This window comes from Pinus tabuliformis, chromosome J, assembly GCF_031772625.1.
Source record: "Pinus tabuliformis cultivar Carrire ecotype Pingquan chromosome J, CPIR1, whole genome shotgun sequence".
NCBI classification, from domain to species: Eukaryota; Viridiplantae; Streptophyta; class Pinopsida; order Pinales; family Pinaceae; genus Pinus; species Pinus tabuliformis.
Window position 1 is genome coordinate 221035952 of NC_142295.1, and position 144179 is coordinate 221180130.

General features: G+C 37.1%; 2 protein-coding genes, 1 long non-coding RNA gene and 3 pseudogenes across 3 annotated transcripts; 3 read left to right on the plus strand and 3 right to left on the minus strand.

Annotated features, from left to right (window-relative positions):
• Positions 1–34179: 34179 nt before the first annotated feature.
• On the minus strand, positions 34180–58318 carry LOC149226493 (serpin-ZXA pseudogene; annotated as a pseudogene).
• Positions 58319–61470: 3152 nt separating this feature from the next.
• On the plus strand, positions 61471–62763 carry LOC149226494 (nematode resistance protein-like HSPRO2 pseudogene; annotated as a pseudogene).
• A 16402-nt stretch (positions 62764–79165) lies between these two features.
• On the minus strand, positions 79166–81178 carry LOC149226495 (uncharacterized). The gene is made up of 6 exons (XM_089380212.1): positions 80855–81178; positions 80460–80693; positions 80263–80349; positions 79949–80065; positions 79723–79848; positions 79166–79479 (listed from the first exon to the last, which is right to left on the minus strand). The coding sequence occupies exons 1-6, from the start codon at positions 81176–81178 to the stop codon at positions 79294–79296; spliced, it is 1074 nt and encodes a 357-aa protein (XP_089236338.1). The 3' UTR covers positions 79166–79293.
• A 758-nt stretch (positions 81179–81936) lies between these two features.
• On the plus strand, positions 81937–82396 carry LOC149226496 (uncharacterized). Its single transcript, XR_016247050.1, has 3 exons — positions 81937–81995; positions 82105–82239; positions 82333–82396. It is a non-coding gene; the product is annotated as an uncharacterized LOC149226496 (long non-coding RNA).
• Positions 82397–89261: 6865 nt separating this feature from the next.
• LOC149226497 (serpin-ZXA-like) lies at positions 89262–105885 on the minus strand (annotated as a pseudogene).
• A 6460-nt stretch (positions 105886–112345) lies between these two features.
• On the plus strand, positions 112346–134190 carry LOC149226498 (triacylglycerol lipase SDP1-like). The gene is made up of 4 exons (XM_089377512.1): positions 112346–113037; positions 127039–127917; positions 132122–132265; positions 132395–134190. Exons 1-4 carry the CDS (start codon positions 112357–112359, stop codon positions 133619–133621), a joined length of 2931 nt encoding a protein of 976 aa, XP_089233638.1. The 5' UTR covers positions 112346–112356; the 3' UTR covers positions 133622–134190.
• The last annotated feature ends 9989 nt before the right edge of the window (positions 134191–144179 follow it).

The window sequence follows — 144179 nt, forward strand, 5'->3', positions numbered from 1 at the left end:
ACTTATATTTGCATCAAGTGCATGAGGTGTATCTACAATTAAGGTAGATGTATTACTTCTATAACATTAATAATATAAATTAAAAAAAATGAAGTTTGGAAAAATAAAAAATTAATTAATTATAAAATAATAATTGATTATTTTAATAAAACACTAAAAAAAGACCATGACAATTATAAGTTCCATATTAATCTCATATTCTTTACTCATCCAAAGAATTGGGTTATTATTTCCTTTGATCCCTCTTTGTGCATATTACATCTCGGATTAAGGTGGATAGGCACAAAACAATTTCGTTCACCAGATGTGACTGTTACCAGTGCTAATCATCCACACATAAATAATATGAGAGTGAGAATTGATAGATGGGAACATATTGTTTGATGTGAATATGAGTTTCTATCTATGATCAACACAATAAAGACTTTAAAAAAGGTTTACTTTAAGACGGTAAAAGCATTAAAAATTAATATAGAATTAAAGTTAACCATACAATATGCATTTTTAGCCAATGTGAAATGCTTAGTTCTCATTATGTTAGAAGTCCTAGAGTGAGCATATTTAGAACCCATTTATTAGGTTGATGGACTCTCTGAAGGGTTGGATCATTTTAGGTATACGTGATTGTAATGTATCTAAGGCGATGTCAGGTAAGTTTTTACTAGTTGATGCATATTTAAATTCAAAGTGGTTGATTAATATTTGATGTTTGAATTTATTTATTTTTTTAATTATTATTGTAAAATTAAATTAGTGTTACATATAACCAAGTATTAAGTAGAGTTTGTGGTGTATTTATAAATATAATTTGCACTTTATCAAAGTGAGTTGTCTTCATTTGGGTTAAAAGTTTTTCTCAAATCGATTGTTTCTTTTGAATAAAGTATATGGAATTTCTATTATCTATAATATTATTAAAATACATTAAGAAACTTAAATTTAATATATCAACTATTATTTGCTTGATTATTGAAACCAAAGTCTAATTTTTTTAATTGAACAATGTTATTGGTATTTCTTTGCACTTTTTGGGCAATGGCTAGTTATTAATTATATGAGGGCACAAAAATATAAAATACGTTGGGCATATGAAACATATCAGGGCTTACAAAGCACGCTGAGCATTTTGAGACATCGTGGACTTATAAGTCAATTTCAACCAGGGTTGGAATTTCAAAATAGAGCCACCCATCAAATTTGACAGTTTTCACACCTCCCCGACCCGTTTTAACATTTTCGAAAAAGGATCTTGATGGTTTTTTAATTTTTTAAACTGTATTTGACCGGAAAATCACCTTGTGATGGGCAATCTACCCGTCAAATTCCATCCCTGCTTTCAACAAATGGGCATGTGTAGTCATATGAGGCACGTTCACCACATGATATTTATGGGAGCATATAAGGTTGGGCGCATGAGATACACAGGGTATGTGTGAAATTTACAACATATTTTAAATATATATTATATATTTAAAGATTAAGAAATATTTTTTTTAGTTCAAAGGAATTTATATACGATATCAATTAAATTACTGTAGAGAGGGTTTAAACCATTTTCAAAATAAATTATTATTATTATAAAAACTTAAAACTTTTTATATTTAATATCATTGGTACATTAAATTATTATTATTATAAAAACATAAAAATCTTTTATATTTAAGATCATTGATATATTAATACAATTTATATGTATGGAAGTTATGTGTTCATTAGTTATTATCCCTACCGTTGGCAAGATATTACACATTTGATATGCATTGACCCATATATTAATCATGCGTTGATTAAAAATGAAAGAAATAACATGTAGAGTCTACATTAAGAAACACAAATAATTTATTTTATTTTTTTAATTCTATTTATTAACGCTATGATTGGTGCAGAGGGCATGAGCCTTATTTTGTAATGATTATTTGTGTCGTCAGATGGTGTTGGGGGCACTACTATCATAACATGTATAGTGTACAACCTATGCAGGTTTAATGACTGATTGACAAGTGATATGACTCCTCCCTTATGGAATAATTTCGTTCTCGTCCTTACCGAACTAAAATAAGCCTCCTTCCTCACTCATTTTAATTTAAGATCCATACCATGGGTCCACATCTTGTCATGTGACCAAAGAGCAGAAAACACATACCTAAGGACCCACTCTAAGTCGGGAGTTAGGAGTCCTCACTACGCCTCCACTATGACTTTGCTTTAATGGCCCTACTATGTCGAATAGGGTCGGGTTCGACCCAACAATGGTCGGGTCATTTTTTTTTAAATCTCCATGCCCTTTTCTCTTCGCACCTCTGACTGTCGACTAGTGGTTGGGTCATACAACATGAGGTCGAGAGGTCAGCCTCTATTCCTCCATCATAACTTCCGATGCACCTCCGACTGGTTCAACACCGACTACATGCTAAGGTGAGGATTCCGATCCTGTTTGAGGTTGCCTTCTCCGCAAGAATTCTTTCCACTTCAATTCCCTTTGAATTCCACTTTCCACGAGACTTAAACTCGAATTATTTGTTGTAGCACAAAATTTGTTTGCATGTCCCAGTAAATCAAACAGGGGCACACTCGCTTGTCTTATACAAGTATACAAATACTTACGCCCATTCTTAACTGTATTTCCCATGAATTCCAAAGGTCTCTGTGTTTCTATTTGACTTCCACTTCACTTATATACTAGCTACAACACCATGCCCAAGTGACTCGAGCTTCTCACGCTCAATGGGAATTCAATATTTTAATTTTGTCTCTCGCTCAAGACTAGCAATCTCGTGGAGTATCTCCAACAAGGAATATGAGGTCATGGATTAAATGAACAGTGGATGAATTAACTGATCACACACATTCTCAGCTCGTGATGCAAAGTATTGGAGAACAATCTTCTCTCCTCTCGACCTTCATAATCGTTCCTAGCACTAGCTTAACTCCCTTAAGTGTAGTAGGCATTTACTATTAACTATTGTCAATGAACAATTTACTTTGCACACATATATTTCCCATATCTCTTTTCGGAGGCTAGAGTATGGATCTGCTCATAATTATAACAACCATTTTGCGTGCAATTTCTTTGGTTGTTCTATTGAGGCAGGGTCAGGCGTGGGTTTATTTAGAGGCCCTAGGGAGAGAGTTGAGCTAGATATTGAAGAAGCTAATTTGAAATGCGCAGATTCACTATCGTTTCTTGTTCACATAATCCCCATTAATATCCTTTCGACTAGCGTCAAGATCACCAATAGAGGCATTGGGACTTCACCGGATTTGATCCTTGGAAAAAGTAAGGAGCCACCGAGTTTTCTTCACCATTAAACTCCCCTAGTCAAGGGAGCGAATTCAAGGTGCCAGAGGCCATATTTTGGGCTCTCCGGCCCGATTTGGCAGAGCAATGGTGTGGCTCCTCTATGCAAACATGCCTTATTCACATCAATTCTCCCCACACTACCCCGTAAATTTTAACACGATGATTCGAACTTATGAAGGAACACAACAGAATACAAAAATAAAAATAAACACAGAGATGCAGTAGAAATAAATATTCATTTCATTAATATCAAAGAATTGAAAGATGCTTACGTACAGAATGGGCATAAACTAGCTCGGGCGATGGTAACTTATCTCTCAGAAGAGATGTGGCGGCTACATGCCTCGGGACTATGCTACAATGAGGCTCAAGGGAATTTTTATTATTGAATAACAAGGGGAAACCCTAAACAACCAAAACCCTAACCCTAGGAAATGGAACACCAAGAGTTTGTGGGCCCCATTGGGGTTAGTTGGATAGCCAAATTCCTCGGGTCGTAACTTGGTCATATGATCTCCTTTTGGTGCATACAATACCTTGTTAGAAATATCTATCTGAGTACTACAACATTTGTGGCAGGTCGTTGCCTACGGAAATGGGCCTACTACATACCTAAAAGAAAACGTAGTTTAGGGGGTCAAAACAACTCCTAAAGCTCAGGACCCGAAAACAACTAAAAATAGTAAATTGTGTTATAATCAAGGAAACTGATGAAACCAATTGGAGGTCCATGTGGAATAGGCAGGTGGCCACCAATATGCACCTGGATCACTCATCCCCCCTTAGGAATAAATGGTCCCCATTGCGTGCAGAGCCTCCATGAGGTGAGGAAATTTCTATTGAACCTGGTTCTTAGTGAGCCACTTGACTTGGTGAAGGAGTTGGCCTACTTTGACAACTTGATATAGCTGGATATTCTATTGGAGAGTGTTATTGATTTTTGTATCCATGATCCTATAAGTCGTTTCATGTTTGATATAGCTTGGGTTGAGCTATATTGGTGTCAGCTGCTCAACAATGTTTGATGTGTCTAGCAATGGGAGAAAGTATGGCCGCAATCAGTCCACATTGAATACTGGGTGCAGGCCGAGGAACGAAGGAATGTTGAGCTCAAAATCATATTCTCATACAACCTTAGTGATGGTGTAAGGCCCATATCGGAGCGGGCGAAGCTTGCGGTGGGCCCCAACGAGGCGCTCCTTCTGCAAATGTAACCAAACTTTGTCGCCCACCTGGAACTTGTGTGGCACTTGATACTAATCATGAGACTATTTGTACTTGGCATTTGCTTTGTCCAATATTTCATGGACCTGTTTGCGGATGTGATGAATGCATTCAATGATGTTGGTAGCTCTGTCACCTTCGAACTGGACATGAGCCAGATTTGTTTGAGTAGTTGCAAGTAGTATGACAACATTAATGGGACATAGTGGTTGGAATCCCAACCCACCTGAAAGAGGCTGTGGCCATTTAAGAATTGGAGAGCTCTGTTGTAGCTATGTTGGACATATGGGAGGATTTCATCCCATGTGCATTGATTCTTTGAGTTGTACATGCACAGAATGTGCATGATCATCTTGTTGACGACCTCTATTTGGCCATCACTTTCGGGGTGGAAGGTTGTGGGCTTAGTTAGCTTGGTATCCAACAACGACCAGAGGCTTGACTAGAATGTACTTAGAAACTTGTTGTCCCAATCTAAGATAATGGAATGTGGGATCCCAAAGTATACCCACACTCATTCAAAGAAAATTTTGGCAGTGGCTTCTGCTGTGATACTCTTCTTGCAGGCCGTTAGAATGGCCATCTTAGATAATATGTCGACGACCACAAAAACACAGTCATTGCCATGCTTTTTAGAAGGAAGGCCCAACATGTAATCCATAGATATCGATTCCCAGGGCTAGCCAAGAGTAGGAAGAGGAGTATACATGCCTTGCTTCTTGATTCTAGGTTTGGAAATGGCACAGGTAGTGTAGGATCTTATGTACTTCCCAACATCCTGTCGAAGGTTCAACCGATAAAAATACTTCTACAACATTGCCACTATTTTCTCTACCCCAAAATGTCCAGCAACCCGACTATAGTGTGCCTCCAAAATCATAAAATTTTTCCCTTTAGGTGAAATTCTGGAACTTGCTTTCCTTCCAGGAGCATCTGGTATGTGGTGTCGAATTGTTGATCACTCTTATAAAGATGTGGCCATCCCAAAGTCTCATTTCCACAAGAGTCGAGCATAGTGGTCAACGCCATAATCGTTGGTCAGCTGAGTCAGTCCGCAACATTATTGGTGATGCCCTTTCTTGTACTTGATTTTCAAATGGATTGTTGTAAATATGTGGACCATTTCTGATGGCGATCGTTCTACAACTTTCCTTTTCTCTGTATGGATTGCAGGGGATGGTTGTCTATGTGGATGACCGTTTCCTTCCCCATAATGTAATGCTTCCATTATCGGCATGCTTGCATAATGGAATACATCTCTTTGTCATAAGTGAGATAAGTTTAGACTGTATCTGAAAGTTTCTCCCGGTGATATGCCACCGGATGCCCCTGCTGGGTAAGAATTGCACCAATAGCATAGTCAGAGGCGTCTGTCTCAATTTCAAATGGTTGTTGCAGGTCTAGTAATGCAAGCACTAGTGCAAAGAAGAGGTGATGCTTCAACTCGACAAACACCTTTTGTTGGGATTCATACCAAAAGAAATTTGCCTTCGCTCCACCCTTGGTGACTTCACTCAAAGGCCAAGTGATATGAGAGAATCCCAACATGGACCTGCGATAGAAATTGGCAAGACCCAGAAAGATGTAGAGCTCTATTATAGTAGTTGGGGTTAGGAAATTATGAATAACTTGTATCTTGGTAGGGTCCACATGTAGACCCTGCTCATCAATAATGTATCCTAGACATTGAAACTGGGTCATACCAAAAGTGCATTTGTCCAAATTGGCACACAATTTATGTTGTTGCGGGGTTCGGATGACATGTCGAATATGGTTTAGGTGCTCTTGCCAACTTTGACTGAAGATCAGGATGTCTTCTAAATACACTACCACGAATTAGTTGGTGAAGGGCCGAAGATATCATCCATAAACCTCATGAAAGTTGTGTGGGCATTCGTCAACCCGAAAGGCATGACCAACCGTTCGAAAAGGCCCTCCTTGGATTTGAAGGCAGTCTTCCAGACATCAAAGGGTTCGATTGGTACTTGGTGATAACAAGACTTCAAGTCAATCTTGCTAAAATATTTGGCCACCTTGAGTTGGTCCATAGGGTCATCAATCCACGGGATTGGGTACCTATTATGGACAATGATTTTATTCAGCACCCGATAGTCAATACAGAGCCTCTAGGTTTCATCCTTCTTCTGTACCAACACGATCGGGCTCCAACAGGGTGATGAACTTAACCTGATGTTCCGTTTCTACAAAAACTCTAGAATTTCCCTCTTGATTTCATTGTTCTCTAGAATAGAACATCGGTTGATTGGGCCATTAGGTAGCAGCACGCTCGGGGTCAGATCGATGGAGTGTTTGACCTGACAGTGTAGGGGTACCCCTGTGGGTGAAGTGAAGATGTCCCTGTACTCCTCCACAACCTTGTCCATCTACTACTGCCGTGTGAAGGAGCTGTGTCTGGAGGCTACGGATGTGGCCACAATATTCCTCTTGCTCTGAGGGCGAATCATAAGGAAGACAAATTTCCCAGCCTAGAAAATGATCTTACTACATTGTTTAGCAAAGATCAAAGAAAAAGTGGTAGGTGGTGCTACCTCTGGTATCCTATACAATTTCTGACCCAAAGTAATAGTAATAGAATGAGTTCTAGACTCATATACAACATGACACTTCCATAGGTACGACTAACATAACAAAACATCACAAACTTCCAAAGGGGCAACATCACACAATACCTCATCTACAAAGGGCTTAATGCTATAAGGCAGGCGACACTGTTGGCTGACACGGAGATAACGTCGTTGGTGGAGCCACCCGATTGTGTACGATTGTGGGTGCAGCATTGTTGGCAACTTCAATCTCTTAACCACCTCGACTGAGATCAGTTTCTTCTGGCTTTCACTGTCAATAATGAACTGCACCGGTGAACCCTTTACCCACATCTGTGGAAGAGGCGCTCCCCCTTCTATGGATCCTCGAGTTCCACCATTTAGAGATTGGTGGTGGCTACCGTCATAGTGGGTTTTGCGTCAAAGATATGTTTTCCCTTATCAGGTTCCAGCTCAGAATCATAGCATGCATCTATCTCTCAGTATTTTAGCTCGGCCACCAACACCTATTTTGTGTGACATCTGTTCATGTTGTGAGTGGGAGTTTTATGGAACTCACACCACTTGCTAGTGTCCTTCTTCGCCTTCCCATTTCTCTTGGCTTGCAACTTCGAGGAGTTGTCCTGTGGGGTCGCAGCCTGGATTTTCCCTTTGCTATGTGTCTTGGGGGGCGCCTTTGCACTCCTTTGGGTTTGAAAATCCAAATTCTCACTTCTTCTACTGGAACTTTTGCTCAATATTGGCAACATATCGATATGCTGCACCAAGCGAGGAGATGTTCAGGAACTCCATTTCCTCCTGAACTTGTTTGTGCCAACAATAGTGGTACTTGAGCACTAGATGTTTCTCAAAAAATTCGATATCCAAATTAGTGCACAAGGTGTGGAAAAAATTCGTCAGCTCATGCACATCTTAGTCCCTTTGCTGCCACAATGTAGTGTATTGTATTTACTTGTCTTCATAGCTCCCGACAGGGTAATATTGTTCCTTGATGGCTTCTTGGAAAGAATTCCAAGTGGGTGCAGCTAAAACAAGTGAGGGTTCCCTCTCGTTCCTATGTTCACAGTAGGTTTCCCACTAGTCCTTGACGTGGGGGGCAGATTTGAGGAGTGCAAAAGTAATATTTTACCTATTGGAAAAATCATGAACCAAAAAATATCCTTCCAACAGATTTAACCATTTATCTACGACATCTACATCTATCTAAACTTCAAATATGGTGATGTCAAATCTGACTTGTACCTTAAAGGGAGTGACGCCTCTAGAGTGGCTATCAGATGAAGATGTGTCACCTATGGTCATCTGCTGAAGGATCTGGGCAAAGTTGTCCATCATCGCATTCCTTTGTCATTCGAGGGCTTCTTCGAGCAATATTTTTAAAGGATCTCTTACTCCCTTGTCTTTATTTTCTTCCACCATGGGAGATCATTAGGTTCGATGAGGTTCGTCTTGCAAAGGTTCAATCAGTTCGAGCCCTAATTCCTTATACCCCGACCTCGCTGGGGACATGCACAAAAAGACAAAGAGAGAGCAGACCACTATGATACCACTGATCCAGAATTATGTAGGAACACAACAGAATACAAAAAGAAACATAAATACAAAGATGCAACAAAAATAAATCTTCATTTCATTAATATCAAAGAACTGAAAGATGCTTACATATAGAATGGAAATAAACTAGCTCGGGCAATGGTAGCTTATCTTTGAGAAGATATGTGGTGGCTACATGCCTCAAAAATGTGCTACAATGAGGCTCAAGGGCCTTTTTTTATTGTTGAACAACTAGGGGAAACCCTAAACAACCAAAACCACAACCCTAGGAGATGGAATGCCAAGAGTTGTGGGCCTCATTGAGGTTAATTGGACAACCAACTTCCTGGGGTTGTAACTTGGTCATATGATATCCATTTGGCACGTACTGTACCTTGTTAAAAATATCCCTTTGAGTACTACAACATTTGCAGAAAACCCCTGGCTATAGCAATGAGCCTACTGCGGATCTAAAAAAAATGTCATGTAGGGGGTCAAAGCAACTTCAGAAGTTCAAGACCCGAAAAATTACTAAAAATAGTAAATTGTGTTATAATAAAGGAAATTGATGAAACCAACTAGAGGTTCTGGTGGAATAGGAGGGTGGCCACCAATATCCACCTAGATCATTCCTCCCCCCTTAGGGAGCAAGGATCCCCATTGCATGCAGAGCCTCCATGTGGTGAGGAAATTTCTATTGAACCTGGTCATTGGTGAGCCACTTTCCTTGGTGAAGGAGTTGGCCTTCTTTGAAAACTCAATATAGTTGGATCTTCTGTTGGTGAGTGTTCTTGATCTGTGTATCCATGATCCTATCAGTTTTGGCATATTCGATTCAACTTGGGTTGAGCTTTGTTGGTATCATCTGCTCAACAATGTCTTATGTATTTACCAATGGGGGGAAGTATGGCCACAGTCGGTCCACATTGAATATTGGGTGCATGCTAAGGAATGATGGAATTTTGAGCTCGAAAGCATTGTCTTCTATAATGTTAGTGATGGTTTGAGGCCCATATCAGAGCGAGCGAAGCTTGTGGTGGGCCCCAAAAAGGCTCTCCTTTTGCAATTGTAACCAAACTTTGTCGCCCACCTAGAACTTGTGTGGCACCCGATGTTTATCATGACGTTGTTTGTACTTGGAATTTTCTCTATCTAATATGTCATGGACTTGTTGGAGGATGTGATGAATGCATTCAATAAAGCTGATAGATCTGCCATATTCGAACTGGGCATGAGTCAAATCTGTCTAAGTAGCTGCAAGTGGTATGACAACATCAATGGGACATATTGGCTAGAATCCCAACCCCACCTGAAAGAGGATATGGTCAGTTGAGTTATGGAGAGCTCTATTGTAGCTGTGTTGGACATAGGGGAGGATTTCATCCCATGTGCGTGGATGCTTCAAGTTGTACATGTGCAGAATGTGCACAATCATCCTGTTGACGACCTCTATTTGACCATCAGTTTGTGGGTGGAAGGCCATGGATTTAGTGAGATTGGTATCCAAAAAAAACCAGAGGATTAACTATAATGTACTTAGGAACCTGCTGGCTTGATTTGAGATAATGGAATGTGGGATCTCAAAGTGTAGCTACACTAGTTCAAAGAAGAGTTTGGCAGTGGCTTATGCTATGATACTCTTCTTGCAGGACACCATAATGGCCATCTTAGAGAATCTGTCGATGACCATGAAAACACAGTCGTTGTCATGCTAGGTAGAAGGAAGGCTTGACATGTAATCCATGGAGATGGATTCCCAGGGCCGCTAGGAGTAGGAATAATATACAAGCCTTTCTTTCTTTATTGTAGGTTTGGAAATGGCGCAGGTAGTGTAGGATCTGATGTACTGCAAAAAATCTTGTCGAAGGTCCCACCAATAAAAATACTTCTGTAACACTGCCATTGTTTTCTTTACCCCAAAATGTCCAACAACCCGACTGTAGTGTGCCTCCCAAATCATCTTGGCACGATCGCTTGAAGGAACACAAAGGTGTCCTGGTGTCATAACAATGCGCCCTGGAGGTGAAATTCTGGAACTTGCTGGCCTTCCAAGAGCATCTGGTATGCAATATGGAATTCTAGATCGCTCTTGTAAAGATGCAACCATCTCGAAGTCTCATGTACAAAAGAGTCGAGCACAATGGTTAACACCATAACCAGTGGTTGGCTGAGGCAGTCTGCAACATTATTGGTGTTTCCCTTCTTATACTTGATGTTCAAATGGAATTGTTGCATATATGTGGGTTTTCTCTAATGGCGATTGTTCTGCAACTTTCCTTGTGTTTGTATGAACTGTAGGGGTCGGTGGTCTGTGTGGATGAACGTTTCCTTCCCCATAATGTAATGCTTCCATTTCCGGTAAGCCTACATAATGGAATACATCTCTTTGTCATAAGTGGGATACTTTCAGACTATATCTAAAAGTGTCTCACTATGATATGCCATTGAATCCCCCTGCTTGGTAAGAACTGCACCAATAACATAGTTGGAGGCATCTGTCTTAATTTAAAATGGTTGTTGCAGGTCCGGTAATGCAAGCATTGTTGCAGAGCAGAGGCGATGCTTTAACTCGGAAAACACCTTTAGTTGAGATTCAGACCAAAATAACTTTTCCTTCGCTCAACCCTTGGTGACTTGACTCAAAGGAAAAGTGACATGAGATAATCCCAACATGAACTTGCGATAGAAATTGCAAAGACCCAAAAATATGTGGAGCTTTTTTAGAGTGGTTGGGGCTGGTCAATCTTGAATAACTTGTATCTTGGTTGGGTCCACATGCACACCCCGCTCATCAATAATGTACACCAAATATTGAACTTGGGTCATACCAAAAGTGCATTTGTCCAAATTGGCACACAATTTGTGTTGTCATAGGGTTTGGAGGACCTGTTGAATATGGTGTAGGTTTTCTTCCCAACTATGGCTGAAGATTAGGATGTCGTCTAAATACACTACCACGAATGAGTTGGCGAAGGGTAGAAAGATATCATCCATCAACCTCATGAAGGTTGCAGGGGCATTTGTCAACCCAAAAGGCTTGAGAAACCATTCAAAAAGGCCATCCTTGGATTTGAAGGAAGTCTTCCACACATCGGAGGGTTAGATTGGTACCTGGTGATAACCAAACTTCAAGTCAATCTTGCTGAAATATTTGGCCCCATTGAGCCAATCCAGAAGGTAACAAATATTTTGGATTCGATACCTATTCCATATAGTGATCTCATTCAGTGCCCGATAGTCAATAAAAAGCCTCCAAGTTCTGTCTTTCTTATGTACCAACATGATTGAGCTCGGACATAGTGACGAACCGGGCTTGATGTGCCCTCTCTGCAAAAGCTCCTAAATCTACCTCTTGCTTTCATCGTTATATAGAATAGAGCATCGGTAGATCGATACATTAGGTAGCAGCATGCCCGAGGTCAGATCGATGGAGTGCTTGACCTTATAGTGTAGGGATACCCCTGTGGGTGAAGTGAAGATGTCCCTGTACTCCTCCATGACCTTGTCCATCTAATGTTGCCGTGCGAAGGAGCTCTATCTGGAGGGCCACAATCTTCCTCTTGCTCTGAGGGTGAATCGTAAAGAAGAAAATTTTCCCAGTCTGGGAAATGATCTTACTCCATTGTTTAGAAAATATCAAAGAAAAAGTGGTAGGCGACGCTACCTCTGGTATCTTATAAAATTTATGACCCAAAGTAATAAAAACATAATGAGGTCTAGACTCATATACAACATGATGCTTCCATAGGTATGGCTGACCTAACAAAACATCACAAACTTCCAGAGGGGAAACATCTCACAAAACCTCATCTGCAAAGGGCTCGATGCTATAAGGCATGTCACACTGCTGGCTAACAGAAATATCTCGCCCTTGGTGGTTTTATCACTCAGGTTGTTCCCAAAAGTTGTAAGAAAGGGAATACGGCCGAGGTAACCACAGACCAATCTTTTAGATACAGATTCTAGCCAATCTGCATCCAGAGAGGGCTCTCTCTTTATGATTTAGCTTTGTTTTGAAGGGTATTAGGCTAGTTATGAAGTTCAAGGGTTTTGTTTTGAGTTTGGGTGGTGAGATTCAATAGAACAGAGATGTAAAACTGAAGAGTTCAGTCCATTGGGCATGATGGAGTCAAAAGAAACAGGTTTCCTAGATTCGGTTTCTAACAGAGGATGGCATCACAGAGCAAGGTAGTCAAACATGGAACAATTTAAAGGCTGGAATCAGATGGAATGGACTCAAATGGATGAAGGGCAGTTAAGAATCCTTCAGCATATTGAAAGAGGGAAAATGGATGATTACTGATAAGGAGCAGTTAAGAATTCTTTATCAAATAAACAACATGAAAGAACCAGCAAGCAGGAGCAATTAAGAATTCACTGCTTATACTAATTCTGAAGAAAACATAGAGAATAATAAAGACTGAAAACATAGTGCAATTAAGCAAATTCTGAATTAATCTTTTGCTTTACCATTCAGATTTTATGAAACACAGATGATATAACAGACAAGAAACTGTAAAACACAAGGTAGAAAGTACTCATTGATTCATGGGTTGATTCAAGAATTCTGTGACAAATCCTCTGCATCAATTCCTCTTCCAGTAAACCAGACAACAATTTGATCCCAACAGCTTTTTATTCCAAAGTTCAGAGTTACAGCAAAGTCTAAGAAATCTACACATACCCAACCCCCTCAAAACTCTGATGAAGAAGGTATTTACACAACAAAATATGTACAACAGGTATCTCATAAAAGCTCCGAGATAATCTCTAAGTTTAACCTAAAGTAATTTACAAGCAAAGTATAAACAGCTAACTTATGTTGTGCTGGAGGCTGGCTCTTTAGGGTTCAGCTTGCAGGTGTCCTTTGTAGCTCTGTGCCGACTGTTTGTATTAACTGCTCTTTAAACTTCTGATGTGCTTCTCTTAGTCGGCTCTGATATGCTTTAATTCTGATCTGATATGCTTTTAATTCTGCCCTAATACACTTTAATGCTCCTCTGATACTCTTTGACTTTAATTTGATATTCTTCAATTCTGATTTGATTTCTCCCCACCGCTGTCTGCTAAGGTGTCTTATCACCACTTTTCTCTGGTAAATCATGTTTCTGCAAGTTTCTGTTGGCTGAGGTAGCAAAACATCCTGTAAATCTCTAATTTTGTCTTCTGCGGGCTTGGAAGTCCCTGTGTTTGCTGGTTCAACTGTGTTACTGCAAAATGGCGGGTTGAATGGTAGTGCTCATTGATGGAGCCTTTGTGGTCTGCAGGCGGTCGAAACATTGGAATTGAGCCGGTCGATTTCAAGCCTGAAGCGCCGCTTGCAGAAAAAATACAACAAAAATGACTTTTTCCCCTTTAATTGACAAAAATAATTTTTGGCGGGAAAATTTGTTTCAAAGGACGGATGACGTCAGCATGACGTCAACAGGGGTACGGTAAGGATGACGTGGTAGGTGATATGGCAGTACGGATGGTGACATGGGGGGTGATGTCAGTGAGGGGTGATGTGGTAGGATGACGTCAGCGAAGGGTCAGTGGGAGGGCGGTTTATGGTTTTGCCCGCACCGCTTTTGGGCTTGGGCGGTTTCGGGCAGAGGGGCAGCGAACAAGCTGAGCGATTGACGCGTGGCAAAGGTACGGGACAAAAACCGTCAATCCCCCGGGCAGTAAAGTATGGCTGCAAGAGGGCTAGCGAAATGAATATCGACCGTCCGATGCGGGGCCGTTGATCTGACGGTTGGCGCTTTGCGGAGACGGCAAATGGTTAACGTGCGAGGGATGCATGTAATTAACATTTTTTAATGGTGTCGGGGGTTGGTTTATAATTAACCCGGGTGGTTAATTATCCCAAAGATTCCGCGGGGAGGGCTCTTAATGGGTTTCGGATAAACCATTAATTCCCAATTTGTACAGTGCTATGGTTTATAATAAAACCAGGGCGGGATATTTAACATTTGGGGATTATATTATAAATACATAAAACGGGAAGGGGTTTATTTACAAGGGATTTAATATAATAAATGTTTAACAGTTAATATGAAAAAATGCAAATGAACATGCGGTAAGTCATAAAGTTTAAAAACTTAGGCTTAAGGGGTAAAAAAGAGTTTATACAAAAATATGGCTAACCCTAAGTAAAACAGATTCTTACTTAGGCAAACGCTATGGAATGAGATGGGTGACAGTGATATTTAAGCAGATCTCAATATCATTGGGGGAAATTAGTAAGTGATTGGGGAAACAGTATGAAGGGAGTTAGTCATGCCTCGCTTGAGCTGCTCCAAAAAATATCTGCCATGGCACTTGTGATAGAGGTAAAATTAACATTTTGAGAGACAAAATTTATCACAAGTCTCATTCTGCAACATCAAAACTGCCTACCCTGCCTATTTTGCCTAACATTTTTTCTTCTTTACACTTGGGTGCACTTAGACTGGCAAACCCTTATCAACTTTTCTTTTCTTTTCATTGTAAGCCTACCTAAGTCTGTATTTATTTCTTCCAAGGGCTCAGATTAAACAATTGAGCTCCTTTGCTTCTCTACCTATCTACTTATTTGCCAAGATTAAATAGTTTGGACAGATTTTTATTCTCTATCTCTAAAATATGAAATTCAAACATGAACTAGCCAAGATTAGGCTATTTGGCCATTCATCAATTGTGGTAAAAAGTTCAACAAGTTGTACATGATGCTTTATTTACAGAAAATGAAATAGTAGTGGCATTTGGACTTGCACACTTTCCTGGTCTTTTTATTTGGGGTTCATTTCTTTTCATTTTTTCTTTTGACCATTTATTTTTTCACCCTTTGATTTTTCTTTTAGGGTATACCCTCTTTACATTTTTTAATTTTTAGATTTTTTGATAATATGGAAACCTTTACAGCAAGGAAAGGATGAACATATTACAGAGCTCAACTAGTCAATCATGAAATATGACACCTATTACTATAGGAGTATAACAGGTAGAGCCACCCGATGGTGTATGACTATGGGTGGAAAGTTGTTGGCAACTTCAATCTCTTAACAACCTCGGATGAGATCAAGTTCTTATGGCTTCCACTGTCAACAATGAACTGCACCATCGAACCTTTACCCACATCTGCGAGTGGAAGAGGCGCTCCCCCTCCTCTGGATCCTCGAGTTCCACCCTCTGGAGCTTGGTGGTGGCTATCATCACAGTGGGTTTTGCATCAATTATTTGATTTCCCTGATCGGTTCCCTTGTCCGTTTCCGTCTCAGAATCAAAGCATGCATTCGTCTTTGAATCTTTTAGCTTGGAAACTGTTGAGTCCTGATTTTGTCCATTTTTTATAATGTTCTAAGGCCTTGCTCCCCCCTATTTTGAACTCTTTTTGACCCTTCATGACTCTCTTTTTTCCATATCCTATGTGTTTTGACCAAAAGGGTGTTGTGGGCTTTAAGGTATGCAAATTAGTCTAAAAAGTATCATTTCACTTTATTCTTGAGTATTTCTGAAGTTAAATGATACCTAATCGAATTATCTACAACTTCAAGAGTGTTGACCGAATCTTATGTAGATCAACTATCTTCCGAAGCAGTTCCGTGATTTCTTGCAGAGTCGTCGATTTCCTGTAGATACACTGATTTCCTGCAACAATCGCGATGGTTGAGTATGTTCCGGTCAGCCTTGAAGAGAACGAAAACATGGGTTTTGTCAAGAAATCATCCACATGGATGTTGTCCTATTGGCTACCTGAAAACTACCACCGAAACCACCCAAATCTTCAGACATCTCATGGATGGCCGTAGTGGGAAACAACCTCAACAACCCAACGAGATTAGTTTCATCCATGTTTTCAGTCACGGATCAAACTCAACATGCTTATTATTATTGTCTTTCAAGTTATTATTAGCAAAAAGTTGTAGTATTTCAGTTTTCCTAATTCGGGCAAGTTTATGCCTCTGTATTTGTATAAATACTTTTATGTTTCATTTGTAAAGGAAAGGTTGAGATACCAGACTTTGATACTACTGTAATACTTGTTCATATTAATACAAAGTTCATGTTCTGCTGATCTTGTTGTGTAAACTCCTTTAGCAGTTGAAGGAGTTGTGAGTAAGGGAGGGTCCCCATTACTCACAACTACCATAGTTGCAGATTGTGTTCTTTTAATTATTTTCATGAGTTGATAGAGTTATTACATAGCTTTTGTAGCAACACATGTGTCATGACTAAATGGTGAAACTTATGTGATGAATATGTTTGGAGTATTTGAGTAGGATTTCATCTTAAATTGCAAATTGTTGAATTGATTCAATTGTTGTTTGATTGATCTATTATCTTTTTCTGATCAACATCAACAATTTTTAGAGCTTTAGAGGGATGATTAAATCCACTCCATAGCCTTTGTTGCTAAGTGTTGATGGAAAAAGGGATATTGAAGTTGTGTGTGTATGTGATTTCATTTAGGAAAACACTTAAAGTATTAGGTTGCATATATTTTGCGTAGCATCTCACAAGGTTACCTACCCTTGGTTGATAATTTATGTCTGTCAAATTACAAGTCTATAATTTTCCCAAACATCCACCCGTGCCTGCTTTGCACGACATTCATTCTTGTTGTGAGTGGGAGTTTTATGGAACTCACACCACCTTCCAGTGTCCTTCTTCGCCTTCCTGTTACTCTTGGCTTACAACTTCGAGGAGTTGTCCTAGGGGGTCACAACCTGGATTTGCCTTTGCTCTATGGCTTAGGGGCGCCTTTGCTCTTTCTTTAGGTTTGCAGATCCAAAATCTCGCTTCTTTTGCTTGAACTTCTGCTCAATCTTGGCAACATATCGTTATGTTGCACCAAGCGATGATATGTATAGGAACTCCATTTACTCCTAAATGTATTTGTGAAAACAAGCGAAGTACTTGAGAACCAGATATTTCTCGAAATACTTAATACCCAACTTTGTGCGCAGGGTATGGAAAAGATTCATCAGCTCATGCACATATTGGTCCCTTTGCTGATACAAAGTAGTCCATTGTATGTACTTGCCTTCTTAGCTCCCGACAGGGTAATATTATTCCTTGATGTCATCTCAAAAAGAATTTCAAGTGGGTGCGAATGAAAACAGTGAGGGTTCCCTCTAGTCCCTTTGCTCACAATAGGTTTCCAACAAGTCCTTGACATGGGGGGATGATTTAAGGAATGAAAAAGTAATATTTTCCCTATTGGGAAAATCATGAACCGAAAAATATCCTTCCAACATATTTAACCATTTATCTACCACATCTACATCTATCTGGCCTTCAAATATGGGGATGTCAAAGTTGACTTGTACTTTAAAAGGAGTGGCGCCTCCAGAGTGGTTGTCGGATTAAGATGTGTCATCTGTCGGCATTCGCCGAAGGATCTAAGAAACATTTTCCATCAGCGTGTTCCTTTGTTGCTTGAGGGCTTCTTCTAGAAATATTTTGAAAGGATCCCCTGCTCCCTCGTCTTTCTTTTCGTCTACTATGGGAGGTCGTCTGGTTTGGTGAGGCCGGTCTTGAAAAGGTTCAACTAGTTCGATCCCTAACTGCCTATGCCCCGACCTTGTTGGGGATATACATATAAAGATAAAGAAAGAGAAAACTGCTCTAATACCACTGATCCAAACTTATGCAGGAACGCAAAAGAATACATAAATAAGCATAAGCAGAGATATGCAATAGAAATAAATCTTCATTTCATTAATATCAATGAACTGAAAGATGCTTACATGTATAATAGAAATAAACTAGCTTTGGCAATGGTAACTTATCTCTGAGAAGAGATGTGGCAACTACATGCCTCAGAATTGTGCTACAATGAGGCTCAAGGGCCTTTTTATTATTGGACAACAAGGGGAAACCCTAAACAACCAAAATCCTAACCCTAGGAGATGGATTGCTAAGAGTTTGTGGGCCTTGTTGTGGTTAGTTGGAAAACCAAATTCTCGGGGTCGTAACTTGGTCATATTATCTTTGTTTGGCGCATACGATACCTTAGTAGAAATATCTCTCTGAGTACTACAAACTTTGTGGCAAGCCCCTACTTACAACAATGGGCCTGCTGCAGACCTAAAAAAATGATGTTTAAGCGGTTAAAACAACTCCGGAAGTTCAAGACTCGAAAAAATCCTAAAAATAGTAAAGTGTGCTATAATCAATAAACTAATGAAACCAACTGGAGGTCTTGGTGGAATAGGCGGGTGGTCACTAATATCCACCTAGATCAGTCCTACCCCATGAGGAAGAAATGGTGTTGATTGTGTGCAGAACCTCCATGAGGTGAGGAAATTTCTGTTGAACCTGGTCCTTAGTGAGCCACTTGCCTTAGTGAAGGAGTTGGATTGCTTTGACAACTCGATATAACTAGATCTTCTGATGGAGATTGTTCTTTATCTATTTATCCATGATCCTATCAGTCGTGGCATGTTTGATACAACTTGGGTTGAGCTCTATTGGTGTCAGTTGCTCAACAATGTCTGATGTGTCCAGCAATGGGGGAAAGTATGGTCGTAGTCGGTCCACATTAAATACTGGGTGTAGGCCAAGGAACAGTGGAATGCTAAGCTTGAAAGCATTATTTCCTATAGCCTTAGTGATGGTGTAAGGCCCATATCGAAGCGATAAAAGCTTGTGGTGGGCCCCAATGAGGCACTCATTCTGCAAATGTAACCAAACTTGGTCACCCACCTGGAACTTATGCGGCATCGGATGTTGATCATGACTCTATTTGTACTTGGCTTTTTCTCTATACAATATGTCTTAAACCTATTGGCAGATTTGCTAAATGTGTTCAATGAAGCTGGTAGCTCTGTCAACTTCGGACTGGACATGAGCCAAATCTGTCTGCGTAGAAGTTGTATGGCAACATCAATGGGACATATTGGTTGGAATCCCAACCCCACCTGATAGGGGTTATGGCCAGTTGAGCTATGGAGAACTTTGTTGTAGTAGTGTTGGACATAGGGGAGGTTTTCATCCCATGCGCATGGATGCTTCGAGTTGTACATGAACCGAATGTGCACGATCATCCTGTTGATGACCTCTGTTTGGCCATTAGTTTTGGGTTTGGAAGGTCGTGAACTTAGTGGGCTTGGTATCCAACAACAACCAGAGGCTAGACTAGAATGTACTTAGGAACCTGTTGTGCCGATATGAAATAATGGAATCTGGGATCCCAAAGTCTACGCACACTCGTTCAAAGAAGAGTTTTGTAATGGCTTGTATTGTGATACTCTTCTTGTAGGTCGCCCAAATGGTCATCTTAGAGAATTTGTCGACGACCACGAAAATGTAGTCATTTCCATGCTTCATAGGAGGAAGGCTCGACATGTAATTAATGGATATGGATTCCCACAACTAAATTTGAGTAGGAAAAGGAGTATATAGAACTTGCTTCTTGATTGTAGGTTTGGCAATGGCGTAGGCAGTGCAATATTTGATGTAATTCCCAACATCTTATCGAATGTTCAGCCAATAAAAATACTTTGCAACACTGCCACTGTTTTCTCTACCCCAAAATGTCCAACGACCCGATTGTAGTGTGCCTCCCAAATCATCTTCGCACACTCACTTGAAGGAACACAAAGGTGTCCCATGTGGCATAACAATGTGCCCTGGAGGTGAAAGTCTGGAACTTGCTTGCCTTCCAGGAGCATCTGGGATGTGGTGCCAAATTCTAGATCACTCTTGTAAAGATGCAACCATCCCTAAGTCTCGTGTCCACAAGGGTCGAGCACAGAGGTCAACGCCATAACCGATGGTTAACTAAGGCATTCTGCAACATTATTGGTGATGCCCTTCTTGTACTTGATGTTTAAATGGAATTGTTGCAAATATGTGGACTATTCATAATGGAAATCAATCTACAACTTTCCTTGTGTCTATATGAACTGCAAGGGTCGATGGTTTGTGTGGATGACCGTTTCCTTCCCAAAAATGTAATGCTTCCATTGTCAGCAAGCCTACACAATGGAATACATGTCTTTATCATAGGTGAGATACCTTTGGACTGTATCTGAAAGTGTCTCACTGTGATATTCCACCAGATGCCCTTGCTGGGTAAGAACTACAACAATAGCATAGTTAGAGGCGTCTGTCTTAATTTCAAATGGTTGTTGCAGGTCTAGTAATGAAAGCACTAGTGCAGAGTAGAGGCGATGCTTCAACTCCGTAAACACCTTCTGTTGGGATTCAAACCAAAAGAACTTTGCATTAGCTCCACCCTTGGTGACTTTACTCATAGGCTAAGTGATATGAGAGAATCCCAACACGAACCTACGATAGAAATTGGCAAGGCCAAGAAAGCTACGAAGCTCTGTTAGAGTGATTAGGGTTGGCTAATCATAAATAACTTGTATCTTGGTTGGGTCCACATACACGCCCCGCTCATCAATAATGTACCCCATATATTGAACCTTGGTCATACTAAAAGTGTATTTGTCCAAATTGGCACACAATTTGTGTTGTTGTAGGGTTTGGAGGACTTGTTAAATATGGTGTAGATGCTCTTCCTAAATCTGGTTGAAGATTAGGATGTCGGCTAAATACACTACTATGAAAAATTTGGTGCAGGGTTGTAAGATATCATCCATCAACCTCATGAATATTTGCAAGGGAAATCATCAACCTGAAAGGCATGACCAACCATTCAAAAATGCCCTTCTTGGATTGGAAGGCAGTCTTCCACACATCGAAGGGTTCAATTGGTACCTTGTGTTAACTGAACTTTAAGTCAATCTTGCTCAAATATTTGTCTCCCTTGAGATAGTTCGTAAGGTCACCAATCCACATGATTGGATACCTATTTTGGACAGTGATCTTTTTTAGCTCCCGATAGTCAATACGGATAACCCAGGTTCTGTCCTTCTTCTGTATCAACACGATCAAGCTCTCACACGGTTGATGAACTTGGCTTGTTGTGATCTTTTTGAAATAGCTCTTGAATCTACCTCTTGATTTCATCGTTCTCCAGAATAAAGTGTCAGTCAATCGGTCCATTAGGTAGCGACGTGCCCTGGGTCAGATCAATAAAGTGCTTGACCTGAGTGTGTAGGGGTGCCCCTATGGGTGAAGTGAAGATGACCCTATACTCCTCCATGACCTTGTCCATCTACTACTATTGTGTAGAGGAGCTCTGTCTAGAGGTTGTGGATGTGGCCACAATATTCCTCTTGCTTTGAGGGCGGATCATAATGAAGACAAATTTACTGGTCTAGGAAATGATCTTATTGCATTTTTTTATAGAGACCAAAGAAAAAGTGGTAGGCGACACTACCTTTGGTATCCTATATAATTTCTGACCTAAAGTAATAATAACATAACAAAGTCTGGACTCATACAACATGAAGCTTCCATAGGTATGGCCGACCTAACAAAACATCACAAACTTCCAGAGGGGCAACATCGCACAATACCTCATCTTCAAAGGGATTGATGCTATAAGGCAGGCGACATTATTAGTTGACACAGAGAACTTGCCCTTGGTGGAGCCACCCGATGATGTACAAATGTGGGTGCGACATTGTTGGCAACTTCAATCTCTTAATGACCTCAACTGAGATTAGGTTATTATAGCTTCCACTATCAACAATGAACTACATCGACGAACCCTTTACCCACATCTGCGAGTAAGAGAGGCACTCCCCCTCCTCTGGATCCTTGAGTTCCTCCCTTTGGATATTGGTGGTGGCTACCATCAAAGTCGATTCTTCATCAATGATCTGCTTTCCCTTGTCAGTTTCCTTGTCATGTTTCGTCTCAAAATCAGAGCATGCATCCATCTCTGAGTCTTTTAGCTCTACCACCAGTGCCTGCTTTGCCTGACATCCGTTCCTGTTGCGAGTGGGAGTTTTATGGAACTCAGACCACTTTCTAGTGTCCTTCTTCACCTTCTAATTACTCTTGGCTTGCGACCTGAGGAGTTGTCCTCAGGGGTCGCAACCTGGATTTTCCCTTTGCTCTGTGGCTTGGGGGCGCCTTTGCTCTGCTTTGGGTTCATAGATCCAAAGTCTCTCTTCTTCTTCTTGAACTTTTTCTCAATCTTGGTAGCATATTGGTATGCTGCACCAAGCGAGGAGATGTCCAAGAACTTCATTTCCTCCTAAATGTATTTGTGCAAGCAATCACGATACTTGAGCACCAGATGTTTCTCGAAATATTTGATACCCAACTTTGTGCGCAGGGTATGGAAAATATTCGTCAACTCATGCACATGTTGGTCCCTTTGCTGCCACAACTTAGTCCATTATATGTACTTGTCTTCATAACTCCCGAGAGGGTAATACTATTCCTTGATGGTGTCTCAGAAATAATTCCAAGTGGGTGCAGCTGAAAACAATAAGCATTCCCTCTCGTCCCTCTACTCACAGTAGGTTTCCCACCAGTCCTTGACATGGGGGGTGGCTTTGAGGAGTGAAAAAGTAATCTTTTCCCTATTGGAAAAAGCATGAACCAAAAAATATCCTTCCAGCATATTTAACCATTTATCTACGACATCTGCATCTATCTGACCTTCAAATATGGGGATGTCAAAGTTGATTTGTACCTTAAAGGGAGTGGCGTCTCTAGAGGAGCTGTCGAATGAAGATGCATTACCTATGAGCATCCACCGCAGGATCTGGGAAAAATTGTCCATCATCGCGTTCCTTTGTTACTCGAGGGCTTCTTCGAGCAGTATTTTGGAAGGATCTCCTACTCCCTTGTATTTCTTTTCTTCCACCATGGGAGGCCGTCAGGTTTAGCGAGGTCGTTCTTGCAAAGGTTCAACCAGTTTGACCCTAACTCATTATACCCTGACCTCGTTGGGGACATGCACATAAAGAAAAATAAAGAGAAGACCGCTCTGATACCACTGATCCGAACTTATGCAGGAACGTAAGAAAATACGAAAAAAAACATAAATACATATATGCAATAGAAATAAATCTTCATTTCAAAGAATTAAAAGATGCTTACATATAGAATGGAAATAAACTGGCTTGGGCAACGGTAACTTATCTCTGAGAAGAGATGTGGTGGATACATGCCTCAGAACTATTCTACAATGTGGCTCAAAGGACATTTTATTATTGAACAATAAGGGGAAACCCTAAACGACTAGAGCCCTAACCCTAGGATGGAACACCAAGGGTTTGTGGGCGTTGTTGGGGTTAGATGGACAAATAACTTCCGAGGTTCGTAACTTGGTCATATGATCTCCATTTGGCATGTACGATACCTTGTTATAAATATCTCTCTAAGTACTACAAAATTTGAGGTAGGCCCTTGCCTAAGGTTATGGGTCTGTTGTAGACCTCAAAAAAACTTCGTTTCGGGGGTCAAAAAATCTCCAAAATTGCAGGACCCAAAAAACTGCTAAAATAGTAAATTGTACTATAATTAAGGAAACATATGAAACCAACTGATCCAGGGGAATATTGGTGGCCACCCACCTATTCCACCTAGACCCCCCAGTCAGTTTCATGTGTTTCCTTAATTGTAGCACAATTTACTATTTTTGGCAGTTTTTTGGGTCTTGAAGTTCCAGAGTTGTTTTGAGGCCCTAAACGACGTTTTTTTTGGCAAAATAGCTTCAACGATTACAAATGCAAACACGTCAATAGTTGTAGTCCTTGGAGAGATATTTCCAACGAGGTATCATACGCGTCAAACAGAGATAATATGACCAATTTACGACCCTGGGAAGTTGGCTGCCTAACTAACTCCTATAGGGCCCATAAACTCTTGGTGTTACATCTCTTCGAGTTAATTTTTTGGTTGTTTAGGGTTTTCTCTTATTGTTCAATAATAAAAATTCCCTTGAGCCTCATTGTAACTTAGTTCAAAGGCATGTAGCCACCACATCTCTTCTCAGAGATAAGCTATCATCGCCTTAGCTAGTCTTCTTTCCATTCTGTTTGTAAGCACACTTCAGTATTTGATATTAATGAAATGAAGTGTTCTTTCTACTGCATCTCTGTATTTATGGTTATATCTGTAATTTGTTGTGTTCATGTTTAAATCTGGATCAGTGGTATCATAGCGGTCTGCTCTTTCTCTATTTTTTTTGCATGTCCCCAACGAGGTCAGGGTATAAGGAGTTAGGGCTCGATCTGGTTGAACCATTGCATGATCAACCTCACAAAACCTAACGACCTCCCATGGCGGATGAAAAGGAAGGCGGGGGGGTTGTAGGAGATCCTATCAAAGTCTTGCTCGAAGAAGCCCTTAAGTGAGAAACGAATGCGGTGATGGACAACTTTGCCCAGATCCTTCAACAACTCCCTAGGGGTGACACATCTACTTCCAGCAGCTACTCTGGAAGCACCACACCCTTTAAGGTACAAGTTAACTTTGACATTCCCATATTTGAGGGTCAAATAGATGCAGATGTCATAAATAAATGGTTAAATCTACTAGAAGAATATTTTTTTATTCATGATTTTTCCATCCAGGAAAAGATCACTTTTGCACTTCTCAAAGCCTCCCCCGACATCAAGGACTGGTGGGAAACCTACTGTGAGGATAAGGACGAGAAGGAACCCTCATTGTTTTCGACTGCACCCACTTGGAATTCGTTCTGAGACACCATCAATGAGAAGTACTACCCTGTCAGAAGCTACGAGGATAAATACATAAGACAGGGAAGGGACCAAGACGTGCTAGAGTTTACCAATATTTTTCATACCCTTCGCACAAAGTTGGGTATCAAGGATTCTGAGTGGCATTTGGTACTCAAATACTGCGACTACCTACACAAGTACATTCAGGACGAGATGGAGTTCCTAGACATCTCCTCACTCAGCATGGCGTACTAATACATTGTCAAGATCAAGCAGAAGTTTAAACAAAAGAAGTGAGACTTTGGTTCCGCGAATATGAAGCAATGGAAAGATGCCCCCAAACCACAAAACAAAGGAGCAAGCCAAGACGAGGTGCCCCAATACAACCCGTCAAAGCCATAAGAAAAGAACACCACCACGAAGTCAAAGAAGGACACGGGAAAGTGGTGTGCATTCCATAAGATTCCCACTCACAACACAAGTGAGAGTCGGGCCAAGCAATCTCTAGTGGCCGAGTTGAAGGCTTCAGAATTAGATGCATGTTCTGACCCTGAGTCAGAACCCGATAAGATGAATAACGAAGGGAAGCAAATTATTGATGCGGAGCCCAATGCTGTTGTTTCTACTACCAAGATCTAGAAAAACGAGCCCGAAGATCCAGAGGAGGGGGAGCACCTTTTCCACTCACAAATGTGGGGAAGGGCTCACTGATGCAATTCGTTGTTGACAGTGGCATCCAAAAGAACCTCATTCCAGTAGAGGTCGTGAAGCAGATGGGCCTATTGACCATACCACACCCGCAACCGTACAACATCAGGTGGCCTCACTAAGGACGAGATCTCCGAGTAGTGTCGCCTTCCCTACAACATCAAGCCCTTCACATATGAGGTATTGTGTGATGTTTCTCCTCTCGATGTCTGTGATGTATTATTAGGACAACCATACTTGTGGAAGCGACATGCTGTATATGAGTCTAGATCTTGCTCTGTGATTATTTTTTTGGGTAATATGTTATATAGGATTCCAGAGGTAACCCCACCTACCTCCATCTCTTTGATCTCTGCTAAGAAATGCAACAATATCATCTCCCAGACTAGGACATTTATTTTCTTTCTGGTTCACTCTCAAAGTAAAGGGAAGATTGTAACCACATCCATGGCCCCTGGGAAGGGTTCCTCCATGCAGCAGAAGCAAGTGGATATGGTCATGAAAGAATACATGGACATCTTCTCCTCACTCACAGGGGTACCGTTGCACTGTCAGGTCAAGCATTCATTTGATCTGACTCCTTGAGCACCTTTACCCAACAGGCCAATATATCGCCACTCCATTGTGGAAAATGCCAAGTACAATAAGCGACATGATCAACATCGGGTGCCACACAAGTTTCAAGTGGGCGACAAAGTCTGGTTGCATTTGCAGAAAGAACACCTTACAAGAGCTCATCGGAAGCTCATACCACTCCGATATGGTCCTTACACCATTACCATGGTTGTAGGAAACAATGCTTTGAAGCACAACATTCCCCCATTCCTTGGCTTGCACTGAGTGTTCAAAGTGGACCGCCCTTAACCATGCTTCCCACCATTACTGGACACATCATAGATTGCAGAACATCTCACTAGGGACCAAGTTCAACAAAAATTTCCTCACCTCAGGGAGGCTCTACACGCAATGGGTACCATTGCTTCCTAAGGGGGGAGGAATGATCTAGGTGGATATTGGTGCCCACTTGCCTATTCCACCTAGACCCCCCTGTCATTTCATATGTTTCCTTAATTATAGCACAATTTAGTACTTTTGACAATTTTTTGGGTTCTGAACTTCCGGAACCGTTTTGAGGCCGTAAACGACGTTTTTTTGGCAAAATAACAATTAGTGATTGCTATGACCATTTGGCAACCATGTCATTGGCTATAGTCCTCGGAGAGATCTTTCCAACGAGGTATCATATGCGTCAAACGAAGATAATATGACCAAGTTACGACCCCAGCAAGTTGACTGCCCAACTAACCCGAATGGGGCCCATAAACTCTTGGTGCTACATCTCATCACCCGAGCTAGTCTTTTTGCCATTCTGTTTGTAAACATACTTCAATATTTGATATTAATGAAATAAAGTGTTATTTCTGCTGCATCTCTATATTTATAGTTATATCTGTAATTTGTTGTGTTTTTGTTTAAATCTAAATCACCCAACATAAATAAAAACTTCAAAACCATGTTTCCAAAAAAAACTTAAATATTAGAAAATAAATTATTTATATATATTTTAAATCCCAAGACTCTTCTCCCCCTCACAATGCAACGACAAGTATTTACTAATTTTCTTTTTTCGCAAATCCTTCGGGCTTCTTCAATTGGCCTTTATGAAAACTCAAGGTTCATATTCAACAACCCCTATCTTGTGTAGTGTAATTTTCATTTTTAATTAAAATACCTTCGTTCTTACCTCCACGTGTCAACCCTATCTCTATCCATCTTTTATTAAGGTCAAAACTCTGGTTCCTCCTTTTCCAGGTGGGGATTGCACTGTCTTGCAATAAATTGAAAGCCACTCGCTTTATTCAAGCGTTGTGACCAGTTAGCTCAGTCTTCCTCGCTGGTTTACTTTTTCTTTCAAATAAAATAAACCTCCTCAAGCCCGAACATGATTATTGACACGTGAGGCTATTTGTAATCAACTATTTCATCGAGTCCAACTCATAAATCAATATAAACGTGTGTGGGCGGCTCCTCCTTGAAAGTCAGAGGTCAGACTAGAACATACCACCAACCAACAACAAATACAGCGACGACCAGCTAATCTTTGAAGCCAACTTCGTGGGTCCGACTTTGAGGTTGGAATCAAATTTTGGAGTCATTTATCTAGTGGATGAATGGTGCGGATGATCAAAAGTGGTTGGAATCTGGATAAAAAAGTTTCAAAATTTTTTGTAGAATCAGTGTTTGAATCGTGTTTTTGATGGTGGAAATGGATTTAGCACCATCAAAAACGTCAAAAACACCTAAAATTTTAAAATTTAACAACTATAACTTAAATTTACAAAAATCCTTACTAGATATTCTCTAAACATAACTAAAATTTCCATAATTTTTTAAAAAATTCCTCCGACGACTTAATTTTTTTCCTTCCTTCCATGAACCCTTATTCTAAAACCCTGACTGTTATTGCACCCGACCACCCGACAGTCTCATATTAAATTATATTCATTGTATTATATAATTAATATAAATTCAAAAAAATAAAAGATATTACTAATTTTGTAACGGTGTTAGTAAGATTTTACGACACACACTTAATTTAATTGTTAAATAATACATCTATATTATCATGAAATGTGTCATTCTTTGTTAATTAATATAATAATGGATGCAATATGTATCATCAAAGTTTTTCATTATCATGTATTATAGGTTGATTGTCACGTATGGAAAGTTATATATATATATATTAAAGGATTTTAGTTACTTACCGACTCTCCTGAAGTTCTTGTATTAATTTAATGTATGTGTTTATAGCTTAGGGTGGGTACCTTTCATGGTTCACCATTATTGGTTTTTTTTTTTACCAATATCATTGAATTTATTTAATTATATTTTTGTCGATCTTGTCTGCACTTAAATATTACAGGGTAAGTTAATTTTGTTTAAGGATAATAAGTTATTATTAATATAATTTAATATTATTAATTATTTATTTTAAATGTTTTTTCGTTCATAATGAGTTTAATATATTACATGATAGATTTTTTTGGGTAAAATGCTTCAATTTTTTACACAATAACCAATTGCTTTGTCCCATTATGTCTTTATTGTTTTTTACTTTAATTTAGCTATATTTAAACTATTACACTATGTCTTTTGGAAGATAATGCATTGGCACACTTGTAAACAATTATATTGATGTCATGTAGATTTACTTGTAAGCAATCATATGAATGTCACACTCAGAGTATTGAGCAACATTATTCATCCTTAAGGAATCCATTATTCAAGGAATGTACACATTATTTTAAACCATAATATTCATTTTCATTAAAGGTTGACAAATTTAATAAAAAAAATTGAATTATAAACTTAATAAAAATTGAATTATGAACAATTCCTCATTTAGATTTCAAGTTAACATTATGATATGTCATAGAAACCAAAGAAATTTTCAAAGTATATTTTTGAATTTTTAAATTGATACATTAATAATTTTAATAAAAAAAGTAAATTTTAAATAAATAAATATAAATTTTTGCTTGTTATCATTTTTTTCAATGGTCAATTATATATATAGGCATAGTCCAACTTATAGATGAAATGACCTTTTTCATGACATTTTTTTCTGGTTAATTTTATATAAAATTCGACATTTTTTTTTTAAAAACTTGAGTTTAAATTGTACGGGTTTTTTAGGGTGTTGAATCCATTTATGCATTCAAAAATGTATTTTAAACAACAAAAAATATGAAATTGTATTTCCAGATTTTAGTGAATTTCGGTGAAAAAGGTTATTTCGTCTATAAGTTAGACTATATATATAACAAGCTTAGATCCATCTTAAGTATGGATCTTTATATGAACAAAATATTAATATATTGATAATATTGCTTGGTGAATAATTTGTTTCCCCTTGTTGCTTGGTGAAACAAATTATTCACCAAGTAATGTTATCAATAGATTTATAATTTTTTCATATAATATCTATAGTTAAGATCGATCTAGGTTGGTTATATATGTGTGTGTATGCTTCCTTGAGTTCAAATTGAATATATATTTTAAAATTTCATAACAATGCAACTTATTTTAATTCATACTCATAAATTCAAGATATAAAATGTAAATTGAGAATATAAAAAACCACTAAATTCATTAGTTTAAAGCATTATATATATATATATATATATATATATATATCCAATTTCTAAATTTCAAAAGGAAATTGCTTTCAAAATAAACTTTAAAAAAATAATTTATTCTCAATAAAAAAAAAATTATTGGAAAAAATATTCAATTAATATGTTAAAGATGTATAGATAAATTTATGCTAGTTATTTTATGTTTTTGAATTCATGAATTTAAAACATGTACATGTACTTGTAATTTTTTTTTTTCTCGTTAAAACTAATCTATTATTTACAGTAGCAAGAAAAACAGGTACATTTACAATATCATTTTACCAGAGGCCACTTGTGGCACTTTGGAATAGGAGTGACCAAAAAGAACCGCCCTCGCAGGGGCACCACAGCTGAGAGAAACAACCCTCGCAGGGGCGCCATACCAAAAAAGAACAGCCCTCGCAGGGGCGCCAAACCAAAACTAAACAGCCCTCGCAGGGGCGCCGGACCAAAACAATTCATCCCTCGCAGGGGCACCAGCAGAATTTCAGCATTATCCCTCTCGGGTGGAATAGACATAACATGAGCAAATTCTGAGCCAACATAACATAAACAGAAAAACCAAAACAAGACCTGAGCAGCGATGGAGGTCATGATTCCGAACAGATGGGCGACTATTCGTCCGACTCCTCCTCGACCACCCTACACCATCCATACTTCTCAATTTCCTCTGCAGTGGGAAAGGAGTCCATGTTGACATTGTCCCCTTTGCTAGTCGATACCTCCTGAGCCTGGGGAAGATTAGATGCGTTCTCTGGAGCGTCCGCTGGCTTCTCCATGACGTCCTCTGAGCTGCCACCAGGTTGCTTCCCCTTACTGAATTGAACATCGCCACCATCCGGAGAGTCTTCGAGGAAGAGAACCGATACATGGGCACTGATTCGGGGTTTATTCAGAGAGCTGCTAAAGTTGAAAATGGCAGAACCGAAGGCAGGCGTGGGAGCCGGGTCAGAATCAGGGGCGCTTGAGTCCAGAAATTGGCTAGTTTGAAGGGGGTTGGCCTCAGAGATTCGATGACAATGGCAATGGCAGCAGTGGGGTTGGGATGCTTCAACTGGAGGACGCGAAGACCCACCCCGGGCAGAACCTCGACGGCTGAGCAATCGCTATCGAGGCCTTACCATGTTTGCAGAAACACCAGGGGTATGGAGCAACGGGAAATAGAGAAACCGTTTGGCCTTAAGACTGCCCCCAACAGTCGGGGAAACGGCTTTGACAGCAAGAGCAATTGCTTGAAGAGACAAAAACTAGGCAAGAGCCTGAACACCGAGAACCATGAACTGAGCGTGAACCAGCGCATGGAGAGCCGACCCACCACCTCTTTTAACCTCCCCATCGCCACCTCGAATCCCGTCCACCATTACTGCTTGCTCCATTCGAACCAGTGAGCCGGACAGAGCATTGAATTGCTTCTGCAGAACTCTCATTCTTTTATTCCTTGGCGGCCATCGATATATCAGCCCGCATGCCTGATCCTTGAGGCAGCACATGGCCTGCATGTGTCCCTCCTTAAACACTCATCCCATCCGTCTTGTCACCCGCATCCGGGGATGTACTTGTAAAATTAAGAATGATATAAAATTCAAAATAAGAAAATGGAGCTAATATAGATTTTTGGAGCTTATTTTTTTTTAAATTTCATTTTATTTTAAATAATTTGACCAACTCAACATAACACGACAGTACATTAAATTCACTAATTCTCAATATAAAAATTATTGAGAAAAAGTATTCAATTAATATGTTAAAGATGGGTAGATGGATCTATGCTAGTTATTTTCTGATTTTTAAATTCATGAATTTAAAACATGTACATGTACCATGTACCTGTAAAATTAAGAGTGATATACAATTCAAATAAGAAATTGGAGCTAATATAAATTTCGCTCAAATGGAGCTAATTATTATCTTTTAATTTTAATTTTATTTTAAATAAATTGACCGACTCAACATAACATAACAATACATTAATTTTTTCATATATATCCTAAAACTCCTATAATGAAAAATGGAAATATCAACCAATCCAGACTCAACGTAACATAACATTACATTAATTTTTTCATATATATCCTAAAACCCCTATAATGAAAAATGGAAATATAAACCAATCCACATATAAGATTAAAATTACTTTTCCCTTTGCAGGTGGAGCAGTGGTTTATGGGTGCCTTTCTACAGATTTCTAGATGTGGTGGTTTTCATCGAAGTTGTTTACGAGTGCTCTCTGTTTCGAGGTCTACTTCCAAGGGTGTTTCCGCCAATTCGTCGCCATTTTATTGGTCCCATGTTGCATATGCATTTGCCAGCTTAGGGGCCGTCATTTGGTTTTCCTGCTGGGCTTCATTGCCTATTTCCTACCACTAGGGGTTCCTGCCATCGCCTTAGGGTTTTGGCGTCTCAACCATTTTTTTTTTGTGCCTCGTGGTTTGTTACATGTTGCCTGTTATGGGCTTGTCTTTATGGCTTTTCCGTTTTATGGTGGGACTTCAAAGCTCTCGGGGTTTTCTCACAGATCCACCTAGTTACATTATGGTTCTATTAGTTGGCCTTGTGCCATTTTAGTTTCCATGCTCATTTATTGGGGACCCTTGACCCATGTTATAAAATGAGTGGTTAACCATTGATTTCCCATAGACTAGACATGGTTGATCTCAAGTTTGTAACATAAAGCCCTCTACTACCCCTTAAAGCTTTAGAGAATAGAAATCCATAAGGAAAGCTAAAGAGGTTAAATTCAAAAAAGCCAAAAGATCATGCAATGTTGTGCATGACATGCATTCCTTTATTCTATCCACAATAATTTTGGATATGGTGGGTGTCTTCCAATGCCATTAGCTCTATAAGAGTTAGTTCTTTCATGTCAGGCTTTAAGAGTCTGATTGAGCCCTTATAGTCCATACCTTTGGTGCTATAGTTGATTTCTAGAGCTAGTCTTAGTGACTAATGCTTATTGTTTTGTTGGTTTAATTATAAATCTATGGAGACAACCTTTTTTAACATCTTTTTCTACCTAAAGACTCGATGTTGGTAGCCAAGTTTTGCCTAGTGCTTTTTCTAGGGTTTCTTTGATGGGTTAGTTTGCCTTTTTTTAAATGATACTCCTTTAGGATTTTTTTATTTTTTAGCATGTCAGAGCATTTCCAGGTTTTTCTTGTCGGTCAGAGTACCTTACATCATTGTTTCCTTGCCAGTTAGAGTATCTTCTGATGTGTTTTCTTGTTGGTCAAAATATCTTTTAGTAATTCCATAATGATAAGTGATTGCCCATTATTAAGCTATATTTAATGCTTCCTACAAGGTTTCTTTAACGAGTTTGTGTGCCCTCTTTCTTGATATCATTCATATATAATACGAGGATTATATTAAGACATGCTATATGCATATTATATATAAACATCTTTTTATTTTTATAAAAAGCCGTTGGTTTTTCTTTTCTGAAAAATATATATATATAAAAGATGAAAATTACTTTAGACCTTTATGCAATAGAGCTTTAAAAAAAATACACGAAAATATGCTGGCCAAACTTTTACAATCTAAGTGATTGCACATTTATATGCATGCACCTGTGCGTAGACAAAGAGAGTGGAAATCTTAATTTCATTGGAACCGTTTAGATATCGTGTACGAAAAACAAAAGAGATCTTGTACAACAATTGCTATATATGATGACTTGTGTACTTGAAAAATTAAGATAAATAAATTTCTAAGGTTACTCAAAGCCATAACATGTAACTAAAGAAATACAAGTTCTTGGATGCTTGTGAAAATCATATTCAAACTATCAAGCGACCTTTATTAATGTTCTTTACAAACCACTGGAATAACTATTTGGTTCATACATCTTGAGTGGGTCTAATGGTTAAGAGCATGTGTTTCCACGTAAGAGGTCACAGGTTCAAAACTAGAGGGAGATAGAGTATGTATGCCTTTGTAGATTTAGCAGTCAAACCACCTGTGCGAAGGTGGGTCCCTTGTCCCACAAATAAGGGGGTCTTATACACCAATTTGGTGTGCTTGGCAGTGACCTTAAAATTGGATAATAATATTAATAATACATCAGTTTTAGTTTAGTTATTAAGATTCAATATATGTCCAACAAACATAATCTTAAAAATGGATAATAATAATAATAATATCATTTAGTTATTAGGATTCAATATATGTCCAACAAACATAATCTCTCCATTTCTCTTCCTTGATCACAAACATGTAAGTATGGTCAGCTATAAAGTCGACAACAAAATTGTAACAACAAAATTCAAAAGAGGTTATGGTAATTGCTGCACTTCAGTGCCCTTTTCATTAATCTCCACAAAGGAATTGTGAAAAACTTTGCAATGGAAACAAATGAATCCCCCATTTCTTTGAAGTCCGCCCCAATAGAAAAAGGCAACACCCAATACAATTTTTTCATAAATTCTCATGCCTCAAGAGCAAAGGAAATCTTGAAGCGAGGTAGCTGAAAAGACCCTACCTCCACTTCATGTCCTTGGGATAGATGATTCTCAAAAAAATTAAGATCGATAGTTTTCTCAAGATCAGGAAGGCCATTTTTTTTATGAGGCGAGGAAATACATGGAAAATGACCGCTTGTCTTGTCCTTGCACATAGGGAAGACATAGAACTTAGCAGTCACCAACTCTCTTAATAAATTGTTTAGTTGTTTTAGTCATCATTAAGGTTTGCTGATATGAATACTCTGGTTGTCTAGGGTTCCTCCTTGCCCATCAAAGAAAGGGGTTCTCCTAAAGGAAAAGAAAGAAAGGTTCCTTTGTTAGACAAAATGAAAATTTGTAGTTGATTGTAATGTTGGGGTTTGATGTGGCCATACATCAAGCTGGATAATTTAGTAGCAAATATTTGATTGGTAAGGTTCGTGGGAGGAAATTTGGTTTACCTTTACTTCAAGAGTGGGTTGAAGCGTTTATCTCTTCCCTGGTCAAGAACCTTGTTATAGTTAGGGTTTTAGTGAAGGGGTGGATTCATTTATTTTTCAAGATTGTGGAAGATGAAAATCTAATTGAGGGTTTGGTTTAGAAAATTATTTCGGCATCATGGTGGCCTGCAAGAATAGTATCCCAGCAGAGGCCACTGTTAAGCTCTTCTTTGAGCGAGTATGGGTACACTTTGGGATCCCACAGACCATTGTCTCAAATCGGGACATCAGATTCCTGAGTGCATTTTGGTCAAGTCTCTGGTCGATGCTGGATACAAAACTTACTAAGTCCATGGTTTTCCATCCCCAAACTGATGGAAAAATAGAGGTTGTCAATAGGGTGACCGTACAAATTTTGTGCATGTACAAATCAAAGTATCCACGCACGTGGGTGAAAGTCTCCCCTACGTCCAACACAGCTACAACAGAGCTCTCCACATCTCAACAGGTCATAACCCTTTCAGGTAGGGCTGAGATTTAAACCATTATACCCCATTGATGTGGCCATACAATTTGCAACCACTCAGATAGATTCGGCTCACGTTCAGTCCCAAGCTGAAAGGGCTAACAACTTCATTGAGCGAATTCAACACATCGAGTGCCGCACAAATTTTAGGTGGGCGACAAAGTTTGGCTACATTTGCAGAAGGAGCACCTTGTTGGACCCCACCACAAGCTTTTCCTACTCCAATATGACGCATACACCATCACCAAGGCTGTTGGTGACAATGCCTTTGAGCTCATAATCCCACCATTTCTTGGTCTGCACCTAGTGTTCAATGTAGATCACCTTCGACCATACTTTTCACCATTGTTAGACACATCTAATATTATAGAACAACTCACACCAACAGAGCTCAACCCGGACTGCATGGAACATGCCACAACTGATCAGATCATGGACACACAAATCAAGAATACTCACCAACAGAGGATACAACTATATCAAGTTGTCAAAGCATGCCAACTCCTTCACTAGGGCAAGTGGTTCACCAGGGACCAAGTTCAATAGAAATTTCCTCACCTCATAGAGGCTCTGCACGCAATGGGGACCATTGCTTCCTAAGGGGGGAGGAATGATCTAGGTGGATATTGGTGGCCACCTGCCTATTCCACCTAGACCCCCTAGTCAGTTTCATCTGTTTCCTTGTTCATTTCAACATTTACTATTTTTAGCAGTTTTTCGGGTCCTGAACTTCCGGAGCAGTTTTGACTCCCTAAACGACATTTTTTTGGGGTCGTGATAGGCACGAGTCTTAGGTGAAACTTGTAGTAATCAGAGAGACGTTTCCAACAATGTATTGTACGTGACAAACATAGATAATATGACCAAGTTACGACCCCAAGAATTTGGCTACCCAACTAACCCTAATGGGGCCCAAAAACTCGTGGTGTTACATCTCCTCAAGTTAGGGTTTTGGTTGTTTATGGGTTTCACATGTTTTCCAATAATAAATAGGCCCTTGAGCCTCATTGTAACACAGTTCAGAGGCATGTAGCCGCCACATCTCTTCTCAGAGATAAGCTACCATCGCCCGAGCTATCTTATTTCCATTATGTTTGTAAGCATAGTTCAATATTTTTTTATTAATGAAATGAAGTGTTTATCTGCTACATATTTGTGTTTATGATTATATCTATAAGTTGTTGTGTTCCTGTTTAAGTTCGGATCACTTCAACTTGTCCCCAGTTCACTACCCGCAGTGCGGGCGCATGGCCTGCACGCCTGTGCACGGCTTGCGACCCATGTCTTCTCCTTCGCCCGAGTTCCCCAAGTTCACTTCGCCGATTTCAGACTTCGCTTATGTCTCTTCTTCGGCCTTCACCCTTTTATCTGTGATGCCTTCCAAGCTTGTTGCTTAATTGTGTCCTCCACAATGCATCCATCTCACATTTATATGTGTCGTAAGGTGTATCTCCACCAAGGGTCGCGACTCTTCAACACCATGGGTCAACCCATTCTCTCCACCACATGTCGGCTTGTCTACCTATTTAACATGTCGACCCCCTCATCGCATAACTCAAGTCGGCATCATATAAGTTCGACCTACCCATCGCACAATTTCGGCTAACGCTGAAACTCTTGTTGCACCTCCGTCGTGGGCTGCTCGAGTCGCCTGGGTCGTCCGCTTGTTCACCTGACTCGCCCATTGCACGTCGCACGACTCTCCAACTTGTTTGACGCCTGCCCATGTAGCCCACCTGCTATGGGAGCGTGCCCACTCGATGTGCTCCTCATTGCATATCGACTCGAGTTGGTTAGTACGGGCACCCATTGCACATGGGCACACCCGACTCAACTCGATCGCCTTTAACCTAATGTCACCTCATGTCGTCGCACATAACCAAGTTGGTCAATAAGGGTGCCCGTCGCACATGGGCGTGCCGACTCAACTCGTGGGTCTGGAAATATTGATGCCACACTCACAATAGGGAATGAGTATTGAGAAACATTATTCATCCTTAAGGAATCCATTATTCAAGGAATGTACACATTCTTTGAAATCATAATATTCATTTTCATTAAAAGTTGACAAATTTAATAGTAAAAAAATTGAATTATAAACTTAATAAAAATTGAATTATGGACAATTCCTCATTTAGATTTCAATTTAACATTATGATATGACATAGAAACCAAAGAAATTTTCAAAGTATATTTTTGAATTTTTAAATTAATACATTAATAAGATTAATAAGAATTTTAAATTTTAAATAAATAAATATAAAAAATTTGCTTGTTACATTCTCTTTAATGGTCAATTAATTATATATATATATATATATATATATATATATATATATATATATATATATATATATATATATGCTAACTTATAGACGAAATGACCTTTTTTCACGACATTTTTTTTCTTGTAAATTTTATTCAAAATCCGACAAAGATTTTAAAAAACTTGAGTTTAAATTGTTTAATCTGCATAATTCGAGTGCCCTAGGTTTTTTAGGGTGTTGAATCCATTTATGCATTCAAATATGTATTTTAAACGACCAAAAATCTTGAAATTGTATTGCCAAATTTGAGTGAATTTATGTGAAAAAACTATTTCATCTATAAGTTAGGCTACCACACCCACACACATACACACACCATAAAATGCTTGATTACATTAAAAAAAATCAATAAAAAAGGGTTGAACAAATATTCATATAATACATTTTACAATTTTATTATCGTAGGGAACACTTCTTACAACACATCATGACATCAAAATATGTTATTTAAGCTAAGCAACAGAGAACACTTGCTGTGTAGCCTTGTTATAATACGTCATAATAACATTGTATTTAATTTACATAGAATATTGATGCCTCATTGAAAAATCACTATATTTAAGAGTAAATAAATTATGTGTACGATTATTTATCCTCACTTATTCATAGATATCATTTAATTATGGATATTATTATTTTTTAATATGTTATTTTTTCCTATATTATATTAAATAAAATATTGAAATATTATAATATATAAAATTTTAGAGAATTGGTAACTTCAATTGGATTTGCTATTCATAAATGAGTCATTTACAATATGTCTTTGGAGATTTGAACCTATGGAAAATGGGGAAACAAATTATTCACCAAGCAACATTATCAATATATATATATATATATATATATATAATAAAAAAATATTGAATTTAAAACATTGAATTTTAACTTGGAAAATAGTAATTTATACATACCCAATATGTCACCACAGATTTGAACCCATGTAACAGGGGAAAAAAATTATTCACCAAGTAATGTTATCAATAGATTTATAATTTTTTCATATAAGATCTGTAGTTAAGATGAATCTAGATTGGTTATATATAGGTGTGTGAATGCTTCCTCAAGTTCAAATTGAATATAAATTTTAAAATTTCATAACAATGCAACTTATTTTAATTCATGCTCGTGAATTCAAGGTATAAAATGTAAATTGAGAATATAAAAAAACAATAAATTCATTAATTTAAAACTATATATATATCCAATTTCTAAATTTTATAATTAAATTTCAAAAGGAAATTGCTTTTAAAATAAACCTTAAAAAATTCAAAAAAATTATTGGGAAAAAGTATTCAATTAATATGTTAAAGATGCATAGATGAATCTATGCTAGTTATTTCATGATTTTTTAATTCATGAATTTAAAACATGCACATGTTCTTGTAAAATTAAGAGTGATATAAAATTCAAAATAAGAAAATGGAGCTAATATAAATTTCACAAAAATGGATTATTATTTTTTAGTTTTCATTTTATTTTAAATAATTTGAGTGACTCAACATAACACAACATTACATTAAATTCATTAATTCTCAATATAAATATTATTGAGAAAAAGTATTCAATTAATATGTTAAAGATGGATAGATGGATCTACACTAGTTATTTTTTGATTTTTGAATTCATGAATTTAAAGCATGCACATGTACCATGTACTTGTAAAATTAAGAGAGATAAAATTCAAAATAAGAAAATGAAGCTAATATAAATTTCACTGAAATGGAACTAATTATTATCTTTTAATTTTAATTTAATTTTAAATAAATTGATCGACTCAACATAACATTACATTAATTTTTTCATATATATCCTAAAATCCCTATAATGAAAAATGAAAATATCAACCAATCCATATATAAGATTAAAGTTACTTTTCCTTTTGCAGGTGGAGCAACGGTTTGTGGGTCTCTTTCTACAGATTTCTAGGTGTGGTGGTTTTCATCAGAGCTGTTTGCGGGTGCTCTCTGTTTTGTGGTCTACTTCCAAGGGTGTTGCCACCAATTCGTCATCATTTTATTGGTCCCATGTTGCATACGCATTTGCTAGCTTAAGGGTCGGCATTTGGTTTTCCTGTTGGGCTTCATTGCCTATTTCCTACTGATGGGGGTTCTTGCCATTGCCTTAGGGTTTTGCCGTCTCAACCAATTTTTTTGTGTGCCTCGTGGTTTGTTACATGTTGCCCGTTATGGGCTTGTCTTTGTGGCTATGTCGTTTTATGGTGGGACTTCGGAGCCATCAGGGTTTTCTCACAGATCCACCCAGTTACATTAAGGTTCTATTGGTTGGCCTTGTGCCATTCTAGTTGCCATGCTCATTTGTTGGGTTCCCTTGACCCATTTTATAAAATGAGTGGTTAACCATCGATTTCCCATATACTAGACATGGTTGATCTCAAGTTTGTAACATAAAACCCTCTACTACCCCTTAAAGCTTTATAAAATAGAAATCCACAAGGAAAGCTAAAGAGGTATGAATTCAAAAAAGCCAAAAGATCATGCAATGTTGTGCATGACATGCATTCCTTTATTCTCTCCACAATAATTTTGGATATGGTGGGTGTCTTCAAATGCCATTGGCTCTATAAGGGTTAGTTCTTTCATGTGAAGCTTTAAGAGTTTGATTGAGCCCTTATAGTTCATACCTTTGGTGTTATAGTTGATTTCTAGAGCTAGTCTTAGTGACTAATGTTTATTATCTTGTTGGTTTAATTATAAATATATGGAGACCACCTTTTTTAACACCTTTTTCTATCTAAAGACTAGATGTCAGTAGCCAATTTTGCCTAATGCTTTTTCTAGGGTTTTCTTATTGGCCTGCATGCCTTTTTTTAAATGATGCTCCTTTAGGGTTTTTTTATTTTTAGCATGTCAGAGCATTTCCAGGTTTTTCTTGTAAGTCAGAATACCTTACGACATTGTTTTCTTGTCGATTAGAGTATCTTCCGACATGTATTTTTGTTGATCAAAGTATCTTCTGGTGATGCCATAATGATGAGTGGTTGCCTATTGTTGGGTTATATCTAGTGCTCCCTACAAAGTTTCTTTGACGGGCTTGTGTACCCTCTTTCTTGACATCATTCATATGTAATAAAGGGATTATATTAACACATATGCTATATTAAGCAAAGTCTTTCGGTAGAAATCACATAAGAGAAATTTTTGGCCGACGCGTTTTGAACCAACAAGTGTGGTTCATCATCAAGACCAGATGAAGAGGCAGATAATGGCGCAGGCTTAAAAATTTCGTTGGTTGAGGAGGAACCACACTTGTTGGTTCAAAACGCATCGGCCAAAATTTTTTCTTATATAATTTCTACCAAAAAACTTTGCTTAATTCATTATGGATCACAAAAACTTGAATACAAAAACATATGCTATATTTCATATTATATACAAACATCTTTTTATTTTATAAAAAAAATCATTAATTTTTCTTTTCTCAACAAAAATATATATATATATATATATAAATTACTTTATCTAAAAAACATACACGAAAATATCCTAGCCAAACTTTTACAATCCAAGTGATTGCACATTTATATGCATGCACCTGTGGTTAAACAAAGAAAGTGGAAATCTTAATTTCACTGGAACCGTTCAGATATCGTGTACGAAAAACAAAAGAGATCTTGTACAACAATGGCCATATATGATGACTTGTGTACTTGAAAAACTAAGATAAAGAAATTTCTAACGTTACTCAAAGCCATAACATGTAACTGAAGAAATAAAAGTTCTCGGCTGCTTGTGAAAATCATATTCAAACTATCAAGCGACCTTTATTAATGCTCTCTACAAACCACTGGAATAACTGTTGGGTTTGTATTCAGAGTCTGCTTCCAAAACTTTCGGTTTTCGGAAACACTTTTTTAGTTTAGTTATCCAAAGGATTCAATATATGTCCAACAAACATAATCGCTCCACTTTTCTCTTAATTGATCACAAACATGTAAGTATGGTCAGCTATAAAGTTGACAACAAAATCTAAAATTCAAAAGAGGTTATCGTATAGGTTTTTTTATTAATTTTCATGAAAGAAATAAAAGAAATCGAAAAAAAATAAAATCACTTAAAGATAGTTTATGGGACATATTGCCATTTTATCTGTTTGATGTATTTTTTGGGAAGCCTTACAATAAATGTTCTCATCTTCTAGACAAACCTCTAGCTAAATAGATTATCTTAAGAGCTAGTTGCCAGCATATCTTCATAGCTTTCCTTGTTGTCTTTGAAGGCCGCACATTCTAAAATGAAATGCTTTTGTGTTTCCACTTTTATGGAAGAACAAAAAACGCATACTCTTTCCTCCCATGCTTTTTTTGGTCTTTTCCACCGCCCTGTTTGACAACGGAGTTGATGAGAGTTAGACCTTAAACTAAGACAACGGAGTTGATGAGAGTTAAACCTTAACTAAGACAACGGAGTTGATGAGAATTAAGTTTTAACTAAACAATAAGAATTTTGGCTTTCCAAGAGATATTGGCCTCTCCCCATTTCTTTAAAATCTATCCCAATAAAGAAAACAACGCTGAACAGATTTTTTTCATAATTATCCTGCCTCCACCTCATCTCCTTGGGATAGATGATTCTTAAAAAAATAAATTAATATCGATATTTTTCTAAAGATCAGGAAGGCCATTTTTTTTTACGAGGCGAGGAAATACATGGAAAATGAGCGATTGTCTAGAGAAGACATGGCACTTAGCAGTCACCAACTCTCTAAATAAATTGTTTATTTGTTTTAGTCATCATTAGGGTTTGCCGATAAAGATACTCTGGTTGTCCAGGGTTCCTCCTTGCCCATCAGAGAAAGGGGTTCTCCTTAAATGAAAAGAAAGAGAAAGGGGTTCTCCTTAAATGAAAAGAAAGAAAGGTTCCATTGTTAGACAAAATGAAAATTTGTAGTTGGTTGTGGCCATACATCAAGCTGGAGAATTTAGTAGCAAATCTTTGGTTGGTAAGGTTTGTGGGAGGAAATTTGGTTTACCTTTACTTCAAGAGTGGGTTGAAGCGTTTCTCTTCCCTGGTCAAGAACCCTGTTACAGTTAGGGTTTTAGCGAAGGGGTGGATTCATTTATTTTTTTAGATTGTGGAAGATGCAAATCTGATTGAGGGTTCAGTTTAGAAGATTATTTCTTCCCTGGTTATTTTTAAGAAGTGGATTCCTCTTTTTGATGCGAGGAGGGAGAAGTCTAATTCAGGATTGGTATGGGTTTGCATTCCAGGCCTTCTGGCACATATGTGGTACGAAAAGTTCTTTCGTTATGTTGGTGACAAGATTGGAACATATATTTAGTATGATTCTTCCTATAATTCTTCGGGTGATATGCCTATGGCATATATCCTTATTAGTGTCGATGTGCATGGATCTGCCAGGTGCTATGGATTTGGGTCCAGATTTTGAACCCATTATCCTGGATTATGATAACTTTCCTTTTTGATGTCGACATGGTCATCGGTAGTGTTTTTTGTGCATTCTCGAGTTAGAAATAATGGAGAAATGGTTATGTGGTTGTAACGCATCTTCTTAGTTTAGGAGTTGTTCCTAGAATTTAGGAGGTTGTTTACAACTACCTATTTTTCAGTGATGTATTTAATATGTAATATTCATTCATGTAAGGGAGAGTGAATGTGAGCGAGAGTCTCCTCCTTGTTTTGTTGAGTGCAGTCTCCAGGTGGTGTTCTCACCTGTGAGCTGCAACTCCTTCTGATTAATTCAAAGTTTAATTATTTTTATCTTGGTATCAGAGCTTAGGGTAGAGGTAGCCTTAAATTTTTTTTTCCTGGGATGTATTATTAGTTACACATATGTAGTGGTAGGAGTACATGTAAAGATAGCTGTGTGATCAGGTGGAGCTACAGTAACACCTGAAGCGAGAAGGCATCAGATGACTGATCATCACTGAGCCGAAGGAAGGGTTGGAGCGAAAATTCGGAGCGGATTTTTTTTTTTTTACAGAAGGTGCAGTGATTGGCGCGGTTTTTTCAAGAACAGTCGCACAAATTAGCGCGGATTTGGGGCTGTAAAACGCGCCAGAGAAAAGAAAGACCATTTTGGCGGGGATCCATGGTCGATAAGCGCGCCAAAAGTCCTGCACATCGCGAATTGTCATTTTCCGGAATTGGCGCGGGTTCTGCGCTGTTTTGAGCGCCATCCCTTTCTTTCTATAAATCTGCAATCTTTGTTGCAGATCGGAGTTGCCCGGTGGAGGCACGTGAAGGTTTCTGCTCGGTGGTAGCAGATTTGATTTGCCCGTTGGTGGCGAATTGAGGATCCTTGATCAGCTCGGAGGTAGCAGATCGGATCTGCCCGGTGGTGGCGAAGTGAGGTTCCGTGATCCGCTCGGTGGTAGCAGATCGGACCTGCCCGGTGGTGGCGAATCAGAGCTCTGTGATCTGTTCAGTGGTGACAGATCGGTTTTGCCCGGTGGTGGCACAGAGAAGTTCTTGATCTGTTCGGTGGTAGCAGATCGGACTTGCCCGGTGGTGGCACAGAGAAGTTCCTGATCTGTTCGGTGGTAGCAGATCGGACTTGCCCGGTGGTGGCCGATTCGAGTGTTCAGTAGTGCGAAAATGAACAACAGTCTGGAATCATACCTCCACGAGTCTGGCAAGCTCGATGGAACGAATTTTTCCAACTGGAAGTTCAAAATGCAAACCTTGCTGGAGAGTGCGAACGCATGGGCGATCGTCTTGGGAAATGAACAGAGATCCGGAAATACAACCCAAGAACAGGATTGGGATAAAAGAGAAACGAAGGCAAAAGTCATACTGAAGATGTCTGTCAAAGACAACATTATCCCTCATATTCGAGATTGCAAGTCGGCCGCAGATATTTGGAGCACGATCAAGGGTCTGTATGAGACACAGAACACAAATCGTGTTCTCGCACTCAAAGGAAAATTGTATGCACTAAAGATGAATGAGAATGAATCTGTTGATGGATTCACAGCCAGAATCAAGGATCTGAAAGACAAATTGGGATCCATTGGAGAAAAGGTATCAGACTCAGATCTGGTTACCCTCACACTGAACAGGATGACCGATGAATATCAAACATTCATCTCAGGGTTGTCAGCGAGGGAGAAAGCCCCATCCTTTGATGAGCTGACAACGATTCTGCTCCAGGAGGAGGAGCGAAGACAAAATCTGAAGACCCAGAGCAATGACCTTGCTCTGATGGCAAAGAGAAGACAGCACAGAGGAAAGCAGCGCCAGTACCAACACCAGCAACAGCAACCGCAGCAGCAGCAGCAGCAGAAAGGGGCCAACTCCTTTCAAAGGAGACCATCTAGAGGTATGAATGATAACTATGCTAAGAGATGCTTTTACTGTGGAAAGCCTGGTCACCAGATCAGAGAGTGTTATAAGAGGCAAACAGATGAAAGGAGAGGTAAACAGCAGAAGCATCAAGGCTATTTTGCTGAAGAGGAGGAAGACCACAGCTATGATCTTCGGCTATTTACAGTCGACTGTGCACTTTCAGCATCAAGAGGAGATGAGGACAATACATGGTATGTCGATTCAGGCGCATCCTCGCACATGACTGGTAAGAAAGAATATTTTGAGTTTCTTGAAGAATCTGCATGTGGATCCAAAATTTATTTGGGTGATGACAGTGGGTATGAGATCAAAGGATGTGGAGATATTCCTGTGAAACTACCAAGTGGCGATATCAAACATCTCAAAAATGTTTTATATGTTCCAGGAATTAAAAAGAATTTGATCTCTGTCTCTATGATAACAGACCAGGACATGCAGGTACAATTCTTCAAGAATGGATGTGTCATTCAGGATAGCAAATTGGAGACAGTTGCAACAGGAGTACGCGTGGGGAATTTGTATAAACTGGATGCAAGGAGCATGCCACGACAGGCGATGGTTGCAGCAACATCAACAGCTGAGAATCTCTGGCACCAGAGATTTGGACATATCAATCTACAAGATCTCATCTTGCTTAAAAATAAAGGTATGGTCGATGGACTTCCTGCTTTACATAATATCAAACTGGAATGTGATGGATGTGCATTAGGGAAGATGCATAGAGATGAATTCCCTGTGCATGACAACAGAAAACAAAGAGACATCCTAGAACTAGTGCATACAGATATCTGTGGACCTATGCAGACTAGGTCTTTAGGAGGTGCATACTACTTTCTACTGTTTATAGATGATTGCACTAGGTTCTCTTGGGTGTATTTTTTAAGCAAAAAGAGTCAAGCTTTCCAATATTTTAAAGAATTCAAATCTATGATAGAGAACCAAACAGGAAAGAAGATAAAGATTCTCCGCTCGGATCAAGGGGGGGAATACAGGTTAAATGAGTTCATGAACTTCTGCAAGCAGCATGGGATTATACAGCAATTTACAGTGCCACACACTCCACAACAGAATGGAGTAGCAGAACGCAAGAACAGGACCCTTGTGGAGTGCGCGAGAAGTATGCTTCAAGGTAAGGGCATTTCTAATGGTCTTTGGGTAGAAGCCATTAATACTGCTGTTTATTTAAAGAATAGGAGTCCCACCAAATGTCAAGGCTTCAAAACCCCCTTTGAAGCATTGTTTGGACTCAAACCAGCAGTTGGTCATCTAAAAATATTTGGATCTAAAGCTTTTGCTCATGTACCGAAAGCAGATAGGAAAAAGCTAGATCCCAAAGCCTTGAAATGCATATTTGTAGGATATGGCACAGAATATAAAGCATACAAATTATATAATCCTGTGACTCATAAAGTGTTTGCAAGCAGAGATGTCATTTTTCATGAATAGATAGGAGATGGAAAGGAAGACTCTAACAGTGACAGCCACATTCCATTTCTGATAGAACTGAACAGTGATGAAGAAGAAGAAGAAATGGAGCAGGAGCAGAAACAGGAAGAAGTAGTAGCAGATAGCTCAATAAGTGAGGATGCAGGCCCAGACAGTGCTGAAACAGGAAGAGTTGAGGTAAGTACTTTACCGAGAAGATCAGGTAGAAAGACTAGACTACCTGCAAAATTCAGAGACTATGCTTTAATGTCCAAAATTTTAAATATTGTAGAACCCTCAAATTATGAAGAAGCAAGTAGATCAAATGAATGGAGGGCTGCAATGCATGAAGAAATGGAATCCATATATAGAAACCATACTTGGGACTTAGTTGAGTTGCCAGAAGGAAGAACCCCTATAGGTTGTAAGTGGCTGTATAAACCTAAGATAAATGCAGAGGGTACTGTAGAAAAATTCAAAGCAAGACTGGTAGCAAAGGGTTATTCACAACAGGAAGGAATTGATTTTGATGACACCTTTGCCCCCGTAGCTAAACTTAATACAATTAGAATGCTAATCTGTTTAGCAACAAAACATAAATGGAAGCTACACCAGTTAGATGTTAAATCTGCATTTCTGAATGGAGAATTAAAAGAAGAAATATATTTAGTACAGCCTCCTGGTTTTGTGAAAAAGGGGAAGGAACATTTAGTGTGTAAACTCCATAAGGCACTCTATGGATTGAAACAAGCACCCAGGTCATGGTATGATAAAATTGATTCATTTTTTGTTCAGCATAGTTTCCATAGGAGCCTCAACGATCCAAATCTGTACACCAAGATAAATAAACAGAGGCAAATAATTTTGATTTCTTTGTATGTGGATGACATGATAATAACAGGGAATGCAAATAGTTTAATCAAAGAAATCAAGCAGCAAATGTCACAGGAATTTGAAATGAAAGACCTTGGTGATCTTCATTATTGCCTAGGATTGGAAGTGTGGAAAGATTCTGGTCAAACTTTTCTAACTCAAGGAAAGTATGCCAGAACCCTGTTGGAAAGATTCAGAATGGAACAGTGCAAAACAGCAGCAACACCATTGCAGCAGAACCTCAAGTTAAGCAGTGACGATGGTACAAAACAGGTGGATGCCACTTTGTATAGACAGCTAGTGGGAAGCCTGGTATATCTTACGACAACTAGGCCTGATTTGGCATACTCTGTTAGTGTGCTGAGCCAGTTTATGTCCAGACCACTCGACAGTCACTGGAATGCAGCAAAATGTGTGTTGAGGTACCTTAGTGGTACTTGCAATTATGGTATTTTATACACTGACATTTCTGATGTTACTTTAGCAGGTTACTCAAATTCTGATTGGGCAGGCAACCTGGATGATCGTAGATCTATCACAGGTTATGCATTTAGTATTGGATCCGGGGTTATTTCGTGGAGCAGTAAAAAGCAAAGCACTGTAGCATTATCTTCGTGTGAAGCAGAGTACCAGGCGTTGTGTGCAGCCACATGTGAAGCCATTTGGTTGAGGAGATTGCTTACTGATGCAGGCGAAGGACAAAAAGCAGCAACCAGCATCAAAACTGACAATCAAAGCACAATAAAGCTTGCATACGATCCAGTTTTCCATAAGAATACTAAACACATTGATACTCAGTTTCACTTTGTACGAGAAAAGATACAGTCTAAGGAAATTTGTGTGGATTATTGTAATACTTGTGATAATTTAGCTGACATTTTTACTAAGCCTCTAGGGCGAGTAAAGTTTGAGTTATTTAGAGGGATGTTAGGTGTGCAAAATAACCCTTTTCTCCATTAAGGGGGGAGTTAGAAATAATGGAGAAATGGTTATGTGGTTGTAACGCATCTTCTTAGTTTAGGAGTTGTTCCTAGAATTCAGGAGGTTGTTTACAACTACCTATTTTTTAGTGATGTATTTAATATGTAATATTCATTCATGTAAGGGAGAGGGAATGTGAGCGAGAGTCTCCTCCTTGTTTTGTTGAGTGCAGTCTCCAGGTGGTGTTCTCACCTGTGAGCTGCAACTCCTTCTGATTAATTCAAAGTTTAATTATATTTATCTTCTCGTTGATATCAGAACAAATATCTACTAGTTCGAGCCTCTTGGATGCTACTATCTTGAGTGTTACAACCGCCATTGTGTCTGAGGGTTCGGGATCTGACATTCCTTCTATTGTTCAATCGAAACTTGTTAAATCGAAACTTGCTAATGAAGGAAAGGAACCAGGATGCAGAAAACTTGTAAAAGGATGGATTTCACCTGGAAAAAGCAGGAAAGCAGGATCATTGGGTTATTGAAGAACATGATCATGATTTTTATGAGGAGTCTCATCTTTTTGTTTCTGCTGCTTGATATTTTATATTGCAGATGTCTGGTATGGCAAGAGTTTTCGTGTATATTGTTATTATATTCAGTTTTTCTGATGTATATCCTTGGTGTTGTAAGATTGTTGTTTATATGTAAGATCGATGTATATCTTTGGTGCTGTAAGATTGTTGTTTATATGGATATTTCGGCTACTGTATACATATTTTTTGAGGTCTAATGAATTGTGTTTCTTTTTTTGAGTCTCTGAGCTGTAGTTAGTATTTTGCACACTTTTTCTCAAGCTTATGGAGATGCTGGCAGATAATAGTTTGTTTGTTTGTTTTTTTTAATTTTTTTTGGTCCTTATGTAATTTGTTATTATTGATGGTAGAGATTACGTTTGGAATATGTAATTTGTTATTATTGAGGGTAGAGAACCGAGATCATGTTTGGAATATGTAAGAACTTTTTTGGTCTCTATGTAATTTGTTATTATTGAAATTAGAGATCATGTTTGGAATATGTAATCTCATTATTTTATGAATACAATAACGTTATTTTTCTATGTAATTTGTTATTATTAAAAGTAGAAATCATGTTTGGAATATGTAATCTCATCATTTTATGAATAAAATTACATTATTTTTTTAAGAAAAGATCATGAGAACCTGCATTGTTTCACCATTAAGCAAATTAAAAATACCTTCCTATGTTGTTGAGGAATCAAAAATTTTCAGCCATGTACCCTTGAAGTACTACTTCAAAGCATTTACCAAAACCAACCTAGTATTTTCGTCAACAGAATTAGCTAGAAGCAGTCCCTGTATTTTCCCCTTGGTTTCATGTGCAACCCAACTATTCACCTCCACTCTAACTTCATTTGACTGATTACTTTTTGTTAAAAGAATGACAACATACATCAGAATAACTTTTGTTGTTGTTTTAAAAGGAAAATTCTTATCAATAGGGACAAAGTTTTCCTACAACAGGGTTTACAACTTTATTAAGAGGCCCTCGTCCTCGACTTTGAGATCTCTTCGCCGCAAACTGCATGCCCTCTATAATTTGAAAAGATATTTGAAGTTTTCGATAGCAAAATCAAATTGAATATAAAAAAATATGAAATAAAAGAAAACTTACAGGCATATCTCACTTTTTTACGTGCATGAGCTAACTTTTCTCCCCATCAAAATAATAAAAGAAATTATAATTTTTTAGTCGCCTTATTTCTTTACATGTTTGTGCTAATTTTTCTCAACAATAGGAAAAATTCTTATAAGTTTTCTAATCTTTTAATTTTAAAATTTATGAAAAAAATGGTAGTCACCTCACTTCTTTACATGTTTGTGCTAATTTTTTTCAACAATAGGAAAAATTCTTATAAGTTTTAATTTTTTAATTTTAGTTGAGCTATGCCTTTGTGCAATCTTACACTACAACCTTGAGCAATCTTTCACATCTCTTCATTACTAGACTATAGAAGTTAATTTGGATATCATATTTATGATTGTATATGATAAACCTTGAACACTAAATAATTTATTGCAAATTTAAGTCTTACCAAGGTTTCGCTTGCATTTATGATGAAACTCTCTTATTTAACATTTAACATAATTTAAAGGTGTAGTCTAATTTATAGATGAAATAGCCTTTTTTACCGGAATCCGACAATATCATTTCAAGCAAAAATGTGATATTTCGTTGTTTATAATATATTTTTGAATGCATAAATAGATTCAACACCCTAAAAAAAAGGCACTCGAATTTTACAAATTAAACAACTTAAACTCAAACTTTTAAAAATCTCACCTGAATTTTAGTTAAAATTAATCATATGAAAAGGCCATTTCATCTATAGATATCACTACTCCTAATTTAAATATTTAAATTTAAAAAACCTTAAAATTAATCATACTTGAAATATTTAATTTAAAAAATATTAAGTTAATCATGTGCCACATTCCACAACAAGTCAAAAATCTTATATGGGGAAGGTAAGCAAGAGGATATTGCATATATTTCAAACCTATTTGGGGTGAGGGCTATTCCGATTGGTGATGGTTTGAAGTATCTGAGATACAAAATCAAGCTCAATAATTATCGTAACCAAGAGTGGCTATGGATCGTGGATAGATTCCACAAGAAGATATCAGGATGGGCACATAGGTGTCTTACACTTGGAGGCAGAGTCATACTTGTACAATCGGTACTACAACAACTAGCCGTACATTGGGAAAACCTATATTGCATACTTGCATCCATCATTAAATCGATTAGCTGTGCTATTGCTAGATACATTTGGGTTGGATCTGAAACAAAGCATACATATCATCTAGTTAAATTAGACAACTAGACCCAAGGCTATGGAGGGTTGGGGCATACTGAACATAAATCTTTTTGGATGGGCACTCCTCACAAAATCTCTATGGCAGGGACTACTTGGCACAAGTATTTCGAGTGAGATCATCAAGACAAAATATCTTAAGGAGATTAAGATTTGTCAGTGGTTGAGAGAGGCACTAGTTGGCAAGGCTTACGGATCTGTTATATGGAATAGCCTCAACAGAGTTCGACACTAGCTCATAGAAAGGATCTGCTGGAACATGGGATTCGGGAAGGACATCATCATTGGGAGGGACAAGATCCTTGGGGCTGAATTGCACAAACTTTACACAACGGAACTCATCCACTATCTATACACAAGGGGTATTATATTTTTTTATAAGGCCATACGAACTTGGTCAGGCAACAGGCCAATTTGGAAAGAGGCGGAAGAACTGGGTTTGTGAGGGGACTTGGTCGACACCTGGAGGAACATTGTCGCTGAGATCCTGAATGCTGGGATATACAAATTTGATATGAGAGACTAGATTGGGTGGGATGGTATCATTAAAAAGGGTTCCATCTCTATTATGGATACTTACAATTACATCTGCTGCAACACACATGAATACCATGACCACTGTTGGTTCACTAAGTTCTGGAATGTACAAATCCCACACAAGATTATTTTGTACACCTAGCTAGTTTGGCAGAACAAGACACTCACTTGGGAGAACTTGAAGAAGAGGGGCATACTGGGACCTGGTATTTGTGTATTTAGCTGGCAGGAGGAGGAGGACAATGTCCACATTCTCTCAAGATGTCCTATTGCAGTTCAAATTTGGCACGGTTTGTTTGTCATTCTCTCCTTTGCATACACTGACAACTGTTCCATTGATACACGCTGACATTGGTGGAGTACCCAGAGTAGGCATCGGTGTGCCATCCCGATGCTCACTTCTGGGAGATCTGGAGAGCTAGAAACAACATTATATTTGATCACAAATATCTCAATGTTGACATGATCATAGATAACATACACACTGCGATGGATCCATTACAACTACCATTGCCTCATCCAACTATGGGGTCTCACGACACTGATGATCCATTTATTACATATCCTATTGGTTTCTTTGACGGTGCATAACAAGGAGGCAAATGCGGTTGCGAGATCTGGATCTGCATGGACAAAAACACACAATATAGAATCCATTGTGGGCGGAGGGGGGGACTAACATTAAGGCAGAGGCTATGGCGCTTTGGGGGCTGCTCTGGTTTGCAAAGTTTCTAGACATCCACAACATCAACATATTTGGATACTCCCAAGCCATCATCAATCATATCTTGGGATCCTCACAATTTCACATCCGCACCTTCAGGGTTGGCTGAGGCACATCAAGAACCTGCAGGACACACTACTGGGCGTCTCTATTCAACACTTACATAGAGAACACAACACTGTTGCATATTCTTTATCTAAGCAAGGTGTCCTCAACTCACTGGAGGGGTTCATTCACTCTGGAGGTTGATGGATGCTCGAAAGATGCAGGTTTTGCGACATTTCCCTGACCTTTGTCTCCACTGTTTTTGTTTCTTGCGCCATGTCCACTACAGGCTGCACAATACACATATTTTCCTCATATATTTGGATTATATCTTGGAAGATTTTGATATATGTACTGCCTTCTTTTATGTTTTGGCTATGACTTTTATTATGGAGACATGGTATGTATTGTCGCTTGACAACAACTATTTTGGCATTTCTCTTGGGCTACTGATATATTGGGAGACAATATACAATTCATATGACACATCTAAATGGAGCTCAATGTACTGATTTTACTATCTATATATTAAAATCAACGCTTTTTCTTATTTGAAAAAAAGATTGTGTCTCCACGTTTGTTTTTAATTAACAAAAAGAATTTGAAGTACTGTCTCAATCTTGAATCATAAACGATAGGTGTAAAACGTGGGAAACAATAACCATCATAAACATGAGCCATTGTTGTATATTTTTTTATATTTTATATTTAAAAAAAATAGAGACATCATTGTTGTATAGTTTTTATATTATATTATTTTGTATATATAAAATTGATTATTTTGGCATCATGTCATTATAAGTGGGTCAACTTTCACAAATAGCACATTATTGTAGGTTTGGTTCATGAAAAGGTAGTTCTAACTAAGAATGTGGTCATGAGAGGTTGTGAAATGACTTCTGGGTGATTTAGTGCTCTAAAGGGGTATCAATAAGTTTTCGGATTGTAGACCAAAATTTTACTACTATATAGACTCTGCGAAATCAACGACAAAGTAGAATACATTTACAAGGGACTAATGTAACTTTAGCAAGAGGGTTCATAGACATTTTGTACCTATGCTTCGATTGTCTTTACGAATTCGACGGGCTTGATGGTCTTCCTGCTGTTTGCGAAGAATCTCCACCTCTTCTGCCAACATATTAATGTTTTTTGTTGCCTTTGGATTTCAGCGTGCAGGTTTAGTGGCGATGGAGGCAGTCCACCTCCTCCTCTAGCATGGCAGTACTGCTCTGTTGACTTTGGAGTCAGCTCAAAGATTCTGTTTGTTATGTAAGTGATGTGCTGGCAGAGCTCGTTGATATACCCTGGTTGGTTCACTAGAGGATGAGGACAAAATTCGCAGTGGAAGGGGCCAACATGACCCATTCTACGGCTAACGCGAATGCTGCATTGGAGACAATTAACTCGAGTCGAAGAGTGCAACTGAGTAATGTGAAATCAGTTCTGAAGGACGAAGTTGCTGATGAAAAGCCTCTGTGAAATCAATTCTGAAGGACGAAGTTGCTGATGAAAAGCCTCTTGAGAGTTTCTATTGCTTCATTATAGTTTGATGTGCGCCCACGGCTGATAGAAAGCTATATTGGGTCGAATTAACTGTCGTAAAGGAGACAATTAACTCGAGTCAAAGAGTGCAACTGAGAGATAGAGACAGATGGAGCTACACTGGAGTGTTCCCATGTGAATTGGCTTCGCAGATTATTGGAAATGGGAGGAGGATAAGGAATTTAATAGGCCAAGAGATGCCCTGCTTGTCTCTGAGGAGAGAGGGATAGATAGGTGATTTCAAACAGAGCTTAGCCCCATCCTCCTTCCCATTGTGCTGGTTTACCTGTTTGCCTGAGATATGATTTATGTTGCAAGTCTCCTTGTCCTGCATCATGGGGCCGAGCTCAGCCTCCATGAATGCAGGATCAAAAGCCATATGCTCCCACGCATCATGAGAGATCCGTATTACTTGCCGTAGGAATAACTTGCCCATCTTTTTTTTTTAATCACATGGTGAATGCGTAACTGTTTGGACTAATTTAAGGGAGACCGAGGATCAACCCTCATTGCTGCCACTATAACACCAAGAGTATATCCAACAACTTGCAAACCAGATATACCAAATTATTATAATTTAGCAAGAGCCGAGACTAGACAGATAAGGAGAACCAGATATACCAAATTCTTATGATTTAGCAAGATGCCCAGACTCACACTGACAAGGGGATTCTAGCCATATATACCAAATTCTTATGATTTAGCAAGAGGCCTAGACTCAGACGGACAAGGGGAGTCTACTCCTTGAGCAGACAAAGGAAGTCTAGCAAAATATACCAAATTCTTGAGTCGAGATTCAAACGAATAAGGGGAGCCTTGAGCTAGAGACTACTCCTTGAGCCAAGATTATAACAAGACACTATACTCAATAAAATTTGAACTGCAATCTCGTAAACTTCACCTAGTAAAACTGACGGTTAAACCACATATTCCCTCTTATTTGGGACATAGGGGTCCTTTGCCAAACCTAACGCATGTTGGACATAAATATCATGAGAGAAGGCATACATGAAGTCTGCCACACTTTGCGAGTTGTCAAACCAAGCGCTCCTCTTGTGCGTCCTTAGAGTGCACTCAAAATGTTATAGATTCATACTCGTGTTGAGGGAGGCCACCACTCGAAGAAGCCCTTGAGTGAGAAAGTAATGTGGTGATGGACAACTTTGCCCAGATCCTTCAGCGACTACCTAGGGGCGAGACATCTACTTCCAACAGCTACTCTGGAAGCGCCACACTCTTTAAGGTACAAGTTAACTTTGACATTCCCATATTTGAGGGTCAAATAGATGCAGATGTCGTAGATAAATGGTTAAATATGCTAGAAGTATATTTTTCTGTTCATGATTTTTCCAGCCAGGAAAAGATCACTTTTGCACTTCTCAAAGCCTCCCCCCACGTCAAGGACTAGTGGGAAACCTATTGTGAGAATAAGGACGAGAGGGAACCCTCACTATTTTCGACTGCAACCACTTGGAATTCGTTCCGAGACGCCATCAATGAGCAGTACTACTCTGTCGGAAGCTATGAGGATAAATACATAAAGTGGACCATGCTGCGACAGGGAAGGGACCAAGACATGCCAGCATTTACCAATATTTTTCATACCCTTCGCACAAAGTTGGGTATCAAGGATTCTGAGCGGCATTTGGTACTCAAATACTGTGGCTGCCTACATAGGTACATCGAGACGAGATGGAGTTTCTGGACATCTCCTCACTCAGCATGACGTACCGATACATTGTCAAGATCAAGCAGAAGTTTAAACAAAAGAAGTGATACTTTGGTTCCGCGAATCTGAAGTAATGGAAAGATGCCCCCAAACCACAAAACAAGGGAGCAAGCCAAGACGGGGTGCCCGAATACAACCCGTCAAAGCCACAAGAAAAGAACACCACTACGAAGTCAAAGAAGGACACGGGAAAGTGGTGTGCATTCCATAAGATTCCCACTCACAACACAAGTGAGCATCGGGCCAAGCAATCTCTGGTGGCCGAGTTGAAGGCTTCAGAGTTAGATGCATGTTCCGACCCTGAGTCAGAACCCGACAAGAGGAATGACAAAGGGAAGCAGATTATTGATGCGGAGCCCAACGCTGTTGTTTCCACTACCAAGATCTAGAAAAATGAGCCCGAAGACCCATAGGAGGGGGAGTGTCTTTTCCACTCACAAATGTGGGTGAAGGGTTTGCTAATGCAATTCATTGTTGACAGTGGCATCCAAAAAAACCTCATTCCAGTAGAGGTCGTGAAGCAGACGGGCCTATTGACCATACCACACTCGTAGCCGTACAACATTGGGTGGCCTCACTAAGGATGAGATCTCCAAGTCAGCCAGTAGTGCCGCCTTCCCTACAACATCAAGCCCTTCACATATGAGGTATTGTGTGATGTTACTCCTCTCGATGTCTGTGATGTATTATTAGGACAACCATACTTATGGAAGCGACATGTTGTATATGAGTCTAGACCTTGCTATGTGATTATGTCTTTGGGTAATATGTTATATAGGATTCCGGAGGTAACCCCACCTACCTCCACCTCTTTGATCTCTGCTAAAAAATGCAACAATATCATCTCCCAGACTAGGAAATTTATTTTCTTTTTGGTTCGCTCTCAAAGTAAGGGGAAGATTGCAACCACATCCGTGGCCCCCGGGAAGGGTTCCTCCATGCAACAGAAGCAAGTGGATATGGTCATGAAAGAATACATGGACATCTTCTCTTCACCCATAGGGGTACCGCTGCACTGTTAGGTCAAGCATTCGTTCAATCTGACTCCTGGAGCACCTCTACCCAATGGGCCGATATATCGCCACTCCATTGTAGAAAATGCCAAGTACAAGAAGCGACATGATCAACATCGAGTGCCACACAAGTTTCAAGTGGGCGACAAAGTCTGGTTGCATTTGCAGAAAGAACACCTTACAAGAGCCCATCGGAAGCTCAGACCACTCCAATATGGTCCTTACACCATTACCAAGGTTGTGGGAAACAATGCTTTGAAGCACAACATTCCCCCATTCCTTGGCTTGCACTGAGTGTTCAATGTGGACCGCCCTCGACCATGCTTCCCACCATTACTGGACACATCAGAGATTGTAGAACATCTCACCAGGGACCAGGTTCAACAAAAATTTCCTCACCTCATGGAGGCTCTACACGCAATGGGGACCATTGCTTCCCAAGGGGGAGGAATGATCTAGGTGGATAGTGGTGTCCACTCGCATATTCCACCTAGACCCCCCAGTCATTTCATATGTTTCCTTAATTGTAGCACAATTTAGTACTTTTGACAATTTTTTGGGTCCTGAACTTCCAGAACCGTTTTGAGGTTGTAAACGACGTTTTTTTGGCAAAATAACGATTAGTGATTGCTATGACAATTTGGCAATCATGTCGTTGACTATAGTCCTCGGAGAGATCTTTCCAACAAGGTATCATACGCATCAAACGAATTTAATATGACCAAGTTACGACCCCAGGAAGTTGATTGCCCAACTAACCCCAATGGAGCCCATAAACTCTTGGTGTTACATCTCATCGGGTAAGGGTTTTGGTTGTTTAGGGTTTTATCTTATTGTTCAATAATAAAAATGTCCTTGAGTCTCATTGTAACTTAGTTTAAAGGCATGTAGCCGCCACATCTCTTCTTAGAGATAAGTTATCATCACCCGAGCTAGTCTTTTTGCCATTCTGTTTGTAAGCATATTTCAATATTTGATATTAATGAAATAAAGTGTTATTTCTGCTACATCTCTATATTTATAGTTATATCTGTAATTTGTTGTGTTTATGTTTAAATCTGAATCACCCCACATAAATAAAAACTTCAAAACCATGTTTCCAAAAAACTTAAAAAACTTAAATATTAGAAAATAATTTATTTATATATATTTTAAATACCAAGACTCTTCTCTCCCTCACAATGCAACTACAAGTATTTACTAATTTCCGTTTTTCGCAAAGCCTTCGGGCTTCTTCAATTGGCCTTTATGAAAACTCAAGGTTCATATTCAACAACCCCTATCTTGTGGGCAATTCCTATTTCCACCCCCATAGCAAAGTTAATGCTATGGAGGGTACCTCTGTCAGAGCCCGGCGACAGCATCGACGGCATCGACCATACCTTTCCGGCTGCCCAGCAAAAAGCCCTCTCCGACCTGCCCGCCGCCAACCTTGCAGTTCATTCATGGCATTGTATTGATGAAGTAAATCTGCCGAAGTATGGATCCGCCGCCAACCTTGCAGTTCCCAGGACATCCCTCACATCGTATTGATGGCATCAGGATTAATGCCGGAGGGGAGAGCTCACCAACCTCCTCCGGCCTTCAAAGTCCCGGCGGATTATCTGCAGTTCAATTCGGCAATTCGGAACAGAGCAGACCTGGAGCACCTGGCCACTAGTTATCGAGAGCAGCGGTCTGCAAGGTTAGTGCTGCTACATCTTCAGTAAATGGTGGATGCACTAGTTCTAGTTTTTAGCAAACGGAAGTTAAATTGTGTTCCAAAATATATACTGTAATGGAATTTATACTGTAAAACATATATTTTTGACTGCTTATTAAGTTAATCCGCCCTGTAAATCCTCTCTTGTATGTGATTTGTACGTAAGATCGGATTTCGTTTTCATTGTTATTGGAGATAATTTGATTTCATCGCCGATTTTTGTGGACACATTTTATTGCTATTTATTTGTTGAATTCAGTTATAGTTAAGTAAGTGTGAAAGTTCAGGTTGTTTCTTTTAGGGCGGGGAGGGGGCTTGGGTTTTCTCAGACGGCCGCAGGGGTGAGGCGGTTTGAAGTTCGTCGGCTTAAACCCTCTGCCTCCGTGCTACGGCCTTTTAGGCGTGCTGCATTTTTATCTTTTTCGATCGTGCAATATGCGGCGTTTAGCTGAAGCGGCCTTTTATTTTCTTGGATCTTTTAAGTTGCTTTGTTACCTTCTCCTGTTCAAGCTTTGTTTGCGCATTTGAACGATAGTTTGTTTGGCGTATCGGCTTAAAATAGCCGATTCTGTTATTGGAAAACTTGATCAGGCCTTTTGATTCTTCACGAGAAAAACTGCCCGGTCCAGAATGGTAGATTCTTGCGTCGATGCACTGATCTAGCTTTATTCTCACGTTTTGCCTGTCTTTGAATAAATTATTTTCATGTTTCTCGCCGTTTTGCTTTGTTGATTTGTTCCTCCAATTGAAAGAATACCTGGGTGATATTCATCATCATGCAAATTTGTTATGAAAAATAAATACAAGATGCTTCCAACAGTCTCTAACTCAGTTTCGAATTCCCGCAAACTTTGTCGATGGTGTGTGTATATATAGTCTTTTAATAGCAATTGTCTTACAATTCTTGAGAATACATTTATAAACTTTGCTCAGTTGAGAAAACCTACTAATAAAATTTTTCAGTCGTAAAAACAATTCGAAAGAGTTTAATATAGAAATATTCCACGTCATATTCTCACAAGCATCCTTACCTGGAACTCAATACGGAGAAATTGAAAGCTTAAATACCTAATTACCAAAGAAAAAGTGAACGCTTAAGCACCTCTTCTTTAAAAAAAAAAAACTGTTTTCATTAAAAAGAATTCATAGTTGTAATAACAACTCCAAATCCAAAGTACTTTACTATAAAAAAATATCCCGGTCCTTATTCATAAACGCATTACACGTTCAGTTGAAATCCAATAGCGAGAACTTGAAGGGTTAGATACCTAATCAGTAGGGAAAGGTTTCGAGGTTTGAATACCTCAGCGGGGCTCTCATTGTAGAGAAAGGCCATGAGATGGTCAGAAACTAACGAAGCAGATGTTAGGCATCTCTGAATCTGCATTATGTCATCATACATGAGAAGGGCCATGTCCATGTGCAATATTACTAACCTTGGAGAACTTGGTCAGGACATCAAAGCATTTTTTAAACAAAGGACACATATTGATGTTGATATAATTCTTAAATCCATGATATGATCCAGAGAAATAATACCTTGACCCATTTTGTTCGCATCCCCTTTAGTAAATGGCTTAGGCTGATTTGAACGGTAGAGAGCTATAATGATCATACATACTAATAAAACTGAACCCAACGAGATGCAAACAATAGCTGGTGTTGAGACGGAAGCTGTCCATTTTCAAAATCAACTCAATACTCTTAAAAATATAATTTCACAGGAAATTTAATCACAAAACAGAACTAATCCATGGAATCTAAAATTTATTTCTGTTTTCACCTTTCGATTGTCTGGAGTATATCCCACAAAGTGATCCAATCCAATTGCCACAAAGATCTAAACATGTTATTATTATAGTGAATTTTGGATTTGGGTAAAAATCTCAAAAATTTTATTTTTGTAAATACAGTGTTTGAATACTTGCTCGTCAACTCTCAACTAGTTTTCTTGGAAAAGCCATTGAAGGAATTTGGCATACCGGTGTGGTAGTTTATGGGAAGGTGTATTACTTTGGGGGTGGTATTCAACACAGCCCTACAGGGCAAACTCCTTATGGAAAACCGTGGAAAGTGGTTGAGTTGGGTGTCACTCACGTCCCGATGGAAATGTTTGAAGAATTCCTGGAAGAAATAAGCCCTCGCTATACAGCTGAAACATATAGTTTGTTGCACCATAACTGTAACAACTTCAGCAATGAGGTTGCACAGTTTTTGGTTGGCTGCAACACCCCAGATTTCATCCTTAGGCTCCCACAAGAAGTGATGAACAGCTCCATGGAATCTAAAATTTATTTCTGTTTTCACCTTTCGATTGTCTGGAGTATATCCCACAAAGTGATCCAATCCAATTGCCACAAAGATCTAAACATGTTATTATTATAGTGAATTTTGGATTTGGGTAAAAATCTCAAAAATTTTATTTTTGTAAATACAGTGTTTGTAAATACAGTGTTTGAATACTTGCTCGTCAACTCTCAACTAGTTTTCTTGGAAAAGCCATTGAAGGAATTTGGCATACCGGTGTGGTAGAGTGATCCAATCCAATTGCCACAAAGATCTAAACATGTTATTATTAAGGAATTTACTATTATAATTATTAATTTATAATTTTATATTTATTTATTTATTTAATAAATTAACAAATATATTTTTATTATTGATATATTTATTTAAAAATTAAATAATTTACTATTTTATTTATATATCTATATATTTAGTTATCTCCACCTAATATAACTAAACTTATATGTTTATATATGATTTTATATTTATTTACCTCACTAATAATACCATTTATATAAATTAAGTAAATAATTTACCTTTGTATGATGTAATCCAGTTTTCAAAATTTTAGTGTTTATTCTATTATTATGTTGTTCTTTTTAGATTATGGTATATGGAGAGCATTAGTGTCTTTACTCTCCTCGTTATGTTTGCAGGGAAAAAATATGTCCTGTAAAAAAATGGCATCCTATTTTGCCTTTGTTGAAGAATCCATAGAGCCCTCCCCCATGGAGTGTGCGGGTTACGAGCAGTATGTGCATCTCCCCGAGCTCAGTGCCATGTGGAAATTCAAGGAATGGCCTGGTTGGTCTAGAGAGGGGTTGGTAAAGGTTGCCTTACAGTCATTGGAGATTACTTTTCAGTTTGTTTCGTCTGTCCTCTGTGACACAAGGACTTACATTGACAAAGAGGAATGGAAGAGAAGGCTTGAATCCTTAATTAGTTCCGAGATTGAGTTGATTTCAATGATTTGTGAAAATGACAAGCAGGTTCCCACTCTTCAGTTGTCAGTAAGTAGTGGTGTTCTCTCATGGAAAGTTTTCCATGAGGTATGGCAGAGACCTGGTGCTTTACCTGTGGTTAGCAGAACAAGTGAAGAGAGCTTACTTCCTCGTTTGGGTACATGGAAAAGCGCTGAAGCTATGGTTTCTAGAATATGGCTTGCCATTGAAGGCCATATGCAGAGGACTCCCTTCACTTTAGGTCTGGGGGAACCAAATATGTCAGGTAAGCCTCTTCTTGAATATGATAGAATCTGCAAGCCAAGATATTTGCACTCTTTAAAACAACATAAACAGTGCCATAATCTAGAAGATGCCAAACTTTGCAATGTCCTCCAGATCTTTGAGGCGTGGGTATTTGTAGGCCAAGAATTGTTGCAGAGAGTATATGAAAGAATAGACTCTGGGGATTTCGTAGGAGCATCCACAGACTGTTGGATGGTTGAAAGGATGTGGAACATGCTCACAGAAATTGTGCATTTGCTTCTAGTGATGGACCCAGATGATTTCCTTTGCCTTAAACACCAGTTGGCAATTAGCAGCACTAGTACGCTTGCAGGTGCATATTGCCTTCGGTCTGCCCCCCTTAGAGACCTTACAAATGCATGCAAGGAACTAAGGCATCTGGTGCCCAAAGTCATCGGTGTTGAGGCTGATCCAAAGGGTGGACCAAGGCTCCAGGAGGCACTTATGCATTTGTTTCATTCACATGGACTGCGCTCACATAACACTTCAGGTGCTTACAATGTTGCAACAATACATGTTCTGTTGGCCTTCCAGGCAATAGAAGCCGCGGTGAAAAGGTTTTTCTTCTCGTATCAGCAGCTGGTAGTAACAACCATGGGTAGCACTGAAATGAAGGGTCCATCATATCTAGGTGCTTGTGATGCCCTACGTCATATATATTTTGAACCACCTTATTTCCCCAGTGTGGATGGTGCAAAGACATTTTTGGGTTACTATTGGCACTAAAAGTTACAACTATGGTGGATGGTACACTGGAAGATCTACAGACAAATCAAGTGAAATGTACAAGAGAAAGAATAGTGCCTTCAGTTTTTCAATGTATTACCCCAAATACATACATACACTTTTTACATTGACAGTTTTGAGTACTATACATAGAATTATATTGGATATAGGATTAGACTCATTTTTGTTCATCCCCATCAGTAGGACCAATCAATAGAACAGTGGTAGAAATTTGGGATATTTTTTTTTTCCCTCTCCAACGTGGATAGGATACTAAGGATTCATAGTGTGCAATTCCTCCTTCGTTAAATAGTGTAAAAGATTGTCCAAAATTAAAAAGGTAATTATTATCCGTATTAAATTTTACGAGTTGTTCCTTTTTTTAATTTTTTAATTCTTTACCTAAATTTTATGATGAGTTTAATGATATTTATATAATTCATTATAAATTTAAACATGAAATGTAGTTTAATGCTGTTATTTTTATACATTTTTTTAAGATTTTTTTATTCAGTGTGTGAAACTGAGATAATTATAATTATAATTTGTTAAGTTTATTTAATGGAATGCATCATAATTTTTTTGATGCAATATTTTTTTTTTTTTTTTTTATCAGTTTTTTTGTTTTTTAAGATTTTTTAATTCACTGTGTGAAATTGAGATAATTATAATTTTAGATTATTGAATTTATTTAATGGAATGTATCATAAAAAATTTAATGTATTAAATCTATATCATATTCAAACTACATTCCTACCATAAATATCCACTCATTTCCAAAGTTTTGAGAAAAAATATTAGATAATGCAGTTCAGATTGACTAATAACATATAATTAGTATAGTTTTTTATCTCTACACTTATTTTACAAAGTACTCTGATACTTCTTCATACTCTACTTTAATTTTCTTGCACATGGCCTTGTGTTATTGCTTAAGATGTCATTTAATTTAACTGAATTTATGGTAAAGGTATAAATTTTGCCTTTAGTTTTAATTTTGAGTGATTTTGATTTGATTGTCTTAGATTTGTTAAATTTGATTTTTGATAAATAGTTTTACATGCTTGATTAATATAGGAAAAATACAAAAACTCTTTTGGAAACAAAGTTTGCTTTGGTAGCATTTGTAGTCTTTTGAAGAAAAAGGAAATTTCGTGAATAATTAGTGGTCATGAGTTGCATGTTTTGAAAAGATAAAGAAAATTGTTTCTTTGATTGTCTTTGTTAAGAAAGTTGTTTTCTATAAAATTTGCATTCTTCCAACTCTCTTAGCTAGGAGATTCATTGAAAAAGAAAAGTAGTGTAAATCATCTTAGGTGCATATTTGTAGTGGTTGAGAGTCGAGTCTACACACCACCAGTTTCATCTCCACTACCTTTTGTCTTAAGAAAGCCATAAAATTAACGCTTAAAGTAAAATCAACTTAGTAACTTTTTATTTACTAGGGCTCTGAAACACCAATATAGATCAGGCTAGTGTCTTGGAGTAGGAGAGTAATAAACTCTCCAAGACAACAAAACCAAACAAGTAGCTTATCTTGTGATAGATTAAATCCAGCTGTTTCATTTATACTCTGGGAAAGCTCCTCTTAAAGGAGAAGCACGAGCTCGTGTCCGAACCAGTGAGGGGATCAATCCTCCCTCGTTGGGAACGACGCCAGACACGCACGTATTACAAACGGTAAACCTCGGATTAACCATTGTCGAGGAGCCAGGGGTCACTTGTCGGTAAACCTTGGATTATTGTCAAGGAGCTGGCAAGGGGATTGAGCTTGATACTCTGCCCTTGCGTGCTGTCGGAGTGTAGACTGTTCCCCCAGGTATACTTGTTGCTGTTGGTAACCTTAGTGACCATAATCTTTAGGATTCTACCGAGGTGACGGTGGAGGGAAGATCCCACTGTACCTGGAGCAGACGTCGGCTAGACTCACTTGGATTTTCCGGGGGGTTCACTTCACTTGAGACGGTTAAAGTGGAGGAACTTGTGCCGGTCTATTCATTAAGCAGGTTGCCGGGGTAACTGTTCCACCCGCCACTTCTGTACTGAATCCGGCGATGTTGGGTTTCATCTCCAACTAGCGCTTTCGGTCCGGAAGGCTACTGTTTGTGCTTGGTTTGATGCCCTAGATTCTTTAGGCGTGTGCTTCAAATTTGTTTGGTTCTTTAGAGACTTTAGGCAGTTTGCTTTGAGATTTTACTTTGTTTGCGTGTGCAGTAGTTAAAAGTCTTTAACTGTGGCGGAATTACCGAGACAGTCCCGTAGACTTCGGGGCCAGTCTCCTGAGATTGTTTCCGTGGCCGAATTGTTGAGGACATCCCGTAGAATTCGGGGTGAGGACACAAATTGCGTCTGGGGGGCAACCTCAAGGACAGTATATACCTGTGGTACAATACATTCCTCAAGGTCAACCCCAGCCTCAATATGTACCCCAAGGTCAACCCCAGTATCAGAGCCTTGTTTTGTTCATTTGTTATTAACCTTGGAATTCCCTAGCATTGGTAATCTTCAAGCTTATTACTCTTGATATTGGGGGTTTGTTGGGGACAGGTTTTATGTCTCTCCCTTTCATCCCTATTTGAAGGGACCCATTAACGCACCATCTTATGTGTCAATGTTAGGCAGTTCCCTTTGACCAATTCCAGCGCAGCGACTCATCACAAGTCGCCCCTCGACAATAACATGGTGGCCCCACCTCCAGAAAGAATTCATATGTCATGCATGGGTTAGTCTAAATTTGTCAGAGATATTTAAGCTTATTAATGACCCAATTTCTTATGATCTTAGTTATCGTACAATGTCATCTAAGATCCCCTGAATATTACTTAATCCCAAAGTGGTTTACGTGAAAAGTATAAAATATTTACTAAAAAATGAGACTTCCATGCTTAGTACGCTATGCATTGATCAAGACCATATTATTTACTCAAGCTAAATTATTTTCAATGCAATTTGTATAGGTATTTTAAGAATGAATAAGTGGGGGAGGATTAACGAGTTGGAAGTTGAAGACCCGGAAGATATGATACAATTTTCAGCAGAAGACTTAACATGGACAGAGATTGAGGGGGACCAAGTTGCAGTTATTCCATATTGTCGACTTGATGATTTCATAAGTGGAGAGGAATCAAATGAAAGTGCACCCACCCAATTTCTTCTTAAGAAGCACCGAAGTAAAAAAATAGAGGATATCAAAGTCACCAATTACTCAACATTCTTGGAGTACAGTGTGTGAGTCTCTATATGCTTTTTCAAGATATGTGTAATTTTTTCAATATGCATAAATATTATATCTAATTTGCAGTAATTTTTTTACGTACAGTTATTGGTGTTCATATGGTCCACAGTCGACAAGGAGAATTAGGAGTGCATCATCAGATCCAAAGACAACCCGCAATCGACATGAAAGTATTAAAGTTGGTTGCCAATGTCACTTCTTTGTGCGACGACTTGTGATGAGACCAGATGATGCTGTAATAATATATACTGCATGTAGACATATTGATGAATCCAATGTTATTTGTCATGGGACAGATGCAATCGGAAGGTCCATGAGATTCAATTATGCACCACATTTAAGTTGGCATATGCGATCTACAGTCCAACATTTCGTTAAAAGAGGTTTTAATGCTACAATGATATGGGACAAGTTCATCTCTGATGTGAAGGATGGATCCGGTGAGTTATACACAGGGATACCTCGAGATACCTACATGACAAAAAAAGATATAAGTAACATTTACAATGATATCATAAGGCTAGAGTATGTTAAAGATCAAAGTGATCCAAAGAGTGTGGAGTGCTGGTACAAGGAAAACCCAGAGAGTTTTTTCTTCTACCAAAAACAAGATCTTGTTGAAAATATCCCTTTTATCATAGGCATACAAACAAAGTGGATGTGTTCAATGATGCTGAAATACTCTCACAATAATATTATCTCAATGGATTCAACCTTTAGTACAAATAAGTACGGGGTGAGTACATATTTATCCTAAATCCGATTCATTTATTTAACCTCATATTAATGCATGTATCTTATATAAATGTAATTATGCATATTTTTTGTAATGCAGTATCAACTTTACACCTTAATGGTTTTCGACGAACATCACAATGGGGTTCCAATAGCTTGGGTGATATCATCACGCAACACTATAGCTGATCTTTCTAAATGGATGTCGGCCTTACTTGCAATTGGATACAAAGAGCGACCAGATTGGCATGTTCTTGCCTTCATCACGGATGATGCTACTGCTGAAATTGAAGCATTGAGGTGATGTGTTTATTATTTTTACAAGAGGCATAAAAAATATTGTTAATGTATAATCTCACTAAAAATTATGTTATTGCAGGTCTACGATCAAGTGCAAAGTATTATTATGTGTGTGGCATGTTCGTCGTGCATGGTTGAAAAATGTTGGAAACAAGGTCAAAGGGAGGGAAAACCAAATACGCATTTTTCGTGGATTAGGTGAAATCATGCACATGTGTAAAGATGATGAATCTGTGCGAAAGAAAGTTGAAAGCTTATTTGAAGAATTCAGTGAACAAATTTTTTTTTTGGAATATTTTAGAAATACTTGGCTGTCCAACGACAAAATATGTAAGCTTCTTATTGGTGGTTATAATGACTCTATTTTTCATGTCATATGTATACTTATTAATATATAACTAATAAATTTCTTTCTACAGATATGTGGGCAAAAGCATACAGAAATTTTCCACATTCAAATCAAGATACGAACAACGCCATTGAATCTTACCATCGATATATCAAGGAAAGGTACCTATGTGAGAAGAACAATGCATGCCACAGAAGGGTTGATTGGTTAATCTATGTTTTGTTGACAAAGGTTGTATTATTTTACAATCATATGCACCGTTTAAAAGAAGCTGGTTTTGTACGACCCAGAAAAATACAGGAACAACTGAATTCATCCAAGTGTAGAGCTAAGAAAATCCCAAATGAAGATTGTGTGCCTGATGAAAAGAGTAATGACTACTGGGTTCGTAGCCAAAATAAGGATACTCGTGACATTTGGTACAATGTCATATATAAGGGTTCTAATCTACACTTCTGCAATTGCAATTGGGCCCTAAATGGAAATATCTGTAAACATGTATTGAAAGTTGAGATGTTAGTGAGTAACACTATTTTGGGTGAAAATGTAGCACCTGGTGTCACTGATCCCACGACAGAAAGGCCTAGAATTTTATTTGATTTGAATGAAACACCTATATTGGTCCCAGAAATCCAAACAGAGCTTTTTCCATGCTTTGATTCTCCTCCCAATCTGAATTATCATAATGAAACAAGCATTGATAATTTAGAGAATTTCTCATACAATGTTGAATCGACCAATGTACGACAAGATAGTGCATTCTCTGAACATGATGAGATGGAACGTGTTAACTCATCAACTCTTGAGAAATTGAGATCCATAATACCTACAAATTTGGAACAGGCATATGCATTGAACAACTTGGTAGACAAAGCATGTCAAGAATACAACAAAATGTTTTTCAATACTATAACTCCATCCAAGATCACTACCAAGAGAAAACATAGTTTCTTGAGTCCAGTAAATAAAAAGAGGCGATGTGGTCGCAAGTCAAAGTCAGGGACAGATATACTACAATTTGAAAGGGTTGGACGAGTTCATGCAAGGAAAAAAAGAATGGATGAACAATTGGAGTCATCTTCTCAAAAACAAGGAAATATGGACCACGCGCCTGAGATAATTCAAGATTCTATTATACCCAATATTGGTATGGAAATGTCATGCTATGCATTGTTTTACGTTAAATGCGATATATTATCATGTTCAACACATTTGCATGACTATACGAACTATTTTTATTGTTACAGCTGAGGGACCCACATCTCACGCCATTCCAAGTTGTCGAATTCGTTTATTCGATGAACATGCTACCGAAAAAAGATCTAGCATTGGGGACACTGCTTCAGCGATTAACACCCCAATATCCTCCCCAAGGGTGCCCCCCCCTATTGTTGAACCAATTAAGATGTATCATCGCCCACACCCACCACCTCTTTCCTCCACAAATTCTTCCATGCCTATAACCACCTCTGTAATACCTTCCCAATGCTCACCCCTACCCTTCAATCATCCACCATTCTCATTTTTTCAATCGTCCACCCTTAACATTCCAATTCCCCCCCCTAGGTCAATCCCCCGGCCTACAGTGCTTCCCAGTATTGTACAACCGGTGGGGGTGTATCGTCGCCCGCACCCACTACCTTTTCCATATTTCACATCCACCATGCCTTTATCCAGCGCCCCTGAACCATGCCTATATCTGTCACCAAGTGCTCCGCCATCTACCCAGGAAGGGTTGTCTTCTCCATTGCCTCAAATCCTCACGGTGAGAATGAGTATTTGATCAAAATATCATCATGAATTAATGAAATTGATTATATGCCTTTCAATTTTTACAACTAATTGATTATTGTAATTTTTTGCAGAGACATCAATTTGGAAATCCACCTGGGAGTGCCTCATGGGACGAGGGTGACTTATAGACCCATACGGTAGATCGATCATGATGTTGTTTTTCCATTATGTCATTGCTGGGCATGAGATTCCATTATTTATGTTGGAAATGAAGTTCTATTTTGTAAAAAAGAAACATGTATAGTTGGACCTATTTTGAATAAAAAATACATAAATTTATATTTGTGTTTATGACAACATCTCCATTGAATTTTAAATCCTTATGTGGATGCGATGTTATATTCTATCAATGTTACATTACTTTTTGATGAATAGTTGTAACGGATTTTGTTTTTATTAGTTACAAATTATCAAGTTTATAAGTTAAGTGCTTCAACTAACCTTGTAATATCAATTAAACCATCCTTCAAAATAATTATTTGAGCTTTTCAATGGTTGGAAAATATGTATTATAGACTTCCCCATTATTCCAAATGAATCTCTCTTTTGATTTTCTAACTAATGTTTAATTAGATAACGTTTTAGAATTAAAATAATAAAGTATTATAGTGAATTACAAATGTATTGAAATCAAATATCAATTAAACCAACCATTAAACAATTGAAAACAATTAATTAAACCAACCATTGAAAACAATACAATTAATAAAACAAATACAATAGTTTGATCTTTTGAAATAAAATAAGATTTGTTTTTTTCTTTATATATAACATTATAAGTTAAAATGAGAAATCTAAAACATTTCTCATTCAAATACTAACAAAAAAAAAACGAATATTTGACTTTAACAGTAAAGACATATTTGACTTTAAGAGTAAAGAGATTAAAATACCCATTTGACTTTAACAGTAAAGACATATTTGACTTTAAGAGTAAAGAGATTAAAATACCCGGTTCCCGGAGCTAAATATGATCATAACTATAATGTATCTAGAAAAGTTTTATAATTCCATTTATAAAAATATAATTGAATAATAAGTATCACTTAGTATTTCATTCATCTTTTTGGAATTACTAAAAAGCTTTTTAATAATAAGTATTATTATTAATATTACATAAGTCTTTTTTGGTCCTGAAGATGATGGGAGGTAAAGAGAACTATTTAATATTAATAATGAATCTTATTAATAAAAAGTTTTAAAAATTTCGGAAAATATTAATGAAATGTTGAATGACATGTAATTATTTCATTTCACTGTATCATAGTTATATCATATTTATTTAAAAAAAATGTAACTTCTAATGTATTTATTGCTTAAATTAAATATTCATTTTTATGATTATTTCAATAATTTTTAGAAATAAAATTTAAAAACTTTTTCTCAATATATTAAAATTATATCATATTTATTTAATGAAAAATGCAATTTCTAATGTCTTCATTGCTTGAGTCAAATATTCAATTTTGACTTTATTACAAGTAGAGGGGCACATTGAACTACAGAATATTTGGTTTAGATATCCATCTCGAAAACAAATTGTCTTTCAATATTTTTACCTTTCTATTCATGCTGGCAAGACAATAACACCTGTTGGTCATAACGGATTTGGAAAGAGCACAATTTATAGATTCATGGAGACAAGATTGATGAATTGATTCAAACAATTCATACATATGGATAGATCCTTAGATAAGACCTCAATCTAAATGAGACCACCTATCCATCTACAAATAATGGGTAACATGTCTTTTCATTATTGATTTGTTAACAAACCCTGGATACCATGTATAATGTGTCATTTCATTATTGATTTGCTAACAAACCCATGCTTTGTTTGCCTATTTCAACTTCAAGGCCCAAACTGTGACAGTATGAGATAAGGAAATCATCTCGTCCTAGGATGGGGAAAATGGGGACAAATCTAGACAGTGTAATTGTACACCATCTTGAAATGCTTACAAAAAAAATGTGTATAACATGTAAATTCAACATTACAATCCTATAGTTTGCTATTTAATTTTAATTAAAAGGAAAAAATGAAAAAACGTATTGCATTTTGTGTGATGTGATTACACTTGCACTTAGTTAATCACAACTGCATATAGCATTCTAATCATGATAGAACAAAATCAAGATATAAATCACAATCTTCCTGAAAGCGAGACTTTATTACAAGTAGAGGGGCACATTGAACTACAGAATATTTGGTTTAGATATCCATCTCGAAAACAAATTGTCTTTCAATATTTTTACCTTTCTATTCATGCTGGCAAGACAATAACACCTGTTGGTCATAACGGATTTGGAAAAAGCACAATTATTTCCATATTTAAACGCTTCTATGATCCCTATGCAGGTCATTTTCAACCCTCTCCTATCAATGAAAACATCTCTCAATAGCCACTCTCTTTTCCAAAATAGACAAATACTAGACATCATTCAACAGATAGAAGTGAAATATGAGAAAAATTCCAGTAGTTGATACTTCCATACCTTGGAAAGAAAATACAACATGCTTAAATTTGATACTTCCGTATTTGCCCAGTTTCCGTATATGCCTACATCTTCCGTATATGCCCAGTTTCCGTATATTCCCACATCTTCCGTATATGCCCAGTTTCCGTATATGCCCACATCTTCCGTATATGCGCACATCTTCCGTATATGCCCAGTTTCCGTATATGCCTACATCTTCCGTATATGCCCAGTTTCCGTATATGCCCACATCTTCCGTATATGCCCACATCTTCCGTATATGCGCACATCTTCCGTATATGCCCAGTTTGGGCATATGCGCACATCTTCCGTATATGCCCAGTTTCCGTATATGCCCACATCTTCCGTATATGCCCAGTTTCCGTATATGCACACATCTTCCGTATATGCCCAGTTTCCGTATATGCCCACATCTTCCGTATATGCCCAGTTTCCGTATATGCCCACATTTTCCGTATATGCGCACATCTTCCGTATATGCCCAGTTTCCGTATATGCCTACATCTTCCGTATATGCGCACATCTTCCCTATATGCCCAGTTTCCGTATATGCACACATCTTCCGTATATGCCCAGTTTCCGTATATGCCTACATCTTCCGTATATGCCCAGTTTCCGTATATGCCCACATCTTCCGTATATGCCCACATCTTCCGTATATGCCCAGTTTGGGCATATGCGCACATCTTCCGTATATGCCCAGTTTCCGTATATGCACACATCTTCCGTATATGCCCACATCTTCCGTATATGCCCAGTTTCCGTATATGCCCACATCTTCCGTATATGCGCACATCTTCCGTATATGCCCAGTTTCCGTATATGCCTACATCTTCCGTATATGCGCACATCTTCCCTATATGCACACATCTTCCGTATATGCCCAGTTTCCGTATATGCCTACATCTTCCGTATATGCCCAGTTTCTGTATATGCCCACATCTTCCGTATATGCCCACATCTTCCGTATATGCGCACATCTTCTGTATATGCCCAGTTTCCGTATATGCCTACATCTTCCGTATATGCGCACATCTTCCGTATATGCCCAGTTTCCGTATATGCCCACATCTTCCGTATATGCCCAGTTTCCGTATATGCCTACATCTTCCGTATATGCCCAGTTTCCGTATATGCCCACATCTTCCGTATATGCCCAGTTTCCGTATATGCCCACATCTTCCGTATATGCGCACATCTTCCGTATATGCCCAGTTTCCGTATATGCCTACATCTTCCGTATATGCCCAGTTTCCGTATATGCCCACATCTTCCGTATATGCCCACATCTTCCGTATATGCGCACATCTTCCGTATATGCCCAGTTTCCGTATATGCCTACATCTTCCGTATATGCGCACATCTTCCCTATATGCCCAGTTTCCGTATATGCACACATCTTCCGTATATGCCCAGTTTCCGTATATGCCTACATCTTCCGTATATGCCCAGTTTCCGTATATGCCCACATCTTCCGTATATGCCCAGTTTGGGCATATGCGCACATCTTCCGTATATGCCCACATCTTCCGTATATGCCCAGTTTCCGTATATGCCCACATCTTCCGTATATGCGCACATCTTCCGTATATGCCCAGTTTCCGTATATGCCTACATCTTCCGTATATGCGCACATCTTCCCTATATGCCCAGTTTCCGTATATGCACACATCTTCCGTATATGCCCAGTTTCGGTATATGCCTACATCTTCTGTATATGCCCAGTTTCCGTATATGCCCACATCTTCCGTATATGCCCACATCTTCCGTATATGCGCACATCTTCTGTATATGCCCAGTTTCCGTATATGCCTACATCTTCCGTATATGCGCACATCTTCCGTATATGCCCAGTTTCCGTATATGCCCACATCTTCCGTATATGCCCACATCTTCCGTATATGCCCAGTTTCCGTATATGCCTACATCTTCCGTATATGCCCAGTTTCCGTATATGCCCACATCTTCCGTATATGCCCAGTTTCCGTATATGCCCACATCTTCCGTATATGCGCACATCTTCCGTATATGCGCACATCTTCCGTATATGCCCAGTTTCCGTATATGCCTACATCTTCCGTATATGCCCAGTTTCCGTATATGCCCACATCTTCCGTATATGCCCACATCTTCCGTATATGCGCACATCTTCCGTATATGCCCAGTTTGGGCATATGCGCACATCTTCCGTATATGCCCAGTTTCCGTATATGCCCACATCTTCCGTATATGCCCAGTTTCCGTATATGCCCACATCTTCCGTATATGCGCACATCTTCCGTATATGCCCAGTTTCCGTATATGCCTACATCTTCCGTATATGCGCACATCTTCCCTATATGCCCAGTTTCCGTATATGCACACATCTTCCGTATATGCCCAGTTTCCGTATATGCCTACATGTTCCGTATATGCCCAGTTTCCGTATATGCCCACATCTTCCGTATATGCGCACATCTTCCGTATATGCCCAGTTTGGGCATATGCGCACATCTTCCGTATATGCCCAGTTTCCGTATATGCACACATCTTCCGTATATGCCCAGTTTCCGTATATGCGCACATCTTCCGTATATGCCCAGTTTCCGTATATGCCTACATCTTCCGTATATGCGCACATCTTCCGTACATGCCCAGTTTCCGTATATGCCCACATCTTCCGTATATGCGCACATCTTCCGTATATGCCCAGTTTGGGCATATGCGCACATCTTCCGTATATGCCCACATCTTCCGTATATGCGCACATCTTCCGTATATGCCCAGTTTCCGTATATGCCTACATCTTCCGTATATGCGCACATCTTCTGTATATGCCCAGTTTCCGTATATGCGCACATCTTCCGTATATGCGCACATCTTCTGTACATGCCCAGTTTCCGTATATGCCCACATCTTCAAAGGGGGTTGCAATCCATTCTCGATGCTAAAGGTCTAGCTTTTGAAACCATGGTTACGACCTACACTAAGATTTCCAAATATCAACTAAACATATTTGTGAAGAGAATTGAGAAAATTCTAGAAGCCATGCTATATCCTACCATGTGAAGATACAAAATCTTGGCCCTTGTTGATCATAGACTTATTGGGCAACTCACTAGGATTTGGCTCTTTCACAAAATTATGAAAACTTGTTTGAAGAATACCTATAAGCCTCATATCAAAAGACACAATGTTGTTGATCTCGTTTCCCGTCAACGATAAAAGTCAACATCCTAGGGACTTTTATATATTCTATGGTGTTTTTATAGAGGTGATACTCCTCTTTCACACACTCACATTTTCTGATTAACTCAAAAATGTGGAATTAAACATTCAACATATTCACCTTTGAGTGGACCATGTGATTTTAAAGAAAATAAATAAAAACAAAAAGAAGTAAATACTATCTAATTAAGTCATTCCATGGCACATATCCATTCACATATCATGAGGGAGACACATTTGAAACAAATACATAGACAAAAAATAAAGAAATGGTCCAAATATTTTAAAGAGCTCTAAAATGATTTCATTCAATATCATAAACAATCATAGGAGAACATTCATGAGATTTCAATGCTTAATTAAAAGTATACGAAACCACAAATTCCATGCGCTCTTGGAAATAGCTCTCTATAAGAGTCAAAAAGATATTACAAACTTTAAGTTCAAATAGAGCAAGTGTGTAAAGTACTCTACAAAATTCCTAATACTTAAATGTAAATTGAATGCATTCATCCTTAAGGGACTAGAATGGAACTCGAATGGGACTCTTGAGGAACAATAAATGGTATATATTAAGCTAGAAGAAAGCAAAAGGAATGCAGACAGAATTACAAATGTATAACAAACTTTACAAAGTTGGATGATTTAAGACTAGGGAGAAATAAATGGGAATTGCTTCAAATAAAATATAGAACACTCACAAAATTGCAGAAGGATGACCGACTTAATGAATTATCTATCCCTTAGAGCATCAAATGTTGGAGTATACATTAGTCTTTGCATATTTGTTAATCTAACCAATGGGGAAGTTATTCAGGATTAACAATTTCATTTAAATATTTTCTAAGCCATTCTTTAATATAATCCATAGGAAGGACGATTATGTCGTGTCTTACATCTAATGCAAAAGTATGCTCATATGTTTCTTTTGTATTTGAACATAATTGATTGATGACTGATAGTTGGTCTTCATTCTCATTATTATATGTAACTAACCATTTTTTTATTTCTTCCTTCAAAGAATTTGTTAAGTTGTCGAACTCATTACCCCATAATGTCTTAATAACTTCCAATTCTTGTAGCACATCTTTTGGAACTAACATGGAGTCTGTAATCATTCTTGACCCTTGAATATCTTCAACAACTTTAATACATTTAAAGAAACTATTGCTTCGTTAGTCATTAATCTTTGTACACTCAAAAATAGCATCATTTAACATTTTGATTCTAGCATATAATCTTGCCTTTATCTATTTTATTTGCTCCCCATTTGAAATCCCTTGTTGGGTTTTTTATGCCTACTCAATATGAAGATGCACTAGGGACTAAAACTAATTGAACCAAAGTATGATTTCTTATTAACAAAAAATTAATGCTATGAAAATTACCTACATGTTTTTTTTAGGCATTAAGGTTCAAAAATTGATTTAATGGAGGTATGATTCTTTATTATCAAAAATACAACCTTACACAAGTGTTACACGGAAGCATAGTCCTTGCCATTGAAAATAGGGATTATGTTGCTAGAAAATTTGCACATAGAAGGTGATAACATGATACATATAAAGTATACTATGAGATATTTAAACTAATATTAATATAATATGGAGAATATTAATATATATCTTTCATATTTGTAAGATAACAGAAAATGATTATTCTATGAAATTGTTTTACAAAGCACATTTGTATTCATACTTATACATGACAAAGTTTAGTAATTTATATTTTCCAGAAAAAAAAATCTTGTAATTCTATTACAAAGTAGTAACTTTGGTAGGACTCGTTCAAATCACATTTACATTATGTGCATATACAACTAAATGGATGCCACATTTCTATAGATCTAAATTACAAATTGTGTAGTACAATGCATAATTACATAGTGTTGGTCAATTTGGCATGGCGCTTAACATGATGCTAGAGTTTGTCGAGACTAATAATGTGAAAATTGTGAGAGATTTTTCTTGGGTTTATTTTGGCATAAGCATTCAACCATTGACCATTGAAAATTGTAAGGGATATTTATTGGGTTTCCTTAGCCTTAGCATTCAACCATTGACCATCTCATAACTTCGTTTATGTTTTGAAAAAGATATGAAGAAACAATACTTAATAATGTTTCTTTGGTTTTTCTAAAAATGATCATACTATCTTTAATAACTTTGAAAAATAATGGAGAAAATAGGAATTCAAGTAGAGTGGAGAAGGACTAATTTCTAATTATATGAAAATTTCAGTGTAAAATTGAGGATTTAAATAAATGATAACATTACAAGAACTAGTCAAAATCAAGGGTAAAATAGAAATGAAATAAAAATGTATCCTCTATTTGACTTATATATAAATTAGTTAGAAAATTGGATCATAAAAAATAAAGGAAGTATACATATAAGAAGTCATACTTTGCTATTATTAATTTAAATAGATGATGTTGTGTTATTAACAAATCGTAAAGATACTTGTGATAACAATATAATCATTTCATATAATAGTGACATTTTTTCTTAGTAACAACAACAATTTTATATAGTTGTTCTTTGATCTATAGAGTTAGTGAAAGAATCATGAAAGGACATTATCTATTCTATAAATAGTAAATGAAAAAAATAGTAATAACAACGATTTTATATAGTTGTTGTATGGGTTATAAAATTAGTTGAAGAATCATAGAAAAATGTTGAAAAGATTGAGAAAATGTGATTAGTAAAACAATTATGTATTAAAATACAAATTGGTTAGAGAAACATTAATGTATTACATATAATATCAAATTTAATCATAAAAATATAAATAAATAAAAATAAAAATAATTTACCCAAATAAAAGTTAAACAAAGGTTAGGTGTCTCAAATAGAATGCTAAGAAATCTATAAATAAATCTCGACTAATAATACATCTAAAGGAAAATTTATATACATAAAAATATATATTTTACAAAAATGAAATAAAATTGAGAACTGAGTACATGTAACGAAACATGATATTATTCATGAAAAAATAAATGAAAATACTTCATGCAAACATAAGCATTTTTTGTTCTCAATCCCACATAAATTTATTCTATATATTGATATTATTCATGAAAAAATAAAATGAAAATACTTCATGCAAACATAAGCATTTTTTGTTCTCAATCCCACATAAATTTATTCTATATATGTGTGATCTATCCATATAGCATATAATTTTTGTTTCACTCCAAAATCTTATTTGTGAATATAGACTGATTGGATATTGATAATGCATTTTGCATGTAAAGTAAAGATGGATTAAAATGTCTATGAACCATTGTAAAGTAATCTGAGTTAAAGGCTCTTCTTCATCCTTATGCTTCTTGCACTCCTTTTTACAGATCATTGCACTTCTTTGTCATTCTCTAACTTCAATGTTTAAAAACAAAGTTAAGGCAAGGCAAGTGAAACAAGAAAAGAGAATCGAAAAGAACCAAATAAATATTTATTACTATAAAATGTTCATATTAAAAAATAGGTATACATTTCTTTTAGTAAAAACTTTCCAAAAACTAAAATTGTTAATTCATTTCTAAAAATTCTATTTTTTTAATTTTATTTTAAAAATAAAATTAAACAAAATCATATATTATTTCATATAAAAAATAAATTAATATATAGTAATCAAGAAAATTCTCTATTTTGTATATAAAATAGTAAGACATTTTTAAATACCCAAATGATATATATATACTATAATTTTATAATTTTAAAAAATTAAATATTAAAACATGTAATCTTTTAGTATTTTTGAGTATTCAATTATTTATCAAAACTAACCCATTTATATATTATTTCATATATTATTCCAGATAAAAAAGATAATCATTAGGGAATTAAAAAACATGTGAATGTATAAGTTTTTTCTCCATGCAAGTTTGATTGAAAAAATAATATCGTTTCTAGTAAGCATAAAATGTAATGAAAAATAAAAACTAAAGTTAACTCTGTTTAAATTGAAGCTGTATAAAATATAAAACAAGACACGGTGTTGATGCAGGCAAGAACGAAAGTTTAGACGTTTAAAATTTTGGAACTTAACTAATATTGTTTGTTTTTCATATCCACTAGCGACTTCTAACGTAGTTAAAAGAATTTTGGTGGCAAAAATGTATATATCCTTTTTGAATCCAGGACTTGCCATTTTCAAGCACAACGTCACCAAAAATAATTTAATTTAAAAAAAAAATTATTTGGAATTGGATTTATTTACAAAATTACAAAATATCTTAGATGTTGGCATTTTAAAGACATACTTAGCATGTGGAAACAATTTTTGGAAAAAAAAATGATGTATTAAAAAGTCTAAAAAAAACAGAGATTACATATATTGAAACTGTCCTTGTAGCCCCTTTATAGATAAAACAATGGCTAAAGTTATATTATTGTAGCCTAAGTCATTTAAACTTGCTGGAATCTTTAGCCTTCAAAGTAGCAAACCTAGTGGGTTTAGTGAGAGCAATGCTAGTTGAACATATATGCTCTATGTATTGTTTGCGTGACTTGAACCCACGAGCTTTCAAGTCCTTTGGCGTGATTTTGGTCCTTTTAACCATAGCATCAACATTTATCTTTTTTGTTTTCTGTGGAAATTAAAACATTATCAATAAATATCAAAATCCACATAGATATAATGAAAATATGCTGACCATGTAACGAATATGAAAATACATTTCATTGACTAGCTATCAATAAATATCAAAATCTATATAGATATAATGAGAATATGGTGAACATCTAAGGAATATGAAAAGAAATTACATTAACTAGTCATAAAAAAATACGTCAATGTTATTATGAGCTAAGATATGTAGTATATAACTTACCTCTCCTAATTTATCTTGAAGTCTAGGTGAATGCCGCAATGGTTGAGGAGAATGTGATTTTTGCTGAGTATCATGTCCACCATCATACATGTGCAAAGGTGTTTTAGGAGATGTATATTCATTACTCTGAACATTAGATTATACATAGATATAAGTATGTGAATCAAAAAGAATTAAATGTAAAAATATGATAAAATTATAAGAGTATAAATAAATATAGTCTTACCTTGCATTGTGACATTGGACATGAAGATGGTTGTAGCATTTGAACCATTTCATTTCCATTCTTCTTAAGGCTTCTACAAGGGGTTTTCATTGATTGTGATGGTTCCAAAGGGAACACCTGCACCATAAATAAGAAATAACACACACGCACATAATAAAAAAAAATCAAAGATAAGGATATATAATACAGGACATCCATTTCTCATCCCATCATTATGGTAAAACATAACAATTTAATCCCATCATTATGGTAAAACATAACAATTTATATATTAATATTTTCGCTGGAATAGGTTATATGGATTAAAAACTTACTGGCCCAGTAACCCCTTGAAAACCTTGAAATCTAGGTGAGCGTCGCAATGGTTGGTGGCTTGAATTTGGGGAATTTTGTTGATTAGGCTATGCATATCAATAACAATGAGAAATTAGTATACAATTATAATAAATATAAATATTATTTAATGTTAAAATGTCTAAAAAATTAATATCTGCAAAAAAATGGACTCAACTGTGTTGTCATTGTCCTGATTGGTTTCATCAAAGTTTAATATATGGCTGTGCCCATCTGATCCTTCTTCCCCCACATCATCGGGAACCTCAGTGCTTGCTTTCTCTTTTATAGCAATATCTATGCGCTTCATTGTCTGCATGCGTCTACGAGGTAGACTCTGATCCCAACGTTGAATTTTTTCACAAATCCTTTGCTTCGAAGTGTCATTAAGCTGATCAAATGTAGCAACTGACTGTGAAAACAAGTTTCAATGAATTTAGTCCACAACAATAAATTAATATTAATAGAAAACATATACAGATAAATACTAATAAATACTTACAGCTGAATGAATTTCTTCATTGACAATATTAATAAAAAATCATATACAAATAAATACTAATAAATACTTACAGCTGAAAGAATTTCTTCATTGACAAATCTTTTATATGCTTGTTGTCGTGCACGACATAGCCTTGCATCTAAGTCATATTGTATTTTGGCATTTTGCCTTTTAACTGCACTTGTTGATTTGACCGCCCATGTAGCATTTGCATCTCTTGCTCGACCTCTTTGACGTGGAGGAATTGGTGGGAGATTGTGGGTGGTAGCGCGATGATGATTAAGGCCAGATAGCTTAGATCGACTGAAATTCCCCGCACAGCCACCAACAAGACAAGTGAACACTTGCTTGGTGCCTTTGATAGTTACCTCCCATTCATGTCTAATTTCCTCCATTTTCTTACTTCCTTATAAATGAATATGTAAACAACAATGTTGTTAAAAACATCATAAAAACAGATTAAAATAAAAATCAATATTCATATCTATTTTTTTGTGGTCACTGTTGCACATCCGGCAAGGACAAAGTCTGTAAGTGCTTTCATCCACTGATTTTAGTCTGATTTTAGTTTAACGATTATGTTTTTTTCTTTGGAATTTCTTGAAAGAAAAAAATTGCAGAGATTTTAGTAAATGTAAATAAAAATTATGTGTTTTTGACGGTGTTAAATTTATTTCTTAGAGTAGCTTCAAACTGCATTATCATTGGCATTATTAAAGGGCCCATTGGGCTGTTCATCACTTCTTGTGGGAGCCTAAGGATGAAATCTGGGGTGTTGCAGCCAACCAAAAACTGTGCAACCTCATTGCTGAAGTTGTTACAGTTATGGTGCAACAAACTATATGTTTCAGCTGTATAGCGAGGGCTTATTTCTTCCAGGAATTCTTCAAACATTTCCATCGGGACGTGAGTGACACCCAACTCAACCACTTTCCACGGTTTTCCATAAGGAGTTTGCCCTGTAGGGCTGTGTTGAATACCACCCCCAAAGTAATACACCTTCCCATAAACTAGTATGCCAAATTCCTTCAATGGCTTTTCCAAGAAAACTAGTTGAGAGTTGACGAGCAAGTATTCAAACACTGTATTTACAAAAATAAAATTTTTGAGATTTTTACCCAAATCCAAAATTCACTATAATAATAACATGTTTAGATCTTTGTGGCAATTGGATTGGATCACTTTGTGGGATATACTCCAGACAATCGAAAGGTGAAAACAGAAATAAATTTTAGATTCCATGGATTAGTTCTGTTTTGTGATTAAATTTCCTGTGAAATTATATTTTTAAGAGTATTGAGTTGATTTTGAAAATGGACAGCTTCCGTCTCAACACCAGCTATTGTTTGCATCTCGTTGGGTTCAGTTTTATTAGTATGTATGATCATTATAGCTCTCTACCGTTCAAATCAGCCTAAGCCATTTACTAAAGGGGATGCGAACAAAATGGGTCAAGGTATTATTTCTCTGGATCATATCATGGATTTAAGAATTATATCAACATCAATATGTGTCCTTTGTTTAAAAAATGCTTTGATGTCCTGACCAGGTTCTCCAAGGTTAGTAATATTGCACATGGACATGGCCCTTCTCATGTATGATGACATAATGCAGATTCAGAGATGCCTAACATCTGCTTCGTTAGTTTCTGACCATCTCATGGCCTTTCTCTACAATGAGAGCCCCGCTGAGGTATTCAAACCTCGAAACCTTTCCCTACTTATTAGGTATCTAACCCTTCAAGTTCTCGCTATTGGATTTCAACTGAACGTGTAATGCGTTTATGAATAAGGACCGGGATATTTTTTTATAGTAAAGTACTTTGGATGAATTCTTTTTAATGAAAACAGTTTTTTTTTTTTTTAAGAAGAGGTGCTTAAGCGTTCACTTTTTCTTTGGTAATTAGGTATTTAAGCTTTCAATTTCTCCGTATTGAGTTCCAGGTAAGGATGCTTGTGAGAATATGACGTGGAATATTTCTATATTAAACTCTTTCGAATTGTTTTTACGACTGAAAAATTTTATTAGTAGGTTTTCTCAACTGAGCAAAGTTTATAAATGTATTCTCAAGAATTGTAAGACAATTGCTATTAAAAGACTATATATACACACCATCGACAAAGTTTGCGGGAATTTGAAACTGAGTTAGAGACTGTTGGAAGCATCTTGTATTTATTTTTCATAACAAATTTGCATGATGATGAATATCACCCAGGTATTCTTTCAATTGGAGGAACAAATCAACGAAGCAAAACGGCGAGAAACATGAAAATAATTTATTCAAAGACAGGCAAAACGTGAGAATAAAGCTAGATCAGTGCATCGACGCAAGAATCTACCATTCTGGACCGGGCAGTTTTTCTCGTGAAGAATCAAAAGGCCTGATCAAGTTTTCCAATAACAGAATCGGCTATTTTAAGCCGATACGCCAAACAAACTATCGTTCAAACGCGCAAACAAAGCTTGAACAGGAGAAGGTAACAAAGCAACTTAAAAGATCCAAGAAAATAAAAGGCCGCTTTAGCTAAACGCCGCATATTGCACTATCGAAAAAGATAAAAATGCAGCACGCCTAAAAGGCCGTAGCACGGAGGCAGAGGGTTTAAGCCGACGAACTTCAAACCGCCTCACCCCTGCGGCCGTCTGAGAAAACCCAAGCCCCCTCCCCGCCCTAAAAGAAACAACCTGAACTTTCACACTTACTTAACTATAACTGAATTCAACAAATAAATAGCAATAAAATGTGTCCACAAAAATCGGCGATGAAATCAAATTATCTCCAATAACAATGAAAACGAAATCCGATCTTACGTACAAATCACATACAAGAGAGGATTTACAGGGCGGATTAACTTAATAAGCAGTCAAAAATATATGTTTTACAGTATAAATTCCATTACAGTATATATTTTGGAACACAATTTAACTTCCGTTTGCTAAAAACTAGAACTAGTGCATCCACCATTTACTGAAGATGTAGCAGCACTAACCTTGCAGACCGCTGCTCTCGATAACTAGTGGCCAGGTGCTCCAGGTCTGCTCTGTTCCGAATTGCCGAATTGAACTGCAGATAATCCGCCGGGACTTTGAAGGCCGGAGGAGGTTGGTGAGCTCTCCCCTCCGGCATTAATCCTGATGCCATCAATACGATGTGAGGGATGTCCTGGGAACTGCAAGGTTGGCGGCGGATCCATACTTCGGCAGATTTACTTCATCAATACAATGCCATGAATGAACTGCAAGGTTGGCGGCGGGCAGGTCGGAGAGGGCTTTTTGCTGGGCAGCCGGAAAGGTATAGTCGATGCCGTCGATGCTGTCGCCGGGCTCTGACAGAGGTACCCTCCATAGCATTAACTTTGCTATGGGGGTGGAAATAGGAATTGCCTATCTTGTGTAGTGTAATTTTCATTTTTAATTAAAATACCTTCGTTCTTACCTCCACGTGTCGCCCCTATCTCTATCCATCTTTTATTAAAGTCAAAACTCTGGTTCCTCCTTTTCCAGGCGGGGATTGCACTGTCTTGCAATAAATTGAAAGCCACTCGCTTTATTCAACCGTTGTTACCAGTTAGCTCAGTCTTCCTCGCTGGTTTACTTTTTCTTTCAAATAAAATAAACCTCCTCAAGCCCGAATATGATTATTGACACGTGAGGCTATTTCATCGAGTCCAACTCATAAATCAATATAAACGTGTGTGGGCGGCTCCTCCTTGAAAGTCAGAGGTCAGAATCTTTGAAGCCAACTTCGTGGTCCGACTTTGAGGTTGGAATCAAATTTTGGAGTCGTCTATTGAGGTGGATGAATTGTCTGAATGGTTAAAAGTGATTAGAATTTGGGTAAAAAAAATTCGAAGAATTTTGTAGAGATAGTGTTTGAATAGTGTTTTTGATGGTGGAAATGGATTTAGCACTATCAAAACTTAATTTACAAAAATCTTTGCGAGATGTTCTCTAAACATAACGAGAATTTCCATAGCTTTAAACGTAACCAGAATTTCTATAACTTTCCAGACAATTCCTCCAGCTAATTAAACTACGGGTAAAATTTTAAAATATATTCATTGTATTATATAATTAATATAAATTCAAAAAAATAAAAGATATTACTAATTTTGTAACGATGTTAGTAAGATTTTACGACACACGCTTAATTTAATTGTTAAATAATACATCTATATTATCATGAAATGTGTCATTCTTTGTTAATTAATATAATAATGGATGCAAAATGTACCGTCAAAGTTTTTCATTATCATGTATTATAGGTTGATTGTCACGTATGGAAAGTTATATATATATATATATTAAAGGATTTTAGTTCGAAAACAATTTGTTTAAGTTTTTGGAATCTTTCAAAGTTACTTACCGACTCTCCTGAAGCTCTTGTATTAACTTGATGTCTGTGTTTATAGTTTAGGGTGGGTACCTTTCATGGTTCACTATTATTGGTTTTTTTTAACCAATATCATTGTATTTATTTAATTATATTTTTGTCGATCTTGTCTGCACTTAAATATTACAGGGTAAGTTAATTTTGTTTAAGGATAATAAGTTAATATTAATATAATTTAATATTATTATTTATTTATTTATGTTTTTTAAATGTTTTGTTGTTCATACTGAGTATAAAGTTTAATATATTATATGATAAATTTTTTTTAGGTAAAATGCTTCAATTTATCTTTGTCTTATTATATCTTTATTGTTTTTTTATTTTGATTTAGTTATATTTAAACTATTACATTGTGTCTTTTGGAAAATAATGCATTGGCACACTTGTAAGCAATTATATTGATGCCATGTAGATTTAATTGTAAGCAATCATATTAATGCCACACTCACGACAAGGAATATACACATTATTTGAAACCATAATATTCATTTTCATTAAAAGTTGACAAATTTAATAAAAAAAATTGAATTATAAACTTAATAAAAATTGAATTATGAACAATTCCTCATTTAAATTTCAAGTTAACATTATGATATGTCCTAGAAACCAAAGAAATTTTCAAAGTATATTTTTGAATTTTTAAATTGATACATTAACAATTTTAATAAAAAATTTAAATTTTAAATAAATAAATATAAAAGTTTTGCTTGTTATCATTTTTTTCAATGGTCAAATATATATATATATATATATATATTCCAACTTATAGACGAAATGACCTTTTTCATGACATTTTTTCCTGGTTAATTTTATTCAAAATTGGACAATTTTTTTTTTAAACTTGAATTTAAATTGTACGGATTTTTCATGGTGTTGAATCCATTTATGCATTCAAAAATGTATTTTAAACAACAAAAAATCTTGAAATTGTATTGCCAGATTTTAGTGAATTTCGGTGAAAAAGGTTATTTCCTCTATAAGTTAGACTATATATATATATAAAACAAGCTTAGATCCATCTTAACTATGGATCTTTATATGAACAAAATATTAATATACTGATAATATTGCTTGGTGAATAATTTGTTTCCCCTTGTTGCTTGGTGAAACAAATTATTCACCAAGTAATGTTATCAATAGATTTATAATTTTTTCATATAAGATTTATAGTTAAGATGGATCTAGGCCGGTTATATATGTGTGTGTATGCTTCTTTGAGTTCAAATTGAATATATATTTAAAATTTCATAACAATACAACTTATTTTAATTCATACTCATAAATTCAAGATATAAATTGTAAATTGAGAATATAAAAAACCACTAAATTCATTAGTTTAAAGCATTATATATATATATATATATATATATATATATATATATATATACCAATTTCTAAATTTCAAAAGGAAATTGGTTTCAAAATAAACTTTAAAAAATTCATTTATTCTCAATAAAAAAAAAATTATTGGAAAAAATATTCAATTAATATGTTAAAGATGTATAGATGAATTTATGCTAGTTATTATATGTTTTTGAATTCATGAATTTAAAACATGTACATGTACTTGTAAAATTAAGAGTGATATAAAATTCAAAATAAGAACATGGAGCTAATATAGATTTTTGGAGCTTATTTTTTTTTTTTTTAAATTTCATTTTATTTAAAATAATTTGACCAACTCAACATAACACAACAGTGCATTAAATTCACTAATTCTCAATATAAAAATTACTGAGAAAAAGTATTCAATTAATATGTTAAAGATGGGTAGATGGATCTATGCCAGTTATTTTCTTATTTTTAAATTCATGAATTTAAAACATGTACATGTACCATGTACCTGTAAAATTAAGAGTGATATACAATTCAAATAAGAAATTGGAGCTAATATAAATTTCGCTCAAATGGAGCTAATTATTATCTTTTAATTTTAATTTTATTTTAAATAAATTAGCCGACTCAACATAACATAACAATACATTAATTTTTTCATATATATCCTAAAACTCCTATAATGAAAAATGGAAATATCAACCAATCCAGACTCAATGTAACATAACATTACATTAATTTTTTCATATATATCCTAAAACCCCTATAATGAAAAATGGAATATAAACCAATCCACATATAAGATTAAAATTACTTTTCCCTTTGCAGGTGGAGCAGTGGTTTGTGGGTGCCTTTCTACAGATTTCTAGGTGTGGTGGTTTTCATCGAAGCTGTTTGCGAGTGCTCTCTGTTTCAAGGTTTATTTCCAAGGGTGTTGCCGCCAATTCGTCGCCATTTTATTGGTCCCATGTTGCTATGCATTTGCCAGCTTAGGGGTCGTCATTTGGTTTTCCTGCTGGGCTTCATTGCCTAATTCCTACCACCAGGGGTTCCTGCCATTGCCTTAGGGTTTTGGCGTCTCAACCAATTTTTTTTTGTGCCTCGTGGTTTGTTACATGTTGCCTGTTATGGGCTTGTCTTTGTGGCTTTTCCATTTTATGGTGGGACATCAAAGCCCTCAGGGTTTTCTCACAGATCCACCCAGTTACATTACGGTTCTATTGGTTGGCCTTGTGCCATTTTAGTTTCCATGCTCATTTATTGGGGACCCTTGACCCATGTTATCAAATGAGTGTTTAACCATCAATTTCCCATAGACTAGACATGGTTGATCTCAAGTTTGTAACATAAAGCCCTCTACTACCCCTTAAAGCTTTAGAGAATAGAAATCCATACGGAAAGCTAAAGAGGTAAAAATTCAAAAAAGCCAAAAGATCATGCAATGTTGTGCATGACATGCATTCCTTTATTCTCTCCACAATAATTTTGGATATGGTGGGTGTCTTCCAATGCCATTGGCTCTATAAGAGTTAGTTCTTTCATGTCAGGCTTTAAGAGTTTGATTGAGTCCTTATAGTCCATACCTTTGGTGCTATAGTTGATTTCTAGAGCTAGTCTTAGTGACTAATGCTTATTGTTTTGTTGGTTTAATTATAAATCTATGGAGACAACCTTTTTAACTCCTTTTTCTACCGAAAGACTCGATGTCGGTAGCCAGGTTTTGCCTTGTGCTTTTTCTAGGGTTTCTTTGATGGGCCAGTGTGCCTTTTTTTAAATGATGCTCCTTTAGGATTTTTTTATTTTTTAGCATGTCAGAGCATTTCCAGGTTTTTCTTTTTTGTCAGAGTACCTTATATCATTGTTTCCTTGTCAGTTAGAATATCTTCTGATGTGTTTTCTTGCTGGTTAGAATATCTTCTAGTAATTCCATAATGATGAGTGATTGCCCATTATTAAGCTATATTTAATGCTTCATACAAGGTTTCTTTGACGGGTTTGTGTGCCCTCTTTCTTGATATCATTCATATATAATACGAGGATTATATTAGCACATATGCTATATGCATATTATATATAAACATCTTTTTATTTTTATAAAAAACCATTGGTTTTTCTTTTCTGAAGAAAATATATATATATATAAGAGATGAAAATTACTTTATACCTTTATGCAATAGAGCTTTAAAAAACATACACTAGCCAAACTTTAAATCTAAGTGATTCCACATTTATATGCATGCACCTATGCGTAGACAAAGGGAGTGGAAATCTTAATTTCATTGGAACTGTTTAGATATCGTGTACGAAAAACAAAAGAGATCTTGTACAACAATTGCTATATATGATGACTTGTGTACTTTGAAAAATTAAGATAAATAAATTTCTAAGGTTACTCAAAGCCATAACATGTAACTAAAGAAATACAAGTTCTCGACTGCTTGTGAAAATCATATTCAAACTATCAAGCGAATTTTATTAATGTTCTTTACAAATCACAGGAATAACTATTTGGTTCATACATCTTGAGTGGGCTTAATGGTTAAGAGCATGTGTTTCCACGTAAGAGGTCACAGGTTCAAAACTAGAGGCAGATAGAGTATGTATGCCTTTGTAGATTTAGTAGCCAAACCACTTGTGTGAAGGTGAGTCCCTTGTCCCACAAATAAGGGGGTCTTATACACCAATTTGGTGTGCTTGGCAGTGACCTTAAAATTGGATAATCATAATAATAATAATACATCAATTTTAGTTCAGTTATTAAGATTCAATATATGTCCAACAAACATAATCGCTCCATCTTTCTCTTCCTTGATCACAAACATGTAAGTATGGTCAGCTGTAAAGTCGACAACAAAATTGCAACAACAAAATTCAAAAGAGGTTATGGTAATTGCTGCACTTCAATGCCCTTTTCATTAATCTCCACAAAGGAATTGTGAAAAACATTTGCAATGGAAACAGATGAATCCCCCATTTCTTTGAAGTCTGCCCCAATAGAAAAAGGCAACACCCAATGCAATTTTTCCATAAATTCTCATGCCTCAAGAGCAAAAGAAATCTTGAAGAGAGGTAGCTGAGAAGACCCTACCTCCACCTCATCTCCTTGGGATGATTCTTAGAAAAAATTAAGATCGATACTTTTCTAAAGATCAGGAAGGCCATTTTTTTTATGAGGTGAGGAAATACATGGAAAATGAGCGCTTGTCTAGTCCTTGCACATAGGGAAGACATAGAACTTAGTAGTCACCAACTCTCTTAATAAATTGTTTAGTTGTTTTAGTCATCATTAAGGTTTGCTGATATGAATACTCTGGTTGTCTAGGGTTCCTCCTTGCCCATCAGAGAAAGGGGTTCTCCTAAAAGGAAAAGAAAGAAAGGTTCCATTGTTAGACAAAATGAAAATTTGTAGTTGGTTGTAGCGTTGGGGTTTGATGTGGCCATACATCAAGCTGGATAATTTAGTAGCAAATATCTGGTTGGTAAGGTTCGTGGGAGGAAATTTGGTTTACCTTTACTTCAAGAGTGGGTTGAAGCGTTTATCTCTTCCCTGGTCAAGAACCTTGTTACAGTTAGGGTTTTAGTGAAGGGATGGATTCATTTATTTTTCAAGATTATGGAAGATGAAAATCTAATTAAGGGTTCGATTTAGAAGATTATTTCGGCCATCATGGCGGCCTGCAAGAATAGTATCCTAGCAGAGGCCACTATTAAGCTCTTCTTTGAGCGAGTATGAGTACACTTTGGGATCCCACAGACCATTGTCTCAGATCGGGACATCAGATTCTTGAGTGAATTTTGGTCAAGTCTCTAGTCGATGCTGGATACGAAACTTACTAAGTCCATGGTTTTCGATCCCCAAACTGATGGAAAAATAGAGGTTGTCAATATGATGACCATACACATTTTGTGCATGTACAAATCAAAGTATCCACGCATGTGGGATGGAAGTCTCCCCTATGTCCAACACAACTACAACAAATCTCTCCACATCTCATCAAGTCACAACCCCTTTCAGGTAGGGCTGAGATTTAAACCATTATGCCCCATTGATGTAGCCATACAATTTGCAACCACTCAGATAGATTCGGGTCACGTTCAGTCCCAAGTTGAAAGGGCTAACAACTTGATTGAGTGAATTCAACACATCTGCCAACATGTCCATGATATATTGGATAGAGCCAATGCTAAGTACAAGCAACGCCATGATCAACATCGAGTGCCGCACAAGTTTCAAGTGGGCGACAAAGTTTGTTTACATTTGCAGAAGGAGCACCTTGTTGGACCCCACCACAAGCTTTGCCTGCTCCAATATGAGGCATACACCATCACCAAGGTCGTTGGTGACAATGCCTTTGAGCTCAGAATCCCACCATTCCTTGGTTTGCACCTCGTGTTCAATGTAGATCACCTTCGACCATACTTTCCACCATTGTTGGACACATCTAATATTGTAGAACAACTCACACCAACAGAGCTCAACCTGAACTGCATGGAACATGCCACAACTAATCAGATCATGGACACACAGATCAAGAATACTCACCAACAGAGGATACAACTATATCGATTTGTCAAAGCATGCGAACTCCTTCACCAGGGCAAGTGGTTCACCAGGGACCAAGTTCAATAAAAATTTCCTTACCTCATAGAGGCTCTGCACGCAATGGGGACCATTGCTTCCTAAGGGGGGAGGAATGATCCAGGTGGATATTGGTGGCCACTCGCCTATTCCACCTAGACCCCCCAGTCAGTTTCATCTTTTTCCTTGTTCATTTCAACATTTACTATTTTTCGCAGTTTTTCGGGCCCTGAACTTCCGGAGCAGTTTTGACTCCTTAAACGATATATTTTTTGGGGTCCGTGACAAGCCCATAACCATAGGCACGGGCCTTCAGTGAAACTTGTAGTACTCAGAGAGACCTTTCCAACAAGGTACTGTATGTGACAAACATAGATAATATGACCAAGTTACAACCCTAGAAATTTGGCTACCCAATTAACCCCAATGGGGCCCACAAACTCTTGGTGTTACATCTCCTCAGGTTAGGGTTTTGGTTGTTTAGGGTTTTCTCATGTTTTCCAATAATAAATAGGCCCTTGAGCCTCATTGTAACATAGTTCAGAGGCATGTAGCCGCCACATCTCTTCTCAGAGATAAGCTACCATCGCCTGAGCTATCTTATTTCCATTATGTTTGTAAGCATAGTTCAATATTTTTCTATTAATGAAATGAAGTGTTTTTCTACTGCATATTTGTGTTTATGATTATATCTATAAGTTGTTGTGTTCTTGTTTAAGTTTGGATCACTGCAACTTGTCCCCGGTTCACTGCCCGCAGTGCGGGTGCATGGCCTGCACGCCTGTGCACGACTTGCGACCCGTGTCTGCTCCTTCGCCCAAGTTCACTTCGTCGATTTTAGACTTCGCCTATGTCTCTTCTTCGGTCTTCACCCTTCTATCTATGATGCCTTCCAAGCTTGTTGCTTAATTGTCTCCTCCACAATGTGTCCATCTCACATTTATATGTGTCGTAAGATGTATCTCCACCAAGGGTCACGACCCTTCAACACCATGGGTCGACCCATTCTCTCCACCACATGTCGGCTTGTATACCTATTTAACATGTTGGCCTCCTCATCGCATAACTCAAGTCGGCCTCATATAAGTTCGACCTACCCATCACACAATTTTGGCCAACACTCAAACTCTTGTCGCACCTCCATCGTGGGTTGCTCGGGTCGCCTGGGTCGTTCACTTGTTCACCTAACTCGCCCATTGCACGTCGCACGACTCTCCAACTTGTTCGACGCCCGCCCATGTAACTTGCCTGCTATGGGCGCGTGCCCGCTCGATGCGCTCCTCATTGCATATCAACCTGAGTTGGTTAGTACGAGCACCCATTGCACATGGGCACACCCGAATCAACTCCATCGCCTTTAACCTAATGTCACCTCATGTCGTCGCACATAACCGAGTTGGTCAATACGGGTGCCCGTCGCACATGGGCGCGCCCGACTCAACTCGTGGGTCTGGCAATATTGATGCCACACTCACAATAGGGAGTGAGTATTGAGCAACATTATTCATCCTTAAGGAATCCATTATTCAAGGAATGTACACATTCTTTGAAATCATAATATTCATTTTCATTAAAAGTTGACAAATTTAATAATAAAAAAATTGAATTACAAACTTAATAAAAATTGAATTATGATCAATTCCTCATTTAGATTTCAATTTAACATTATGATATGACGTAGAAACCAAAGAAATTTTCGAAGTATATTTTTGAGTTTTTAAACTAATACATTAATAATATTAATAAGAATTTCCAATTTTAAATAAATAAAGATAAAAATTTGCTTGTTATCATTCTCTTCAATGGTCAATTAATTAATTAATTATATATATATATATATATATATATATATATATATATATATATATATATGCATGCTAACTTATAGAGGAAATGACCTTTTTCATGACATTGTTTTCTCGTTAATTTTATTCAAAATCCGACAAAATTTTTAAAAAACTTGAGTTTAAATTGTTTAATCTGCATAATTTGAGTGCCCCAGGGTTTTTTAGGGCGTTGAATCCATTTATGCATTCAAAAATGTATTTTAAACAATCAAAAATCTTGAAATTGTATTTCCAAATTTGAGTGAATTTATGTGAAAAAAATTATTTCTTCTATAAGTTAGGCTACCACACCCACACACATACACACACCATAAAATGCTTGATTACATTAAAAAAAATCAATAAAAAAGGGTTGAACAAATATTCATATAATACATTTTACAATTTTATTATTGTTGGGAACACTTCTTACAACACCTCATGACATCAAAATATGTTATTTAAGCTAAGCGACATAGAACACTTGCTGTGTAGCCTTGTTATCATATGTCATAATAACTTTGTATTTAATTTACATAGAATATTGATGCCTCCTTGAAAAATCACTATATTTAAGAGTAAATAAATTATGTGTACGATTATTTATCCTCACTTATTCATAGATATCATTTAATTATGGATTTTTTTTTTTTTGTAAGCTTTGGTAGGACTCTCCTATTTTCATGTCCATTACATACCCCACTACGGGGGAAGGGTAGCCCAAGATTTGAACCCAAGACTTCCGGTTCGGCGAGACTTCATTTCCACGGCCACTGCAGCTTGAGCTACCCCATGGGGACATTTAATTATGGATATTATTATTTTTTAATATGTTATTTTTTCCTATATTATATTAAATAAAATATTGAAATATTATAATATATCAAATTTTAGAGAAATGGTAACTTTAACTTCAATTGGATTGACTATTCATAAATGAGTCATTTACAATATGTCTTTGGAGATTTGAACCTATGGAAAATGGGGAAACAAATTATTCACCAAGCAACATTATCAATATATTTATAATTTTTTCATATAAATATCCATAGTTAAGATGGATCTAAGCTCGATTTGAACTATGGAAGAAGGGGAAACAAATTATTCACCAAGCAATACTATCAATATATTTATAATTGTTTCATATAAAGATCTATATTTAAGATGGATTTAAGCTCGTTATATATATATATATATATATATATATATATATATATATATTATAAAAAAATATTGAATTTAAAACTTTAAATCTTAACTTGGAAAATAATAATTTATACATACCCAATATGTCACTAGAGATTTGAACCCATGTAACAGGAGAAACAAATTATTCACTAAGTAATGTTATGAATAGATTTATAATTTTTTCATATAAGATCTGTAGTTAAGATGAATCTAGATTGGTTATATATAGGTGTGTGTATGCTTCCTCAAGTTCAAATTGAATATAAATTTTAAAATTTCATAACAATGCAACTTATTTTAATTCATGCTCATGAATTCAAGGTATAAAATGTAAATTGAGAATATAAAAAAACACTAAATTCATTAATTTAAAACTATATATATAGATATAGATATCCAATTTCTAAATTTTATAATTAAATTTGAAAGGAAATTGCTTTTAAAATAAACTTTAAAAAATTCAAAAAAATTATTGGGAAAAAGTATTCAATTAATATGTTAAAGATGCATAGATGAATCTATGCAAGTTATTTTATGATTTTTGAATTCATGAATTTAAAACATGCACATGTACTTGTAAAATTAAGAGTGATATAAAATTCAAAATAATAAAATGGAGCTAATATAGATTTCACGAAAATGGATTATTATTTTTTAGTTTTTATTTTATTTTAAATAATTTGACCTACTCAACATAACACAACATTACATTAAATTCATTAATTCTCAATATGAAAATTATTGATAAAAAGTATTCAATTGATATGTTAAAGATGGATAGATGGATCTACGCTAGTTATTTTCTGATTTTTGAATTCATGAATTTAAAACATGCACATGTACCATACCTGTAAAATTAAGAGAGATACAATTCAAAATAAGAAAATGGAGCTAATATAAATTTTGCTAAAATGGAACTAATTATTATCTTTTAATTTTAATTTAATTTTAATTAAATTGACCGACTCAACATAACATTAAATTAATTTTTTCATATATATCCTAAAATCCCTATAATGAAAAATGGAAATATCAACCAATCCATATATAAGATTAAAGTTACTTTTCCCTTTGCAGGTGGAGCAGCGGTTTGTGGGTGTCTTTCTACAGATTTCTAGGTGTGGTGGTTTTCATCGGAGCTGTTTGCGGGTGCTCTCTGTTTCGAGGTCTACTTCCAAGGGTGTCGCCGCCAATTCGTCATCGTTTTATTGGTCCCATGTTGCATATGCATTTGCTAGCTTAGGGGTCGTCATTTGGTTTTCCTGCTGGGCTTTGTTGCCTATTTCCTACTGATGGGGGTTCCTGTCGTCGCCTTAGGGTTTTGGCGTCTCAACCAATTTTTTTGTGTGCCTCGTGGTTTGTTACATGTTGCCCGTTATGGGCTTGTCTTTGTGGCTATGTCGTTTTATGGTGGGACTTCGGAGCCATCAAGGTTTTCTCATAGATCCACCCAGTTACATTAAGATATTTTTGGTTGGCCTTGTGCCATTTTAGTTTCCATGCTCATTTGTTGGGGTCCTTTGACCCATGTTATAAAATGAGTGGTTAACCATCGATTTCCCATAGACTAGACATGGTTGATCTCAAGTTTGTAACATAAATCCCTCTACTACCCCTTAAAGCTTTATAAAATAGAAATCCACAAAGAAAGCTAAAGAGGTATGAATTCAAAAAAGCCAAAATATCATGCAATGTTGTGCATGACATGCATTTCTTTATTCTCTCCACAATAATTTTGGATATGGTGGGTGTCTTCCAATGCCATTGGCTCTATAAGGGTTAGTTCTTTCATGTCATGATCCAGGTGGATGTTGGTGGCCACCCACCTATCCCATTTGGACCCCCACAACTGTCTCTTTCAGTCTTTTCAGTTTCCTAAATTGCAGCATAGTTTACTATTTTTAGCAGTTTTTCGGGTCCTGAACTTCCGGAGCTGTTTTGAGGCCCTAAACGACGTTTTTTTGGGAATCTGGGGCAACATGGGTCCATGGATCGATGTTGCCTCCCAAAGTGGTAGTACTCGGATAGATCTTTCTAACGAGCTATTGTACGTGTCAAACGAAGATCGTATGCCAAAGTTACGACCCCGGGAAATTGATGTACCAATTTACCCAAACGGGGCCCACAATTTGGCGTTTCATCTTCTAGGGTTAGATTTCGGAATTTTAAGGGTTTTCCATTGTTTCTCAACAATAAATAGGCCTTCGAGCCTCATTGTAACACAGTTCAGAACAGTTCAGAGGCATGTAGCCACCACATCTCTTTTCAGAGATAAGCTACCATCGCTCTAGCTAGTTTATTTCCATTTCTGGTTGTAAGCATATTTCAGTATTTTACAGTAATGAAATGAAGTATTATTTCCGCTGCATATATGTGTTTATGGTTATCTCTGTAATTTGTTGCGTTCCTGTCTAAATCCGGATCAGTGGTATCAGAGCGGTCTGCTTTTTCTCTGTTTTTCTTTGCATGTCCCCAACAAGGTCGGGATATAAGGAGTTAGGGCTTGAACTGGTCGAACCTTTGCAAGACCAGCCTCGCAAATCCCGACGGCCTCCCATGACGGATGAGAAGAAAGACGAGGGGGCAGGAGATCCTATCAAAATCTTGCTCGAAGAAGCGCTCGAGCGACAAAGGAACGCGATGATGGATAGCTTTGCGCAGATCCTTCAGCGGCTACCCAGAGGCGACGCATCGGCTTCCAACAGCGACTCTGGAAACGCCACACCGTTTAAGGTACAAGTTAATTTTGAAATCCCCATCTTCGAGGGTCAAATAGACGCAGATGCCGTAGATAAATGGTTAAATCTGCTAGATGAGTATTTTTCTGTTCATGAATTTTCAAGTCGAGAAAAGATTGTTTTCGCTCTTCTCAAAGCAGCCCCCCACGTCAAGGACTGGTGGGAAACCTACTGCGAGCAGAAGGATGAAAGTACAGGCTCACTATTTTCAGCGCACCCACTTGGAATGACTTCCGGGATGCCATCAAGGAGCAGTACTACCCTGTCGGAAGCTATGAGGACAAATACATCAAATGGACCACACTGCGGCAGGGACGAGACCAAGATGTGCCGGAGTTCACAAACATTTTTCATACCCTTTGCACACAGTTGGGTATCAAAGATTCTGAGCTGCATCTCATACTCAAATACCGCGGCTGCCTACACTGATACATCCAGGAAGAGATGGGGTTCTTGAACATCTCCTCACTCGGTGCACCCACTTGGAATGACTTTCGGGATGCCATCAAGGAGCAGTACTACCCTGTCGGAAGCTATGAGGACAAATACATCAAATGGACCACACTGCGGCAGGGACGAGACCAAGATGTGCCGGAGTTCACAAACATTTTTCATACCCTTCGCACACAGTTGGGTATCAAAGATTCTGAGCTGCATCTGGTACTCAAATACCGCGGCTGCCTACACTAATACATCCAGGAAGAGATGGGGTTCTTGAACATCTCCTCACTCGGCACAGCATACCGATACGTTGTCAAAATCGAGCAAAAGTTCAAACAGAAGAAGCGAGACTTTGGATCTGCAAATCCGAAGCCCAAAGGACAAAGCCAAGGCGGGGTGACCCAAGACAACCCGTCGAAGCCGCAAGAAAAGAACAATACCACGAAGTAGAAGAAGGACACAGGAAAGTGGTGTGAGTTCCACAAGAGTCCCACTCATAACACAAGTGAGTGTCGGACCAAGCAGTCGCTGGTGGCCGAGTTGAAGGCTTCCGAATCAGATGCATGTTCTGACCTTGAGCCAGAACCTGACAAGGGGAATGGCAAAGGGAAGCAGATCATTGATGCGGATCCCAGCGCCACTGTTGCCACCGCCAAGATCCAGAAAAATGAGCTCGAAAATCCAGAGGAAGGGGAGCGTCTTTTCCACTCATAGATGTGGGTGAAGGGTTCGCCGCTACAATTCATTGTCGACAGGCGACAGTGGCAGCCAAAAGAACCTCATTTCAGCAGAGGTCGTGAAGCGACTGGGCCTATCGACTACACCGCACCCGCAGCCGTACAGTATCGGGTGGCTTCACGAAGGACGAGATCTGAAAGTTCGCCAGCAATGCCGCCTTCCCTACAGCGTCAAGCCCTTCACAAACGAAGTATTATGTGATGTTACACCTCTGGATGTTTGTGATGTATTATTAGGCCAGCCATACTTGTGGAGGCGACATGCTGTGTATGAGTCAAGGCCTCGTGCTGTCATTATTTCGTTGAATAATTCATTATACAGGATACCGGAGGTAGCCCCACCTACCGCCACATCTCTGATCACTGCTAAGAAAGGCAGCAAGCTCATATCACAGACCAGGAAATTCATCTGTCTGGTTCGCTCCCAAAGTAAGGGGAAGATCGCTGCTACATCCATGACCCCTGCAAAGGGTTCCTCCAAGCAGCAACAGCAGCAAAGGAATACGGTCATGATAGAACACAGGAACAACTTCTCCTCACCCACAGGGGGACCACACAAGTTTCAGGTGGGCGACAAAGTTTGGTTACATCTGCAGAGAGAACGCCTTACCAGAACCCATAAGAAACTCAGGCGACTCCGACATGGTCCTTACACTAGTATCAAGGCTACGGGAAACAATGCTTTGAAGCACATCATTCCTCCATTCCTTGGCTTGCACCAAGTGTTCAATGTGGACCGTCGTCGACCATGCTTCCCACCATTTCCGGACACATCAGAGATTGCAGAACAGCTCACCAGAGACCCAGATCAGCAGAAGCTTCCTCATCTCAGGGAGGAACTCAACGCAATGGGGACCATTGCTTCCTAAGGGGGGAGGAATGATCCAGGTGGATGTTGGTGGCCACCCACCTATCCCATTTGGACCCCCACAACTGTCTCTTTCAGTCTTTTCAGTTTCCTAAATTGCAGCATAGTTTACTATTTTTAGCAGTTTTTCGGGTCCTGAACTTCCGGAGCCGTTTTGAGGCCCTAAACGACCATGTTGCCTCCGACCCATGTTGCCTCCCAAAGTGGTAGTACTCGGATAGATCTTTCTACCGAGCTATTGTACGCGTCAAATGGAGATCGTATGCCAAAGTTACGACCCCAGGAAATTGATGTACCAATTTACCCAAACGGGGCCCACAATTTGGCGTTTCATCTTCTAGGGTTAGATTTCGGAATTTTAAGGGTTTTCCATTGTTTCTCAACAATAAATAGGCCTTCGAGTCTCATTGTAACACAGTTTAGAATAGTTCAGAGGCATGTAGCCACCACATCTCTTCTCAGAGATAAGCTACCATCGCCCTAGCTAGTTTATTTCCATTTCTGGTTGTAAGCATATTTCAGTATTTTACAGTAATGAAATGAAGTATTATTTCCGCTGCATATATGTGTTTATGGTTATCTCTGTAATTTGTTGCGTTCCTGTCTAAATCCGGATCATGTCAAGCTCTAAGAGTTTGATTGAGCCCTTATAGTTCATACCTTTGGTGCTATAGTGGATTTCTAGAGCTAGTTTTAGTGACTAATGTTTATTGTCTTGTTGGTTTAGTTATAAATCTATGGAGACCACCTTTTTTAACACTTTTTTCTACCTAAAGACTAGATGTCAGTAGCCAATTTTGCCTAGTGCTTTTGCTAGGGTTTCTTTGATGGGCATGCGTGCCTTTTTTAAAATGATGCTCCTTTAGGGTTTTTTTATTTTTTAGCATGTCAGAGCATTTCCAGGTTTTTCTTGTCAGTCAGAATACCTTACGACATTGTTTTCTTGTCGATTAGAGTATCTTTCGACATGTATTTTTATTGATCAGAGTATCTTCTGGTGATGCCATAATGATGAGTGGTTGTCTATTGTTGGGCTATATCTAGTGCTCCCTACAAAGTTTCTTTGACGGGCTTGTGTATCCTCTTTCTTGATATCATTCATATGTAATAAAGGGATTATATTAACACATAGGCTATATTAAACAAAGTCTTTCGGTAGAAATCACATAAGAGAAATCTTTGGCCGACGCGTTTTGAACCAACAAGTGTGGTTCATCATTAGGACCAGATGAAGAGGCAGATAATGGCAAAGGCTTAAAAATTTCGTTGGTTGAAGAGGAACTACATTTGTTGGTTTAAAACACATCAGCGAAAAATTTCTCTTATATGATTTCTACCAAAAAACTTTACTTAATTCGTTACAGATCACAGAAACTTGAATACAAAAACATATGCTATATTTCATACTATATAAACATCTTTTCATTTTATAAAAAAATCATTAATTAATTAATTATTATTATTATTATTTTTTTTTTTCTGAAAAAAAAATATAAAAAAAATTACCTTATTTTAAAAAACATACACACGAAAATATCCTAGCCAAACTTTTACAATCCAAGTGATTGCACATTTAGATGCATGCACCTGTGGGTAGACAAAGAGAGTGGAAATCTTAATTTCAGTGGAATTGCTCAGATATCGTGTACGAAAAACAAAAGAGATCTTGTACAACAATTGCTATATATGATGACTTGTGTACTTGAAAAACTAAGATAAAGAAATTTCTAAGGTTACTCAAAGCCATAACATGTAACTAAAGAAATAAAAGTTCTCGGCTGCTTGTGAAAATCGTTTTCAAACTATCAAGCAACCTTTATTGATGCTCTTTACGAACCACTGGAATAACTGTTTGGTTTGTATTCAGACTCTGCTTCCAAAACTTTCGGTTTTCCGAAACACTTTTTTGGTTTAGTTATTCGAAGGATTCAATATATGCCCAACAAACATAATCGCTCCACTTTTCTCTTCATTGATCACAAACATGTAAGTATCGTCAGCTATAAAGTTGACAACAAAATTTAAAATTCAAAAGAGGTTATGGTAATCGGTGGAGTTTGTTTTATTAATTTTCATTTAAAAAAATTGAAAAAAAGAAATAAAATTAATTAATATTTATAAAGCTAAAGATAGTTTATGGGACATATTGCTTTTTATGTGTTTGCTGTATTTTCTGGGAAGCTTTATAATAAATGTTCTTAATTTCTTGATAAACCCCTAGCTAAATAGATTAGGTTAAGAGCAAGTTGCCAGCGTATCTGCATAGCTTTCCCTGTTGTCTTTGAAGGCCGCACATTCTAAAATGAAATGTTTTTCTGTTTCCACTTTTATGGAAGAACAAAAAACGCATACTCTTTCCTCCTATACTTTTTTTGGCCTTTTCCACTGCCCTATTTGACAACGGAGTTGATGAGAATTAGACACAACGGTGTTGATGAGAATTAGACCCCTTAACTAAGACAACGGAGTTGATGAGAATTAAGCTTTAACTAAGCAATAAGAATTTTGGCTTTTCAAGAGATATTGGCCTCTCCCCATTTCTTTAAAATCTATCCCAATAAAGAAAAGCAACAGGGGAACACATTTTTTCATAAATTATCATGCCTTAAAACGCGTAGTCTAACAAGGCATAGGAGTTGCCCGAAAAGTTATGAAAATTTCGGTCATATTTAATCTCACAAGAATTTTTGTATATCCAAGTTATAGTTGTTAAACTTCAAAATTTTAGGTGTCCTAGACGTTTTTGATGGTGCTGAATCCATTTCCACCATCAACAACACGATTCAAACACTGCCTCTACAAGATTTTTTGAAATTTTTTTACGGGGATTCCGACCACTTTTAACTATCCAGACAATTCATTTGCCTCCTTAAACGACTTTTCCTCAAGAGCAAAAGAAATTTTGAAGCGACGTAGCTGAAAAGACCCTTTCTCCACTTTCATCTCCTTGGGATGGATGATTCTTAAAAAAATTAATTAAGATGGCCACTTTTCTAAAGATCAGGAAGGCCATTTTTTTACGAGGCGAGGAAATACACGGAAAATGAGCGATTGTCTAGGGAAGACATGGAACTTAGCAGTCACCAACCCTCTAAATAAATTGTTTATTTGTTTTAGTCATCGTTTTAGTCATCATTAGGGTTTGCCGATAAGAATACTCTGGTTGTTCAGGGTTCCTCCTTGCCCATCAGAGTAAGGGGTTCTCCTTAAATGAAAAGAAAGAAAGGTTCCATTCTTAGACAAAAATGAAAATTTGTAGTTGGTTGTAGTGTTGGGGTTCGATGTGGCCATACATCAAGCTGGAGAATTTAGTAGCAAATCTTTGGTTGGTAAGGTTTGAGGGAGGAAATTTGGTTTACCTTTACTTCAAGAGTGGGTTGAAACGTTTATCTCTTCCCTGGTCAAGAACCCTGTTACAGTTAGGGTTTTAGCTAAGTGGTGGATTCATTTATTTTTCAAGATTGTGGAACATGCAAATCTGATTGAGGGTTCGGTTTAGAAGATTATTTCTTCCCTGGTTATTTTTAAGAAGTGGATTCCTCTTTTTGATGCGAGGAGGGAGAAGTCTAATTCAGGCTTGGTATGGGTTTGCATTCCAGGCCTTCTGGCACATATGTGGTACGAAAAGTTCTTTCGTTATGTTGGTGACACGATTGGAACATATATGGCACATATCCTTATTAGTGTCGATGTGCATGGATCTGCCAGGTGCTATGGATTTGGGTCCAGATTTTGAACCCATTATCCTGGATTATGAAAACTTTCCTTTTTGATGTCGACATTGTCATCGGTAGTGTTTTTGGTGCATTCTCGTTGACATCAGAACAAATATCTACTAGTTCGAGCCTCCTGGATGCTACTATCTTGAGTGTTACACCGCCATTGTGTCTGAGGGTTCGGGATCTGACATTCCTTCTATTGTTCAATCGAAACCTGTTAATGAAGGAAAGGAACCAGGATGCAGAAAACTTGTAAAAGGATGGACTTCACCTGGAAAAAGCAGGATCATTGGGTTATTGAAGAACATGATCATGATTTTTATGAGGAGTCTCATCTTTTTGTTTCTGCTGCTTGATCTTTTATATTGCAGATGTCTGGTATGGCAAGAGTTTTCATGTATATTGCTATTATATTCGGTTTTTCTGATGTATATCCCTGGTGTTGTAAGATTGTTGTTTATATGTAAGATCGATGTATATCCTTGTGCTGTAAGATTGTTGTTTATATGGATATTTGGGCTAATGTATACATATTTTTTGAGAGGTAATGAATTGTGTTTCTTCTTTTGAGTCTCTGAGCTGTCGTTAGTATTTTGCACACTTTTTCTCAAGCTTATGGAGATGCTGGCAGATAATAGGTTTTTTTTTTTTTTTTTTTTAACTTTTTTTTGGTCCTTGTGTAATTTGTTATTATTGATGGTAGAGATTATGTTTGGAATATGTAATTTGCTATTATCGATGGTAGAGATTATGTTTGGAATATGTAAGAATTTTTTTTGGTTTCTATGTAATTTGTTATTATTCAAAGTAGAAATCATGTTTGGATATGTAATCTCATTATTTTATGAATAAAATTACATTATTTTTCTATGTAATTTGTTATTATTGAAAATAAAGATCATATTTGGAATATGTAATCTCATCATTTTAGGAATAAAATTACTTTATTTTTCTTAAGAAAAGATCATGAGAACCTGCATAGTTTCACCATTAAGCAAATTAAAAATACCTTCCTATTTTGTTGAGGAATCAAATTTTTTCAGCCATGTACTCTTGAAATACTACTTCTACTTCAAGGCATTTACCAAGACCAACCTAGTATGTTCATCCACAGAATTAGCTGGAAGCAGTCCCTGTATTTTCCCCTTGTTTCATGTGCAACCCAACTATTCACCTCCGCTCTAACTTCATTTGACTGATTACTTTTTGTTAAAAGAATGACAACATACATCAGAATAACTTTTAAATTGTTGTTGTTTTAAAAGGCAAATTCTTATCAATAGGGACAAAGTTTTCTTAGAACAGGGTTTACAACTTTAATAATAGGCCCTCGTCCTCGACTCTGAGATCTCTTCGCCGCACACTCCATGCCCTCTATAATTTGAAAAGATATTTGAAGTTTTGGACAGCAAAATCAAATTGAATATAAAAAAATATGAAATAAAAGAAAACTTATAGGCATATTTCACTTTTTTACATGCCGAGCTAACTTTTCTCCCCATCAAAATAATAGAAGAAACTATAATTTTTTAGTCGCCTTGTTTCTTTACATGTTTGTGCTAATTTTTCTCAACAATAGAAAAAATTCCTATAAGTTTTTTAATCTTTTAATTTTAAAATTTATGAAAAGCATTATAGTCGCCTCATTTCTTTACATGTTTGTGCTAATTTTTCTCAACAATAGAAAAAATTCTTATAAGTTTTAATCTTCTAATTTTAGTTGAGCTACGTCCTTGTGCAATCTTACACTATGTCCTTGAGCAATTTTACATTAGGCCTTCACATCTCTTTATTACTAGACTATAGAAGTTAATTTGGATATCATATTTATTTATGATTGTATATTGTAAACCTTAAACACTAAATAATTTATTGCAAATATAAGTCTTACCAAGATTTCGCTTGCATTTATGATGAAACTTTCTTATTTAACATTTAACATAATTTAAAGGTGTAGTCAAACTTATAGATGAAATAGCCTTTTTTACTGGAATCAGACAATATCATTTCAAGCAAAAATGTGATATTTTGTTGTTTAGAATATATTTTTGAATGCATAAATAGATTCAATACCCTAAAAAAAGGCACTGAAATTTTACAACTTAAACTCAAATTTTAAAAAATCTCATGTGAATTTTAGTTAAAATTAATCATATGAAAAATGCCATTTCATTTATAAATATCATTACTCCTAATTTAAATATTTAAATTTAAAAAACCTTAAAATTAATCATACTTGAAATATTTAATTTAAAAAATATTAAGTTAATCATGTGCCACATTCCAGGACAAGTCAAAAATCTTATATAGGGAAGGTAAGCAAGAGGATATTGCATATATTTCAAACCTATTTGGGGTGAGGGCTATTCCGATTGGTGATGGTTTGAAGTACCTGAGATACAAAATCAAGCTCAATAATTATCGTAACCAAGAGTGGCTATGGATCGTGCATAGATTCCACAAGAAGATATCAGGATGGTCACATAGGTGTCTTACACTTGGAGGCAGAGTCATACTTGTACAATCGGTACTACAACAACTACCCGTACATTGGGCACACCTATATTGCATACCTGCATCCATCATTAAATCGATTAGCTGTGTTATTGCTAGATACATTTGGACTGGATCTGAAACAAAGCATACATATCATCTAGTTAAATTAGACAACTAGACCCAAGGCTATGAATGGTTGGGGCATACTGAACATAGATCTTTTTGTATGGGCACTCCTCACAAAATCTCTATGGCAGGGACTACTTGGCACAAGTATTTGGAGCGAGATCATCAAGACAAAATATCTTAAGGAGATTAAGATTTGTCACTGGTTGAGAGAGGGACTAGTTGGCAAGGCTTACGAATTTGTTATATGGAATAGCCTCAACAGAGTTCGACATTGGCTCATAGAAAGGATCTGCTGGAACATGGGATTCGGGAAGGACATCATCATTGGGAGGGACAAGATCCTTGGGGCTGAATTGCACAGACTTTACACAGCGGAACTCATCCACTATCTATACACAAGGGGTATTATATTTTTTTATAAGGCCATACGAACTTGGTCAGGCAACAGGCCAATTTGGAAAGAGGCAGAAGAACTAGGTCTGTGAGGGGACTTGGTTGACACCTGGAGGAACATTGTCGCTAAGATCCTGAATGCTGGGATATACAAATTTGATATGAGAGACCAGATTGGGTGGGATGGTATCATTAAAAAGGGTTCCATCTCTATTGTGGATACTTACAATTACATCTGCTGCAACACACATGAATACCATGACCACTGTTGGTTCACTAAGTTCTGGAATGTACAAATCCCACACAAGATTATTTTGTACACCTAGCTAGTTTGGCAGAACAAGACACTCACTCGGGAGAACTTGAAGAAGAGGGGCATACTGGGACCTAGTATTTGTGTATTTTGTTAGCAAGAGGAGGAGGACAATGTCCACATTCTCTCAAGATGTCCTATTGCAGTTCAAATTTGGCACGGTTTGTTTGTCATTCTCTCCTTTGCATACATTGACCACTGTTCCATTGATACATGCTGACATTGGTGGAGTACCCAAAGTAGGCATCGGTGTGCCATCCCGATGCTCACTTTCTGGGAGATCTGGAGAGCTAGAAACAACATTACATTTGATCACAAATATCTCAGTGTTGACATGATCATAGATAACATACACACTGCGATGGACCCACTGCAACTACCATTGCCTTATCCAACTATGGGGTCTCACGACACTGATGATCCATTTATTACATATCCTATTGGTTCCTTTGACGGTGCATAACAAGGAGGCAAATGTGGTTGCGAGATCTGGATCTGCATGGACAACAACACATAATATAGAATCCACTGGGGGGCGGAGGGGGGACTAACATAAAGGCAAAGGCTATAGCGCTTTGGGGGCTGCTCTGGTTTGCAAAGTTTCTAGACATCCACAACATCAACATATTTGGATATTCCCAAGCCATCATCAATCATATCTTGGGATCCTCACACATTTCACATCCACATCTTCAGGGTTGGCTGAGGCACATCAAGAACCTGCAGGACACACTACTGGGCATCTCTATTCAACACTTACATAGAGAACACAACATTGTTGCAGATTCTTTATCTAAGCAAGTTCTCCTCAACTCACTGGAGGGGTTTCATTCACTCTGGAGGTTGATGGATGCTTGACAGATGCAGGTTTTGCGACATTTCCCTGACCTTTGTCTCCACTGTTTTTGTTTCTTGCGCCGTGTCCACTACAGGCTGCACAATACACATATTTTCCTCATATATTTGGATTATATCTTGGAAGATTTTGATATATGTACTCCCTTCTTTTCTGTTTTGGCTATGACTTTTATTAAGGAGACATGGTATGTACTGTCGCTTGACAACAACTATTTTGGCATTTCTCTTGGGCTGCTGATATATTGGGAGACAATATACAGTTCATATGATGCATCTAAACAAAACTCAATGTACTGATTTTACTGTCTATATAATAAAATCAACACTTTTTCTTATCTAAAAAAAGATTGTGTCTCCATGTTTGTTTTTAATTAACAAAAAGAATTTGAAGTACTCTCTCAATCTTGAATCATAAACGATCGATGTAAAACATGGGAAACAATAACCATCATGAACATGAGCCATTGTTGTATATTTTTTTATATTTTATATTTAAAAAAAATTAGAGACATCATTGTTGTATAATTTTTATACTATATTATTTTGTATATATAAAATTGATTATTTTGGCATCATGTCATTATAAATGGGTCAACTTTCACAAATAGCACATTATTGTAGGTTTGGTTCATGAAAAGGTAGTTCTAAGTGAGAATGTGGTCATGAGAGGTTCTGAAGTGACTTCTAGGTGATCTAGTGCTCTAAAGGGATATCAATAAGTTTTCGGATTGTAGACCAAAATTTTACTACTATATAGACTCTGCGAAATCAGCGACAAAGTAGAATACATTTACAAGGGACTGATGTAACTTTAGCAAGAGCGTTCATAGACATTTTGTACCTATGCTTCGATTGTCTTTACGAATTCGACGGGCTTGATGGTCTTCCTGCTGTTTGCGAAGGATCTCCACCTCTTCTGCCAACATATTAATGTTTTTTGTTGCCTTTGGATTTCAGCGTGCAGGTTTAATTGGTGGCGATGGAGGCAGTCCACCTCCTCCTCTAGCATGGCAGTTCTGCTCTGTTGACTTTGGAATCAGCTCAAAGATTCTGTTTGTTATGTAAGTGATGTGCTGGCAGAGCTCGTTGATATACTTTGGCATTCTGTTTGTTATGTAAGTGATGTGCTGGCAGAACTCGTTGATATACTTTGGCATTCTGTTTGTTATGTAAGTGATGTGCTGGCAGAGCTCGTTGATATACCCTGGTCGGTTCACCAGAGGATGAGGACAAAATTTGCAGTGGAAGGGGCCAGCGTGATCCATTCTACGGTTAACGCGAATGCTGCAATGGAGACAATTAACTCGAGTCGAAGAGTGCAACTGAGCAATGTGAAATCAGTTCTGAAGGACGAAGTTGCTGATGAAAAGCCTCTCCAGAGTTTCTTCTGCTTCATTGTAGTTTGATGTGCGCCCACGGCTGATAGAAAGTTATATTGGGTCGAATTAACTGTCGCAAAGGAGACAATTAACTCGAGTCGAAGAGTGCAACTGAGAGATAGAGACAGATGGAGCTACACTGGAGTGTTCCCATGCGAATTGGCTTCACATATTATTGGAAATAAGAGGATGATAAGGAATTTAATAGGCCAAGAGATGCCCTGCTTGTCTCTGAGGAGAGAGCGATGATAGGGGATTTCAAACAGAGCTTAGCCCATCCTCCTTCTCGTTGTGCTGGTTTGCCTATGATTTATGCTGCAAGTCTCCATGTCCTGCATCATGGAGCCGAGCTCAGCCTCCATGAATGCAGGATCAAAAGCCATATGCTCCCACGCATCAACAGAGATCACCGTATTACTTGCCATAGGAATAACTTGCACATTTTTTCTTTTTTTTTAATCATATGGTGAATCAGTAACTGTTTGGACTAATTTAAGGGAGACTTGCTGCCACTATAACACCAAGAGTATATCCAACAACCTGCAAGCCAGATATACCAAATTATTATGATTTAGTAAGAGCGGAGACTAAGACGGATAAGGAGACCCAGATATACCAAATTATTATGATTTAGCAAGAGCGGATAAGGGGAGCCAGATATACCAAATTCTTATGATTTAGCAAGAGGTCCAGACTCACACTGACAAGGGGAGTCTAGCCATATATACCAAATTCTTATGATTTAGCAAGAGGCCTAGACTCAGATGGACAAGGAGAGTCTACTCCTTGAGCAGACAAAAGGAGTCTAATCAGATATACCAAATTCTTATGATTTAGCAAATTTACTCCTTAAGCTGAGACTCAAACGAATAAGGGAAACCTTGAGCTAGAAACTACTCCTTGAACCAAAATTATAACAAAACACTATATTCAATAAAATTTGAACCGTAATCTCGTAAACTTCACCTAGCAAAACGGACCGTTAAACCACATCTTCGCTCTTATTTGGGACATAGGTGTCCTTTGCCAAACCTAAACGCATGTTGGACATAAATATACGCATGTTGGACATAAATATCATGAGAGAAGGCATACATGAAGTCTGCCACACTTTGCGAGTTGTCAAACCAAGCGCTCCACTTGTGCGTCCTTAGAGTGCACTCAAAATGTTATAGATTCATACTCGTGTTGAGGGAGGCCACTTCCATGGTTATGCAAGATTTATTTTCCACCTTGTTCCTATCACTTCTTCCTTACCATATGAGGGGGAGTGTATATGAACTTTATAATATGAATTCATGGTATTACCTTCCAACTTGTTGAGCCATTTACCTTTGCATTTCCCTTGTTCTAGATGGTAGGCTAAATTGGATTGAGCATCTACCTCCTTTGCCCATGATGGATATGTATAAGGAGTCGAAAGGGATAGTTTCTAGTATACGATTGATTCTGCGGAAGATGAATATAAGTAAAGTTGTTTTTAGGTAGGGATGTCCAGAGAAGGTAGTGAATTACAATAGAAGAGATTTATATTTTTTGATCAATTAAAGTTCCATGTAGAGGCTATATAGCTCTGCTAAATTGTTCAATCTTTGTTCCAAGTTTTAAGCTAATTTGAATTCTGTATATCCATCAAGATTTATCAAAGTCTTCTCTCCTTTCACCCCATGTAAATATTGAATATTAATATGTTTATTAATTAAATTTAAACATGAAATTCTGAAATATAATATTTATCAATATTAATTATTATTTTAATTTATAAAGTCAAATAAATTTTAATTTTGTGTGTGGGTGTTTATATATAAATATATAACTAAATTTATTAAGTTTTTATATGTTTTAAAATATCACGATTATGGTAAAATATATATATGTTTTGAAATATCATAGTTATAGTTACAATTAGTTTTATGAAGTTTTATTATTTAATTTATTTTAATGTCATGTATAATATGATTTTTGTAAGGAAAAAAATTGCTTATAATTTTATTAATAAAAACAAAATTACAATATAATAAATTGAATGTTTATTATTTTTTACTATTTCTTTTATTATTTGATACTTGATTTTATGGACATTACATCTACCCATATTAAACCAACAATTGAAATGTCTACACTAATTTATAGACATTATAACATTACTCCATCATAATACTTCTAATATTGTTTATATCATTTTAATTTACATATTTAAAAAAAAAAAAAAAAAAAAAAAAATAATAATTATAAATATTTATTTCCATATATAAATTTATAATAATGTTTTCACATTTAATATAATTTATATCATTTTAATTTATATATTTTAAGAAAAGGAAATAAAAAAATAATTAATTTTATACATATTTATTTCAATATATAAATTTAAAAATTGATCATACCCAAATATTTTGAAAAATGTACTGGTTTTATTTTACATTAATATCAGCGTGGTTTTCATTATATATATATATATATAATAAAACCAGTACATTTTTCAAAATATTTGGGTATGATCATTCATAAAATCAGCTTAGTGTTCTAGACAATCAGAATGTCAAAATGATCCACCCAGGTGTGAAATAACATCCTAGTAATCAGACATGTATTTCTAGTAATCAAGCATGTATATTGACATATAATAACAATTTAAGCATTATAGTGAGAGGACAAAACATGAAATTAGAGACTCAAATACATATAATTTAGGTTCAGAACAAAAATATGTAGTAAGAGAATCAAAATAATTAAATTTTTAAAAATCAAATTGTAATTATACATATTATTATAAACATATTTAATATCATAATATAAAAAATATCTTATAAATCAATGAGCTTCATTTTCAATAAATTATATATATATTTTGGAAAGAGATATATTAAAAATATTTACATAATAACCATATATAATAGTGTAATTATAAATTGTTAATATATATTTTTTTCAGAGAGAAAAACCATAATAGATTATATTAAGGAAATATATATATATATATATATATTTCATAATTAAAATGAATTTTTTATTATTATTAAATTTTTGTAAAAAAAACAATTTTAAAAACAAATTTAAACATTTTATAATTTAAACTTTAATTATTATTATTATTATTTTTAAGTATTGAGGGTCTTCCACCGTGCATTATATTAGATATTATTTTTTGGGATTCCAATCTGTTAAGAAAGTCATTCATCTATGACCATTTCCATGAGAGATAGTCTTAACTGACTAATTTCTCATGATTTTTTAATAGAGTCCACTTAACACTCATTAAATCGAGGGTAATGCTCACAGAAATGAAAAAGCTAATTAAATTTTTATTAATAAATGAACATTTTTATTATAAAAATAAATTTAACAATATTAAAAATCTCCAACACATTTTTATTCAATCTATAATTTTTTTTAAAATTACATTAATATTTTCGCAAAATAAATTTATAATTTTTTCTTTTAATATCCAATACAAAGAATTAGAAAAACCTAATCACAACCAAAATAAATAAAATACATGCCCTAACATTTTCGCACAACAAACTTATCATTTCATAAAAGCAATAAAATTAAAAATGCAGTTGTCTATAATGCAACTTTTTGAAGGTTTTTCCGGTCAAAATCCGGCAGCAATTTATTGGAATCGCAAGTTTGATAGCTAGTCTCTGCACAATCAAAGCGTCCCAGGGTTTTTCAGGGTGCTGAATCCAAATATGCAGTTAAAAAACAATTTTAAATAATACGAATCAAGATTTAACGTCAATTTTTTTCCGCTGGATTCCATTACCGGAATCTCCAAAAAATCGCATTATAAACAACTCCATTTAAAATATACCAATTTTATTTTATACGATAATTAATTATCATTGGATACAAAATGGATTCTACATCACTTTCATGTAACTTCAACATTAAATACAAATATCTTTTAACATGTAATGATTGTATAGGTTGGAATAAACAACACCGCCCAGATGTTTACTGTTCACTGTTAGCAATATGAAAGTGATGTGCATTTACTTCAAGAAAAATACTTTCCTATGATGACGTGTCATAGGAGGAGAGAAGTCATTTGCTGACGTGGGACGCACACGCCTATCGTACGATAATTGAGAAAGAGGAGGAAAAATAAAAGACGAAACCTTGCTTATATAATTGGACTCTGCCGCACCCGAAATGATAAAGGCAAAAACCCACGCATGACTCAGCACAACGCGGTATTGGGGATATACACATTGGAAATATACAAGAAACTGGGAAACTGTGGATATATACACATATATCCGGCAAACGAAAACGGTAAGGACATTATACGAGCAATAGCAATGGAGACCAGCAGCGAAGCACGGCTAGGTACGTTCGCCATTGGGCCGTCCACTGTTGTGGGTCGCGCGATCGCCATCCGAATCCTCGTCTGTAATTCGATCTCGGATTTCCGCCGGGTGCTTTCCATTGTAGTGGGGCATTATTACAGGATGTTCAGCAGATCCGTCCTCCGTCCGCTGTTGTCATGGCTGAGCCCGCGGAACCCCCAGGCGGTTCTCGCAGTCATGGCGCTCGTTGCCTTCGGACTCAGGCGCTACACGAACGTCAAGGCGCGGGCCAAGTCTGCTTACCGCAGGAAGTTCTGGCGGAACCTGGTGCGGAGCGCGCTCACCTACGACGAGTGGGCACACGCGGCCAAGATGCTGGAGAGGGAGAATCCGCGGATGAACGAATCGGACCTTTACGATGAGGATCTGGTGAGGAATAAGCTAAGGGAGCTCGTGCAGAGGCGCCAGGAGGGGGGCCTGAGGGACATCATTTTCTGCCTTCGCCCGGACCTGGTTCGAAACCTCGGAAACATGTGCAATCCACAGCTTCATAAGGGCAGATTGCAGGTTGGTGAAATTTTAGGGAATTGTATTTTTTTGATAAATGCATAAGCTTTGTTGGCTAATCTAGAGAGAATTCATTTTTGGATTACTTAAATTAGAAAAAAATTAACCAAATGGCAAATCTTATGCCTTGGGATATTCTAATTGCAAATTCTAAGATTGAACTTTAGCAGTATAGGAAATATTAGTCCCCTAAATCTTGTCTGATTTAGGTTCCGAGACTGAACTTTCAAAAGATCAAGTGTTAGTTCCCCAAGTTTTTTTTTTTTATTGAGGTGCCGAAATTGAACTTTAGGAGAATAGCAAACGTTAGTTCCTTAGACTTATCTGATTGAGGTGCCCAGGTTGAGATTAAGTCCAGATTAATGCTATCCCATAAAATTCTATTGGATGGCAGGTAGCCAGGATCGAAATTTAAGTGTATCAATTTTAGAAACATTAGCCAAATGGTAAATAGTAGCCCTTAAAATTTTATCAAATTGCAAGTGCCCAGATTGAAAATTACATGAATATTGGGTTCGAATTATGGTTTTAGAAAAAGCATTAGAAAGATCAGCAGAATCACCTAAGATTATATCTACCCAGATTGAAATTTCAGTGACTAATAAATTTAAATGCCCAGATTGATGACAGTCCTTTTATAGGATTGCAGATACCCAGATTATGGCTTTCAGAGAAGAATTAGAAAAATTTGCAGAATGACAGATATTTGCACACGTTTTTTTGTAAAGTTAGAATAATTTAAATTATTAATAAAAAAGAAGCATTACAGGGCTATGCCTTCTTGTCTGCCACTAGGGAAACCAGACCAGCAGTATAGAAAAACATCTGCAGTCATGAATATCATACTAAGAGTTTGAAAATGCTTAACTAGATACTAAAGTCTGTCTCTGTCTAGATAACTAGAATAGAAACCAGAGTAGTTTCTTTTTACTAAGTTATCAAGCCTGTGAAATCTTCTAAAGAGCAAAAATGATCCAGGTGGATGTTGGTGGCCACCCACCTATCCCACTTGGACCGCCACAACTGTCTCTTTCAGTTTTTCAGTTTCCTTAATTATAGCACAATTTACTATTTTTAGCAGTTTTTCGGGTCCTAAACTTCCGGAGCCGTTCTGAGGCCCTTAAATGGCGTTTTTTGGGAAAACCGGGAGCTATGACCCATGTTGCTCTTCCCAAAGTTATAGTCCTCTGATAGATCTTTCTAAAGAGCGATTGTACGCATCAAATGAAGATCGGGTGCCAAAGTTACGAGTTCGGGAAGTTGATGTACCAACTTACCCAAAACAGGGCCCACAATTTGGCGTTTCATCTTCTAGGGTTAGGTTTTGGGATGTTAAGGGTTTTCCATTGTTTCTCAACAATAAATAGGCCTTCGAGCCTCATTGTAACACAGTTAGAGGCGTGTAGCCACCACATCTCTTCTCAGAGATAAGCTACCATCGCCCTAGCTGGTTTATGTCCATTTTTGTTTGTAAGCATATTTCAGTATTTTACATTAATGAAATGAAGTATTATTTCCGCTGCATCTCTGTGTATATGGTTATCTCTGTAATTTGTTGCATTCTTGTTTAAATCCAGACCAGTGATATCAGAGCGGTCTGCTTTTTCTCTGTTTTTCTTTGCATGTCCCCAACGAGGTCGGGATATAAGGAGTTAAGGCTTGAACTGGTCGAACCTTTGCAAGACCAGCCTCGCAAACCCCGACGGTCTCCCATGGTGGATGAAAAGAAAGACGAGGGGGCAGGAGATCCTATCAAAATCTTGCTCGAAGAAGCTCTCGAGTGACAAAGGAACGCGATGATGGACAACTTTGCGCAGATCCTTCAGCGGCTACCTAGAGGCGACACACATCGGCTTCCAACAGCTACTCTGGAAACGCCACACCGTTTAAGATACAAGTTAATTTTGAAATCCCCATATTCGAGGGTCAGATAGATGCAGATGCCGTCGATAAATGGTTAAATCTGCTAGAAGGGTATTTTTCTGTTCATGAATTTTCGAGTCGGGAAAAGATTGTTTTCGCTCTTCTCAAAGCACCCCCCCACGTCAAGGACTGGTGGGAAACCTACTGCGAGTAGAAGGATGAAAGCACGGGCTCACTATTTTCAGCCGCACCCACTTGGAATTCATTTTGGGATGTCATCAAGGGGCAATGTTACTATGTCAAAAGCTATGAGGACAAATACATAAAGTGGACCACGCTGCGGTAGGGAAGGGACCAAGATGTGTCAGAGTGCACAAACATTTTTCATACCCCTTGCACACAGTTGGGTATCAAGGATTCCGAGTTGCATTTGGTACTCAAATACCACGACTGCCTACATAGGTACATCCGGGAAGAGATGGAGTTCCTAAACATCTCCTCGCTCAGCATGGCGTACCAATATGCTGTCAAAATCGAGTAGAAGTTTAAACAGAAGAAGCGAGACTTTGGATCTGCGAATCCGAAGACCAAAGGACAAAGCCAAGGCGGGGTGACCCAAGACAACCTGTCGAAGCCGCAAGAAAAGAACAACATCACGAAGTCGAAGGACATAGGAAAGTGGTGTGAGTTCCACAAGAGCCCCACTCATAACACAAGTGAGTGTTAGACCAAGTAGTCACTGGTGGCCGAGTTGAAGGTTTCAAAATCAGATGCATGTTCCAACTTTGAGTCAGAACCTGACAAGGGGAATGACAAAGGGAAGCAAATCATTGATGCAGAGCCCAGCGCCACTGTTGCCACCGCCAAGGTTTAGAAGAATGAGCCCGAAGATCCAGAGGAGGGGGAGCTTCTTTTCCACTCAGAGATGTGGGTGAAGGGTTTGCTGCTGCAATTCATTGTTGACAATGGGAGCCAAAAGAACCTCATTTCAGCAGAGGTCGTGAAGTGGTTGGGCCTACCGACTACACCACACTCGTAGCTATACAGTGTCAGATGGCTTCACCAAGGACGAGATCTCCGAGTCCACCAGCAATGTCGCCTTCCCTACAACATCAAGCCCTTCACAGACTAGGTATTGTGTGATGTTGCACCGCTTGATGTTTGTGATGTCTTATTAGGCCAACCATACTTGTGGAGGCGACATGCTGTGTATGAGTCAAGGCCTCGCGCTGTCATTATTTCTTTGTGTAATTCATTATATAGGATATCGGAGGTAGCCCCACCTACCGCCACCTCTTTGATCACTGCTAAGAAAGGCAGCAAGCTCATCTCCCAGACTAGGAAATTCATTTTCTGTCTGGTTCGCTCCCAAAGTAAGGGGAAGATCGTCGCCACATTCGTGACCCCCGCGAAGGGTTCTTCCACGCAGTAGTAGCAACAATAGCAGAGGGATATGGTCGTGAAAGAACACAGGAACAACTTCTCCTCACCCATAGGGGTACTGCAAAAGTTTCAGGTGGGCAACAAAGTCTGGTTGCATCGGCATAAAGAACGCCTTACCAGAACCCATGAGAAGCTTACACCATTACCAAGGCTACGGGAAACAATGCTTTGGAGCACAACATTCCCTCATTCCTTCGCCTGCGCCAAGTGTTCAATGTGTACCACCCTCGACCATGCTTCCTACCATTACTGGACACATCAGAGATTGCAAAACAACGCACCAAGGACCAAGTTCAGTAGATGGAGGAACTCAACGCAATGGGGACCATTGCTTCCTAAGGGGGGAGGAATGATCCAGGTGGATGTTGGTGGCCACCCACCTATCCCACTTGGACCCTCACAACTGCCTCTTTCAGTTTTTCAATTTCCTTAATTGTAGCACAATTTACTATTTATAGCAGTTTTTCGGGTCCTGAACTTCCGGAGCATGTTGCTGTCTGTCCCAAAGTTATAGTCCCCATATAGATCTTTCTAACGAGCTATTGTATGTGTCAAACGAAGATCAGGTGCCAAAGTTACGACCCCGGGAAGTTGATGTACCAACTTACCCAAAATAGGGCCCACAATTTGGTGTTTCATCTTCTAGGGTTAGGTTTTGGGATGTTAAGGGTTTTCCATTGTTTCTCAACAATAAATAGGCCTTAGAGCCTCATTGTAACACAGTTCAGAGGCATGTAGCTGCCACATCTCTTCTCAGAGATAAACTACCATCGCCCTAGCTGGTTTATGTCCATTTCTGTTTGTAAGCTTATTTCAATGTTTTACATTAATGAAATGAACTATTATTTCCGCTGCATCTCTGTGTATATGGTTATCTCTGTAATTTGTTGCATTCCTATTTAAATCCGGATCAAAAAACAAAATAAAGATATCACAATTAACTATGAGAAGTGTCCACTTGGGTGGACTTGGTGCAGGACCATCTTTTTCATTGCTGTGCAAGTCTAGGTTGGCTAGTTTCTTGGCTAGCACTGAAATTTTGTTGTCCATCTTGTTGACATGTTGCTGCAACACATTAATGAACCAAAGAATTTCCTCTTGGTCTTTATTTCTTTCAGAATTCAACCAAAACTTTGCCCATTATGGTTTCTATATGCCAATATAACTCCATTGTTTGCATATAATTAGTTTGTTTGGAGGGAGTGGTGATGTTGCTCATGTCAAGCACCTACTCCCCAACATTCTCCTCCACCACAATGTCTGAAAGGAATCTGTGTTTGACTTGTGCCTCTTGTTCTACAATGTCAATCTCTTCTTGAGCAGATTGAGTGGTATACTCCCAGTAGTGGCTGGCCTAGGACTCTGCGTTGGCCCGGGCTTGAGTTTGAAGAGGAATGTCTTGCCTGCTGCAACCTCGCTTGGAGTGAGAGTGACCTCGGTGGGGCATTGTAAGACACTGGGTAAAAGATAGGAAATGAATAGAGGAACGAACTGTCTAGGAAAAGCAGATTTGACACCCCACATTAGTTGATTAGGATCGAGAGCGAGAAGGAATTGGATACAACGGGAAGACAGAAGCCAAAAAATGAAGGAGGGGGTTGATGTGACAGAGAGAGGATGCCAGAGAAAAATGCTGAAAGGCTCATAGGAAAAAACATAGTAGGGAGTTTGTTAAGGAGGTAATAGAGCCTTCCAGAGTAGCAATATTGAAGATAGAAACAACGACAAAGATAGAGAGACACAGGGGTACTTACCTGAAGCAAACTCTGCGGGAGAAGCCAACAATAATTGTAGCGTTGCTAGTAATTATGCCATGAATAAACCGGGATTCCCATCCTCAATGTAGGACCGCAACCATTACAAATGAGGTGATTTTCCAGTGAGGGGTGAATCATGATAGGAAGCAACTATAGGTTGAAATGGATGGTCTTCTCATCAGGTGACGACCTTCTTGCATGCATTGCATTAAAACGTAGCGACTGTCCCTATGTCATGAGCAGAGGAGGTTGCATAGATGCCATACAAGATAACAAGTTAGCCTCAGTAGTCACAAGTTCCCATATTGAAATTTATTAGACTAACAAATATTAACCCATACGATTTTATTTGATTTTAGGTGTCGAGATTGAAATTTGAGTGTATCGATAGTTTTTCTCAGACAAAAATGTTTTTTTGTTTTGTTGGTTTGACCCAGGTCCCATAGAGATTTGAATCTTGAATCTCATTGTTTTACATAATACTTCATAACACTACGATCACCAATTGAGCTGCCCTTGTAACAATTAGAATTTAAATATATAACATTTATATACATTTGTAATATATGTTATTTATATAAAATAATTAATCTAATCCCTTGGTTATTTTATATAATTTAAATTATAAACTTATAATATATAAAATTTAGAACTTATATTAAAACAAAACCAAACTTAATCCATTAAAGTTTACACATTGCCAAATAAATTAAAGATTAATATATTAAAGTTTTATACACTTAAAATATATTAAAACAAGACTGTAAGTTAATAAATTAAAGTTTGTGATGATATGAACATAAAGTTAATAATATATTAAAAATTAAGAACTAAAGCTATACTATAATGTGCATATATAAAGTTGGTTTTATTGTCTTGTTTGAACCCAACTCCCATTTGACTCTCAATTACATGGCATTGTTTGCAATCACTTCCCATTTGTGTTGTCCTGTTGATCTTGACAACAAGGTGTTGTTGATTTCAAGCGAAAGATGATAGGTTCGAGGAAATGTATGTTTGCATGGGAGGTTTAGTGGATGAATGATAGTATTGAGTGATTGTATGGTTGCGCAAGAACCCTAGTGGGAGAATGGTTGCACAAGAGGATGGCACATTTTTGATGGCCAATGTTCCAGATATTTTTCATTTGTTAGCATCTGTTTGTGGAGTGTATCCTATACAGATTCGGAGGGATTTGGATCCTAATCTAGATCTAATTTGGGGATTTATGGATCCATTGATCCGGATTTATGAAGGAACGAAATGAAATACAAATTTAAACAAAAACACAGAGATACAACGAAACATAACTTCAATTAATAGATATCAATTGTTGAAAACTCTTTACATGCAGAAAGGAAACAAACTAACTCAAACGATGATAGCTCATCTCTGAGAAGAGATGTGACGACGACATGCTTTCGGAACTGTGTTACAATGAGGCTCAAAGGCCTTTTTATCATGAAGAAACATTGAGAAATCCTAAACATCCAAAAACCTAACTCTGGGAGATGAAACACCAAAAGGTATGGGCCTCGATGGGGTTAGTTGGAATGTCAACTTTCCGAGGTTGTAACTTTGGCATACGATCTTCGTTTGGCACGCACGATAGCCTTGTAGAAAGGTTTATCCGAGGACAACAACTTTCAATTGCAAACATCAATCAAAGACTCACGTTTGTCCGTTTCCCCAAAAAATGCCTTTTAGGGCCTCAAAACGCTTCAGAAGTTTAGGAACCAAAAACTACCAAAAATAAACAACTGTTGAAATAGGAAACTATGCTGAAAAATAGGAAACTTAAAGGAAACAATGTTGGGGGTCCAAGTGGAATATGCAGGTGGCCACCAATATCCACATGGATCAATTCTCCCCCCCAGGAAGCAATGGTCCCCATTGTGTTGACTGCCTCCATGAGATGGGGAAACTTCTGCTGAATTTGGTCCCTGGTGAGCCACTCGCCTTGGTGTAGGAGTTGGCCAACTTTGACAACCTGATACTGCTGGATCCTTTGTTGGCGAGTGTTCTTAATTTGTGTGTCCATGATCTGATTAGTTGTGGCGTGTTCAATGCAATCTGGATTGAGCTCTATTGGTGTCAGCTACTCAATAATGTCTGATGTGTTCAACAATGATGGAAAGTATGGCCGAAGGCAGTCCACATTGAATACTGGGTGCAGACCAAGGATTGGGGGGATACTTAGCTCGAAAGCATTGTCATCCATTGGCTTTATTTAGGATATCATGAACTTGCTACCGGAGGTGCTGAATGCGTTCAATAAACTTGGTGGCTTTACCAGTTTTAGACTGAACATGTGCAGATTCTGCCTGTGTAGTGGCAAGAGGCATTGCAACGTCTACGGGGCACAATGGTTGAAATCCCAGACCCACTTGAAAGACGCTATGGCCAGTCGAGCTATGAAAAGTTTTGTTATAGTTGTGTTGCACATAGGGAAGACTCTCATCCCATGTTCGTGGATGCTTGGAGTTGTACATGCGTAGTATGTGCACAATCATTCTATTGACAACCTCTGTTTGACCATCAGTTTGGGGATGGAATGCAGTCGACTTAGTGAGCTTGTTGTCCAACAACGACCATAATGCACTCAAGAACCTGCTTTCTTGGTTTGATATAATGGTCTGCGGGATCCCAAAATGTACCCACACTTGTTTGAAGAAGAGTTTGGCAGTGTCTTCTGCTATGATACTCCTATTAGAAAACCCCAAAATGTACCCACACTCGTTAGAAAATCTATCAATGACCACAATGTTATGAACATAAATTATGTAAAAATAAATAAAAATAGATAATAAATAATAATCATAATAATATAGATATAATAATAAATAATAAGTAAATTAACTAATGGTTAGTTAGTTAATAATGAAAAGGCATGTCTTAGAGACATGCCTGTGTGTGAAAGGGTACTTACCTGGCTATATATAGTATATACAGGATCCTCATTCTCATTTGTACTCATCCTACATCAATTCTTTAGTACAATATACAATTACAATTACTATCCTATGATGGATGTATTTGTCTACGAAATATTTTAAATATTTTTGTTGCGTATACGACTTTTGGTCGTTACATTGGCATCAGAGATGTTCGATCCTCCGGTCGCTCAACTGCTGCACAGAGCTGTGTTCTCCGATTCAGGGATTTGACCGTCAAATTCATCAACATTGTTGTTGTTGAAGCGTTTCGCTACAAGAATTTGGAGTTTCTCCATTTCACTATCAAGCATTTGGCCATTCAGTAATAATAATAATAATAAATAATAATATATAGATGGAGAGAAAATAAAATGTAAAAAAAAAAAACAATTAAAAAAAAATATAGAAAAAAATTCAAATTAAAAAAAAGAAAAAAGAAAATAAAATAAGTACATATAAAGATAAAAAAAATTTAAAAAATAAATAAATATAATCCGATGTAAATTTTGAAGGAGAACATTCATATATACAAAAAAGGTTTTACATTATTGATAAAGTAAATGAAAAAACAAAAGGAATACAAAATCTCTTTATGTGAATGGTAAGTTTTACCTTTTACATGGAGAACATTAACTGAGGTTTTAGAAACCCATGGTAATTGCCCATGGTATTTTAAAACTAAAAGAAAAACAAAAGAAATACAAAATCTCTTTATGTGAATGGTAAGTTTTACTTTTTACTTGGAGAACATTAACCAAGGTTTTAGAAGCCCATGGTATTTTAAAAGTAAAAGAAAAACAAAAGGATTAGAAAATCTCTTTATGTGAATGGTAAGTTTTACTTTTTACGTGAAGAACATTAACTGAGTCAAAAGTACATAAGTGAACATATATTTTATATTATACCCCAAAGAGGTGAATAGCCACGTTTCACTAGGGTTGTAACTTTAAAAAAAAGAAGAAAATATTATAAATAAAAGATATATAAAGAGAAGTATTATATTATAAGGGGTATTTAAAGAAAAGTTTACGTCATAAAATTATTGAAAATATATGCAAGGACAAAGCGATAAAAGGTTACATAAGGAGAAAATATCAATTAGGAGTTTACGTTAAAGTGAAGTTGAAAATAGCCAAGCTGAGTTTGAATAAGGGAGCACGCAGGGCAAAAAGAGGTAAGGTATGACTGTTTTGGAGGGCTGTTAGGGTGTTGCAGAGATCTGTGGTAGGCCGCAGGCCTAGCCACTCCAAAACAAGGCTGCGTGTAGGCTTGCTCGGCTGCCTTATGCCCAGAACAACAACATATGGAGCGAACACTTTACCTTGACTAGGCTGCAGTTATTTGGAGGCTGTTTGTGTGGGTTGATAAGGATTGTTGCAACGTGCACATGCCCTAACCAGGAACAACGGTACGACAGTTTGCAGCAAACAAATCAGACCTCAAAACAGTGAGCTAAGGTATGTTATTTATGACATTTCTTATAGGTGTTGGATCCTAGATGAGGATCAGATTTGGATCGTGTTAAGGTAGCTTGTGGAAGTCAATGAGACGAGGGAAGATCTCATGATTAGATGCCCTAGACTAGTGACATTTTCCACCGTGGTTGGGCAACAAACTTGGAGTGAGAGTTTGTCGTGTATTGGGTCAAATTGTTGACTATGGCATGGATCATAGTCTATCTTGCTGTTGGGCTAGGCCATAGGCCATAGCCAACAGCTAAAGCAGTGTGGCAGCATGTCAGAAGTAATGGAGCAGCATGGTGTAGATCAGTGTTGCTGGACATGGTGCAACATGGTGTAGATTAGTGTTGTTAGACATGGTGCAACATTGGTACAACGATGGGACAACAATGGTACATGTTGCAGTGCAGTGATGGGTACAGTCATGATTAGTGAAGCATGATGAAATGCAACATAGTGATGATGGGTGCAACACATTGAGGTGAAACACAGTGAGGAGCAGCATGGTGGAGTCACCTTGGATCAGTGGAATCAGTATGCCTTCTACTCAGCTCAGATCAACTACCTCATATGCTATCTTCTTAGAGAAGATCTCTGCTCTTATTTAGATAAGTCAATATGTTGACTTCTGATGTATATGTACTCTCTCTCTCTCTCTCTCTCTACTGAACCATTGAAGAACATATAAGAAGAATTGATCAAGGGTTTCCCGACATTGGGGTTTGTCGCTGGCTAGCGCCACATCTTGTGTGCTCTTGTCTTGGCTTGTCTTCTGCGATTTATGTTTATGTTCTATCTGCAATTTACTATTATGCTGATGTGATTGCTAATCTGGAAAAGATATTGAGCTAACTATGAAAATTGAAATAAATTTCTCTAAGCATGGAACATACCTAAACTTAACATGAATAGTATCAGAGAGTGTCTCATTGTGATAGGCCACTGGATGCCCTTGCTAGGTGAGCACTGCACCAATAACATAGTCATAGGCATCACTCTCAATTTCAAATGGTTGTTGTAGGTTTGACAATGTGAGTATTGGCGTACAACAAAGGTAATGTTTCAGCTCAACGATGCCTTTTGTTGTAACTCGGACCAAATTTTTTTTTCTTTCGCTCCGCCCTTGTTAGCTTGACTCAAAGGCCAAGTGATATGAGAGAACCCCAACATGAACCTTCGATAGAAATTGGCAAGGCCCAAAAGCTGCAAAACTCTGTTAGAATGACTTGGACCCAGATTTATGAAGGAACAAAATGAAATACAGATTTAAACAAAAACATAGAGATATAATGAAACAAAACTTCAATTAATAAATAACCACTGTTGAAACTGTTTACATGCAGAAAGGAAACAAACTAGCTCGGGTGATGGTAGCTCATCTTTGAGAAGAGACGTGACGGTCGTCGGCTACATGCTTTCTTAATTGTTTTACAATGAAGCTCAAAGGCCTTTTTATCATGAAGAAACATCGAGAAATCGTAAACATCGAAAAACCTAACACAAGGAGATGAAACACCAAAAGGTATGGGCCTTGGTGGGGTTAGTTGGAACGTCAACTTCTCGAGGTCATAACTTTGGCATACGTTCTCCGTTTGCCGCACACAATAGCTCGTTAGAAAGGTCTATCCGAGGATAATTTTTGATTGCAAATGTCAGTCAAAGATTGACATTTGCTCATTTCCCCAAAACACGCCGTTTAGGGCCTCAAAAAGACTTCGGAAGTTTAGGACCTCAAAACTGCTAAAAATAAAAAAACTGTCGAAATAAGAAACTGTGCTGAAAAATAGGAAACTGAAAGGAAATAGTGTTGGGGGTCCAAGTGGATTAGGCGGGTGGCCACCAATATCCACCTGGATCATCCATCTCTCTAGGTCTAGGGATTAAGTAATGCATGGAAATAGAGATGAGGGCAAAAAGGAAACAAGATGATGTAAGATTAATGCCTATGAATCTAAGGGTTATTGAAGTCATGAAACATTGAATGAATGAAAGAGACTCCTATCCAACTTGTAATCACATTTTGGTAATATTTTAGGGCTTCTTAGGTCAAATTAAGGAAGTTTGACTTTTTCACCCTCATATATATAGATGGAGGTCGAATTCCTTTGGATCATTGTCACCCGTGGAGATCACACATACTAGCTATATGTCTCTTCTCTCTTGTGTGCTACAAAGCACTAGTGGAGTGAAATTCTCATGGATGATGTTTTGTTGGATGGTTCTCTCTCGTGGACGTTATTATTGATTCTTTGATGATATGTGCTATTTTCATGTAAGTTATCTCCTATCTTGTACTTGTTGATGAATTAGGGTTTAATGAACTTTTTACCAATGTTCGGTTGACGTTTTATGGCTCTAAAATCTCCTTGAACAGGATTTTTTTCAAGTTTCTATTGAGGAACCTAGGTTTAGCTTCTTCTCTTTAATCTCCAAAGAAGATAGGACGTTAGTGTTTAAGGGTGTGAAGAACACAAGTTTGTTTTCCTCATTCTCCTTGAAATTGTCTCCATCAAGTTTCTTCCTTAGATTTTTAGTCCTAGACTCCAATAGCCCTTGATTGAAAAATGTACTAAGCTTGTCTCTTGTGCCAATCCCATAAATAAATAAAATAAAACACTAATTTTTCATATTTTATGTTTTCTTGAGTAAAATTAGGATTAGGTTACTGCAAAACCCTCATTTTTTAGCATTGTTTGCCTTGGACCTCATTATCATGGGGTCAGGCCTTGCATGCATTACATGCATTTTTCAGCTATAAATTAGGGCTGACGTCTAGGGTTTATGTGCTTTCATCCATTGAAAATTGTTGTAATTTAGTCTCTTGCTTACTCATTGATCATCCCTAATTTTACACTTGTTTATCACAAGTTCCCGGGCTATTTTCTTATTGTTGTTATAAAATGTTTGCATCCTGTAAATTGCTAATTGAAACCCTAGTTTATGACAACAAAGTGTAATTTCATGATTGCATATGTTTGGGAACCTTTTTGAGTCTCTATTTGTCACATTAAGCCCTCTAGATTTAGTCATAGGGACCTTTGAACTCGCTTTCTTGAAATTAACCTTAAACCAGCCAAAACCCTAATCATTGCATATTTGTCATTGGGTGAATCTTGTTGTAAAAACCTTGGGGGGCATTTAGCTTAAGCCTACTTGGATTACTTGATCCCTAAGACTTAATAGGGAAGCCTCTCTTGTGGGGATTTCATCCAACCATAGAAACAAGGGGAGTAGTTATTGAGGCGACAGTGGTAACTTTCCCATTGTTGAATGTGGATTAATTTCACTTGCCACTTGTCCATACATTTGAAGATGGGTCAATATTATGGTTCTTGGATTTGATAGTCATGGAAGGTATGAAACAAAGCTTTCCCCCAGTTTGGAACAACTGACCTTGATTCAGAGTCACACCCATATTTGCCAAGTGTCCACTTCAAAATTTAGATGGCAAAGGATGTGATAAAAAGATATTGACTTTAAATGACCAGCTATTCTTTGAATTCTGTCTATCAATATGGAAAGACTTGAAAGTTTTGCTGTTGATAGTTTCCTCATTTGCCAAATGATAACCATGGAGTTGCCGATGACCACTAGAGTTTTAGTCTATCATGCATGCAAAAGATTGAGACCTTGCAACAGGGCTAATGCATGGATGTTTGGTACCTCTCCCGGTTACCAGGTATACATCAATTATTGTTGTCCTTTGGGGTTGTAAACAACCCCCTTCACACCTGCCACCCCTAGCAGAATAGCTGATATCGACCCCTGATATTTTATTTGATTGCAGGTGCACATATTGAGATTTAGCAGAATGACTAATATTAGCCAATAATATTCTATCTGATTGCAGGTACCCAGATGGAAATTTGAGTGGATCAATATTTTTTTTCTCAAATAGAAACATTAACAAAATTGTAAATAGTAGCCCTTAAAAGTTTGTCAAGTTGTCAGTTCCCGAATTGAAAATTTCATTAATAATTAGTTTGAATTATGGAATCTTTAAGGCAAGAATTGGTAAACTCAGCAGAATTGCTGACATTAGCTCGATATTTTATTTGATTCAGGTGACCATATTGAAATTTTTGTGAATATTTATTTTGTATTATGAAGTTTTTTTAGAAAAGAATGGAAAAATGAGCATACTGACTAATATTAGCCGGAGATTTTATCTGATTGCAAGTGCCTAGATTAGTTTGTTTGTGAGTATCTATTTTGAATTATGGAATCTTCTAGAAAAGAATTGGAAAAATCAGCAGACTAGTGAAACCCATAAGATTTTATCTGATAGCTTGTGCCCAGATTGAAATTAGGGCAAATATTTATTGTAAATGTCCAGATTGAAATTTGTGTGAATGTTCGGATTGAAATTTGGGCAGACATTTATTTTGAATGTCCTGATAGAAATGTGTGTGAATGCTTATTTTGAATGTCTAGATTAGAATTTTGCCAAATATTCATTTTGAAATCGGGAGTATCGTTGGAGAAATTCAGAAAAATTAGCCAAATCGTGAATATTAACCCCTGAATTTTTTTTGTTGGCAGGTGCCTAGATTGATAAAAGAGTATATAGATGAAGTCTCAACCCAGTTGAGAATGGTGTGTGATTGGGATCCTGAGGAGCTCTCGCTGGAAGAAAAACTTACATTCATGCATGAGACCCGGCACGCGTTTGGCAGGACAGCTTTGCTGTTAAGTGGGGGGGCCTCACTGGGGGCTTTTCATGTGGGTGTTGTGAGAACATTGATAGAGAATAGGCTTTTGCCCCGCGTGGTGGCAGGGGCAAGTGTGGGATCGATAATCTGTTCTGTCATCGCTACAAGGACTTGGCCGGAGTTGCAGAGTTTTTTTGAAGATTCAGTGCCGGCTCTGCGGTTTTTTGATCAGTTGGGTGGGGTTTTTGCAATTGTGAGGAGGGTTTTGACTGTTGGGGCTGTTCATGAGATCAGGCAGTTGCAGAGAATGCTGAGGAATCTAACTGCGAATATGACTTTTCAGGAGGCTTATGATATGACTGGTAGAGTTTTGGGAGTTTCTGTGTGTTCGCCCCGCAGGCATGAGCCTCCCAGATTGCTGAATTATCTGACATCCCCCCATGTTGTGATCTGGAGTGCTGTGACTGCTTCGTGTGCATTTCCAGGGCTGTTTGAGGCCCAGGAATTGATGGCCAAGGATAGGAGTGGGGAACTTGTGCCTTACCATACCCCCTTCAAGGTTGGTCCAGAGGAGTCATCTTCAGCGATGTCAGGCATCAGTGTGAGGCAGTGGAGAGATGGGAGCTTGGAGAGTGATTTGCCAATGATGCAGCTTAAGGAGCTCTTCAATGTCAATCATTTTATTGTCAGCCAGGCCAATCCTCATATTGCACCCTTGTTGAGACTTAAGGAGCTTGTGAGAGTATATGGAGGTGATTTCGCGGCCAAGGTATATGCACAGACTTTTTCTTTTCTTTTTGATTCTCTGTTGTCTTCCCTTTTGTAGCTTCATTGTCGGAGCACTGTTTTGTTATATAAGTTTGCTTGGTGGGAAGGAGATCAAACCAGAAGACTTTATGCCATCTAAAGTCTATTCATTTATTGGAGGAGGACTCCTGCTTTCTGTCCATTGCAAGTCAAAATGTTATCCTGTGAAGAGAAGAATATGATCTGAATTTTCTTTCCAGTTTTACAGCTTGTCAATTTTGATTCCATCTATTAAGCACAGCATAATAAGGAGACCCTGAGAGGAGTCCCGAAATGACAATCTTAGTTATGAAATTAAATTCCTTATCCTAGGCATATTTGGAACATGGGTTCCTAATGAGCACGGAGTTATATTTGAGGCCTGAGCTTTGTGAGCTTAAGATAAAATTAAAAACTTCCCCATTAGGAATGAGGTGCAGTGGCCATCAACCTCCAAGGATCTCTTTGTATGAATTGGAAAACTTTCCTATTAATTTTGGTTCCTGATCGTCATTACTGAATGAGTGAACCCACCTTTTGCTCCATGGAGGCATTTGGACAAAAGGACATTCCCTCTGGAATTTGATTCCTCACTCTCGACAATCATCAATTGCAGACATCCTAAACTCAAAGTGCATCAGACTAAGGGAAAATCTTTTTTATTTTGTTTTGCAATTCTCAGTAGTCAACAAGTGCACTTCACTGAGTGCACTGATGACAGGTGCCATGGAGGGCTTTGGATAGAAAGAAGATATCCATTTGACCTGAGGAAAACTTTTAAGGTTCTAGTGCTATTTAATATGAAATCTTAATTTGTAATGTATAAGCTTTTTGAAACAGGACAGTGTGTCACATTAGTTTGCAAAAATATTCTCTTCTAAGAGAGGAAACATGTTGAAGATGGGTTGGTGGGGCGTTTACTAATGTGGTTTTACCATTTATTATCTGATAAGAGTTGTTGATTTGTGGCATGCCATGTGTCACCTAGACATCCCATCATTGCACACGACAGATGCAAACCTCTCAAACTTGGAATAAAATATGGGCACCTAACAACTGTGGAGCTATCCTTGAACCTTGAGTCTCATCAACTCAAAGTCTAAATTACTAGTTAGTGTGTTCAAGTGGCGTGACTCAACTGAAATGTTTCACTTCTAAAAAGATGACAAACAAGCCAAAAAAAGAATAGGGCATTTGTGTGGCCTTGCAAAGCTTTATTATTTTTCCAGCAAGTTTTTCTGTTAACCAACTTCCTGGTTTGTGAACATGATCCACTATTCGTTGAAAATGCCTGGTAAACACGAATGTAGTTTAAACTTTAAATCAAATCTTCCTTTATTGTATCTTATCATTTTCTTGATTGAGCTACATCCCAGGGGATGGCGTTCATCTATCCATCATTTTTATTCTTGCTATCTTTGATGTTGTAATGGGATTTGCAAATTGTGACAGGTAGGCAAAACCTAAATTACAAAATGTAGATACATAAACCACCAAGAAAAACACCAGTTAATTAATAATAATAAATTAGTCCTAGGGGTAGCAAAAACCTAATCTACAAAATGCTGGCCAGTTAAAAGAAAAAGAAACAGAAACAGAAATAAAAACTAGAAAAGGAAAAAGACAAAAGGAGAAACAAACATCATAAAGTTAAGAACCACATAAAAATTGAAAGCAGAAATAGCACCATAATAATAATAATAATAATTAACATAAAGCTAATAATCTAAAAACACAAGAAACAAAATACCAAAAGGAAAAATGCAAGATAAAACAAACATTAAAAATTATATAATTCATCTATTATTCATCATATATATTTTTTATGTTTGCTTTATCTTCTTCTTTTGGTGTTCTGCTTCGTGTGTTTTTAGATTCTTAGCTTTATGTCAATATGTTTTTTTTTTAAGTCTTATTTTTTGTTTTAAATTTTTATGTGATTTATATCTTTATGATGTTCATTTCTCCTTGTGTCTTTTGCCTTGTCTGGTTTTTTATTTCTGTTTCTTTTTCTTTTTACCTGGCCTGGTAGTTTAGCTTTTTGCTACCTCTAGGGTTAAGTTATTATTATTAATTAACTGGTGTTTTTCTTGGTGGTTTATGTATCTACATCTCCTCCTCTTCCTTCTGGTATTCTGCTGCTTATGTGTTTTTAGATTCTTAGCTTTATGTGAATTTGTTTTTTTGGGTCTTATTTTTTGTTTCTAATTTTAATGTTGTTTATATCTTTATGATGTTCATTTCTCCTTGTGTCTTTTGCCTTTTCTAGTTTTAATTTCTGTTTCTTTTTCTTTTTACCTGGCCTGGTAGTCTAGCTTTTTGCTACGTCTAGGGTTAAGTTATTCTTATTAATTAACTGGTGTTTTTCTTGCTGGTTTATGTATCTACATCTCCTCCTCTTTACTTGTTTGATCTCTCTATCTTCTGGTCCTAATGATGGACTTCATTCACATGCATGAAACGTCAATGAAATGTATCTAAACACATTGACTCTGGAAGTCTATACGAACAAACACACACACTAGAAGCCGGAAAGAACAGATTATGTAACGAATTTTTATCTTGCTAGGTATTACAGGACTTTTTTTTCATTTCTATAAGGTGGCATTCATCCTGGAGGAGTCCTTTCTTGATGAGGAAATTCTTTTCTTCTTGTACATACAACTTCATTCTTGTAACACATGCATAACTATTTCATGAGCATGTACTTGTGTCCTATTGTTTGTTGATTCCCTGTTGCTATGCCTACCTTCTCACTTCATGTGATTTGCATCAATTGGTATCAAAGTCCCAAGGGCCAAGTGCTTTTTTACAAGTACTGATCTCTTTTTCCATAAAAAGAGAGTCCTGCCAATTTTAGGGCGATCCAAACACTTTAAGATCGTCTGACCATTCATCTGTCGCCAGGAATGATTTGTCTGTCGCCAAGAATGATCCCTTTCCAGTGAAGGGGGTATTAAATGAAATATTGAACTCAGCAATAGCTTGATCCCAGAGGACTGTGTCAATCTTGGAGTCCAATACAAATAATTAACCATTTCTGCTCTCTGAAAAATCACACAATGTTCATGAGGCGAGAGTAGTGGAGCCTGTATTTAACTGCATTACTGTTATTAAGTATCAACCAACCATGCACCCTGGTCATAGAGAAATGAGATTTCTAGATATTGTGGCACTTTGAAAGCTACCGGTTTCATCTTCTTAATTGGCCCCTTGTTTATTAAGTTGATCAGAAACTATATGATTTGACCTTGACCAAATCATGGAATAGAGCTAAGCTCCTTAGTTCTGTAGTCCATAAAAGGCTTTCCGAAGGACCTTTCCTAATCCTCCCAAATTAATATCCAGGCCATCAAATTCATCTTGAATCAATTACAAAACTCTATTAAAGTGTATCTATCAGTGACATGTAGTTGTTGAGACTATTGGATGACCTCTCTTCCCTCCTTGCTTCCCCCATAGGAATAGTTTAAATAGCATTTCTAGCTTCCTGTATCCTGGAGGAGGAAAGAGGAAGAATGAATAAATAACATGTTATACTGGCAAATTTGTCAGTAATATTGATTCTACCCACCAGAGGCACTAACATAATTCTGTTAAGGGCATCTGGGAGAAGAACGCCCACTGCTCATGTGAAAGAATTCCCAAATGCCAACCAAGACAGGATATCAAGGATGGAGTCTCCTTCAATCCTGCTGCAAGCTTTATCGAGGTCAATCTTTAGGAAGAGTGCTTTTTAACCAGTGCTTCTTTCCCATTCAATGCTTTTCCAGGCTGTGTAATGAAGTTATCCAGGATGAACTGGACATTAATAAACATGTTGGACAATACTTGCACTTTGGAAAATACTTCAGCTAGGACCATGTATGAGACATTGAACAATGTGATTGGTTGCCAATATCCTACAGTATCTCTTTCCATCCCTTTAGGGGTAAGCTGGATCACCTTAATTTTTTTGCATGTTGGAATTGTTTAATAGATTTATTCTCTTTCTATGTTTTGATCATCTCTTCTCCATAAAATATTTAGTGCTACACTTAAAGTTTTGGACTGATATTAGAGTAACTAAACACATTTTCCTTTCACATTTGTTTCTCCAATGAGAATGTTGACATATATTTCTGAAATTGTATGATTGCAATATTTTAAGAATATTTCATGACATGGGTTAAACCTTTTCCCTCCAGCTAGCCCATTTACTTGAGATGGAGGTTAAGCACAGATGCAATCAAATACTGGAGCTGGGCTTTCCCTTGGGTGGTATTGCTAAACTTTTTTCTCAAGAATGGGAAGGTGATGTGACTATCGTTATGCCTGCTACTCTTGCACAGGTATGTCTCTGCTTTTTGGTAGCTTTAATATCCTAACTTATTTTACATCTAATTGGTACAAAATTAATCAGATACGAACGTCTTTGGTAGAGAGACTGATACCCAGTTTGTATTACTATTTTCCATCAGTTTGCTAAAATCATTCAAAATCCATCTCAAGTGGAGCTTCAAAAGGCTATCAATCAAGGGAGGAGATGTGCCTGGGAAAAGCTCTCTGCAATCAAGGCAAACTGTGGAATTGAGCTTGTATTGGATGAGTGTGTGTCCTTTCTGAATCATATGCGCAGAGTGAAGAGAAATGCAGAAAGGGCTACCTCACAAGGAATGGGAAATGCATTGAGATTCAATGGATCAAAGAGAATCCCTTCATGGAATTGCATGGAACGTGAAAGCTCGTGGGGATCGCTTGATGAAGATGTTCTTACAGAGCATGCAGCTCGCCCTGGAGGACCATGGGGAGGACCATCTGGGCGGTCATTGAAGTTTTCACGAAACAATCATGAGGGGAGTGACAGTGAGAGTGAGAATCCAGACATTGTTCCCTCTTGGACAAGAATTGGTGGTCCCTTGATGAGGACTGCATCTGCAACCAAGTTTATTCAGAGTTTTGACATCGATGCAGAATTCAACAAGCAATCAACCAGGGATGAGGGTCAAAGCCATGAAAGCCCTGAGATTAATGAAGCACAAATCAGCTCCTCTGTCAAACGAGTATCATCCAGGGATGTGCTTTGCAACACTTGCACTAGTCAACATAAACGGAATTCGGACAGGCATTCAGACCCTCCTGGTGGCCATTCATCTAATGTAAATGATAGTGATGGAGATGAAAGATATTGTTCCTGCTCTGAAACAAGGAGCTGGGGTGCTAGAATATCTGGTTCAACATCTAGAATTGCAGTTGCTGAAGGTGATTTGCTACAACCTGAAAGATGTCCTACTGGAATTGTATTTAATGTTGTTAAGAGAGAGGACATTGCACTAGTTAATAGGGACTGTGACGTTGAATATTATCAAGATGGCCCTGATTTTAGTGTGGATGAATATAGCCACCCTGATTGCCCAAGCAATGATATTGATGGGGATGACATTGCGGCTGCTTCTGAATGTGGCAATATTAACAGGGACCTAAATATATCTGAAGTTGATGCTTGTTCTAGAAGTGCAAAAAACCATCATAATGATTGTTCTTGTGTTACAGAGAACATGGATTCAGGCAGTCTGATACTAACCGAGGAAACTTATTCTGCATGCTCATTAGCTGCAGCCGATAGAGAAAAAGTGAAAGATCTGGTACCAGTCAATAAAAATGAAATGGCAGATTTAATCACCACTGATGGGTCTGATGAAATCTAAGGAGGTCAGCACACAGGACTTGTACAGTAGGTATTCCGAAATCAGAGATTTAATATCTGGGTTTTGAAGTCCAAACTGTGATGGTTGGCTCCATTGGTCAAACTACGGACAGAAGCAATAGAGGGGACTTTATTTCACAGGATGACATTTGGGCATCCAAGGGAGAGGGTATGGTTTACATTGATAAAGCTGTTTCTTCAAAATTACAAAAAATACGACAATTGATATAGAACTTGAGCTTCCTGCACACTTTTTCCTGCACATTGATATGCAGTGAAACATTTATTTGTTGAATGCAAGATCATTGTCATGATACTTATTACAAGTTGCACAGACATGAAATGTTATATTTAATGGATATCTTGCTTGTAATTATTTGGGAGAAAGTCTGCCTGGAAAGATAATTAGTTCTGGTCTGTTGGGCCGTGATCTAGTGGTTGAAACGGGGCTTTGCTGTGTAGTGGCCCAGGTCAACCTTTGGTGGGTATAGAGCCCTGGATTATCAGTTGGATGGGTTTCATATCCAGCAATTAATTCAATAAATGAAAGAGAATCGGTTCTTTTTCTCATGTCATTTGTATGTGTATTCATTACAAAGGTTTGTCCACAGATTTGTGTCAAAATTTCTTCAACAGTACATTATTCATCTCATAAAGGTCATGTTAATATATGTTCTATTAATTACTTTCTGAGCATGGACTCGATTTTCTGAGTATGGGAATGTATTTGCTTTGCGGAAGGAAGCTCTTACGGAGCGATGTTGGGATAGGTAAGTGAATGTTAATAAAACATAAGTGCATATGCATATCTAATTAGATTTAATTAATGTTGTATAAATCTAATGGTATTATACAACATTAATAATCTCACTTTTAATATTACAACCCATTATGAAACAACCCATTATGAAAGAGAGATATTACAACCCATTATGAAAGAGAAATACAATGAAGGTATTATACAATATTAATACGCTCACTTATCATACAACCCAACCCATTCTGAAAGAGAAAGAGATATTACAACCCATTATGAAAGAGAAATACAATGAAGGTATTATACAATATTAATAGGCTCACTTATTATACAATATTAATAGGCTCACTTTTAATATTACAACCCATTATGAAAGGGAAAGGGAAAGAGAAATAGTTTCACTTTTAATATTACAACTTATTATGAGAGTTATTAAAACTTATTATGAGAGAGAGATATGATGAAGGTATTATACAATATTAATAGTCTCACTTTTAATATTACAAGCTCTTAGGAAAGAAAGAGAGATGTAATGGTAAAAATATTTCATTTTCGAAGTTCTTAAATAAAATATTTAGATTTCTATATTTTATATCCAAATTAAAAATTGAATATTACCATGAAAGAGAAAGAAATGCGATGGTAAAAATATTTCACTTTCGAAGTTCTTAAATAAATTATTTAGATTTCTATATTTTATATCAACTCGCGAGAGATGATAATTAAAAATTGAATATTACAACCCATATGGGATAGTAAAAATATTTCACTTTCAAAGTTCTTAAATAAAATATTTAGATGTCTATATTTTATATCAACTCCAGGAGATATGATAATTAACAATTGAATAAGGAGATGTGATAATTAAAAATTATAAATAAGAAAAAAATAAAATCTTAAATTTATTTTGTAAATATTTCAATATAACACTGAAATAAAAATTTGAATCTTCAATTTAACTTTATATATATGTTTTAATGTAAAAACTAGTTAAAAGTAAAATAATTCAGTTTATTTCTTAAGAAGAGGAGATTAATCTATTCAATTTTGAATATAAAATTGATATATGAGATTCAAAAAATATTTATTAATAATAAAAGATTTAATGTAAGTCATAAATGAAATATGGTCAATGTGATTTATAATGAAATATGGGAATATATTTTTAAGTTAATTTTGTCTAAAATTTAGCAAAGATTTATTGTAATTGCAAATTTAAGTTATGTAGTCGACACAATCCAAGTGCTCTAAGGGACTTTCAAGGCATTGTTTGCGTTTATGCATTAAAAAATGCAATTTAAACAATGAAAATTTACACATTGTGTATATAGATAGATAGAGAGACATAAAGAAAAGAGAACCACAGATTTATAACTCTTGAGAGGGATTAAATATTTTGAGGTGCAAACCCTTTTTCAAGTTTTGTAATCTAAAACTTTTTTGCATATCAAGAAATTTGATCCCCCTCGACACTTGATAGATCCATGGTTAAGATGAATCTATTGATAAAGTATTGAATCTCCACATTATTGTCAATACTCATCAACTATGAATATTAAAATTTATGGAGTTGTATTGGCTCTAGAGAGATGTAAATTTCATATGCATTTACGAGTATTGTGGCCAAAAGCAGTGTTAGGTGCTTTTTAGTACAATTAACATGGCCCAAGACTCGAGATACAAATTGCACAAAAACAAATGACCTACTCATACGGAGTCGAGGATAGAGTAGTTGTGCAACACCTGTAAAGGTTTTTCTGTGTAGAGGGCACCTAGCATGACTGAAAACACATAACATATTTCATACTGGTAGATGTTTTATATATGTCAAAACTAGGCACAACGAGTTGTAACTTAGAGCTTGAAAGGAGCCGCTGACATTATACATCTAAGGTGGATCCACCTCCATTCTTTTAGTTTGCATGCAAGCAATAACATGATAGAAGACAAAAGATATCAACGACAACAATAACATCAACTTATGAAAGGGGGAGGGTATGGATTTCATTGATAAAGCTTTTTTAACTAATTATAAGGATACAATTTGATGATAAAACTAAGTATAAGAATACCAATCGATGATAAAATTGTTTCAACTCATTATAAGAATGTTAATTGATGATAAAACTGTTTCAACTAATTATAAGAATACCAATTGATGATAGAACTTTGGTTCTGTGCATTGTTTTGAGGGGAGGGTATGGATTACATTATAAAACTGTTTCATCTAATTAAGTTATTTTTGGGAATTAAAACTATCCCAAGGGTGTCTAAATTTGATCGAGCTTCGCACAATTCTGGTGATAAGCTAAACATCCCATTATCGTTGATCATTTTTCTTCCATCTTTTGAGTAGACTGACCCTGCTTAAACTCACCCTAATCTAATAAGCCAACTGTTCCCAACTTAGACTCACCTTGGTCAAAAAGAAGAAAAAGATGTTACAAATTAATGATATTACTTTGGCCTTGTGTGTTGAGAAATCTAGGGCATTAGTATTAGATGATTTCTCTTCTTTGGTGACTGCTTTTGAATGCTTTTTACATGATTAGGTTAGGATTTTTTTTATGTTAGATTCTTAGTGTTCTTCTTCATCAAACAAAAACTAATGCAAAAACATAAATAGACAAGGGACAAATATGTAGGCTATGAGCCAGGGCCAAAACCTCTCATTCTTTGAGAGGAAAATCTACACAAATTCTTCTTATAGAGATTCCAATTGACGAATACCAAGACCAAGACCCTCGACCTATTAGCCGGTCCAAGACCAAGACACCGCTTCTCTGGACGTTCTTTTCTTCTTCGGGATTCTTCCTTCATTTTGATCTTCTTTGCATCTTCACATCACAATGTTATCAAGATCTTTTCATTATTGTCTTCGAGATCTTCTTTCTCGCTGTGATCTACAGTGGTGCACTATGAATTTTTCTTCTCGTCTTCGCTGCTCCTTAAATACAAATAGTAGAGGGATCTGAATTCCCTTCCACAGAATTGTAGTCTTGTCCTTCACCGAGAATATAACTAATCTGAATCCTTACTGTCTCTTATCCACTGAAATTTCATAGATATATATCAGAACTTGCCTCTGTTGCTACCCATCCGAATATCACAAAGATATATAAGTTCTTATCCTAGATCTCTTCATTGTATTTACCTTATCTGAATTCTGCACTGTGGAAAAACATTCGAAATACTTCACTATGACTGCCCTCCGAAAACTACAGAAGGATCCGAGCTTCTTCAATGCCTTTGTTCACTTGAAATCTCAGAGGGATATCCAAAACTCACTTCCTCTGTGGAATACACTGAGGTCCCTTTATATAGTGGTTAGCCTATGTATATAAGACGACATGATCATTACGAATAGATGTGTCTATTGAAGTGAGCCGACATGAGATCTTCCATACAGTTTGGAGGCCGACTTAGAAGAGGATGGCAAGTGCTTGTCGTTGGAGGGCTATCTAGACATATTCATAGACTCATATACATTTTACATATGCTCAAGAAGAGCTCTTCATACATGAAATTAATTCATTGACCTTAATGACAAATCCTAAGGCTCTCAATGGGAGCCACTTAAAATAAAATCGTTTGCTCATGAAACCCATGAAGCAAGGTTTACAAAAATAATTTTATTACATCATTTACAAAAGTCACAATTACATGTCATTATGAAGACCGAACCTAGTTACACTTTTCAACACTCCCTCTTAACTAGGGAGGTATTCATAATGGTACTTGGTCATTCTCAATCTAAAGAATTTCTCATAAGAAGAATTCAGATTTTTAACTCATTTGTATAGCATCATATCAACCAACATTGTCTTACAGCAAGGCCTTAACTAGCAACTCTATCTCTCCACAAGATCAGAGCATAATGTTGGCTAGACCAATGATTTATAGACATATTCATCATTGTCTCTCTAGGAACATACCCCACCCAGGTTCACTCAAGATATGCTCCATAAGGACTATCCTTTTCTTGGACTCCCTAGTCCCAAAATAATATTAGTCTTCCATGACTACTCTCATTGTTGGATGCCCTATCTCATCCTCAAAGAACATCAGATGCCAAATGTTTACACAATCCTCCATTCTGTCTTCCTAGGTGAAGAGCAAAATGTCGTGTCTATCTCTCCTTTTCAAACCAGGAGGTTTTATTCCATTAAAGGGATGTACTCATTCCTATCACAAAGGAATGTACCTAAGCTTCCTTCTTAGGAATTTCCAAAGTTTCTTCCAAGTAAGAAACTTTTCTTAGGCTCCCTCTTAACTAGGGACCTATCGCAACTCCTTATGTGGAGATCCTGAAACAACCGGTTGCTTGAAGAGCTCCTTCCTTCAATGTTATAAAGTTCTTTTTCGTCAAGGAGTCTTCATCTTTGGGAAATTATATATAGGGCACAAATCATCCATCACTTTATTCACGAGTTAGTCATGTCTTCAACTCATCAAAAAGTGGTCCATCGAATTTTCCATCTGGCTTTGATTTATGTTATTTTGCTTTCATGCCATATTCTCAGAGGGACATTACATCCTTCTATATTGTCTGTTTGGAGGTCATTCACATATATTTCTTTTGATAGTCCTACATAAGCCCAACCAAATGTTAATTCAAAAATAATCAATGAACACTTCAAATTAGAATTACCTTTGTGACGATCTTCCACCTTGACATCTTCCTGTAAGTATCAAAATCTTGCATGCGGATTGGCACATCTCCCACATATATTCAATATCAAGGGTCTCTATCTTTTTTTGACTTCCATCAGAGTCTTCACATCCCTTTGGGATATCTTCTAGTCAAATATTCTTGGACTTCAGATGTTGAATGTATTCTACCTTTGTTGCATATCCTCACGATCTCTTCCTATCTTTTCACACACTTCATTCCCAGGGGATACCAATAAGAGTTATTCAATCATAGTCAACCACCTCATACTTCATATGAGGACATATTATGTTGATTTCATCTAGTGCGACTCATGCCTTCTGACATTATTTCATAGGAGGATATTCCTTTCCTTTGGTCATGCTTCTCAAAATAGAAGTAGTGATGCTTGTTACCTGCAACCATACAACATGGCTTTATAATATTAAATACAAGCATACATACCTTATTTACCTTTAGGTCATCTAGGCTTCTTTCAACAGCTTCCTTGATTGAAAATATCTTCAACCCGTTGATCGACTTCATCTCTCATGTCATCATACCATCATCCCATGAACTTCACAAGTTGGAGTTCCTAATGAAACACTTGCTTCCTTTCTCGATCGATGAATTCTTCAATGATGATTTCATCTCGCATATCCTTATTGAACAAATGTTTTCCTTTTAAACCGATGTATGATGAGACTTGTCCTAGATGAATTCTTCCTTTGATATTTCAATGAGGTCACCAAGAGCTATATCCTTCAAAGTTGACTATCAGACATCCTTCATGTTTCCTATGGTGATGTCACAAACTCTTCATTCTAATGCTTCCATGATGCTAGGATGCATATTGTTATTTATTATATCCATATCCTATAACATAATATTTGGAAGCTATGGCAAGCCCCTTTATGAGGGAGACTATCTCAGACATAGTAGAGATTTCTTATTTCCTCTCTTCTTGGACTTCTTCCTTCTTTTCAGCTTCCTCCACTTCTTCGATGATATTGGTTTCTTCTCTTCTTTTGATATTGTCCCTTTAGGATAATCTTTCCTGTAAAGTCCATAGCCTTTACTTCCATAGCTTTGAATCTCAACTATGCTTTTCTTTCTTTCCCAAGGACCTGAATTTTTCCAAACTTCCTTTCCTTCCAGCAAATGTTTGAGTTCTTAACCTTCAACACTTTTACCTTCAACTTGTCTTCTTCTATCTTGCATAGAAATCACGAGTTGTCGAATGAGGTAACTTTATTATCCCCATGGATATCTGTTACCTTGATTATCAGTTAGTTCATTATAGATCAATGATGATTATCTTCTTTGCTAGATCTCGTAGATGAGATCTTATGAAGATATCCTTCATCCTTTGATACCTTTACTTTTTGTGCAGATAAGATATAAGTCATGTGACCTTATTTACGCATCTTTAGAGAGTATTCTTACGAGTTTATCATATACATCTCTTTGATGACTCTAACATTGCTATATGAGGGGATCTTTCATAAGAATCCATTTCCATGAATTCAGAGGAGACCTTTTAATATGTTCAATGAATTCACCTTCTCAGAGGACTATGTCTATCCTCCTTTTTCATGCAAGGAATTTCGATGACCCATCCAACTTATAGATCTCCTTGCAAACAGGAAGTCATTTTACCAAATTGATTGAAGAATGAAAGATACTTACTTGAAAAGTGAAGATGAAATCTTCACCTGATGATGGTTGAAGAAGATGTATTAGTGCTCCTTCTTGGATGAAAAATCCTTTCTTCAATAGAGAAGGTTGCTCCTTTTGATGAGCATGATTTGCTGCTTCTTTGAATGAACTCCTTCAAGGAGAAGGAGAGGATTCTTGCTTTTTTTATAACCTTGAAGATGATGGCAACTCCTTCTCGTCTTCAATATACTTCGACTTCTCTTGTAGTGTAGATAAAAAATGCTTCTTGGGTTTTGATTTTCTGCAATATGATGTGATATTCATCTTTAAAGTCCTTCGAGATATCTTGCCTTGTAGACAACTTGATGAGGGTCTTTGTGGCCTTTTGATGATAATTATAGAAACAAATTCTCTTGCTGTTGCAGACTACTTCTTCGATCTAGGGTTTGATTCTTCAATGTAGATCTTTATATTTTTCTTTGATAATCTTCAACTTGCTTTGATTCCCTTCTTGAAACTCGATCCTTGAATGTCTCTTTGATTAGATGAACTTCCTTTGATTTCAACACCTTAGCTTTGATACCATGTTGAGAAATCTAGGGCATTAGTATTAGATGATTTATCTTCTTTGGTGTCTTCTTGTGAATGCTTTTTACATGATTAGATTAGGATCTTCTTTATGTTAGATTCTTAGTGTTCTTCATCAAACAATAACCAATGCAAGAACCTAAATAGACAAGAGACAAAAAATGTAGGGTATGATCCAAGGCCAAAGCCTCTCACTCTTTGAGAGGAAAACCCACACAAATTCTTCTTATAGAGATTCCAATTGACGAATACCAATACCAAGACCCTTGACCTATTAGCCGCTCCAATACCAAGACACTGCTTCTCTTGACGTTCTTTTCTTCTTCATGATTCTTCCTTCGCTTTGACCTTCTTTGCATCTTCACATCATTGTCTTATCAAGATCTTTTCATCATTGTCTTTAAGATCTTCTTTCTCGCTATGATCTACAATGGTGCACTATGAATTTTTCTTCTTGTATTTGCTGTTATTGAAATACAAATAGTAGATGGATATGAATTCCCTTCCATAGAACTGTAGTCTTGTCCTTCACCGAGAATATAACTGATCTGTGTAACACTCCCTCCCAGGTCTACCCAAACTAACCATGCCAACTGGGGTAAACGTGAGGAGAGATTCTACTACAATCATATTCGACCTCCTATGTAACCTTACGGAAGTGGAATCGACAGAACACATACAATCATCCAACATCATCCACAAAATCCTCAGGAGACAAGTCAACCACTCAGACAGCGTGTCCTTGGGTCCCACTGCTATTCTACAGCTCTTAGGCCATAATCGTTCTCATGCTATGGGCAAGGGAGTGACCAAAAACCCAAATTCGCTCTCACAGGCTTGCCTTCCATCGATTGTGGACCAAAATTGATAGTTTTTTGCCAGCGATCCCGAGATTTAAGCCACTTTTCTAGCCCAGAATCTTGGCCTCTACCCAAAACTTATTGTAACTTCCAGAATTCATTAAAAACATAATAACAATGATGATCAATAAAAAATCACCCTCAGGACTAGGTTTGAGCATCCTCAACGGGGACTGACATTCTGTCAAACACTTGGCATCAATGCAACCTACAGGGCTAGGATACAAGACATAGAAAATACGACTGAAAAAACTTATGAAACATAACAAGAAGGATCACCTCTTTCTCCATTGAACTACTACATCATTAATTAGGTCTTGCATCCATCCATTTAACAGTTACATGTAAATATTTGAAATAACCATGACATAAACTAGTCATTCAACCATGCTTCTAACCAACATAAAACCATATAAATATTAGAGATATGACAACCATTAAATCCACATATAAATCAGTGAAAATGTAAGATAACTTATCTTTTATTAATCATAGGCAAATCTGACCAAGTTCGAGATCCACGTACCACCCGACCATAGACATGGCTGAACCAAATATCTCTTTCATCCAGTCACCCCCGTGCCATATTCCAAGCATGAATGTGGGATCTCATAGAGAAACCAATCCAAGAACAACCAAGGGAATCCAAAGGTTAAACCACCTCCGCCCTCACCAAACCGTGATCACACCAAAACCGGTGCTCTAATCACAACCAAACATAACTTGGAATGCCATTCGGAATCCATCACTATCCTTGAGGAATTTTCCGTCTCCTTGTCTCTTAGGATTTAACACAATCCAAACCTGGATCACTAGGCCCTAAACTAAGTATGCTCCCTCAGGCTTTAACGTATATCCTGCCAAAACTGGTCAAGGGATTCCTAGGCCTTTGGGAATGAACCTTGAGACCACCTCTGCCTCGGATTCCGAAATCCATCCAACAATTCCAAAGTTCTAAAACCAAAATAAACGTCCCAACATACCATGGCATCCAGAAAAAAGTTAGGCTAGGCTGAAATCCACTATCACAACCCGAAAAAACCATGCCACCGACAACAAGGGAACCACACACCAACATGCAAAGCCATGCATGTCCAAACCAACTAGGAAATCACACATGCAAAAGGTTACCTGCAAGTATTCCTGCTGAAGCTGCTTGATACTACTTTCCTTTCATTGATCCTTGCTTGCTTTTCCTTTCCTTTGCTTGCTCCAAACTAGAGTGCTCCAAGAAAAATCTAAGTGACCAAGAGAGTGAGAGAGAGAGAGAGAGAGAGAGAGAGAGAGAGAGAATAAGGAGAGAGCTCCAAACTTGAACTGACAAAAGCCATGAACTGATCCTCAGAAGCCTTTTTATGCATGAGGCCTCCATTTTCTTCATTTTCCTCCTCACATGCAACGTGTGCCCTTTCACCTTACTTTTCTCCTAGTTTCTTTTATTTTCATAAATAAATGTGCCAAAATTCATTTTTTCCTTCTAATGTCTTTTCCTTAGCCTTTGCTAATTTTCCTTATCCAAAACACACATCCAATGATGCCCACTAGGATATATTTTCCCAACATTTAGCTTGGAATACATGTCCCTTACCCATGGTGTTATTTTTTCTTTATTAACTTTTAATACATGAACTTTTCACCAGGGATGTTATAGAACCCTTCTCCTTGGGGAACACCATCATCGGTGTTAAACAAAACCACAACCTCAAAAAAACTGTTGAAAAGAAAACATACTACCTATGGAGCTTTATAACTTAGCTCATTGCAGTATTTACAATGAAGAACCTGCTCAAAATCAAAACATCATGACAACATGACAATATAATAACTATACCGATTATTGGAGATTTATAACTTAACTCACGGAAGTATTTACATCCATATACATATACATATACAAATATCAAAACATATGCAAAAATAAACCAACATCAAACTAAAACTACTTTGCCGAAATTGGAAAACAATGAAGGATATAGGGCCCGTATCTGATCCGCCATCTCCCATTGAGCTTCTTCAGGCCCAAAGTGCTTCCACTGCACTTAAA

Coding starts and splice junctions, on each gene's coding strand:
- LOC149226495 (XM_089380212.1), bottom strand. CDS start 81,178: ATGGAGGAAATTAGACATGAATGGGAGGTAACTATCAAAGGCACCAAG. Junction 80,066..80,262: donor TTCAAGGGGTTACTGGGCCA/GTAAGTTTTTAA, acceptor TTTATGGTGCAG/GTGTTCCCTTTGGAACCATC. Junction 79,480..79,722: donor TTCAAGATAAATTAGGAGAG/GTAAGTTATATA, acceptor TAATTTCCACAG/AAAACAAAAAAGATAAATGT.
- LOC149226498 (XM_089377512.1), top strand. CDS start 112,357: ATGACTCAGCACAACGCGGTATTGGGGATATACACATTGGAAATATAC. Junction 113,038..127,038: donor TTCATAAGGGCAGATTGCAG/GTTGGTGAAATT, acceptor TTTTGTTGGCAG/GTGCCTAGATTGATAAAAGA. Junction 127,918..132,121: donor GAGGTGATTTCGCGGCCAAG/GTATATGCACAG, acceptor TTTTCCCTCCAG/CTAGCCCATTTACTTGAGAT.